Raw genomic sequence first — 144,179 nt, 5'->3', positions numbered from 1 at the left:
TTTTAAATTGCATTTTAGGTTTTGGGGTACATGTGAAGAACATGCAAGATTGTTGCATAGGTACACACATGGCAGTGTGATTTGCTGCCTTCCTCCCCATCACCTATATCTGGCATTTCTCCCATGCTATTTCTCCCCAACTCCCTAACCCCCGCTATCCCTCCCCTATTTCCCGCCTATGAGTGAGAACATGTGGTGTTTGATTTTCTGTTCTTGTATCAATTTGCTGAGAATGATGGTTTCCAGGTTCATCCATGTCTCTACAAAGGACACGAACTCATCATTTTTTATGGTTGCATAGTATTCCATGGTGTATATGTGCCACATTTTCCCTGTCCAGTCTATCATTGATGGGCATTTGGGTAGGTTCCATGTCTTTGCTATTGTAAACAGTGCCACAACGAACATTCATGTGCATGTGTCCTTATAATAGAACGATTTATAACTCTTTGGATGATACACTCAGTTATGGGATTGCTGGGTCAAATGGAATTTCTATTTCTGGTCCTTGAGGAAGTGCCACGTTGTCTTCTACAATGGTTGAACTAATTTACACTCCCACCGACAGTGTAAAAGTGTTATTTCTCCATATCCTCTCCAGCATCTGTTGTCTCCAGATTTTTTAATGATCACCATTCTAACTGGTGTGAGATGGTATCTCAATATAGTTTTCATTTGCATTTCTCTAATGATCAGTGTTGATGAGCATTGTTTCATATGTTTGTTGGCCTTATATATGTCTTCTTTTGTAAACTGTCTGTTCATATCCTTTGCCCACTTTTCAATGGGTTTGTTTTATTTTTCTTGTAAATCTGTTTTAGTTCTTTGTAGATTCTGGATATTAGCGCCCTTTGTTAGATGGGTACATTTGCAAAAATTTTTTCCCATTCTGTTGGTTGCCGATTCACTCTAATGACTGTTTCTTTTGCTGGGCAGAAGCTGTGGAGTTTGATTAGGTCCCATTTGTCTATTTTGGCTTTTATTGCCAATGCTTTTGGTGTTTTAGTCATGAAGTCCTTGCCTATGCCTGTGTCCTGAATGGTTTTGCCTAGATTTTCTTCTAGGATTTTTATGGTGTTAAGTCTTATGTTTAAGTCTTTAATCCATCTGTAGTTAATTTTAGTGTAAGGTGTCAGGAATGTGTCCAGTTTCTGCTTTCTGCACGTGGTTAGCCAGTTTTCCCAGCACCATTTATTAAACAGAGAATCCGTTCCCCATTGCTTGTTTTTGTCAGGTTTGTCAAAGATCAGATGGTTGTAGATGTGTGGTGTTGCCTCTGAGGCCTCTGTTCTGTTCCATTGGTCTATATCTCTGTTTTGGTACCAGTACCATGCTGTTTTGATTACTGTAGCCTTGTAGTATAGTTTGAAGTCCGGTAGTGTGATGCCTCCAGCTTTGTTCTTTTTGCTTAGAATTGACTTAGCTATGTGGGCTCTCTTTTGCTTCCATATGAAGTTTAAGGTACTTTTTTTCCAGTTCTGTGAGAAGGTCATTGGTAGCTTGCTGCGGATAGCACTGAATCTGTAAATTACTTTGGGTAGTATGGTCATTTTCACAATACTGATTCTTCCTAACCATGAGCATGGAATGTTTCTCCGTCTATTTGTGTCCTCTTATTTCATTGAGCAGTGGTTTGTAATTCTCCTTGAAGAGGTCCTATACATTCTTTTTTAGTTGTATTCCTAGGTATTTTATTCTCTTTGTAGCAATTGTGAATGGCAATTCGTTCTTGATTTGACTTTCTTTAAGTCTGTTATTGGTATAGAGGAATCCTTGTAATTTTTGCACATTGATTTTGTATCCTGAGACTTTGATGAAGTTGCTTATCTGTTTCAGGAGATTTTGGGCTGAGACGATGGTGTCTTCTAAATATACAATCATGTCATCTGCAAATAGAGACAATTTGACTTCCTCCTTTCCTAATTAAATACGCTTTATTTCTTTTTCTTGCCTGATTGCTCTGGCTAGAACCTCCAATACTATACTGAAGAGGAGTGGTGAGAGAGGGCACACTTGTCTAGTGCCAGATTTCAAAGGGAATGCTTCCAGTTTTAGCCCATTCAGTATGATATTGGCTGTTGATTTGTCGTAAATAGCTTCTATTATTTTGAGATACATTTCATCAATACCTAGTTTATTGAGGGTTTTTAGCATAAAGGGCTGTTGAATTTTGTCAAAGGTCTTCTCTGTGTCTATTGAGATAATCATGTGATTTTTGTCTTTGGTTCTGTTTATGTGGTGAATTACGTTTATAGACTTGCATATATTGAACCAGCCTTGCATCACTGGGATGAAGCCTACTTGATCATGGTGGATAAGCTTTTTGACGTACTGTTGCAATCGGTTTGCCAATATTTTATTGAAGATTTTTGTATCTATGTTCATCATGGATATTGGCCTGAAGATTTCTTTTCTTGTTGAGTCTCTGCCGGGTTTGGTATTAGGATGATGTTGGTCTCATGAAACGATTTGGGAAGGAGTCCCGCTTTTTGGATTGTTTGGAATAGCTTTCTTTCCCTTTTATTTTTATTTTTTTTATTAGGCATACATTTGAAACTATATAATCACTTCCAAGTTTAAGTAACTGGTAAGAGTACCTAAAATCTACTCATGTGACAAATTACTAATATGCAGTACAATATTATTAACTAGAAGCTTACTTATTTTTTTTTACATTAGCTCTCTAGACTTGTCTAGCCAATATAACTGCAACTTCATACCCTCTCACCTATACCTTCCCACTTCTTCACCCACAGCTCCATCCCACCCTAGCCCTGGTGTCTGGTCTGGTAACCACCACTCTAGTTTCCGTTTCTACTGATTCCCTTTCTTTTAAAGATTCCACATATTGAATCTGTGAAAAGTGATTATATAAATTGGGCCATTCTTCTCATTCTAACTAAAACAGAGTTAGAAAGCCAATGGGGAAAAACACTCAGGGTGCAGAATATTGCTCCAAAAAATGTAATTCACTGCAAGCCTGCCAGCTAAAACTGCCTGCTATAACCCTAAACCAGTTTTATCAAATGGCTCCTAAAAGATCTGCGGTAACTCTAAGACTAGTTTTGCCCACCACCATCACTTACCAGTCACAACTTGCCTCCTCCTCAGAACCTCGGGAGCCCCACTGAAGTTTCTCAAAGGGCCGTATGTAATATTTATCCTTTTTATAAAACCTCTAACCTTTCCTTTGTTCTTCCAATATATTGAAGACAACTCAATTTGCATATATGCCCTGAATTGCAATTATTTCCTCCCAAATAAAATAAAATTTTATTTATCAATAAAAATAAATTAATTAAAATATTTAAGAAAATAATTTAGGAGAGCTATAAATTTCCTTCAGATGCTATTCCTAATCATCCATTCAAATACAGGGTATTTTTCTAACTTATTTTTCCCAGAACCCATTTGTCTGCCTTTATAATGCATCTCAATCTATTTATATATTTATTGTTGGTTCTTTTTTTTCCCAATGCTAGTGTACCCATCACACCATAAGAACCATAGCAAGCAGGGACTGTATTTGTTTTTTACTCACTATTTTATTCCAAATGTCTTGCTGTGTTCCTAGTACAGGGTAGTGTTACCAAAATGCCAGGGGTTTGGTCTCAGTCCTGCTGTTCGCCACACAAAAAGCCAATCACTGAGATGCTGAGTACTGTCAAGAAAGAAGGCTTTAATCGGGTGCTGCAGCTGAGGAGTTGGGAACTCAGCCTCAAATCCAGCTCCCTGACAGGCTAAAACCAGGGGTAGTATAGCAGGCAAGAAATGTAACAATGTGTAAGAAAACAGAAACTTGGAAGGGGCAAGGAAGCACCCATGTTGAATGAGATTTTCAGTCTGGCTTCATTTCTTTGATACTTTTTGTGAGAGGCCTGAAGTTCATTTCCTAAGGAAGAAACTCAGATAAATAAGTGTCAAGCTTTTAAGACCAGAAGTGTCAATTTCTATGTTTATCAAAAAGGACAGTCTATTGGACAATTGGGTCAGTTTCAGTGGGAAATCTCAAATTTGTGAAATACATGAGCAGACAGATAAGTCTGCCTCTGGGATTTTATGGAAACAATTTAAACTATTTGAAAAGTTTTGATAAATTCTTACTGCAACTCTCTGTATTAATTAGAAAGATATTGTTTCTATGAAACTGAGATAATTGCATTGTCCAAATAGAAAGAAATAAAAAGATATAAATATTTTCTATGAATTTTGTTGGTAGTGTTTATAATATTATAGCTTCTAAATAATTCTTAAATATTATACCTACTACAGAAATAATTCACAAGTTATACATTTTTACAGCTTGACTTGTGATTGGAAAATATCCTTAAAAGAATAGAACTTTATTTATTTGAAATATTTATTATGACTTATTCTGTGTAATTTTTCCACTTTACAACTGATGAGTCCTACATTAGCAATACTGTAACAAGTACTGTTTTTTAAGTAGAGGTTATGAAGCATCTATAACTCTTAGAACCTTTGTGATTTTTCTTCAGAGTACCTTCTGAAGTCAAAGGTCTCCAAAAGCAAAGATAAAAGCTATAGATGGACTCTGTAGGGAACAACCACACAGAATGAGTTGAATGATACCCTGGGAGCCATCTTTTGAAGACAGATACTCTCTCTGGGTCAGGTTGGAGTACAGTGTTAATGTCAAACGACCATAGCACAAACTAAGTTCCCCTGTGACTTTAGCAGTGATGTATACTCCCATTAAAGAAGTCATGAGTTCCTCCAATGACTGACCCCGTTTATATAGTACCTAATCTATATCTAATGAAAATACACTGATTAGATGCACTGATAATCTTTATAAGGAATCATACTCTGCATTTTATACACTCTGCACTGCCCATTTCCCCAAGTCTTTGCAGTGTATGAAATTGCCTGCTATAGAATCATGATTGTGAATTAAAAAAATAAAATTCGGATATTGAATGGCCTGCCTAAACCTGGAAACAGACGCTACGTGTTCTTTATCAGGAAACATGCTATTTAAAAACTAAATGCAGGGAATCAATGGAAGTACTTTAACCTAAGACACTCCAAATAAAAAAAGAGATGCTATCAAAATATAATATTTCCAATCCAAATAAAGATTAGTATCTAAAATGGGAAATAAAGAAAGCATTAAGTGCCTTACAAATTGCAAGGATGTAATTAGTTGGTGGTTTAATTAGCTAATGACTTAAGATCTCTGAGCTCTTAGAGAAGTTCAATATGAATGCTCAGAGTTACGACTATTATAAGCCAGATAACTCATATTAAGGAAACAATTTATATGAATTAAAAAATATTTTACGAGCTTTAAAATTATAGTAGTGATGGTAGTACATAATTTCAGTATAGCTAAAAAAGAGAAAATATTTATTATGCTTATTAAAGAAGAAAGATAATATTTTTAGCTTAAGAAAAACAATATAAAATAGACATTTCATGAAGGCATAATATATTTTAATGTACCTACATTGTTATTCCATCCCTGTGTTCCATAATTGTTAAGTCTAGTTTCCCAGTGCAGATGATCCATCATATAAATTGACTTGGAATATAATTGATGTTCTCCTCATATCAATATACTTCAATTTATGTTTTAGCCATTAAAAATATATATTCAGCATTTCTACACTGATTAAACACTATAATAAATCTGATTTTACTTAAAAAGTCAATGCAAATTTATTTTTAAAAATTGGAATCTATTAGTTGTCTCTGAAATTTTTTGTAATCATTTCAACATTTGAAAAGCAGACAAAGCAAAAATACAGACTAAGGAAATGTCTGTATTATTCCTTGAGTATTTTGGTAAACTGTTTCTGTAAACGCTTTTATAAATGAATTCTTTATCCTTATTGGGAGCCTTGCAAATATGACTGACAGTTTTCTTAAGATATTTAGAAAGATTTCTTTAGGTGAGTTTTACATTCTACTTACTTGCTCATAGTTCTTTGAATATTGCCATTTCTGCTCAAAACCACCATTATAAAATGTCTTGCTATTAGGCTCTGTGTTTACACCGTGACATCTCCTTCCATCTGCCTAGTACCCATCAAAGGCTTCTCATTTTATTGAGTAAACTCTAAATTCCTCGTCATAGCTCAGAAGACTCTGTATCATTGTGATGACTTGTCGTATGTGTCACTGTACCTAGTTATTTAGTTGAACACTAACATAGGTAATGCAGTGAAATCATTTAATAAATGGAGCTAACATCTGAAATAAATCTCTTCATATGCACATGCAGGTATATATACACAAACATACATAAATATACTTTCATTCATTCACATGCACACACACTTACATGCACATGTTCTATTGGTTCTTTTCTCTGGAGAACCTTGACTGACACAATGGTCCATCTCTATGCTATCTCACTAGCCTCATTCCCCACAAGTCTCTTCCCTACTGAGACTACTCTAGGCAGAATTGTACTGTGTTTAACATTTTTGAATCAAGGGTAGTTGTTTTGTTTAGTTTGTCTGTTTTTCTGGTGCTCAGTGTCCTAATTTGGCCATTACCTTACTACATTTCTTCACCTGTTTTAGCATTCCATTTTCTTTCTTAAAAACTGTCAGCCAAAAATCTTACTGCATGTGGAATTTACTTCTGATGACATGGAATTAGAAATTCCAGATTTTCTTTCTGCTTTATTAATACATTCTTCCATTTGTCATTCATATTTTATTTCAACATTTTCTTTTAAATTTCTGGTGATATGTATTTTACTCAGGGCAAAAATATAAAAGATTTGGGGAACACCTTCTTGTCCCCTTGCGTGTGTATGTGTATGTGTATCTATGTATCTGTCTCTATTGTGTGCACATTATTTTTAAAAATAACAGTGATCTAAATGAGAAAAGAAATATTGGCACAGCCGGGCCATGGATTCTACTCATACTTTGTTTAATCTAGTTTACATTATAAGATGGGTGAGGTAGAAGTATTCAGATTTCTGACATCTAGTTTTCATATATTCTGCCAGAGCATTTTATTCAAGTAACTAAATTAAGTGTGTTTAACCATTCAAAGTTAACGGTTACATTCATACATAATATCTGTCATACTTACCTAGTAATGTTTTCCTTCTTTGATCTTTGTCATTTTTTCCATTCTAAACACATTTGATTTTTTTTTTTTCCAAGAGACAGGGAAACTTCTCTAAATTATAGTGCTCTTTGATTTTTTTTTTTTTAATTCAATGGGTTGCTTACTTCACAGAAGTATTTTCTTGCTAAAACTAGCAACAACTTTTAAAAATCATATATGGTTTTAACTGACTCTTTTTATTGTATCTTGTTCCTATTTCTTTCTAATTGCAAACCATTCTTCTTGAGAAATAGTATATTTACTCCTTAATAGCCTTTCTCCTCCTGCTGTTTATTCTTTAGCTAAAGTCGTAATCTCACATTTGTGACATTATAATCATCTCTACAGTCACTAATTGCTCTAAAATGCTACTCTAGGTGAAGGTATACAGCAGGGAGTCAGTAAGCTAGGGAAAAACAAAGATGCAGTTTTCACCTGTGCACATTTCTTTGTGTGAGGAAGGAACAACTATCAAATAGAGGTTGACTTCCTGCAATTGCTTCAAGCTATGTTGTTTTTTAAGTTTAAAAAATAGGTCATGTTTTCTAAGTTAGTTACTTTTTAGTGCTAACTTATTATAATAGATTTTTATATCACTTTACCTGGTGACCAAGTATAATTAACCGTGTTGCATTTATATGGCTTTGTAGAATCCAAAGATACAAAATTCCCAGTTATTTTCTAAAGATAATTTTTGGGATTATTTTGTATGAGAAAATCTAGATGAAAATAAATTATGAAATAAAATCTGTGAAAGTAACTTGCACTTTTAAAGTAGAATTATATTTGAAGAAAATCACTTATGTTGGATTCATTTTTGGTTCTGTCTCTGCATAGTGAAATATTTACATTAATTTATATTCATTTAATATAATTTAACATAAGTACAAATCTGTCTCAAAAAATGAAATGTGCATATGTGTCTATGTATATAATATAATGAAGACTTCATATATACATATATACACACACACACACACACACACACACACACACATATATATATATATATATATATATATATATATATATATACTTAATGAAGATTTCCTTAAAGGGTATTCATGAGCTTTTATTCAACACATTTCTCAGAAAACTTCCGAGAATTCTTCTGTAGACGCTCTTGCCTCTTTCCAAATCTCACAGTTATAAAGGCATTTATCATTCTTTCCCCTCTCTTCTATCAATGTGCTTTTCTTAGAATAATACGTCTCTCCTCCTTCACCCATTCACTTATCTTTCAATATCATAATGACTGCTCACATGTTAAGATTGAGTTCTTCCCTTTTGTCTGAACTAAATAAGCCAGAGGCAAATTGTTCTATTATTTTTCCTCCCTCTATGTACATATCTTGGAGGTGTGATGTTTTCTTGCTTTACCTTCCTTATAAAAACACTCATGGAATATTTCTGATGCATATTTTTTATGCTTTTTTTATAAGGATCATAATTTCTTCCTCAGTGCATTGTTAAAATTAGCAATGCATCATTTTATCAATGACTAACTTAGAATAGGATATTAATAAATGTTTACCTATCCATTCATAAATATCAATAAATATTTATCAATTTAGGAAACAAATTTGATCCCAACTTTAATTCTAACTTTTTTTGAACAAAAACAAACCAATCTGGGAAGATAATTTCACAAGGTGCCAAGGCACAGTGCCTTGTTTTTTAATTCCTAAAACTTTAGATGTTTTCTCCTGTAGCAATTGCTTTCATTTCTATAAATTGAAACATTCACCTGTTCAATGAAGCAAATAATTTTATTATATAATATTTGTATTTAAGTTTTTGAGCCTCTGATGAATTTAATTATTCTAGATTAGATTTGTAACATTTATGCAAGTTGTATTTTTTTCTAGGTCTATGGATATTCTTTTAGAAGCAACACTGGGGGACTGTTCTTTAGTTTTCTTCTTTGAGACACTCTGAAAACAAGGCACTGCTGCAGCTGGGGGGGCTCCCTTTAGTTCGTTCTTGGTTGTTGTATGCCTTTAGAGATTCAAATTCACTTTTCGCTTTTAGCTTAGTGGAATTGAAAAGATTAACTCCAAGAGAGTCAGATCATATGACCGTGGAAAGAGGATTTAATGGAGATACACTATTGATTGTTTCTGAATATCACCTGCCTAAATTTTTGTAGATAGCAAAATATAGGTAGAACACTGAGAAATAGACAAAACTTTGAGAGAAGTAACTTTAATATTTCAGGTTATTTTTCCTATTTTGAGAAATATATGTTTAATACCTCTTTACTACCTCTTGCAAGTAATAGTTTGCCTGTTCATGCATAGCAAATTACCCCTCATGTAGCCTAGAGAAATGCATAAACTCTTTATATAAGTGAAAAGCAGATTGCTTCTTAGAAGAATAAGTACTACTTCTGGCTCTGCCACTTGCTCTTTTGTAACTTTGGTTGAATTACTTTAAATTTACTAATGTATAATGACAGAGTGGTATAATATGTGACATTTAATATATTTGCATATCTCTGTAAGAAGATCGTTTATAACAGGACCTTATACCAGAACTCTGTTGAGTTCTCTCTGTGTTTATGTGTGTGTGTATCACAGTAAATTTTTGATTATGTAACTGACCTTTTAACATGATCATGTTAAAAGGTCAGTTACATAATCTGACTTGCATTATTTATCTTGCATTGCATCAGTTACTCAAGTTCTAACCTACCTTATTTTCCATTATTAAAATGCAAAAACATCAGCAGGATAAGTTATTCAATGTCAAAATTCCCTATGGGTCTTTTTGCAAGTCAACTTGTATTACTGTCTTCAGTATACTTAACTGTTTTATAAGCATGTAATCTCAATAGAACTGTATAATTATATTATAAATATATGATAATTTTAAAAATAATATATGAAAATGCTAAAAATACTAAAGAAGAATAAAGATATTTTATATACTCTTTTAAAAAATGTTCACATTGGAAAGACCTGAAAGAAAACGCCACCTCTTATTTCTGAATTATTTCAATAAATGATCATTAGGCATCTGAATGCTTCCATTGACAGGTGACCCAAAAATTTCTGAGCTGCCTAATTTCAGTTATGGACAACTAACAGTACTTCCATGTAGTGAATTAAGCTTTATCTCTTTGTGACTTTAATTGTTATCACTAGTCCATCTCTTTGAGGTAATATGGTCTAATTTTCCAAGGAAATTTGTTCAAACACTTGAGTATAATTATTATAGGCTCTATAGTATTTCTATTTTTTAGAATAAAGATTGCCAGCTTCTTTAATTATTAATGTTTATAAACGCTTAATTAATGGTCTTAACACACGCATCTGCATATACAGAAATTTATATATCAATTTAGTGTCCAGAAACAAACATACAACTGCAGCTATGAGAATTTAATCATGAGTTCAGTGAGATCTCATATTCTTTGACTGGATATAATCTTTAATTAAAATTACTTAAAGTAAAGACATATATTTATAAAAGCCCAAGCACACTTTTAGTTTTAATCCAGGCAATTCTAAATTTGGAATATTCTTCAAAAATATAACTATTGCTCAAATTATCTGCATTCTTATTATTCCATTTTGGTAAATTACTGAATGCACTTTCAAAATGTCCATGTTTATTTATATATATTTAATAAAATTGAAAGTTAACCATTCATTAAACCTTGAGAAAAAATAGATTGAGAGAATTTATTTTTGAGTAGTAAAAAAGTATACAATGGGCATCTTAGTCTGTTAGAGCTGCAAGAATAAAATATCATAGACTGAGTGGCTTTTAAACAACATATCAAGGGTAATCAGAAATTATTTCAGGCAGATTTATTAGAGAAAGTATACAAATACACTGCAAGGAAGCAACAGGCAGGCCAGCAAGTGGGGAGCTGACTGCAAAGAGACAAAGGCTTGCTGGAGATGTTACAGGATGTTGTCTGTGCTGTGTGCTGAAGAGGGCTTTGTGGAATATTGCTAATACCAAGGTTGTAGTGAGTTAACTTGCCATTTTTATATCACCTGAGGGTCTGGCAATAGCTGAGCACTGGAAGATTGTGAGTTATTTGTGCAGGAGGGCTATGTGTTCTGGATCATGAAGAAAGGCAGAGTTATAGCTTATCCGCATTTCTTTTTCTTTTCTTTGGTCTCACCAGCCTGATTCCTTTTTGGTAATTAGGACTGCACACAACAGAAATTTATTTTTCACAATTTTAGAGGCTGAGAAGTGCAAGATTAAGATGCCAGCAATTTGATGCTGGGCAGGACATGCTTCCTATGGATAGCAATCTTCTAATGTAACTCACATGGTGAAAGGGGCAAGGGATCACCCTGGTGTCTCTTTTATAAGGGCACTAAAATCCCATTTATAAGCCCTCTGTCCTCATGACTTAATCACTTCCCAAAGGTTCCACCTCCTAATACCATTACTATAGGGGTTAAAATTCCAATATATTAATTGAGAGGAAAATAAACTTCCAATCCTTTGCAATGGATAAACTGAATCTAACTGTATACTAGGTGACAGTCTGTCATTCAAATAATAGTTGGACTTGAACTAGGGAAATGTTATAGGAATAATGAGAACAATATGGGGAATGAATGAATAATCATAGTAATGTATTTCCTGGCAAGATCAATTAAAGTGAGAAGGCTTAGGTTAGTGAGTAAAAATGGGCCCCAAAGCAGACATGTCTCTGAAAGAGAGTTGAAGATCAATACAATAGAATCTAGGAAATAATCTATTTACTATTGTATTAGTGAGGGTTCTCTAGAGGGACAGAACTAATAGGATATATATTACAATATTATAATATGTACATTATACATTATATAAGGGTATTGATTAAGTATTAAGTTACATGATCACAAGGTCTCACAATAGGCTGTCTGCAAGCTGAGGAGCAAGGAGAGGCAGTCCAAGTTCCAAAACTGAAGAACTTTGAGTCCAGTGTTCCAGGGCAGGAAGCATCCAGAACAGGAGAAAGATGTATGCTGGGAGACTAGGCCACTTTCTCCTTTTCACAGTTTTCTGCCTGCTTTATATTTGCTGGCAGCTGTTGAGATTGTGCCCACCAGATTAAGGGGGTGGATCTGCCTTCCCCAGCCCACTGACTCAAATGTTAATCTCTTTTGGCAACACCCTCACAGACACACTCAGTATCAATACTTTTTATTCTTCAACTCAATTAAGTTGACGGTATTAACCGTAACCAACTATTATCTCCTTGAGTTGAAGCTGTGTGGTAAACTGTTCTGACATTGGGAAATGAAAATGAAATAATGCACAATTCAAGTTTCCAGAGTTTACAATCTAACAAAGATCATTAACTCATTAACTTGTGTATTAGTCAGTTCTCACACTGTTGTAAAAACTGCCAGAAACTGGGTAATATACTAAGAAAATAGGTTTAATTTACTCACGTTCTGCATGGGTGGTGAGACCTCAGGAAACTTACAATTCTGGCAGAAGGGGAAGCAAACACATTCTTCTACACATGATAGCAGGGAGGAGAAGTGCAAGAAGGGGAAATTCCAGACACTTTTAAAACCATCGGATCTCCTGAGACCAGCTCACTGTCACAGCTCACTGTCACAGAAGAGCACTGGAGGAACCACCCCCATTATTTAAATACTTCCACCTGGTCCTGCCCTTGACATACGGGGATTATGGTGATTGCAATTCAAGGTGAGATTTGGGTGGGGACACAGAACCAAACCATATGAACTTGCTATAATAAAATTCTAGAGATGAAAGTTGGACTGAAAAAAGAAAAAAACAAAACAACAGAAGGCCATGTCTTGCTGGGAATGGAATTACATAGTAAAACTAAGTATTGACACTGATAAAATCATACAGTTTCAAATATGTCCATATAAAAATTTAGGGTAGCTAAAAATAGAATGCAAATATAATGTATATACTAAAAAAAATACAAGTGACAAAAAATAAGATGCCTAACAAGCATAAACCATTTTATGAAGTAGGAAAATAAAAACTAAAATCTTAGTCATTATTCATGAATGTGTTCTTTCTCCTTGTTAGGAAATCAAATTTAGCAAACTTAAAATTATCTTTTTGCCATTCACAAGAAATTTTAACTAAATAGAAAATGGTATCTAAAGATTGAAATGAAGAAAAAATATATATTTCAATGTGTTAATGCTGACAAAGGCCAGACATGGTGATACTAGTAACAAAAAAATTCACAGCCATTATTCTCAGAACTTGACCTGTTAGTTATCTAAAAATAGAAATGCACATAGATCTTTAAATAAAATAAATAAAAAGGTTGATTTAATTTAAAAAATATATTACCTAAATTCTTATGTATGCAATTAAAATACATTGCACCCTTCAATTATGTAAATAAAACATTGTAGAGAAATTAAAAATTGGCTTACAAAATAGAAACATATATATAAATATATACATATTCCAAAATCAGAAATCATACAGGCTGTAATCTATAATTAGAATGCAGTGAAACTATATTATAATGAGTATAAATATGCAATATTTGAAAATCTGTTTTTATTATTTTTGAAACAGAACTCACTTTTCTAAATAAATTAATTACAGATAAAATATAAAAGCTAATATGTACAGCAAACAAATTGATTCATCATTAGACAAAAAGTTATCTTAATTTTTTGTCATTAATAAATGGAATTGCATATACCAACCACCACTGTGAAAAATTGGAAAATAATTAAAAGTTAGCTTAAAGGACAGAATTAAAAAATTGATAATGAAAGTGAAAATATATGAAGCCAAAATTAAAAGAAATCTAAAAAGACTTTGAAATGACCAATTTATTCAACAAAAACTATTAATACTTTCAAATACAAAAAGTAACAAATATACCCACATATATGCACACCCCACAAATACACAACCATCATGAAGAAATAGAAGTAAATATAATAAAGCTAAAGTAATTTTCAAAATAACAAGTTAAAATTGACAATTTTATAGTGGCATACATGTTGCTAAAATTTAGGAGTTACAGTAAAACCAAGAAATAGAAAACGTAAATAGAACATTAAATGCTAAATATATTTTAAGCATTGTCTAAGGATTACTCCAACAAGAAGGACCAAATTAAGGTAACTTTACAAGGAAATTCTATTTTAGTTGAATCAGACACACTTAATTTTAAACATAAGGCAGAAAGTTTCCCCCAAATAGCTTTAATATGCAAGTATAATTATGATTTCCATTTTGTATGTTAATATACATGTCTCTTTCTATCATTTACCTAGTCAATCATCTATCTACATGTTTATATACAAAGCAGTCATTGTTGGCAATTCGATAATCAAAGAAGTAAATAATTTAGAGTTTTTAAAATTTTCTGACATGAATCTCCTATTTAAATGTTCATATCATTTATGGTAATTTAATAAAGGAAGATAAATGAATATAAAAATTTTAACTTATATTCAAGACATAAGTTAGCTTATTTTGGACACAGGGTGGTAATGAAATAGGAGTTAATATGAAGATTTAAAGCCAGGTGGTCTTGTGATGGATGCCTTAGATATAGAGCCTGAGTCGGAATTGAAGTCCACATAAAACTTTAAGGCTTTATGGTCAGAACTTGACCTGTTAGTTACCTAAATTAAATATGGGTATATATTTAAAGAAATATATACCCATATTATATATTATGAGTATATATTCTAAGGAAAATAAATGAAGTACACATGAAGCTTTAAGTCCTGTTTAGGAAAATCCTATAATGAGGGAAATGAAGCAGAAGAGACTAGCCCAATTGCGCTCTCCATTAAAGTCTAAGCTTAGGCTACTCTAAAGGTAGATTCTGCAACATAAAACTGTACTTCAGTTGAATCAATGGACATAGTTGTGTGTACCTCCTATAATTCATGATTGGTTGTGGGTCAACTCTTAAGAAGGAAGGCATGCTACTCTTTGCAAGGCAGTGCCAGTTAGGTCAGTTCTCTGGAGAACCTAAGCAACTGTGAGTTATTAACTGCCAACACTCAATAGCAGCTAGAAGAGAAATAAACTGACCCGGCAGAAGGGATCTGGGGGAGACAACTTAAATCTATTGTCTCCATCTTTTTTACCATTTAATTCATTTTGTTTTCTTCTGGAGAAACTTAAGAGGCATAATAGAATGAATTGCACTCCTTGTTGCTAAAGCTATTTCTATTTTCAGAACTATTACTCATCATCTCCATCCTGGAACACCCATTCAAAATACTTTCCTCCTCTTAGATATAGCACTTTTGCTGATATAGGTGCTGTGTCTGTTGGGATAAAGCAGACTTTTATTCCGGAATTGTCTGTGTCCCTGGTTTAACATGCACATACCCAGCTGTAGTTGCTATATTTGTTCATTTATAATTAAAACTGAACCTGGAAGTACAAAAAGATACACCTTAGCACATTAAACTAAGTTCCAGACATAGTCCCTTCCTTTGCCATTGCAAAAGTACTAATTTTTCATAAATTTATGGCCAAAACTTCTGCGAGCATGGTATTTCTCTCATGCCTGTTGATCTACCCACACAAAAAAAGCATCAAATGACCAAGTGAAAGCTGGGACTTTAACTTTGGAGGCACAGTTACTGTGTTTTTTGGTGGTGTTTCTGCTCAGAAAATCAGGATTTTGAATCTTACAGAGCCAAAATGTTTGGGGATGGAATGTACAAAATTACATTTGAGTGTGAGTCACAAAGAGTGATGATAGGTAGTGTCATTCCTATTTATACTCCTTAGTTCCCAGACCCATTCTACCTACTGCAGAAACAGCACCAAATAACGAGTGGCCTTTAGTTTAAAATTTAAAAGGATTCTGAAGGGTCACTCACCATCTGGTTTGGATATTTATGCCCCCAAATTTTATGTTGAAATGTAACCTGCAATGTTGGAGGTGGGGCCTGGTGTAAGGTGTTTGGGTCATTGAGGCGGATCGCTCATGGCTTGGAGCTTTCTTCAGGATAGTGAGTGATTTCTCATAAAATCTGATTATTTAAAAGTGTAATGACACCTCCCCTCCCACTTTGTATTGCTATTCCTTCTGTCATGTGACACATCTGCTCCGTTTTTTTTCCCCCACCATGATTAAAAGCTCCCTGGAAGAGAGCAAATGCCAGCATCATACTTCCTATATAACTGGCAGAATTGTGAGCCAATTAAACCTCTTTTCTTTATAAATTACCCAGGCTCAAATATTTTCTTACAGAAATGCAAGAATGGCCTAAAATATCATTCTTAAAGGGTATCATCTTCAAGCTGCCACATGATTTGGTCATTGGTTATGTATTCGAAGGGAAAGAAATATAGTATCAAACTAAGTGTCCATCAACAGATGAATGTATAAAGAAATTTTGTTGAATATACATAATGGAATGCTTTTCACCTATTTAAAAGAATGGAATTATATCTTTTGCAGCAACATGCATGAGCCTAGAGGACATTATGTTAGCTGAAATGAACCAGGCACAGAAAAATAAATATCCCATGTTCTCATTCATATATGGAAGCTAAAACAAGTTGATGCCACAGAAGTAGAGAGTTTTTGGGGATTAGGAAGTTGGGGATAGGGAAAGGTTTGTTAATGTATACAAAATTACAGCTAGATAGGAAGAATAACCTGTAGTGTTTTAAAACACTGTATGGTGACTTTAGTTAACTATAATTTATCGTATATTTCAAATAGCCATGAGATAAGATTTTGAATATTCTGAATACACAGTAAATATAAATGTTTAAGGTGATGAGTAAACTATTTGCCCTGATTTGATCATTACATACTGCATACATGCATTGAGATAACGCTCTGTACCCCATAATTATGTACAGAGCAATATTTCATGATTATGTGCCAATTAAAATAGTACTTTTAAAGCAGATTAAATAACAAGTATAGCTGAGGATGTAGAGAACACTGGTGATTGCTGAGGTTAATATACAATGGTGCAATGTTTATGAAAAACTTTATGGCAGTGCCTCAAAAAATTAAACACAGAATTACCATATGACTTAGATTTTCACTTCTGGATATATATATACCCAAAAGAAAATAGAAACTCAAAAAGGTAGTATTAATATAACCATTTTCTTAGCAACTTTATTTAAAATAGCTAAATGTTGGAAGCAACCCAAATGCCCATTGACAGATGAATGGATAAACAAAATGTGACCTATACATACAATGGAATATTATTCAACCTTAAAAAGGAAGGAAATTCTGGCATATGGTATAATATGGCACAACACTGAAAACATTATTCTAACTGAAATAAGCCAATCACAAACAGACAAATGTGGTATAATTTCACAAATGTGGTATAATAATATGAGATACCTCATACAGTCTAATTTCTGATGATAAAAAATAGAGGTTGTTGCCAGGACAGGGAGAAGGGGCAATGGGGAATTACTGTTTAATGGGAATACAGTTTCAGCTTGGAAAGATACTAAAGTTCTAGATCTTGATGGTAATAATGGTTGCACAACAATGTGAATGTACTTGATGCCACTGAATTTAACAAATAAAAATTATTAATATGGTAAAAAAATAATTTCACTATTCAGTCAGAGTGGCCAATGCACCTGATGGTCATGTGACTACTGTCTCAAGTCTTCTTCTGCAAAATGATTATCTTGGCATGATTGTTTTTCAATTAATTGCACTCTATTAGTGCTTAGATTGAACATCAATCTCATAGATGTTCACAGAATGAATAGCTCCTCATTCCTGAATGGAAGAGATCTGATCCAATCAACCTGCCTCTTCATGGATACCAAGCTACCTGAAGGGTGGGGCTATTTTGTGAACTCACCAACAGTCTTTATTGCTTGTAGGTAGTACATTCTTCAGCAGTCATCACTAGGGTGACCTTGGAAAGCAAGATCTCAAACCTTAAACCCATGCATAGCTTCCATTTCTGCTACTCAATTTACATTGGACATAGGCCTACCACACAAAATGACCAAGGAAAGAGGCATGCTGATTTCAACTGATCAAGTCACCATTGGCTATCTTATGCCTTTTTCTTAGTGTTCTCTTGTGTGTGCTGACGAATAATATAAACTTTCACATTCTGATCAATACACATGCCTCTACATATCCCTAACCATCCAATCAGCTAAGCAATTTCCTGCCATTTTAATTCCATACCTATTCTTACTGGAACCACTTCTCTCTTCCCACAGGGTAGACTGCTAAGTGAACTACCTAAAGTAAATTTAGAGTCATCTTTGAGTGAGAGTATAAGGATAGAGTTGCCCATTTGTGTCCTGCACAGCATATTAAGCTGTCTCATCTCTGAACTCAGCTCTGATTCCTTCACTTTAACTAACTTGGTCATTAGGATCCTCTGTGAGGCTACAGATAAGAGCTGAAGAGCTGAACAAGAGGTGTCAGTATAGCAGGGATAGGTGACACAGGATAGGGGGCTGGGTCACTTTACATAGCTTATGTATGCCCTCTGTACAATGCAGGAAAAATAACTTCTATGTTAAGAAGGATTGTTTTCTGAACTTGCGACTTGGTAGATTTGACAGCACCCAGCTTATGATGGCTAGGTCTGGATGCATGGTCATGTGGTGTCTCACAGTCAGATATCAACCTCCAAAGGACTAGTAGCATGTTAAGAGCTATGATATTTTTTGCCCTAGAAATCTAGAGTTCTGTAATGTGGCTTTTCTTTTGCACTTGACAGAAATTTCAGGTGACACTTTTCTACCATGGATATCTGTCATATTTTGGGTCTGCCAGATCACATAGCCTAAATTGCTGAGTTGCCTGCATAATCGGCTAGACCTACTGCAAAGCCATTTCTTACTCTGAACTCAGTCTTCTGCACATGTATTAAGTAGGTAAGAACAGTATTATCAAAAGTATCCTATTCTAAATACAAATGGTAAAAAGACTACCAACTGCTGGGCTTCTTTCTTAGAGACAGACAAGGATTGCAAAGTATGACAACCTGTTATTTTTTTCTTTTTTTTACCTTAAAAGAGATGTCCTGGAATGTCCTAGAGAATTCACCTCCTAAAACCTTAACCAGAGTGGAAGGCCCTTGAATCTTTAGAAAGTTTATATCGATCATCTAGAGAACATGTATCTTCCCAGGACATCCAGACCAGATGCCATTTTGTTCCCATCACATTGAATTATCATGATGGCATTGATAGAGTGGATCTATAATATGTTCATAGGAACTCCAGATGGTCTAGATTCTGTCATACTATATGGTAACAGTAAAAAATAATGACCTTAGCATTGGGGCAAGACCATGTAGTTGTCAGTACAATGAGAATGCTATTGCATGTAATTTTCCACACTGATGGGTATGGAAAATGCATTTGTCCAGAAAAAGTTTCATTCTAGTGGCCAAGATTGTGTTGGTTGGCTCTAGTTAAAATTCCTTATCCAGCACAGCAGCTGCAGTTGGGACTACTATATGATTACATTTGTGGTATCACACTTTCATCTGTCATTGTCCATCTGGTTTTTTCAAGTGCCAAAATGGTGAGCAAAATGAGAATATGAGAAGACAAGATTCATGCATCTTTTAGGACTTTTTGGGTGAAATGAATTTATGTTATCCCCCTAGAATGCAATTATTTTTATTTTACTCGTATTATAGTGAAGACAGTAAGTCAGTTTTAAGGTACTTTATTCAGCTTTTTCTGTTACAACAGATCTAACTCTGCAGGTATGGAAACAAATCTGAGTCATTTTCCAATTTCTAGGAAAATGCATTCTAATTATATATCCAGCAAATTACTACCAGGTAGGTCCATGGAACTAGCGGACCCACTGTGAGATGGACCTGCATAAAGATTCCTTTTAATTCCAGACTCCCATATATGCTTAGTCTAATAGGAGAACTATGCTAGCACTTTGGATTCCCAGGTGATGGTATCAACTCTACCCTTCTAATGAAAAGTTCTTAAAACATCTGGATAGTTCCTTTTCCTCAGTGTAGTTACTTAAAAATATAGTTTTGGGTCCATTTCCAGCATTGTTCTTGCATCTGTGCTACATTTGTAAAGTTATTGGAATAATCAATACTGCATGCACTTGCTAGAGTGTTTAAAGGATGTTTCTTCATGAGAACCCAATCTTTTCTTGGACTAGTTCTCTCTTTCAGTCAATGGGTCTGAAAACTGGAGAAAGGATTCTGACTACCATTGTAGCAATTGAGTGCAGTCTTACTCTCATTCATTATTAACCACTTGTGATTATACAGAGGCAATACTGTTATTGATTACCTATTTATATTGCTCATTGGAAGACCAAATTATACTATCCATCTCCATAGATTCTAGTGAGTCAAAAGCCCCAGCTATCATTCTGAACCTTTTGCTCATTATGGTAATTATGCCCACCTTATTTCTATTTGTTAATGCTGCCACCCGACCTTTTAATTGCTACATCTGATCATATCAGTTGTTACCAGGTTGAATAATTCCGTAATATCATATTCTACCATTAATTCTGGTCTACCAAGTAATAGGCATGACAAGGCTACTCAAGGAAGCTTATGTGTCTCTTGCCACTGTTTGCTTTTTACCTTAGGTAAAGAACACCTAAGGCTTTCCTGATATCCCTTTAACTGTTCATAAATAAAATTTACTAGCATAAAAAGTTTAAACTTGGCCAGGCATGGTGGCTCACGCCTGTAATCCCAGCACTTGGGAGGCCAATGCAGGTAGATCACCTGAGGTCAGGAGTTTGAGACCAGCCTGGTCACCATGGCAAAATCTCGTCTCTACTAAAAAATGCTGGCTGGGCGCAGTGGCTCACGCCTGTAATCACAGCACTTTGGGAGGCCAATGCAGGAGATCACAAGGTCAAGAGATCGAGACCATCCTGGCCAACATGGTGAAACCCTGTCTGTACTAAAAATACAAAAATTAGCTGGGCATGGTGGTGTGTCCCAGAGACTTGGGAGGCTGAGGCAGGAGAATTGCTTGAACCCGGAAGGCAGAGGTTGCAGTGAGTCAAGATTGTGCCATTGCACTCCAGCCTGGTGACAGAGTGAGACTCCATCTCAAAAAAAAAAAAAAAAAAAAAAAAAAGCCAAGCGTGGTGGTGCACTGTAGTCCCAGCTATCCAGGAGGCTGAGGCAGGAGAATTGCTTGAATCTGGGAGGTGTAGGTTGCAATGAGCTGATATTTTACTGGGTGAAAGAGTGAGACTCCATCTCAATAAAATCATCATCGTCATCATCATCATCATCATCTCTAGTTGTTGGAGGCTTTTCCTTAAAGATTAGCCCCATGATAGCAGTCAAAACGATCAGAGCCTTTTGTGCTCTTCCATAGTCTTTCATGACAGTTCTCATACCTCTACTTCTTTAATGTGAGCCATTGCTTTTCTCAGACTTCCCAGAGCCACTCACCTGTAACAGAACACATCCTGAGATTCTTGCCAGGATGTGTTAAACCCTATGTCATGGCAGAGTGACTCTATATTAACATTCTCCTATTCATCTTTACATTTTACCTTTTTAGGAGGCATACCTAATTCTACTCTCTCAGGAACATGATAGGTTCTGAATGATAGTTGGCTTTTGAATCGCTAGAATCTATGAAGATGGATAGTACAATTTGTTGTTCCAACGAGCAATATAAATAAGTAATCAATAACAGTATTGCTTATGTATAATCACAAGTGGTTAATAATGAATGAAAGTAAGACTGCACTCAATTGCTTCCATGGTAGTCAGAATCCTTTCTCCAGTTTTCAGACCTATTGACCGAAAGAGAGAACTAGTCCAAGAAAAGATTGGCTTCTCATGAAGAAATATCCTTTAAATAATCGAGCAAGTGCATGAAGTATTGATTATTCCGGTAACTCTCCAAATGTAGTAGAGATCAAGAACAATGCTGGAAATGGACTCAATACTGTATTCTTATGTAACTATACACTGAGGAAAAGGAATTATCCAGAAGTTTTGATAACCCTTGATTAGGTCTTATAGCTTCTTCAATATATATGATCCTCTTTCTTTAGCAAACCCAGAACTTGCCTAGTAAAATCATGTAGAGATTTAACCTTAGTTATTGGTCTAAGAAAGAAGAGACGAAGGCAGATTCCAAAGAAGGAAGCATTATCTTATAAGGTATCTTCTTATTGGACATTTGTATATTTCTTAAGCAAGGCAAATTTCTACATTTGAATAGAGGAAGGGAAACAGCTAAGTGAATTGTTCTATCTATGGATATTATGCAAATGTAGCTAAACTTGATTTAATATTTATGACTTGGTTTAATATTTATGACTTAATATTTATGATTTGGTTGATACCCTAATCTTGTCATTTTCTCTCTTTAAATGTCAGAGATATAGTTTGAGTCAGGGCATTCTTTTCTACCTGTGTTACATTCCAGATTAACACAGGCAAAGGCTTAGCAACTACATTACCATGATGTGCAATGAGTGGAGATGGGTTCATCAGCCAGTAAGTAACCCAACTCTAGAAGCTCATCCATAGAGCTTACTTTGGCGGACGAACTTTGTTCATAATTCCTTTGACACTTTTGGAATCCACTCCTCTCCTACCGTCCCAATTCCTGCCTTTACAAGTTGACCAGTTTTTGCAACTCCTTTGGCATGTAATCTCTCTATTTCCTTAATCTTGCCCATTTGCTTCCTATAGAGATATAACCCTAGATATTGGTGTGGTAGAGGGAAGGGAAGACTACCAAATGTCGTAGTTTGGGTTTCCAAGAAGCAGGGATTGAGAATAGTTTTCAAGTGCCTGTCACTTTATGAGATGTGCTTCAGAAATACCTGCAACCGAGGAAATGAAAAAGATAGGGAATGGTAAAGAGCTTGGCAAAGATTCAGTCTCAGGTAAAGCCTTGCTAGAGTTGCCTCTACCTGAGGGAGGAAATCTAGGCTCTTGCATGTCCGTGTTAGTGAGCCATTAGCTATCACTCACCCCAGGAGTGGGGGTTGTGTAAACAACATTTCCCAGACTAAGGTGGCTCTCAGTAGTTGCGGCTAAGTCTTTAGTGAAGCTAAGATAGGTTGGGAAGAGGAGGAGGAGATGAATATGCTATTCATTTCTTAACAGCTTCTGGAAGTTGGATGCACTTATCCTTTAAAAAAGATCTTTAAAAGCAGCATATTTTAAACACGTAACTCTTTTTTTTACTTATATTATCTAGCAATGTAACTCAGAAAAGTGCTTTACTTCTTTTTAGCTCTTGTATCTAAAAAATAGGGAACTGACTGAAAGTTAGGGCTTAGTTACATCTAACATTCTGGTAAATATTCTTTTTCTCAATGTGGAGAAAAAAGTACCTTGTTTAAGTCTTCTTTTGATGAATTTATGAGGTAGTTATTTGAAAGATAGCATTTAATCTATGACATTTTATACATAGGCAAAATATTTCTTTTTTTTTTTTTTGAAATGGAGTCTCGCACTGTCGCCCAGACTGTAGTGTAGTGGCATGATCTCAGCTCACTGCAATCTCTGCCTCTTGGGTTCAAGCAGTTCTCCTGCCTCAACCTCCCAAGTAGCTGAGACTATAGGTGTGCACCACCACCGCCAGCTAATTTTTTTTGTATTTTTAGTAGAGACAGGGTTTCACCATGTTGGCCAGGATGGTCTCGATCTCCTGAACTCGTGATCTGCCTGCCTCGGCCTTCCAAAGTGCTGGGATTACAGGCGTTAAGCCCCCGTGCCCAGCCTATGCAAAATATTTCTAATTGCATAATCATTATTTGACCAAAATATCCACTTATATTAATACATAATACATAAAAATATAAAGTTGTAATGCATTACATGGGTCTGAATCTAGGTATCTTATATGGAGGACTGTAGTAGAGGATGCATATGTTAGTTACAGCAAGATTTCTCAACCTCAGCACTAGCAACACTTTGAGTCAGTTAATTTTTTATTGTAAAGAGTTGTCCTATGCTTTGTAGGATGTTCAGCAACATCCTTAGCCTTTACCTACTTGGTACTCCCAGTTGAAAATTGTTGGTTTAGAGCAAAAGCATAACAACATATGTCACCTGCTTCTGTAACAGACTACTTGGGTAGTCAAAAGAGAGTCCAGACTTCTATATGAGACAGTACTAAGGATTTCAATACAATGAAAATGTTTCATTTTTAAATTATTTGAAATCCAAGTTAATACCTGTTTTAGTTTCCATAGGAAACCTAAATATGATATGTATTAATATGCATTTTTAATTGAGAATTTCTCTGGTTATGAGCTAAAGTAAATATACCAAAGAGATTGACACTGACAGCTCAGAAAATTTGTAATTGACAATGTCTGTATTCTATTACTCAGGGTGGAGTGCAGAAGCAGGAGGCCTGAATTATTCAATATGTCACCCAAGTAATGTGGAGATATGCAATGGTAGGCTGATAGCCTAGGGATGGCAGAGCTAGATGTGCTCCAGCAACTACCAAAAAAGAGGAAGTATGCCATATTCTGAATCATGCTGAAATTCTCATTTATTGTGCTCTACCTTTCTCTGAAAGGCTACTACCTAGAACAGACTAAAGGTGGTAGAGTTCTAATGAAGCTAGAATTTGTTAATTAAGTGGGGGGTTTTTCCACGCCAACTCTCCAATGCGGCCATTGAAAGGATGAAAGCATTTGACCCATGGAGAAAAGTCACTGCAACATACAGAATTTGCAGAGCAGCAAAATCAAAAGTAATCCAAGCAGCTTATTCAGAACCAGAAAGAAAAAACAGGAGAATTAGACACTTCAAGGGGCTGACTCAGAACCAGGCACAAATCAACATTCTTTTTCTCTAAATATTCTAGGAAGAGAAGAATCCTTGAAAGTCTATGATTTCTTATACCTAAGGGAATGTGTATCAGAAGAGAGGTGATGGTGGTAGTTGACAGGAGACAGATGCTTAGATTAAAGCAGTTTTCCTTGAAATCCATTATCAGCAGATACTAAAATGCCACTTTTAAGACTGCCTGTTTCATTTTTGGGCCAGTCCTCCTCTTTAGTCAAACTTTATAACCCTGAGCTGTGTGCTCTGACAGTTGTCACATCGACTACTGATCCAAACAAAGAATGTCTGGAAGAGCTCAATTTAATTCTGTAATTGCAACAGAAAGAGAAAGAAGAAAAAGATAGAAAATGCTTGGTGCCATTTGCCAATTTATGCAATTACTCTGATACAAAATCTACTGTTCGAGCAAATACTAATCATGTACATATCTGAGTACTAACTTAAAGAAATGTATTTTAAAGTTTCTGATAAGACTCTATGAGCACATGTCACATTCTTCTGCTTGACTTTATGTCACATCTCTTCCTTTCCCATTATGTTTTGACTCAGACCCATTCTTCCTCTCCCTCAAGGCAGAAGATCAGCCTGACCTATTTTATTTAATTGCCATTTGGATTTCAGGGGATTTTTCATTTTGAAAAGTAGAATTTTTCTAACAGAAGGTATTTCAGTTAAATGTACTTTGAAAATTAAACAACTGAGGTGAACTAGTTAGATAATGAGTACCACTAAACAAATTCTAATATTAAAAACAAGCAAAGGTAAAAAAGAATTTTCATCATGTATCAGAATCTAAACAGTTTCAATAAAGCTAATTAAAAATCTTTCTCATTTTCACAGTGGGTAATAGTTTCAATCAAGACTCTAATAACTCTTTCAAAAAATTATTAAACTATAAATGTGTTTTTATACCAAGTATCAATTTTCAGGTTGATTTAGCTACAAAAGTGTATGATTTTAAGGTAGAAAGTTAATTGCTCATCAAATGACTCATAGTAGAAACATTAACACACTGCCTCTTTTAGGTTAAAGTATATTTAAATATTATAGTTTTTGGAGAATTTTGAATAATCTATATAGGATGCTGAATGAGATGTGTTTTATTTTTGTTAGGCATATCACACTCTTTTATTATATGCCACTACCTACTCATTGCCACTATGCACTGAACATGAAGCCAGGTAAACATTGAGAGAAGGGAACCTATAAGCACTTGCTTCATGAGTTATGTTGATTTAGCCTTCATCACTCTCAAATCCTAATTTTAGAACAAAGCTTTCTTGTTCATTAATTGTGAGAAGAGCTTCCCAGTGCTGCTTCTGAGTAGGTTGTTTTTACTCTGTGCTTCAATTTCTAACCTCTGATAATCCAGTCTCTGGAGATGTTTTGAGGGTTTAATAGTAATAGTTTAACGGTAAGGACATTTTTAAATTTTCAGATCATTCTTTCTTATATTGTGCTGAATTAATTTCACACACAGTAGCTATTCTTCCCTTTTCTATCCCTAGTGTTGTAGTTTAATGCACTTATTAATTTCAAATGAAGATGAACTCTATGCTAGGTGCTGTTCAAAGAACAACATCAAATACTGACAGAGAACATTATTACATATCATCTTTTCAAGTATCTGAGGACATCTGCCTATTTTTTCGTGTTAAAGTTGAAAGTGTGTGTCAACCATTTTCTGTTGATTTTACTTCTTAAACATCACTAATTGAGATGTTTATTTTCACTGTCACGGTCTTAGTCAAAGCTTTAGTTATTCTTGCATATACCCAAGGTTCACTAATTATCTACTCAATAAAGATAGTAATCCCTAAAATATGCAAAGTTGATAAATTTTCTCCCTGGTTAGCATCTATTAAACAGATTTTCTTTGCAGCACGAATATAATCTATCACTTTTATAGAATGTTGTACAAATAATCTGCTTGATATGACCCTTGCATCCATTTTCAACACCAATTTCCACTACTCTCCCTTTGGGCATTCCACTATTTGTTCAGATATGAAGGAATCTGAGCTGTTTCGTTCTGCCAGATCTTTGCACATGCACTTCATCTTTCTGGTTTCTCACTTTCCCCTACTCTATTCTGGGAAAAGTATTCACCATTTTTCAGGAATTATCTGAAAAAAAGATGACTCAAACCATCTCATGGTAGAAATTGCTAGCTTTTTATCAAAATCCATTTACTCTTCTGAACTATTTGCCAGACATGTAACTAAGTGAAACCTAAATAGAAGGGATGTGTGTTACTATAGGGAGAAGGCTTTTATGAAGTAGTGGATTTCTCAGACCCTATGACAGACTCACGACAGGGCACCCCCTCTACTTGACCTGATGCACTCAACCTCTTGGAGGAGGGATCATGTGAGCAAGTGAGTGTGGGATCTAACCAGCCAGTCTGGGCGCTGACACAGGAACAAACTCTGTGTGGGTCCTACAATCAGACCAGACATGAGCAAGTGAGTGTGGGATCTAGCTGGTTGCTTTAGGCACCAGCAGGAGCAAGCTCCACACTGGACCCACAGCAGTGCTCAGGTAAGGGAGCCTGCAACCCCGAAGACCCAAAGCGGGTGTTACAGTGCTCTCTTAGTTCTGCTGTCTGCAGACTGCAGTGTGTTACCAACTCAGTGTACCCCTTGCAGTGGCACCCAGGTGAGGGTGCCCATGACCCCAAGGCCCCAGAGAGGGTGTTACAGTGCTCCTTTAGTTCTGCCATCCATGGACAGCAGTGTATAGAAACTCATTTGGCCCCTTGCCTCATTGCATGGGGCAGCTGCCCTCCACCAGCAAGGACAAAGGGCTGGTGTGGTGTCCTTTCTGGATAGCCACACACACGGGGCCCTGAGCCCTTGCCTGGTGTCCAAGAAGAATGAGGTTGCACAGACAATTGTAGGGCAGAAAATTTTATTAAGCAATGAAAATGGCTGTCAGTGGAGAGGCGAGCTGCAGAGTAGACTGGATGGGCTGGTCATTTTCCCCTGTAGTCAGATTGTCTCTTTTATAGTCCAGCCATCTCTTTCCTGAAGTCCAGCCATCTCACCGAAGTTTGGCCATCTTTCCCTCTACCAGATGAGTCTGGGGTCTTCATAGGTACAGGATAGGGGCAGATGGGCCATAGGTAGTTTTGGAAAAGGCAATATTCAATTGGTAAAAATACATTATTTAGGGAGAGAGTGGGCAAACAGTAATAGAATTTCTCACTTTGGGCTGTGGGTTTCAAGCATGGCTTGAAGGTGAGGTTTCACTGGGAACTCAACCCTGTCTGCGTAGAATTTCTCTGTCTCTTACCTTTATCATTACTTTGATAAGGTTGACATAGAACCTATCAATTTTTGATGCTTTTGATTACAGTTCTTTCACTAGAAGTCTAGCAATTAGACATATGCAAGGAGTAATCTAACCACTTTAATACAGTGAAGTGCTGCAGCCAGTCACTATAGGACACCAGATCACTGTGTTTTAATTTGTAATATATTAGAATGATAGGACTTTCTATAGTATAAATATCCTATTAACTAATCCTCGTGCTATTAAGTCACAGGGCTTTGACTCCTGGGTCTGAAAAAGTCACTGACACCTGCTAAATCTTGAGCATTGACACTAGTTGAAGACTTGTCTTCAGACCCAGGAGAATATTACAATCAAAATGAACTGTTTTCTTGAGATACAGGGCCAGAAATTAAAACCATTCCACTGAGGCCCTGGGACTATTGTGGAAAAGGTGAGCATGCGAGATTGCAAGAACTGATTTTGAGGGATAAGATTAGTTTACAATTTTTCGATAAATTAAACATTAATATCCAGAAGCACACTGATGCTAGGCTGGAGTCTGGGCTCATGTGTCATAATAATAGGATTTTCTTGGAGTTTTGATCTACTCTTTAATAGAGAATTGTAAAAGGTTATAAAAAGTTTATGGACATCTTACTTTATGATCAGACTGATTTTAATTAAATAGATACACTTATAAAGTTTTATTAAAATTAGCTTTCACAGTAATAATATACCATACAAAGGTAACATTTTTGTTTTCTCTTTTGAACACAATGTTTGTGTAATATTACCAAGGGATAAAATATTTTTGTTTATCTTTTAAGTGAACTGCAAGGGAAAAGTAGAGCAGGGAGAGTCAGATTTATTTGGCCTCATACTGTCTTTATTAGGTCTTAATGTTTGGGAACCTGAATCTCCTATTAAAAGGTAAACATTTCAGTTTCGTGATTTTGGCTAAATAAATGACTATTTTATAGGGACCTGTGATCCTATTTTGTAATTTCAAGTGTCCTAATACTTTGATATTTGTCAAACATCCCAGGAGCAAAATTTTAAGCTCTAAATTCAGTCTTTTTTACCTCAAACTAAATATTTTGGATATTAGGGTTTCTGAAGTCCAAGTCCAAGGGAGATATATTAGGGAGATATATATTACAATTATGGAAAAAGCATTATCAAATCTGAGATTGTGTTTACTTTCCTTTAGGTTATATTTATATATAGATGTGTTCTTAATATGTATTCCAAGATTGTAGGATGTTCATAAAATTCTGACATGTTCTTCATATGTGTTATCAGTAATAATTATGATTATCATGTTAAATTGTTGTATGCCACAGAAATCTAATTGTATTGTCAACTGTGTCTTTTTAACTATGGGTATCTAAAGACTTTTGTCATCTACAATTGTTTTGCTTTGATCCTTCTCAGGAAGACATTTACAATCAGCTACAGTCCAGGGCTTGCTTCTTTGGGGAAGTTCATGAAAATGACTCTTGAATGCAGATTTCTGATAACTTTGGAGATTGTACCATTGTACAGGAAAGAAAATTTCCAGGGTACTAATTAAAAGACTTATGTGTTCATGAAGATTGCTAACCCAATATGAAGCAGAGCAGGAGCTGATTGAATGGATTGAACTAATGGAGGACAAAAATAATTTTTTGTTTGAAACATTGATGATTCTTCAGAGTCTGGATAATTTTTTTTCCTTTGAGCTATTTATGGCCTTTAACAATTGAGTATACTATTGTAAACATAATTGAGGCTTATATCTTCCTCTGCCTAATTTCTCCAGAATTTATAAATTATTCATATTTATGAATATTTTTAATTAATGCAACTTCTTTGCATAAGTTCCATAAAAATCTATTTTCTAACAGGGCATAAGTGGAGGTACTGTTATTTGCCCAGGGCTTTGACTGAAATGGTCTCATGAGGGGTTCTAGCAAGGCCAATTTAGGAGAGCCTATGTGGACCATGAGTCTTGCTGCATTTTGTGTGGGTAATCAGGCCAAGTATATGGGACTGAAGTTTATTTTGCAAGTAGACTGATCCTGCTGTGATTTGGCTTTGGTGGAAGTGGGGGACTGGAGAGAGAAAGATTATGTTTCAGAAGAAAACTATAGTATCAGATTAACCGTTGATTCATGGGTGGTCATGTGGTCACCCATGCTATGGAGCTTCCTACAATGCCACTTCTCAGAGTGAGGAAGTCAGAAAAATTGACAACAGTTTCCCCATGTTTGAAGAATGGATAAATGGAAAAAAGGGGCTGAAACCAACCCAATAGTCCCATAGACTCTTTATGCTTTTATTTTGACACACACAGAAATTGACTCTTCTGGTCTTAAAACTTAAAACTTATACTTGATTTATCTGGAGTCTTTCCTCAGAAAAGGACTCTCAGGACTATCAAAAAGTATCAAAATACTGAAACTTGCATCCAGGCATAATATGCTGGGCCCCTCATTCCTGATTACTTCCTTACCCCACCTGAGTTCCTGTTTTTTAATGCATAGTTACATTTCTTCCTTGCTAAGTAAACCCATAATTTTAGTTCGTCGGTGAGATGAACTTAAGACTGATCTCCCATTTCCTTGGGTGCAGTGCCTGATTAGCCTTCTTCCCTGTTAATACTCATCATCTCAGTGATTGGCTTTCTGTGCTGCGAGCAGCAGGACCTAGACTGAAACCCTGGGGTTTAGATAATACTTTAATGGCAGTACTCTTTTCCTTACCCTCTGCCATTGGTGAGCCCGTCCTTGGCCTCTATTTCTCCTTACATTTATCTGTTATTATTTATTTATTTGTTTTTAATTTTAGGCTACTACTTTTCTCTGTAACCTCAAACCTTTGATACATTTAAGAAGTCCTTATTATTTTTTTAGATTATCGTGCCTTTGACATTGTTATTTCTGTAGAAATAATAGCCCTTCCAGCTTTATACTTGGATTAATCAGGGTTCTCTAGAGGGACAGAACTAATAAGATATATGTATATATGAAAGGGAGTTATTAAGGAGAATCGACATTCATGATAACAGGGTAAACTCCCACAATAGTCCAGCTACAAGTCGAGGAGCAAAGAAACCAGTGGTGGATCACTCCAAGTCCCAAAACTTTAAAAGTAGGAAAGCCTACACTGCAGCCTTCAGTCTTTGGCTGAATGCTTGAGAGCCCCTGCAAACCACTGGTGTAAGTCCAAGGGTCCAAAAGCTGAAAAACTGGGAGTCTGATGTTTGAGGGCAGGAAGCATCCAGTATGGAAGAAAGATGAAAGCCAGAAGACTCAGCAAGTCAGGTCCTTCCAACTTCTTTCTGCCTGCTTTATTCTAGCCATGCTGGCAGCTGATTAGATGGTGCCCACTCAGACTGATGGTGGGTCTGCCACTCCCAGTCCACTAACTCACATGTTAATCTCCTTTGCAACACACTCATAGACATACCCAGGAATAATACTTTGCATTCTTCAATCCAATCAAGTTGACACTGAATATTAACTATTACACTACTTCTTAGGCATGAGTTGGAATCCTGATTTATATTTTAAGTTACATAATTTTATTTATTGTTATAATATACTCCTTTGGATATTCTCTTGTAGGTTCCTTCATTTTAATAATGTAATTTATATTCCTGGCTTCCCAAATTGTCCTTTGTTTTAAGAATCTTTTACAACTCCCTCTCACTCACAAGTATGATTCCCATAGAGAGATAATCTATCAGTCCAAAATACAACTCAATTCTTGATGTGTTTTCTTTTCTGGAGTGTTTCATCTTATATTCCTTCCTTTAGCATCCTAAGTCTATAAATTTGCCAGGCATGTGGATTACAGAAATAGCTATTTATCCTTCCAAAACTAGAATAATCGAATTCATTTTAAATCCCCCTAATAAGGTATAAAGTAGTCTGTGCTGATGCTTTCAAACCTAGACATATCCATACTGAATGGTTTTCTGACAACTCCTAGTATTGATTCTGCCACTGCAACTTTAAAAAGTTCTGTCAATTTTCATTCATCAGGGCTACTTCTGGGAAAAACTTTTCAGTTTGTTTACAAACTCTTTTCCTCTCTTATTTGATCTATTCCATATTGCTCTGCTTTCTAGCAGTTCTCCAAGATTTATTATGTTTAAAATTTACCTTTATAAAAACTGCTTATTTGTAGAAGAATACAGCAAGTATATTTAGAAGCAAAAATAGAACTAGAACAAGAAAGACCCAACTTTGCAAACCTAATGTAAAAGCTGGCTAAAGTTAGGATAGAAGATGGCTGCAAAACTTTTGGGTGTAAATTTACTGATTAATGATGTATTTTTAAAAAATGATCTTTTGCAATGAGTTAGTTATGGCAATTAGTATCTCATTCAAATTCTCAAACACAATCACCAATAGTTATAAATGATAATTCAGACCGATCAATTAATATTGGACTATTTTAATACTTTTTCAAGTTTGATGAATTATACTATTGTTTTTAAAAAACAAAGATAAATAATGGATACCATCCTGTTGAAAATGATGATTTCACATGACATTACCTAATCAGAACATCAACTTCTGAGTTGCCTCTTAAGACTATAATACAAGGTGATGGCGGGAATGGATGCTTTATCCTCAACTCTTATGCATCAATAACAAGGAGAGGGCTGTTTAAAGTAAGACAATGGCAAATGGTGCATGTAATCATACAATTGATCCACATTTTATGCTCATGCACCTGTTTTAAGGTGTATTTTTTTGTTAATTAACAGTAGTGAACCTCTTGTGTCTGTATGTATATATATATTACACATATGTATATACATATATAATAGAAGTAGGAGAGACAGATTTTCTAAACAAGAAATGGAAAGCAAACCTCCACATTGAGCAAATTTTATGATGTGAGTCTGAAAATTTATCTAATAGAGCGTGGGAAAACTTAAAAATTAAAAAGTTGCATCTTCAAATTATTATACTTGTATTTATATATATATTTATATGCATGTGTGTACACATATATATATTTTCTTCCCTCCAATGTCTCTTTGTTCATTCTGAATTCCAATTACACAGATACTAGACTCTTTAATATTAACTGAGTCTATGGCTCTGTTCATTTTCATTTACATTTGTGTGTGTGTGTGTGTGGTTATTTTTCACTTATTGCTCTTCCTTCAAGGTCATTTTCTTTCCCTTGTCATCTCTATTAAGGTTTAGGTTCATCTAGTGAATATAAACTATTTATTATTTCAGAGATTGTACTTTTCACATCTAATTTACATTTTACATTTGCTTTCTTCTTATACTATCTCTATATGTTAAAAATTCCTGTTACTCAGTTGTAAGCATATTGTGGTGATCTTTATGTATGGTAATTATATTTGCTATTTTAACATTTATATCTACTACTTATAATATGGAGGTTATCTTGTTGGTTTCATTTTCTTTCTTTTTGAGAATGTTTCCCATTTTCCCAATTTTTTCCTGTATCAATTAATTTTAGATGGAGTCTTCAAAATTATAAACAGAAACTTGGAAAGACAGAGAGCATGTCATTTTTCTCTGTTGAGAGTTGTTTCTGTTAACATTCAACTATCTTCTCTGGGTACAAATCAAAACTTTGTTGGCCTCATCCACTGTCTCATTTTAGATATGTAATTTTTTGCTGAGTTATTTTCTTAAATCTGTTCTACACATGCATAGTTCAATGGTCAGATAGAGCTATAGTAGAGAGAATTTGCCATCTCTTGTTTTTCTTCTTTCCGATTTTCACAAGTTTTTCCTCTCTTTGCAGCAACCACTGATTCCCCATTTTCAGTTCTCTAATTTTCCAGGCAATGATGACTGGATTTCCACTGCCACCTGATGTACTATAATATGCATAATCTCCAGATAAAATCCACAAAACAATTGAATCATACTTCATAAAAATCCCCTTCTCTGAGCATTTACCTGCACCAAAATATAACAAATTCTTTTTGTTAACTAGTACTGTCTTGTACTATATCAAATTTCATAATGGTTTTCTGAAGGCAGCCCTTCCGGTCAGATCTTATTCATTAACAAATTATGTCCTGTCAGTATTCCTTTCTGATTACATGTTATGTTAGACTTGTTTGTGGTCCAAGCTTTTAAAATGATTCCTTGGCCAGGAATGCTTCAGACCTTCACTTCATGTATGTAACTGAAGCTATTCTTCAAATATGGCATTGTTCTTCTGACCGGAATATTCTCCCCTTCCTATGACCAGCAACAACCCCACTGCATGTCTAGCATTGTTTTATAATCACTATTTGCTTAACTATTAATCTCAGTAAAGCATATGCATCTTAAAATTCAGAAACTTAATTTGATATTTCTCTATATCACCAAGGTCTATCTAAGTCTTCATTCATAAAGAGTAACTAATATATGTATGTTGGATGAATGAAAGGATTAAGGTGAGTAAAATTAAACACCACCATTCTTTAATCTCCTCTGTTGCTCCCTTGTTGATAGGGAACTTATCTGGTGTACATCTTGCCTCTGGATCTGAGAAAACTTTGAATATTATGGAGGCTAGATGAATGCTGAAGTTAAATGGAAACAGATTGATAAAGTGAATTTAAAGAATAGTTAGGGAATGTGATATTCCTGAAAGATATTCAAAACTTGTAAACTATTACTAAATGTTTCAACAAACACATCAGCTATCAGAAGAAGCACTCCTCTGGTAACCTGAAGAACTATGCACCCTTCAAGCGTGCTACAATATTCACATTAGAAGAAACAGCTTAGTAAATAAATCACAATGCAGAAATGCAGTTTTTAATCTCTTTAAGATATATAATGATGTTCCACACGTGTAGACATGTAGACACATGTCTTTTTGGTGCTGCTTAGCATTTCTTAAAATATCTGACTCACTACCCATCCTGTAGTCTCATCCTTGCACAATGCAACATCCAAACAGTAATTTGTAGACTCTTCTAGTTACTATTTCAGTCTAAAGATCACTAAGGACTTAAAAACATACAGTATTTTATGTTATTTCACCTCTAATAGTCTCAGTGAGATATGCATTATGTGGGTGTTAAAAATATCATTATTGCTTTTTATCTAATTATGTTAATTTGAAGTATATTTTAAGACATCCTTCTGCTCTCTACAGAAATATAATAAGAAAAAGTAATAATCAATTCAAATTCAGGTTATAGTATGATGCTATGTGCTATGTACTAATGTAGATATCAGAGACTTCTAAAATATGGCCTTAACTCAGGGGAATTATAATTGGTTCAGAACATACTATCAAATACAAACTATGTCCCAGTTATATTAGCAATAAAGACTAAATTGACAAAAAGATTGGAAAGTATTGAAAGACCTGATGGGATAACAGATATCACCTATAATCCATTTTCATGAGACACGTTAGCACTGTAAATTATTTTTATACCAATTTTTTTATACAAGAAAAGTTATGTGTGGGATTATAATTATTTTTCATTTTATAACTTATTTCATCTAGTTTTTATATCCCAATTAGCCTGATTATTACATTTTTATATTATACAAATATCAAAATGTTACGCATACCTCAAAAATATGTACAACTATTATACATCCATTTAAAAAAGAAAAGTGTTAAATACCTAGTCTTATGTAATACAGTTTTATGAAATATTAGCTCTTCCTTTGTAGGTTAGCTGAAAAAATATATTATTCAAAATATAGCATTTTAAATGTAGTAGAAATTATTAATTTGTTATCAATATAATTATATTTTCACTGATAATTATGGAATGTAAGAGGCAAAAAATGATTTTATGCATTCGTATAAATCAGATATCCATTTACCAAATTTATCTAGTCAGAGCATGTATCCTTTTCTAGGTCCCATGATTTAAAAAAAAAAATCTTGACATGTCTGCTAAGAGGATCAAACTCCATAGTTACAGTCAATAGTCACACTTGGCCCTACTTCTTACCATGCTCATACAAGACAGCTTCAAGGATCTAAAGTAAAGTGACACTGGTGGCTGTGTTGGAGAAAAAAAGATCGTGATCATCATATATTGGTACACAATGGATGCTTTTTGTTAAAAAAAGGAAGCTGAAATATTTTTTGCAAATAATTTAGATAGGAGTACATGTCAAACTTTTGTTTTATTCTGCTGTAAGGTAATAAAGGTCTTAAGCAAGCAAATTAAGCATTTTACCCTCATGAGGGTGATTATGTAAAACAAGGTTAATGTCAAAACTTAAGTTACTACAATTACTTGTTACTCTAATAATCTCTTTATCGATAGAAACTTAAATTGTATGTTTCAATATTTGTAGCAAGTATGTGGGAGACATAGACTAAGATTAGCCCACTCTTTAATACTTTTTGGTAAGTCCTCCAAATTTCTATTTAAACATAGAAAGCTACAGTATCTCACCCAGTCATATCTCTTGATTTGTGGAGAAATTATATTAAGAAAATGATTCTGACATCTGAGAGATGTGAAAACAAGGGAGAAAGATAGAATGTTAACAATGTTCAAGTCCCTCAATGCAGTTGTCACCATCATCAACTCAACCCTACTCTGGTGATTCAGTGGCTCACTGACATAAGCCATTCAATTCCCCTCTTCCCTTCTGTTTTCTTAAAGTGTATTTGATTTAACTTTCTTATCATGAGCAGCACAAAGTCGGAGATAACCAGGTCCAGGCAGGCTTATTTCTTTCCACAGTGTCAGACTTTTATTGATGCAATTTCAATCATAAAAGCTGCAAGCTACCTGGGTTTCCCAAGGATGCAATTCTCCTTAGTTCTTCCTGTTCACAATAGTCAGAGCTGTGAGCACACAGGCTCAAGCAATTCCACAAGTCAGTCAATATTGCGATTCATACCTAATAGTATACTTAGTTAATATAAAAATGTTATAAACAATCCACAGCAAATGAAGTATAATAAAATTTAATATCAAGGGAAAAGGGTTAGGAAAAAGGTTTAATGAACCAGTTCATGGAAAGCAACATGGACAATAATGACGTCCTACCTTGGCTCTGTGCAGTCTGTCAGCATCAGTGTCTTACAGGGAAATGTCTTTGATGTTGGCAGAGCCTTAGGCTGGGGTTGCCAGGTGCTTATCACAAGTGACAGGAAAACGTTGTCTGTTAAGATGTATGTTTAGAGCTGATGAAGGCCTGCTCTTTTTATGGCCACAGAATCCTCTGATGAGGACTAATAGTAGAAGAATGTGCTTGGTTATGTCCTATCTGGTTGGATGCAGTCTTTATTGATGAGGCAAAACATCTTGTCTCTTTTGGCCTGGTGCCTGTTGAAATGTAAGATGGAGTCTTTCTAAGATGGAGTTACTTGTGTAAGGGGTGCTGTATAAATCTCCTCTATTAAAAACTGAAGTATCTTGATTATTGGGAAAGAAGATCACATAAAAAGTCATGGAAGTTTAACAAGACTCAACATAGGAAGTTTAGAACACCAAAGGAGAAAGCCGTGAAAACAAATGGGAAAGAGAAATAAAATCATGGCATTCTGAAAGAGTCTCAGTGATGTTTTAGGACCCAAAAAGAGAAATATTAGAAATAGACTTTCTACTTTTAGTGAGAAGAAACTGGAAGCCATTTCTTTTTCTTATTTGCTCTCCTCAATATTATGAGGTCAGTTGGAATTACATACATGTTTGACAAAATTTTAATGTATTTTAGGCATCAGAAACCTTGACAAACATTGAAATAAACTGATGAGTATCAACTAATTGTTAAATTTATTGTTCATAGCAGTTGAAGCTTCCTAAACTAGAGGTAGTTTGAAAAAAGATTGAAATAATATTGTGCACAATGTGGGTAACAGTACAAGAGTGTTGATGGTACAGAAGAATGGAAGTCAATGAAAAATATTTGACTTAAATGATGCATTAAAACGTTAGACATCTATAAGTCTGGGATGAGCAGTATCAAATCCATTGCACTTTCATAATTTGGGGATACTTGGAGATTGCTAGATTATTACATTTTAAAGATATCCTGGAAATAAAATGAATATAGAAGAACTGAGGTGAGGTCATGCAACTATATCTAAGAATGTATAGATTTATAAATATTTCTCAGATAATTTGAAAATATGAAGTGATACTAAACTTTTAATAAACCTTTTAAAAAGTTAATTTCTAAATAAATAAATTTTGGGTCTATCATTACTGTATTTTGAAAATGTCTTTAAAATAAAACTAGCTCTAATATATAAAATATACTTGCTGACGATATTTAGTTTAAGAACAACAAAAACAAGTTATTTTGTATACTGACCAGTTTCCTAATAAGAATTATTATTATGCCAAGCAAGTTAACTATTTTAATGTTTACTCTAATAAAGTTAGTTTCTTAAATGTTATATTCACACAGCCTTTCCTTTAACCTGTTCTTAAACTTAGGCTCATGGAAAGGTCACTGGCAACAATTATAAACTTTGAGTGCCTTAGTGATGGATTTTTATTCAGTTGCTCATCACCAGGGGAGTTCTATATCTAGAAAGAAGGGAGCAGCGTTCTTTAGGGTTTCTGCGCTAAATGTAACTCAAGCTTCGTAGGGATTAATGCAGATTCTTGCTGAAATTCCTAGACTTCTAATGTAATCAATTACTCAGATAGTGCTAAAATATTGCAGAACGAATCCTTAGAGAAATTTTGTCACAATTTTTGTCTTGTATCCTATTAGTATGTCCAGAGAGAGAAAGCAATTTTTAACACTGATTAATTGCACATTCTGTGAAAAGCTCTGACTAAGCTCAAAACTACATGCATACACATTTGTTAAGTATACATTGACATAGTTTAGAAGCTCATAATAGTTTGATTTTACAGCATTTTAAGCGTTAGGGAATAGAAGTAAGTAGAAATTCATTTGGTATTCACAGTAATCCAAAGTAGAAGTGATAAATAAATAGATTTTCAGATAATACTTTAAAAATTCTTTGTACATGTTTTTGAAAAACCATTTGATACCTTAAAAACATGATAATTACATTTTTTAAAAACAACAAACAAAAACATGCTGATATAATATTTATAAACAATATAATTTGTATTTTATTTTTGTATATTAAAGCCATGCGGATTAATTTTCACTTCAAAACCAGAAACTTAATTATATATTTATAAATGTTGAAGAACTCCAATTTTTAGAATCACAATTACAGAATAATCGGATGCATATCAAAACAAAATATGCCCTTAAGTTTTAGTAATGTTTAAAAGTACATTTGAAGAGGTAAATGTGTTCTAATTGTTTTTTTGGTCAAATGTTCAGTTGGCTCAATCACGACATTTAAACATACAAATAAAAGTTTATTAAAAATGGAATAAATATGGTCTTGTAATAGCTTCTTAAAAATATCAGACAGCTTCAGTATTTTAAAATCTATTTAAATCCTATTGTATAAATCCATACATGTTTAATTTGTACTCAAAATTAATCTTCCTCCATAGAATGTAAACTACAACAAAGCAGAATTTTGTGTTTTGTTGTTTTCTCTGCTGTAGTATATTTCCAACTCCTAGAATAGTGCCTGGTACTTACTGAGTTCACAGAGAATATATATATATATTTTTTGAGACAGAGTTTCGCTCTTGTTATCCAGGCTGGAGTGCGATGGCGCGATCTCGGCTCACCGCAACCTCCGCCTCCTGGGTTCAGGCAATTCTCCTGCCTCAGCCTCCTGAGTAGTTGGGATTACAGGCACGTGCCACCATGCCCAGCTAATTTTTGTATTTTTAGTAGAGTCGGGGTTTCACCATGTTGACCAGGATGGTCTCGATCTCTTGACCTCATGATTCACCCGCCTTGGCCTCCCAAAGTGCTGGGATTACAGGCGTGAGCCACCGCGCCCGGCCCCGAATATTTTTGATATAGGCTGCAAAGATTAATTTTATGTACCAACCAGGCTGTGTCACAGAGTGCTCAGCTACTGGGTTAAACCTTCTTCTGGGTTTGTCTGGGAGGATGTTTTTCGATAAGATTAACCTTTGAATTGCCAGATTGAGTAGAGCAGATTGCTGTCACTAATGTGGTGGCTGGCCTTCTTCCAACCAGTTGAAACCTTGAAAAAATCAAAAAAGCTATTTCTCCTGTAAATAAGAGGAAACTCCTCCTGCCTGACTGAGCTGGAACTTCCATCTTTTTCTTACCTTTATACTCAGGCTGATACATGGGCTCTTTGTGGGTCTTGATTGTGTCAGATTTTGAACCACATCATTACCTCTCCAGGGTCTCTAGCCTGCTGACTGTAGATCTTGGGACTTCTCAACCTCCATAATCATTTGAGTCAACTCCTTATAATAAATCTCTCTTTCTCTCACTGTAAACACACACACATACACCCTGTTGGTTCTGATTATTTGGAGAACACTGATTAATAGAGGTAGAGGATCATTTTAAAAATTCTAATTTTCCCAAAAGACAGGAACTTTGGGATTTATTAAAGCCAAGATGAACAGTTCCACTATAAAAAAAAAATACATTTTTAAAACTAAATGTTCATCAACCCATAGGAAAACATGTGTACTTGTGGAAGTATTGTGGGAGAATCAGCAGGGTCTCCAGATGCTGATGAGACCTCAGCCCCATCTGGTTCCCAGACCCTTGACATAACTGCAAGAAAGACTTCAGGGATAATTCAGAATAAAGCAAAAGGCAAGAAGCTCTTATTGCCAAACAAAAGTAGACACTGAAGAGAGAAGTGCAGGCATGCTCATGAGAACCAGTCGCACACAGCAGAGCTTGGGTTTCTAATTTTATGGGTGTTCTTGAATTAGAGGATGAAATAATCGTTAGATATTCTGGAACAAGGGGGGATTTCAGGGATGCCCTTCATTGCTCTCCCCCTTCTTCCTTATTTGGACTTGCTCAAAAGAGTTATGGGCATGTCACTTTGACTGAGATTTTGGCCATTTACTCTTCCTTATTTTGGGCTTTCTGTTATCCTGTGGATTTATTTTTGCATGGTTCTTGTTTTAACTGTTGTTTGGATTTTTCCATCCTCCTGTGACTACCCAGTGCTATTCCTGTCTCAGAAGCAATTACGCACTATTCAAATAAAGTACCAACATTCAAACATTTTCTCTGTTTAAAGGGTTGTTCATTTTTGCTATCATCATTCATTGACTTTTCCAAACTTTTATTTGTATTCTTTTAGCCATTAAGTTGTGGTGATTTGTTACAGCAGCAATTTTTTAAAATATTATAAACCCTTCTATTTCAATAACCACACTTTCTAAATCTCCTTGACGGATCTTTCTGATCACCTCTTCTATGTGTCAGATGAGAATTTTAGGAGCACTCTTCTTTCTTACCTAAATTCACTCTTTTTTTTTTTTTGTCCAGTCTCAGAACTTTGAAGACCACTGTTATGGGTTGAAGTGTGCTCTCTCCCTCTCCAAATGTGTTAAAGTCTTAGCCCACAGTACTAGCAAATGTTATTTTATTTGGAAATAGGATCTTTATAGTCCCTTTACAGACTTGATTAACTTGATCGATCAAGTTAATCGAGTTAAGATGCTGGTGAGTCTTATCTAACAGGATGAATGCCCTTATAAATAGAGAAAAATCATGTAAAGACAGACACACACAGGAAGAGTACTATGCAATGACAGAGGCAGAGATTGGGATTATGCTGCTGTCAGACAAGGAGAGGCAAGGATTGATGGCCACCCCGAGAAGCTAGAGACAAGGAAGGATTCTCCCCCTACTTTCAGAAAGAACATGACCATGATGAGACCATGATTATGGACTTCCAGCTTCTAGAACTGTGAGGCAGTTGTGTTTGCTTGTTTGTTTTAAGCCACTGAGTCTGTAGTACTTTGTTATGGCAGCCCTAGGAAACCAATTGTGATGCTACTACTCATTCATTTCTAGAAACAAACCTCTCTACCCAATTGCTTACTATGTATTTTGATCAAGAATTTATACTGGGTTATATTTTTCCCAATGTGGCATCCCCAGTCATCCCATTTGAGGTTCCTTCTGCATGGTGAGGAACAGCTAAGAGCAAATCCTGGTATCTACTGCCCTCTGTGGTTCTGGTTAGTACTGTCAGTGGGAAGAATTTAATATTTGGTTGGCAAAAGAAAAGGAAGATCATTAATCTCTAGTGGAAGTAGCAGCCAGTATATGCAGCCAGTAGAATGCAGACATCTATTCATTCCCAGGAAGAAATGTATCTTTGGGTTTGGCAGATGGTCCCTGAACAAGTCTGAACAATTTTTGGGTATCATTAACTCTGAATTAGTTAAGAAGAATAAGCAAATCTTGCATGTGAGAATCTAGTCCATTTACCTTACAGAGCAATCAAAGCAAATATCTTGTGAGAAAAGTAGTGGAACTGTCCGCAGTAGGATACAACAAGAAAATATACTTAATTCAGAAGGAAAAAATGGTGGTTTGTTTTCCTTCTCTCTGTCTTTGTCTCTCTCTCCCTTGCTACCTCTTCTTCCCACTCTCCCTTCTTCCCTCTTATCTATCTCCATCCATCCTATCTTCTATCTATCTATCTTCTATCTATGTGTCAATCTACCAATTAATCTGTCATCTATCATCTGCTTTCTGTAAAAATAATTGACTTTTAGCCAGGTTATTTTCTTTACCTCTTAGTTACCATCATTCATTATTAAATATCACTTTTAGTCCTGAAGTATATTCTAATGTATGTATTGTTTTTTCTCACTCATTTAAGTTAAAAAATAATTTTCAGAGAATTGAATGAGAGCCGTATTTCCAAATACTGTCTTAAAATATTATATAGCCTTAATATATAAGGCTAATATATATACATATTTTAGTGGTGTGGAGAGAAGGTTGACTGATGTGGTTTTGTTTGTTGTCTGCTTATGTGATGCCAACAACAGAGATGGCCATTTTTTCACAGCGTTCTCAATTATAGGTATACCTAACTCATTGTATGAAACAAGATCTCTTTTATTTACTGAGCTTATTTAGATATGTCAATTTTTCTGAATACTTCAGGTGATATTTGGGCACCACAGTTTAAAAGACTGCTCCAAGACCTCACTGGCTCACAGGAAACTTACTGTGTGTCTAAAGTACATAAGACACTATCCACTGTGTATTTCCATTTAAACGTTTTACATGTTTTACCTTCCTGGAATTTTTTTCACCTATAATGTGGGCTCAGGTCACCTCTACACTCTCAAACTCCTAAACTAATGCGTGAATTGTTCAAATTTCAACCCATCCAGGGTTGAATCTACCAACATTGAAGTCTTTATCTTTCTCCTTATGACTTTCTAGCTCCACATACCTAGAGAATAATTAGCAGATTTGTAAAGCTTAGGTTGCATTGTATTTATCAGATAAAAATTATGCCTTGGTTTTCCCTCAGCCTTGCTACCCCTCCCAATTGAAAAGCATAGTTTGTACTTACTACATGTCTGTTGTCTGAGGCAAATCAGTCTTTATAATCTAGCCATCGGAATGCAATAATCATCAAGAAACAGAAAAATCAGATAATATTTTAAAATATGTTCATACTAGACTTTACATTACACTGAATCTTTCAATTTGACTTTTGCATTCTTAAAATATGTCTTTTATTTTTGCTAAAAATTAATTCAGTTTTCAGAAGTCTAAAGCTTCTCCAGGTTTAGAGTTTGCTTCTCGGGGTTTTATAATTAGACCCAGATATCTTAAAATGAATGTTTTAACATGTTGACCATGGTAGATAAAACATTGTCTACTACATTAATGTTTAAGGTCATCAAAGGGTATGTGATAACTTTAATATGTAAACTGATAATTTCATTATTACTATAATTAAAGGTTTTCTAGTTATGATGTATTTTGTGGCTCCCCGCTTCAAAAGAATCAAGTTAGTAAAGCCCATTTATTATCTTTCTTAATAAGTATACATTTAGAGAAAAGCAGCTAAATTATAAGTCAAAATCATTGCAAAACTCCAGTTATGTAAACTTTATTGTGAAGTTATATTCTAAAAAGTACTTATATAAAATTGTTCTATGGGTGAAAATTTAGATAATTTAACATTTTTTTCATCATAAACACTATGTATATTTTTACAAATACCTTAAGAGAATTTTATTACATACATCCCCAGAAGCAGATATGCCAGGGCAAAGACACACACATAAAATGTCAGTATATAATGCTGTATGCCACAAAATCCTAAGCCCCCCAGCCAACTGAACAAAATACCCTCTTGGCCAACAGGACCCCAGAGAAACCTGAAAAACCTGTATTCTTGGCTATGATGGAAGGGAGGTTAGACATTTCTCATTATATCCTCTCCTTTTGGTAGTTTAGGCATTACTGATCAGCGTTAAATTGAAATAGCATAAGATTGACAAAATGGACTCTGTGACAATAAGTTTCCAAATACCAACTTGACTCTGGTATAGCATCACATGACAGATAGCACACCTTGAAGAAAATAAAGATATTGTACCTCAGAATTTTTTTTGACATATTTTGAAATGGCCCTGCAAAACCATCTCTTGTGGGGAAGTTTGCACCCATAGAGAATCTCCATTAATGCAGCAGGCCTTCCCCTTGTAAGCCTATGTCTTTCCCAAATCTAGGACAGATTAAAAGAGTCTAACCTTTAAGGTATGAAAAGAGACATTTATCATTGATTCTCTCTGAAGGCTGCTATCTGGAGGTTTCATCTACCTCATGAGAACCTTGGCCTCCACAAGCCCCTTATCTTAACTCAAGCATTTACTTCAAGTCTTTAGGCAAATCTTAACTCTTTCAACCAACTGGCAATCAATCAGAAAAATCTTTGAATTCACCTATGACTTGTGAATCACCATACTTCAAGGTGTTCTTCCCCTTTAGGCTAAACCAACTTGCATCTTCCATATATTGACTTATGATTTACCTAAAATGTATTGACTTAATGATTTTACCTAAAAGGTATAAAGCCAAACCACACCTTGGATACCTTGAATTACTTTCTCAGGACCTCTTGAGGTGATTACCTGAACCATAGTCATTCATATTAGCTCAGAGTAAACCTCTTTAAATATTTTAGTTTGGCTTTTCTGTTAACAATGCCAAATTATTTCACAAAGTGGCCACAGCCATCTTTCCATCAAAGGTTATGCATGATATGGTTAATTTTCCTAAATCTAGACTAGTGTTGACAAGCAATGATTTTAATTCTTAAATGGAACTTTTGTTTTAATGATTCTTCTATTATAATTTCACATATTTATTGACATTGTACATTGATTTTCTTGAGCTGTCATTTTTTTGTGCCATTTGTTTTTACGTTTTTATTAAACTATGTATTATAGATTATAATGTTTTTCCAGTTCATGTTCCAATTTTTAGTTTGTTATTGTTAATGTTTTTAAAACAATTTATTAACCTTTCTTTAGCCATTGTATAACTTACTCAGTTCAGGTTATTCTTTTATTATAGTAAGTATTATTTTATAGAAATTATATTTAGCTCTTTACCAAATCTAGCTTCTGTTTATAATATTGTGAATTCGTACATTTTAGTGTCTATTAGATTCTAGCCATGATATTCTGTATTTTTATATTTTCATTTCTTTTTTTTTCTTTAATGTCCCTGAGGGCATTTAAACATAAATGGTTTGAGTCTCTTTCAGATTGCTTTATTATCTTTAGTTCCTGACATGTGGATTTGACAGCTCCTAGATGTATAAATTGTCAGTTACTACTGAGTGCTCAGCTCACGATTACTAATAACTTACTCAATAATTTACTTGGTTTGAAAATCCAACTTTAGTGGATTTGCTTTCCTCCCCACAGGCCCTTAAATTTTGGCTAGACTTCAAGCTTCAGCAATCAATATGGTGCCACAGAGAAGAACATTTCCTGTTAAACTAACAGGTAAGTGTAAACAGACAATCTGCTTATGCTGTCTGGTCACCCCTACCTGCTTGTCCTACTTACCTACAAAGTTCCCGCCAGCCCTGTTTGTTTGTTATTTTGGGTGTCACTTTTCCTGACCATTTGCAGTTGTTAAGTTCCACTAATTGCAGGCTGATTGCTCTGATGTTTTCAATAATGCCTTGGGACATAACTTGCCCTACAGACTAATCTAATCAAATACCAGGACTTCGAAGGGAGAATTCCTGAAGTCAGTATTTTAGATTTGTTCTGACCACAGGGTGGCTTTTCTAGCCATCTCTCTCCCTGTTACTCTTTGGCAAACTAACAGCTTACATTTTAGTCTCTATTTTAAACAAATCTACCAATTTTTCCCAATTGCCCTTCATCACAACTTTCACTGGTTCAAGAGCTTTCATAGGCTTGAACATCTCTGTGCACTGTTGCAAGTAAAGTCAATTTTGATGGGAGTTTTGTACTGTGGACTGCTTCCCCCAGGGCAAAGTCCCTGAGCTACAGTGCCTTTTCTGGGAGCGTGGACAATGGTGTGCTTCAGTCTGAAGACAGTCCCACTTTAGGAACTGAGCTGTCAGTGGGTAGGGAAGGCAACTGCACTAGGTCTTCTTGACTTGCCTCTCCCAGCAATGACTCAAAGTAAAGGCAATCAGTACCCTAGAATTCTCCGTGGCACAGGGTAGACACCCCTCACCTCATCTCATGAGGAGGAACAGAAAAGTAGTTTCTGCCTCTTGGCTACACTCACCAGAAACTTAGCATCCACAATAGGTAGTTGGGGGAAGCATGAGAAATGCTGTCTTGCATGTGTTTGGAAAATGGCCTTTTTCTTCGGACCTGCAGGGCTGAAGGGAGCCCTCGCTGCCTTCTTGGCTATACCATCCTGAAGTGGAGTTTTCATCTCGCATAGCTGGGGGAAGGATGGAGGGCATGCATGCAGTCAGACATTGCCGACTCACAATTCTTAATGAGTTTTCCTAGATTTTCTTGAATAAATACTTCTTCATTTGTTTTATGCCCTTAGGGATATTTCCAGATACTTTAAAAAATACATTGCAAAAATGTTCACTTTTTAGGCTGAGGAGCTTCTCATGCTGTCAAGTGAGAAGTGGTTTGCTATGTTTACTTTTAATATCATTTTTTGTCACTTTGATTAAATAGGTAGGCAAGTATTGTTTCTCACAACCCATGATTCTACTTAATCAAATGCTCAAACTTTCTGACAACTTTTAACATTTTTCTCTTCCTCAAAGCAAGTCCTAAAATGAAGATGTGTTTTCCACCAAAAAAACTGTCTTTGAGATTTTCCGGAGAGTCTGTGGAAAATCACAAAGGAAAATCTTGCTCTTTCACCTCATAAAGACAGGGTGCTAGAAATGATTAGAGTTATTTGATGTATTGTAAGTTTTACGGGGAATGTTGTCAAGTCAAATGAAATACTTGGCCCCCCCATATTAAATATGAATAAATAAATTATTAATATAAATATTTTACAGACTGTATAAGGCTCCTAGTAATTTATCAATGCTCTCATTGTCCTGCTGTATTTCTATTCATCAAAATTCAGTCCCGTTTTGCCTGATGTTTATTAGACAGAAAAGTATAGTGTTATCAGTCATAATTTCAATAACTTTAAGCATATTAATTTGGTAACTGTTAAATGCCTTTCATTTGAATTCAGTATAGTCTAGGTCAGTGGTTTTCTTTTTTTCTTTTTTTTTTTTTTTTTGAGACGGAGTCTTGCCCTGTCGCCCCGGCTGGAGTGCAATGGTTCAATCTCAATTCACTGCAAGCTCCATCTCCTGAGTTCAAGCAATTCCCCTGCCTCAGCCTCCCGAGTAGCTGGGACCACGTGCGTCTGCCACCACACCCTGCTAAATTTTTGTGTTTTTAGTAGAGATGGGGTTTCACTATGTTGGCCAGGCTGTTCTGAAACTCCTGACCTCATGATCTGCCCGCCTTGGCCTGCTGAAGTGCTGGGATTACAGGTATGAGCCACTGTGCCTGGCCAATCAGTGGTTTACAATTAAGAATTAACATTTCTTATGGAGTTTTTTTTCTTTAAATTTACGTTTTTGTCTTCTTATTTTTGTACATAAGTTCTTTAGTGGTGATTTCTGAGATCCTGGTGCACCCATCATCTGAACAATGTACGCTCTACCAATGTGTAGTCTTTTCTCTTTCAACCCCCTGCCACCTTTTCACCTGAGTCTCTTATGGCTTTGTATCTTATCCCTTAGCTTCCACTTATAAGTAAGAACGTACAATGTTTGCTTTTCCATGCCTAAATTACTTCAGTTAGAATAATAGTCTCCAATTCCATTCAGGTTGCTGTGAATGCCATTATTTCATCCCTTTTTATGGCTGAGTAGTAATCCATGGTGTGTGTATCTTTCTATCTATCTATCTATCTTTATAATCACATTTTCTTTATTCACTCAGTGATTGGTGAACATTTGAGCTGGTTCCATATTTCTGCAATTGAGAATTGTGCTTCAATAAACATGAGTGTGCAACTACCTTTTTTGTATAGTGATTTATTTTCCTCTGGGCAGATTCCCAGTAGTGGGATTGTTGGATCAAATATCAAATGATAGTTTTACTTTTAGTTCTTTAAGGAGTCTCCACACTGTTTTTCATAGTGGTTATACTAGTTTACATTCCCACCAACAGTGGAAAAGTGTTGACTTTTTTTCCAATGTATAATATAAAAGTGTTCCCTTTTTACCATTTCCATGACAACATCTATTACTTTTTTTATTTTTTATTGTGGTAATTTTTTTCAGGAGTAAGGTGGTATTGCATTGTGGTTTTGATTTGCATTTCTCTGATTATTAATGATGCTGAGCATTTTGTCATATGTTTATTGGCCACTTTTATATCTTTTTTTAGGAATTGTTGATTAATGTCTTTAGCCCTTTTTTCAGGGAATTTTTTTTCTTGCTGATTTGAGTTCATGTAGATTATGGATATTAGTCCTTTGCCAGAAGCATGGATTGTGAAGATTTTCTCCCACTCTGTTTACTTTGCTGATTCTTCTGCTGTGCAGATCTTTTTAATTTAATAAGGTCCCATCTATTCATCTTTGTTTTTGTTGCATTTGCTTTTGGGTTCCTGGTCATGAGGTCTTTGCCTAAGCCAGTATCTAGAAATATTTTTCCAATGTTGTCTTCTAGAATTTTTTTATACAGGTCTTTGATTTAAGTCCTTGATCCATCTTGAGTTGATTTTTTTATAAAGTGAGAGATGAGGATCCAGTTTCATTCTTCTACATGGGGCTGGCCAATTATCCCAGTGCCATTTGCGGAATAGGATGTCCATTCCTCACCTATGTTTTTGTTTGCTTTGTCAAAGAACAGTTGGCTGTAAGTTTTTTACTTTATTTCTGGGTTCTCTATTCTGTTCCATTGGTCTACATGCCTATTTTTATACAAGAACTATGTTGTTTTGGTGACTCTGGCCTTATAGTACTGTTCAAAGTCGGGTAATGTGATGCCTCCAGATTTGTTCTTTTTGCTCAGTCTTGCTTTGTCTATGTGGACTCTTTTTTGGTTCCATGTGACTTTTAAGATTGTTTTTTCTAGATCTGTGAAGAGTGATGGTGGTATTTTGATGAGACTTGTATGAATTTGTAGATTTCATTTGGAAGTATAGTCATTTTTACAATATTGATTCTACCTATCCATGAGCATGGGATATGTTTCCATTTGTTTGTGTTGTCTATTATTTCCTTCAGCAGTGTTTTGTAGTTTTCCTTGTAGAAATGTTTTACCTCCTTGGTTAAATATAATTCCTAAGTATTTTATTTTGTTTGCAGTTATTATAAAAGGGGCTGAGTTCCTGATTTATTTCTCAGTTTAGTTGCTGTTGGTGTATAGCAGAGCTATTGATTTGTGTACATTAATTTAATATCCTGAAACTTTGCTGAATTCATTTACAAGTTCTAGGAACTATTTGAGTTGAGTCTTTAGGGTTTTCTAGGAATACAATCATGTCATCGGCAAACAGCAACAGTTTGACTTCCTCTTTACTAATTCGAATGCCTTTTATTTCTTTCTCTTGTCTGATTGCTCTGGCTAGGACTTCCAGTACTATGTTGAATAGAAGTAATGAAAGTGGACATTTTTGTCTTGTTCCAGTTCTCAGGGGGAATGCTTTCAACTTTTTCCTATTTGGTATAATGTTGGCTGTGGATTTTTCATAGACAGCTTTTGTTACCTTAAGGAATATCCCTTCTAAACCAATTTTGCTGAGGTTTTTAAGCATAAAGGATACTAGATTTTGCCAAATGCTTTTTCTGCATCTGTTAAGATGCTCATGTGGTTTTTGTTTTAAATTCTGTTTATGTGGGATATCACATTTATAGATTTGTATATGTTAAACCATCCCTTCATCCCTGGTATGATACCAGCTTGATTATTGTGGAATGTCTTTTCAATATGTCATTGGATTCAGTTACTGAGTATTTTGTTGTTAGGTTTGTTGTTGTTGTTGTTTTGCTTTTTCGAGACAGTTTCACTCTTGTTGCCCAAGCTGGAGTGCAATGGTGTGACCTTGGTTTGCTGTAGTCTCTGCCTCCTGGGTTCAAGTCATTCTCCTGCCTCACCCTCCTGAGTAGCTGGGATTACGGGCACCCACCACCATTCCCAGCTAATTTTTTGTTTATTTAGTAGAGATCGAGTTTCACCATATTGGCCAGGCTGGTCTTGAACTCCTGGCCTCAGGTTATTCACCTGCCTCAGCTTCTCAAAGTGCTTGGATTACAAGCATGAGCCACTGCATCTGACCAGTTACTAAGCATTTTGTTGAGTATTTTTGCATATACGTTTATCAGGGATATTGGTCTGTAGTTTTCTGTTTTCTGTTATCTCCTTTCCTGATTTTGGTACTAGGGTAAGGCTGGCTTCATAGAATGATTTAGGGAGGATTCCCTCTTTCTATATCCTGTGGAATAGTGTCAAGAGAATCAGTACCAATTGTTTTTTGGATGTCTGATAGAATTCAGCTGTGAATCCATCTGGTCTTGGACTTTTTTGTTGTTGAAAATTTTTAAATTGCCATTTCAATATCACTGCTTGTTATTGGTCTGTTTAGAGTTTCTATTTTTTCCTGATTTAATTTAGGAGGGTTGTATATTTCCAGGAATTTATCCATCTCCTCTGGACTTTCTAGTTTATGCATGTAAAGGTATTCATAGTAGCCTTGAATAATCTTTTGTATTTCTGTCACATTGGCTGTAATAGCTCCCATTTCATTTCACTGATATATAGATGCTACTTCAGACTTGCTGAATGTGTTTAGTTAATAGTCTTAATGTATCTTCACATATTTTAATTATTGGTTTGTTATTTTTGTAGTATGTCTTTGAATTGTTATATATCTGAAGTTTATTTTCTGTAAATATTATGCTCATCTGTTTTCATAAGTTAGATATATTCAATCTTTGTCAAAAACAAAATTAATAATTAAATTTATCTAAAACATTGGGATTTACTTTGTTCTGTTCTGAATTCCACAGAAACAACCTTGCCACTTACATTATTTTTCTAATAACTTCTATGTGACATTTCAGTTTCAAAAATTATTAGTAAGATTGCCAGAAACTTTTTAAGCCTTTTATCATCTACACATAGTTTTTAAATCTCATGCCTGCCTGAAAGCACTTTTGAGTCAACTACAGGCCAGATCATCAAAAAAAAGATTTTCTTAAAGACTCATAAAAATGACTATGTCAGCGAGGTATTTTTTAACAAGGCCTCTGATGGAATAATTTCAATACCATTTAGACCATCTCAATGGTCTGAGTCAGGATATGGAGAATTCTAGGAAACCAAAAAGCAGATGGGATAATGAGATGCTATCCCAAGATTGAGCAGAACAAAAAAATTAATTACAACAGTCCCCATTCATCTGTGGTTTCCTTTTCCTCCATTTCAGTTACTTGACGTCAACTGGTCTGAAAGTATTAAATGAAAAATTCCAGAAACAATGCATATGTTTTAAATTGCACACTATTCTGAATAGTATTTTCGGATATCATACTGTCCTACTCTGTCCTCCCCAGGACATGAATTATCCTTTTGTCCACAGTCTCCATGACATATATGTTAAATACTCATGAGTCACTAAACAGCATCTTTGGTCTGGGTTGTCATATCTGTCATATCGACTGCCTTGGTAGTCCAGTGCTTATGTTCAAGTAATCCACATTTTACTTAATAATGACCCAAAGCACAAGAGTAGTATCACTAACATATTGCTGTAATTGTTGTAGTTGTTCTGTTTTAAGTTATTGTTGTTGATCTCTTACTCTGCCTAATTCTCAAATTAAACTTTATCGTGGTATGTATAGGAAAAAATATAGTATAGTGTTAAGTACTATCCATGGTTTCATGCATCTCCTGGGGCTCTTGAAATGTAACCCCTGTGGATAAGGTTGGACTATTATACGTAAGACTGAATAAACAAATAAAGAATAATTATGGTTTTGTTTGAAACAAAGTTTGTTGCTTTAATGTTCTATTTTCTGGACTTAAGAAATCTTTTTTTCCCTTAAGCTATTTACAAACCATAAAACTTAGTAGACTATGCTTTTGTAAACAGAATTAAAATATTTATTGTTTCTCCTTGCCTGACTCCTCTTTGAAATCTATTATTATTGTTTCATGGTAATATGATTATTACATAGATTCCATGAGTCTGCCCTCCATATTAAAGGAATACATTGGTCATGCAACCAAGGATTTGACTGAAATGTCATATTAAAGAGTAATGCTCATTTAATCAAATATGACAGGACACTTTTAAGGAGGTAAGATTAACTTAATGGACCCGATGCTTACAAAGCTTTCTTGAGAAAATTGCCTTGTTTTCTGGGTTGTAAAGTTCCCAGCCTTTCAAATGAGTGGGTAATGTCACTTCCTGTCAGACCCAGGAATCTTAGCATATTTTGGTTACATAGAGAAAAAGTAAAATTCACTCAAATCTGTAAGTACTACAAATAAAATTGTATGGTAAACTCTTAGCTTGGCTTCAAAACCTCAAGAAGCTTTTAAAAGTAATCTGATACATCTTATATAAACTTGTAGCAAAGCAAACTTAAGCAAGGCTTTAAGGTAAATTACCATTATTGTGGCACCTATATAAAGAATCAGGCCAAACCCAACAAGATTAGTCTTATTTCGTTATTAAGAATAATGGATCTTTGAAATTATCTATAATCAAAGGGAGTGTGAGTATAAAATAAACATTTTATATATCATAGAAAATTATAAGACATACTTTTGGTTTGTATTTTATCTCTCACTATGGATAAAACAGTTTTGTCCCTTAACTATAAATTGGACTGTTTCCTGTCCCCTAACACAAATTGTCAACTATTACCGACTGCTCAATTCTTCCATTTTCTTTCATCATCTCTTACAATCTTCCAAGCTAACTCTGTCCAGTTTTTCTCTCTCTCCTGACTTGGTGTCACCGAGAACTAAAACTTGACTGTCCAGCACCTTATTGGATCTAAAAAGTAGTGTGAGCTAAAGTCCACTGATTTGATGTATACTATGAAGGACTCCTCATTGTTGCAGTTCTATCATGAACAACTTTTTGTGCCTTGTGCTACTGACTAGTGGGCAACTCAAGAAATTCTTTGAATCTTTGCTATGATTTGCTAAGAGAATAATCAGGACTATGTGGCAGTCTTACCAAAACCACTAACATCATGACCAGAGAACTGCAAAATGGAGTGGTTTTTCAAAATATGTGGCAGTAAATGTAATTTGTGCTTTCTACCAGGACATTTGCATAGTGGTCAGAGAAATTGCTGTATGTATTTTTTTCACAATCTCTCTGATATCTCTGCCATCACCGAAAACATTCAGACCACAACCTTGAAAATTTGATGAAGTGCCACTCCTCCTCAGTACACAACATAAGGATGCTTCAGTTCTGAAATATTCTCACTTCCCACAAACTTCCCTTCAAACCTTACACATTGGTTTTATTCCCTTATTTAGCCTTTAATACTTATTATTTTTATTAAATTCTTGGCATATCTATTATCTGGTGCCTGATATATAAGACGTTCCAACTGCCAGTCTCACGAATGCTCCAGAGATGAGGTAGCCCATCCTTCAAGGCCATCAAACTCATAAAAGCCATTTTACTTCCAAAAACTACTTTGACTAATCTCAGCCTCACAGTGACTCCTTTTCTATTCCTCTATGTGTTTAAAGGGCACACTTTGTGTCTAACAACAGGAGATGCTGAGCAAGTGCTCACAACATACTGTAACATACCCAGTGACTTGGCTTGCCCAAACTTTAGTCAGACTTCTCATCTCCCACTCTGGCCCCTAAAATTTGGCCCAATCCAGAGTTAAGCAAACACTAATGTGCAGAATATCCACGCTTAACAACTCATTCTCTGAATCAGCTGACAACAGAGAACGTTTTCTTTTAGACTGTTCCATTGATGCTACATGTTCAATTCCATACCTGCACTTCACCCCTACAGGAGCAGGATATGCAGGAATTTCCCCGCAAAATTCCTGTATATCGGTTTAAACCTCCCTATAAAAGAGAGCTCTTTTTCTATGTGATTTGAGAAGCTTGTTACAGACCCTGAGGTCAGAGCACTTTTTCTATTGTAGTTGTCTTTTCAAATAAAATCTCTCCCTCCTTAAGTCTGGATTTGTTTTTAAATGAGAGTTGGAAATCAGTTTCTATGTATGCTTTGTGATTAGAGCATGTGAGCTCATTAACCGAGGCTTTATGTTCTCCATTCACAGGTAAGACAGGCTTTGCTCAGCTCCTTCATTTATGAAGTTTAGCAGTTTTAGCTATAGCCATGCATCAGTCTGAAGGCCTTGACTGGATCTTCACAGTAGTTTTAAAATTCAAGCCTCTAAGCACATATGCAGTCAAAATATACCCTGGGGATAATGAAACTTTGACTACCAACTACCACTGTGGTTTTGAGTTCCTTTTTGTTAATTGGCACCTGGGTATCCCTCTTTCTTTTTTTATGTATTAAAATTGCTTTTGTATTTAATATTTCATATGTTTGAAGGAGCAAGGTATTATAAAACATCAGTTAAATCCGTCATAGTAAAACCGATTAATCATTGGAAAGCTTGTAGAATAATGTATTAAACATTATTTTATATCTTTTAAAATAGTTGACCTCTATGCTTTGGAATAGGAAAAATACATAGTTTACATTGCATTGTTAAGTAAAGCAGTAAAGTAACAGTACTATTCATGGCATAATTACTTTTTGTTAAAACATGTTTATGGCATAATGGTATTTACATAGATATAAATAATTATTTCAAGAATATATTTAGTATTAATAATAGTACTACTTTAGGAAGTAGGATTGGAATAGGATTATGAGCTCTTTTCAGAAATCCTTGATTGACGGCCTTTTATATTGTTTAAATTTGTTCTTCATTTTTCCTTTTCTCTTACAATGTATCAGTGAGCAATTTTGTGAGCATTCTAACAAATAAATTCATAGACAATGGTGCTTAAAGCATGAACTGTAGAATTCTGTCAGTAACTTATGTTATTAATGTGTGTTCTTTATAGGACTTAAAAAATATTACTACATTGTTTAATAGCATTAAATATGGACACATTTTGTGATTAAAAGTAATTTAGTTTAAATTTATTTTTTATTCTTGGGTAAGAAAATTAAGTGACTAAAGATTCTTAAAGAGACCATGTGATTTTTATTCCACAGAAGGAAGAAACTAAGAGAAATTTGTATTGAGATAGGAAAAACAATTTGTGTTTTGTTTTTATGTTTTTATTTTATTTTTGTCTCATTAGAAAAACAAAATAGATTTTTATGCTAAAAGTTTTATCAATTATGAAATATTTATTATCTCAAAAAACTCCCTGGCTAATAAAGGAATAAGAAATAATCAATAGAAATGCATATTTCCCTAGGTCTTGTAAGTGCACCACCAGTCTTCACTGGTCAAGTCACACTGTGCAGAGTGAATGCTTCAGAAAATGAGAGGCATGCAGGAACAGGGAGCTTCTCTGACTGTGTTTTACCTAATTAAGAAAGAGCAATGTTTATCAGTGGCACCAAAGCGTCAGCATATACATTTATACTGCTGTTATAATTACCAAATGAGGTATCTAACTTAGTTTAAATATTGGAAATATACTTCATTTTCTCCCTAGGCATCAGTCATATCTAGGATTGGGCTGTCAAATTTCATAAACTAGTAATATCTGAATTGAAGTTTCAGGAATGAGTCAAATATTGTCAGATGAACGCTAAACACCTTCAATGGACAGAAAGAAAGCTGTGCAGATGGAAGTATGTGTGAGATGATATGGAATCTTCTGGAATACATAGGATACACAAAATTCCCTGAAGAAGGCAAAGGACGGTTTAGCTTGGAATTTCAGGAGATGAAGCCGATAAGCAAACATGAGCCAAAAGTTAATCAACCTGTCATGACATGCTAAGAATTTTTTTACATTCTAAATGGCACTTAGTTATTAAAAAACATAATGCATAGAAAATAGTTAGTATATATTCTCAAAGTTTGTTATTCATTGGTCTAGAGTAGAAATCAGGAAACTGCTTGATTAAATAATGCTTGTAAATTGAAAGAAGTACATATGTGATATATTTATTCATACGTTAAACTGAACTTCAGGTAAAATGACCACTGTAAAATTTGTAATTAAACATAAATAAAAATATATGTAATAATAAGTAAATGTTAGCCAGAACTATAGGAATGTTAAATAGAAAAATAAAAAATAGTCAACATAGTGAAACCCTGTGTCTACTAAAAATACAAAAATTAGCTGGGCATGGTGCCGCATGCCTGTAGTCCCAGCTACTCGGGAGGCTGAGGCAGGAGAATTGCTTGAACCCAGGAGGAGGAGGTTGCAGTGAGCCGAGATTGCGCCATTGCACTTCAGCCTGGGTAAACAGAGTCTCAAAAAAAAGAAAAATAAAAAATAATATAACCATTTTCCAACATTCACTGTTTATTAAAAGCCAAAATTGGCATAGAAACTTGTGTTAATGTTCTAAATAATTTAAAACACTTTTATCCTTCTTAGCACTACCTTTAATTCTCTTTAGTGAAAATCTGTATTTGAAGAACACATATGATTTGGCTCAGCGTCCCCACTCAAATCTCATCTTGAATTGTAATCTCCACGTGTCTAATGAGAGACCCAGTGGGAGGTGATTAAATCATGGTGGTGGTTTTCCCAGGCTGTTCTCATGATAATGAGGGAATTCTCATGAGATCTCATGGTTTTTAAAGTGTTAGTTTTCTCTGAATGCTTTCTCTCTCCTACTGCCTTGTGAAGAAGGTGCCTCCTTTCCCTTCACCTTCCACCATGATTAGAAGTTTCCTGAGGCCTCCCCAGCCATGCAGAACCATGAGTCAATTAAACCTCTTTTCTTTTTAAATTACATTGTCTCCAGTAGTATCTTATATAACTGTGAAAATCGACTAATAAAAGCACAGATAGTACTTTGGGTGTTACTTTATTAAAGAGATGCAATATTTTCTCAATTTTGTGAATACAAGGTCTTTTGTATATGATCCACAAGGTTTTTCCCTTTAATTTCACAAAGTTTTAAAATAAGGTAGTGAATCAGGACATTTTTAAGTAAGACTGTGCAACACATTTTATGATGAATGATATTGAGGAAATGGCCTGACTTTTCTAGGTCTGAGTTTCTTTATTTCTAAGCAACTGAGGGAAGTGGAAATGCATGATATCTAATATCCCTTATAACAAGAAATAATAATGCTTTATTTTCACCAAAAATTATCAATATGAATGTGTGAGTACATTTAAACACATAACTAAGTGACTATGACACAGTGGGGCAGGAAAATTTGGTAGGCTCAATAGGAATGTGTGATCCAAGGAGGTAGTCATGCAGACTATGTCAAAGAGATATCTTCAAATCACACTCAGGGCTGGGCATGGTGGCTCATGCCTCTAATCCCAGCACTTTGGGAGGCCAAGGTGGGTGGATCACAAAGTTAGGAGTTCAAGACCAGCCTGGCTAATATGGTGAAACCTCATCTCTACTAAAAATACAAAAATTAGCCAGATGTGGTGGTACATGCCTCTAGTCCCAGCTACTCAGGAGGCTGAGGCAGGAGAATCACTTGAACCCAGGAGGCAGAGGTTGCAGTGAGCCGAGATCGTGCCACTGCACTACAGCCTGGGCGACAGAGCGAGACTTCATCTCAAAAAAGAAAAATCACACTCAGAAGAAAAAGAGGAAGTTGTTTATTTACTGAAAGTATACTGAACTTGGCACATGCAGATACTCCTTTATTTTATAATATAACATCAATCTAAAACTAAGTCCCAGATAGTGAAAACAAATATGATAAATTAAGGCAGGAGAGATATTGTTATGAATTAGTTGGAAGAGAGGATAGATATCTCACCTAGTGTAAGTCCTATGACCAAATTACTACAGCTAATTTTAATGCAGTTCATGTAGAGGGCAGGAGGTGTGAGTTACCTTTGACCCAAATGACGTCAGAAACTGAAACCAAGAACTCTTCAATACTAGTTGTCCTCTAATAAAACTTAGACTAGAGAAAAATCTGCCTATTTATTTAAGAAAGTACCAGAAAATCTGTCCTATGCCTCTATGCTATGGTAGCAGAAATGTCTCTTTTCAAAAAATTTAATCCCTGCATTTGTTCTATGTAAAAGTGAGAAATCCAAGTTAACATTCTACAAATTATATGAATTTGGGGAGGAGGAATAAAAAGGAAAAATTCTAGTTTATTAACATTTTGTTGAAACTCACAAGAAATACTGAGAATAAATTGTATGTCTTTAGCCAATATTTTTACTTGACTGTGTTGTGTTCATTGTCTTATGTTCTTCTCTGTAAAAGGATTCACAGGATTTGGAGTTCTGTATGTAGTTATAGAACAAAACAATTCCCACCATATATATATATGCGTGTCTTTATTGTCAGACAGTAAATTGCTTAGAAATGGAAAACTTAGTTACTTCTTTTTGTCACTCCAGCTGCCTTTGAATCCATTATTCTTCATTGAGACAGCTTATTTCCAAGTGTTTTAACGCAATTCCAGAAGTAATAACAATAACACATTACATTTAGAGCAATAGAATGATTATCTCTTCTACTTTCTGCTTCAGTCTCATTCAATAAATTAAAATCTTTTAGAAAAATGTATTCAGTATGATAGGAAAGCACTTCTGTAGGCATATTACTAATGTCTAGTAGATATCCCAATAAGTAAACCTTTCCTTATTTTCAAGATGTGGTTTTTAACCTGCATTACTACTCACAGTAAACAATAGAGTAGTAAAACAGACAATACAGGTTGAATAATAAATTAAACTGCATCACATTGACATTCTCTAAGCCAGTGAGCTCTATATAATTGATTTTCTTTCAGAGGACAATGTGAAACAGCAGTTTGAAAGTGACATCCCCAAATAAATTGTGATTGTTGACCCCTGCCACAACTTTCTGTATATCATTAGCTGAGGCATTAAACTTGTATGTTTCTGAACCTGTATTACATGACAAAAATAATGATTTTCTATCAGAAGATTGTGAGTAAAATTGTTGATACAATATTTAAAACATTATAGAATATTAATTCATAGTTTTAAAAGGCAGATATAATTAACATGACTATATAATGATCATTATGAGTATATTCTCTCTCAGTGTATATATTTATATACCAGTTATATGGCAAATTATAATTATTTAGAAGCTAACCCTTTTAAAATGTCAGCGACTTAACTAGCTTTAAATAAATGTAAAATGAAACTTTAGGATTAATAAATAGACAATATATCATAGTATTTGAAAAGCATTTAATTTTCTTTCACTCTTAGGGTTTGTATTCACTCTGTAATTTCTGTGTCTTTACCCAAAATATGGTGATTTGCATTGCCCACTTCTGTTTCAAGTCTGTGTGCTTTACATTTTATTGGCTATTTGAGATTTTATAACTGAGAGTATGTTTGTATTACTTATATCACTATTATTTTAATGATATATTTGTGTGATCCTGAAGTAGAGATACTTTTTTTCTGGGACAATCATTTTATAAATTCGGTCAATTTGGAAGTCCAAATAACCTAGAGAGTATTGACTAGTGAGTTAAAATTAAAAAAAAAAATAGGATAGATGGTCAAACTGTGTCTGGGAGTCCCATTAACTGGCTTCTCCTTACGGAAGAAAAGAGTAGAGGAGGTTGGTTAATTCTCTTTGTACTAGGGCATTTAAGGAGTAGACTATTAAATCAGAAAGGACATATATTGGATAGAAATGAATGTTACATTTATTGTCTTCGGGATGCCTCAGGTTACGGTTCCTATGATCAGGCTGTAGACCTTGACAGCACCAGGGCCTCATGCTCTGCGGTAGTGAAGTATGGAAAGCTTTCAAGAAGAAAGTAGGATATGATATCTCCTATATGGGATGACCCAAAAGTGAAAGTGAGGAAGAAAAGGGAGGTGGTGAGACTAGCGATGCTAGCATGCAGACCATTATGGGTGCTTATCTGGCAGCATCCTCTTCCTGTCTTGTTGCTTCCTATGGTTCATGGTAATCTCCAAAAATTATTGACACAAATTTAGACCAAAAACTTGGACACAAATTTAGACCAAAAAGCCAAAAACTTTGAACCAATTCTGACTAGATATAAATTTTTATGGAAGGAACCAATTAAATATAATTCTCAGACTAGAAATTTAAAAGTATATTTTTCACTTCAAAAATCCATACCTTTAAAATACTGATCTTTTATGGCTAGAACTAAAAAGGGCAGGGCAACTTTAGTGTTCTACTACCAGGTTAATGCTTTTTTTTTTTTTTTTTTGAGAAGCAAGGACCAATCAAATGTGATTTCTCTAATTATTTCATCAATAAGAACACTCATCCAATTAGAAGGACAAAAACAAAACAATGCGTTATATAGAACTGTATACGCAACCCAACAGGCAAGCTCGTAAGGTGATAGTAGATGAGACCAATGACGTTTTCCTAGATAACCTTGTAATATAGTCTACATCTTGGTGATGCCCACTTATGGAGGCATCTGTAGGCAGAACTGTTTAATATCTGCTATGATTTGAATGTTCGTGTCACTCAAAACTTCTTATGTTGAAACCTAATTCCCAATATGATAATATTAAGAGATGAGGGCCGTGGGAAGTGATTTGATCATAAGAGTAGAATCTTCATGAATGGGAACAGTGTCTTTACAAAAGAGCCTGAAGGAAGCTCATTGGCCCCTTGCACAATGTGAGAACAAGACTACAAGGCAAGTCTCAGAGGAAGTGGGCCCTGAGAAAATGCTGGAGGCTTATTGGACTTCCCAGCCTCCAGGACTGTGAAAAATAAATGTTTGTTTTTAAGCCACTCAGTTGGTAGTGTTTTTATAGCAGCCCAAAGAAACACAAAATATAATAGAAAGCCTAATTTATTATGAACAGAACACATATTTTAGAAATTGTGAATAACAAAACAATAGTTATTAACTGTTGTTAAAGAAGAGAATGCTAAACTTCATCAATGTGGGACAACAATAAAGGTTAAAGAATTTTACACCTGGTTACTGAAGTATGTGGTAGAAGAAGGAAAAGTAAAAATAAAATGGATGATCCCTAATTACTGGTTATGAAAAACAAAGAAAGGAGAAAGAGAGAGACAAAGAAAAGAAAGGGAAGGAAAGGGAAGGCAAGGGCAAGAGGGAGGGAGGGGAAAAGAAGGACGGAAGGAAGGAAAGGTGGGAGGAATGGAGGAAGAAAATCCACTTACACCTTGCTTTACCTAGGCCATTCTACTTAGATCTATCTTTAAGAGCCAAAGAGAAATACCTAACTGTATCAATGGAAGTTGAGGCAAGACTATTTAATATAGTTTATCATTCGTAAGTTTGATAATTTTTTTTATTTTTGAGACAGGGTCTCACTATGTTACCCAGGCTGGAGTACAGTGGCACGATTTCAGCTCACTGCAGCCTCAAATTCCTGGGCTCAAGCGATTCTTCCACTTCAGCCTCCCAAGTGGTGGAATTACAGGTACGTACCACCATGCCCAGATAACTTTTGTATTTTTGGTAAAGACCAGGTTTCACATGTTGACCAGGCTGGTTTGGAACCCCTGAGCTCAAGTGATCCTCTCACCTTGGTTCCCAAAGTGCTGGGATTATAGGCATGCACCACCAAACTCGGCCAATAAAATTTTAAAATGTGGAATACAGATATCTATCTATCTATCTATATCTATATCTACATATAATATACAGTTATATATATATATCTATATCTCCAGATTAAAATGGTAGCAGTACACCTGTATATAATCAAAAAATAGTTGTAAGATTTTGATTATAAAGTTATTGCCATTTATATCTCCAAACACATGATGATTTGTGGTAGACAACCACATTATATCTTCCAATCAATTAATAAGAGATGACTTTTCATTTATTGGTCTTATTTAATTTCTCATAAGTTTTATATCTACACTTCTGTGGTTAAATATATCCTTACACACTTGTTCATGTTATTATAAATGAAACTGTTCTTTTATAAATTGTTTATTATCATTGTACAGAAATTAAACTGATTTTCTTACATCTGTTACTTTGCTGAACTTCTTCATTAGAGCTCATAGATTTGTGTGTATGTGTACTCTTAAGGTTATGCATCAACAAAGTTATATATGAGTTGTGAACTGAGATAATTTCACTTCTTTCATTCCAATTGGAATACCTTTTCTGTCTTTTTCTTCTCCAATTTATCTGGTTAGAACTTCTAGTATAATGTGGAATAGAATTGGCAAGGATAGATACTCTTGTCTTATTCTTGATCTGTTGGGGAAAGCTTTTTTCAATATTGTATATAATGTTAGCTGTGGGATTTTGGAGATCCCTTTAACAAGATAAAGTTTTTCTCCATTTCTACTTTGATAAATGTTTTATCATATTAAAGTTTATATTTTGTTGATTTTTAAAAATCAACTTATATGATTTTTTTTCTTTATTTTACTAATATCAGACATTACCTTGACTGAGTTCATATTTTGTGCCTGTGTTGCATTATTAAGGTGAATTCCATTTGATCATAGTATATAATCCGTTAATATGCTGCTGGATTTTGTTTGCTAGTATTTTGCTGAAGATATCTGTATCTATATTTATATGGTATGCTGGTCTGTAGATTTTGTTTCTTGTGATGTCTTTGTCTGGCTTTGATGATAGGGTAATACTGGCCTCATAAAATAATTTGAAAAGTATGCACCTTTATTTTATAGAATAGTTTGAGAAGTATTGATGTTAATTTCCTTCAAAGCCTTGATTAAAACAGAGAAGGCATTTCTCCTTGGGCTTTTCTTTGTTGAGGCACTCACTCCTATATATCAATAGCAGATTCTCTAACTGTTGTTTAAATAGTAATTTTTCAAGTAAGCAGATGCTACTTATAATAGCCCTAACTATGTATTTGGATATAGACAAACACACACACAAAGTGAGAAATACAAACTATTTTCTATAAATATTTACACACAGGTAGCAACTAGATAGTGATATGCTGAATAAGAAGCTACAATTTGAAAACATGAAGAATTTCTTTGGCATAAAATTGGAGCATAGACTTTTTAATGAAAGAACTAAACTATTTAAAGTGGAAAAGACCTTCTGAATACCCTTGACACAAATAATACTTATGAATAAATCCTCTAGAGGAGGAAAAGAGAGAAATACACCCATTTGTTTAAGAATCTGAAATTCTATATATAAAAAAATGGGGAATTATGTGTCTCTACATATTAAATATATGTATACATGTATATGCCTATCTACACACATATATCACCAACAAAATCTAGTAACATATTTTAATATATTTATTCATAATATAATAATTACGAAAGGAAAATTTTATAAATGAACTACCCTTTAAAAATAATTTTCTAGTATTCTAATTACAAACCTCTCCAGAGATCTGTGGAAAACAGATTTAAGAGAACAGCTGTTTAAATATTTAGTCGTGATATCAGAATTAAATATGAACTGTCAGTTCTTTAATTGAAAGCATTTTTGTTTTTCATTTTCAGCTTTTACTATCATATTAAATCTAAATTAAACACTTATTTGGAGGCACTCAATTTTAAATGTTACCCTTTTATTTACTTTAATTGACAGTTAGATGCTAAATGGATCTGATATTCTAATTATTTGCTTAGTAAGATTTCTGCACAGAAGTCTAAAGCACTTGTTCTTCTGTTGAGTTTTGCTTTTTTTCTTCAGCTTCTTCAATTTCTCACTTCTATTTATTTGCTGCTTAATTTCTTATTTACTCACAGTTAGATTATGACAACTAGATAGTTTTTCTATTGACTTTGCTTAAATTGTGCCCTAATATTATTACTAATAGCAACAATAAATGAATTTATAATTTGAAAATTAGATCTGGAAAAAATATCATTTTTTTACCTATTTATAGAAAAAATTTTTGCTACAGAATACTTATTTTTTATTCATGTTTTTAGATTCCTCCAAGCATAACTTATTTAAAGTAAGAAATGTGTAAAATAATTTTTTGTATTTATAACTCAAATTCACAGTTTTTCAAATATTACAGGTAATTGAAAACAATATTAAACTGTAGCAAATATTTTTATGGTTAGATTTGATTACAGACTTTTACAAAATTATATTTTCTATATAAATTCTGATTATTTTTGAACCAATCTATGCACATATAGAAAATACTACATCTTTATATATGAAACCACGACTGAGACAATTACTTTGAGCTAAGGAACTTTACACTTGAATAATTTATTACCTAATTCACTGGTTTCTTTGTAAGTATAATTTTCGAAATGCATATATAATGTATTTAAACAGACATAAACATATATTTTAATATAGGCAAAGTGACTACAGATTTTCAATTTTAAATATTATGCCTTTTAGAGCTTTCCTTTTTAAAATAATAAACTTAATAAAATTAAAATGGCACTATTAATAATGATGCTATATTAAGATAGTCACATAAGCAGCATGCTCATGAAATGGTAGAACCCATGAGTGACCGGCAGCATTAAATAAAGCTGAAGAAGTTTAAGATTTAAAGACCTTCATTTACACACACTCCCTACAAGACCATAGGAGAGGTATTAAGAATGGTTTTATAAAATGAATTGTGCCCTACCTTCACCTCCCATAAAATCACTGAGGCCCTAACCATCAAAGTGAATGTATATGGAGACAGAGCCTATGAAAATGTAACTAAGGTTAAATGAGGTCATAAGGTTGGACACTGATCTAATAATGTCCTTATAAGAAGAGACAGCAGAGAGCTCTCTCTCGCCATGCACCCGTGCTAAGGAAAGGGCAAGATGAGGACATAGTGAAATTGCAGGCTTCTGCAAACCAGGAAAGAAGCCTTCATCAGAAACAGAATTTGTTAGCACCTCTATCAGTGGAATTCCAACTTACAGAACTTTGAGAAAATTAATTTCTGTGAGAAGTCACCCAGTCTGTGATATTTTGTTATAAGATGTTGAGCTGACTAATATATATGGTCCTATGCTTTTGTAACAATTTCTATGTTTTGAAATATTTTATTTGCATTTGCTTAAACCAAGTTTATTACCCCCCTTATTTGTCCTCCATCCTACCTTTCCTACTGTCAATGGTGCTGCAGTGCTTCCAGATAATTTTAGGATCTGGTTCAGAAGAAGCTGAGCTGGGATAGTCTGGATTTTGTGGGACAAATATTTTTCTGTATCACAGACACTTACTTCCACAAAAAGTCAAATTTTTGCTCTCTGTTTAGTCTAGGAGTGCTTTCAGAAATAATTCTATTGCTTACAATCCCTAAGTCCATCACTATTGTGCAGGAGAAGTAGTGCTAGAGGAGATATCACAATATCAACAAGATACAACAAACTGCCTAGTGTCTGTTGTGAGAAGTTGATTAAATAGAAGAAACAAGATTCCACATGTTTGGAGCCAGAAGATAGTCTGTGAAAAATTATACTAATCATCAGGAATATAAAATAATATGCAAAAGATTGGTTCTCATTGATGTCTCATCAAAAAGGAAGAAATGTTCTGTCAGGCATGTACACAATAATGGATCATATGCCAGATAAGAAAACAATAGGTATTTTTCTTTTTGGGGGCATTGTATAAAGTAGAATTTATCAGAAGCTTTGTATTTTTAGGGCACAAGTTTGTATTATTTAAACAAACATTGAGTACCTCTACTTGTGAGATCACATATTTTATATATTATAGATTATTGTTGTGTTGTATGAGATCATTGGCCAAAGATTTGTTTCTTGTTTGTTTGACACAAAATCCTGACATTGACAAAGATAACAGGCAATTCATAATACAAAGAACATTGTAAGAGCATCACTGACAAACTGGCTAATTGGTAGCATCAATTCAGCCAGTATATAAAAAGTCACCCCAAATGAAAATTTGCAATGACTTGTAGTTTTGTTGTCTAAGTGGAAGAAACCTAGTAATAGTTTTCCTAAATTTAACAATAAGCCTGAATATTTGATAATGATTTCACTATGAAGCTGTGACCCTGAATTGAATATTTTCTAAGCTTGCTTCCCTTTTATAATAATAATGTAACAAATTTTAACAAGTATGCTAGAGGAAAGAGAAAACCAGTTTTCTGTAATTTATATAGAAAATTATATTATGAAATCATTGCCCTGTGAAGTAGTCATGAAATATGCCACCAATATTTTAGAAAAATATATATTCTACAATTGTGTTGAGCTGTTCATTAATAAAAATGTTTTGTTATTTTTCGGAACAATGTGAAATTTGTGGTATTTGTAATTGGTGGTGATTTAGTTTCTCATTCTAAATTTTTATTCTTATGTAAGCTAGTAACATTAATTTTGAATTCTTTTTCTAAGAGAACTCCACAAATTGCATATGCTTCAGAAACTACAAACTTTAGATCCTATCTCATCCATATCTCTAGAAAATAGCTATATCAATAGTTATCATTTGTTAAGAATCATAGAGAATATTATTTTTTTCAGTTTTACAGTTGAGTGGACTGAGTGGTAACCACATTTACACAAATAAGAATTGAGTCAAATAATTGAATTGGCAATTGAATAGAGCTCCTATCTGTCTAACTCAAAAGTTTGAGATATATTTCTGCTAAATCCTGCTACATCTGATAGACACGAATAGTTGGATTCTTTGCTATTGTTTGAGTCTCTGTCTTCAACTGTGTCCTTTTCTCAATTTTTGTGTCCTCTTACTCTCATTGTCCTGCCCAGCCTCCATCCCATAGCTTGTCTTTTCTATTTATTTAATAGATTATTTCTATTTAATATCTGATTTTGTCTCACCTCAAGCTGAGCCATTTCATATCCCTGATCATTAAATCTTTAATATACATTTATCTATCAAGTATGGGAAAAGGTGATTACTTTCATACACACATTTTTTAAAAAATTTAGTAGATATATTGAGTATGATTGATGTACAAAAACTGTACTTATTTAATGTGTACAAATTGATGAGTTTGGATGTATACAAACAGCTGTGATAGCATCACCACAATCAAGAAACTAGACATGCCCAACACCTCTCAAAGTTTCCTTATGTCTTTTTGTTTCTATGTTTTGTTTTGTTTCTGTGGTAAGAACACGACATGAAATCAATGCTCTTAGCAAATTTTGAAATACACAATACTACCTTGGTTAACTGTAGGCACTATTTTGTACAACAGATATTGGGATTGTACTCAGTCGTATAATTGTAACTTTATACTCATTGAATAACATCTCACCATTTCTCTGTTCACCCAGCTCCTGAAAGTCAACATTCTATTTTTGGATTAATTATTTTATATATTTTCTGTAAGTGGAATCATTCAGTATTTTTCTTCTGTGACTGACTGACTTCACTTAGCATAATATTGTCCAGGTCGTACTATGTTGCTACAAATAGCAGGATAGATTTACTTCTTTTTTAAGGATGAATTATGTTCAATGATATGTAGATGCCACAGTTTCTTTATCCATTTTATTTATCTGCCCATGAACACTTGGACTGTTTCCATATCTTGGCTATTGTGACTAATGCTGCAGTAAACATAGGCTTGAAGATATCCATTTGAAATCCTGATTTCTATTCCCTTACATGTATACCCAGGAGAAAGAGGGCTGGATCATATGGTAGTTTCATTTTTAATTTTTCTAGGAACATCCATACTGTGTTCCATAGCTACCAAATGACTTTACATTCCCACCAACAATATACAAGAATTCCAATTTCTTCCCTTTCTCACCAATCCTTTTATTTTCTATTTTATAATAACCATCCTAGCATATATGAGGTGATATCTCATTGTATTGTAGTTTTCAGCTACATTTGCCCAATAATTAATGATGTTGAGCATTTTTTCATATCCCTGTTGGCAATTTGTGTCTTCTTTTAAGAAATATCTGTTGAAATCCTTTGCCCATTTTTAATCAGGTTGCTTGTTCATGTGTTTTGCTTAGTTGTTGTGGTTCGTTATATAGTTTGAAAACTAACTTCCTCATCAGATACATGGTTTGCAATATTTTCTCCTATTCCATAGATTGTCTTTTCATTCTGTTGATTGTTTACTGTGTAGAATCTTTTTAGTTTGATATAGTCTTGCTTGCTATTTTCCTTTTGTTGCATGAGCTTTTGGTGTCATATCCAAGAAACAGTTGCCAATACCAATGTCATAAAGCTCTTCCTCCACATTTCTTTGTGGGAGTTTTATAGTTCCAGGTCTTAAGTTTAAGTCTTTATTCCATTTTGTGTTAAATTTTGTGTATGGCATAAAATAAGGGTCTAAATTTACTCTTTTGCCTGTAGATATCTCATTTGTCAAACACCATTTGATGAAGAGACTGTCACTTCCCCATTGTGTATTCTTGGTACCTTTATCTAAGAGCAGTTGACATTATATGGATGTATTTATTTCTGGACTCTCTATTTTGTCCCATTGGTCTTTATGTCTGTCTTTTATTTTATCAGTGCCATCCTCTTTTCATTACTGTAGCTTTGAAATATATTTTGAGATCAAGAAGTGATATGCCTCCATCTTTGTTCTTCTTTCTCAAGGTTATTAAATGGAAAAAGTTATTATCCCAATTTTTTCATATAAGAAACAGTTTATGAAGTTATAAATCTTGGCAAATTCAACTGCATTGGAAAATTCTACATAGCCATTAAGGACCACAGCAAACTTTGGAAAAGTAAGTTTATTTGACTCTAATTACCATACCCTTAACCACAATGATGTGCTACTTTACAGTCACTTTTAGATTTTGTTTACAAACAAAACTGGGTTTGAAGGGGACCAGTACATACAGAGCTCATCTATTTCAAATGATACTGCCTAATGTAAATATGAATCTTTCATGATATAAGTCAACTCTTTCTGATTATAATTTAAGGAAGGTAAAAATCAAAGTTCACAACATATAATTCACACAAATGTAACATGGGAAGAAAGTAATCCTCCTGGAAATTGTGATACATTACACACAATAATATATAATTATAATCAGAGGAATAATATGAGCTTTGTCAAATTCAGTGAAAAGAAATTTATGCTTTGTCTTTGCTCATCTTTCTCTTCACATCATTTTTAACTTTTTGGAACCATCTTACATGTAAATGAGTTTCTATTATGATAGCTTTCATATGCATTGATGTTTCTATTTGTGCAGTGAAACATTGAACTCAAAATAGAAATAACATGCATCTCCCTGTAATTATGAATGAAGGCATGCAGGTATATTTTTTAAGTACAAGTCTTTTGTTCTAGTAGATTAGGACCTTCAAGAACATGTGTAATGAAGGATCATTGTCCTTATTTATTGCATTGCTGAATGTACTCAGTTGAGAACCCAAATGCCAAGAAGAACTAATGACATTTTGAAAGGGTTATTGTGTGTTGTGTAAGGTGTAGGACATATTCTTATTTTGGTTTCAAAAAAAAAACAAAAAACAAATTTAAATTGTTCTACTTTTATTTTGGAAATTCTATCAAAACTAGGGTTTTATTAAGTATACTTGCCTGAAATTAGCCAATCTTATCAGATATATTTGCCTGGAATATGTTGTGTATATATTTGGCTGATAAGATATATTTGCCAAAAGTATATACCATATATTTGCCAGATATATTTGCATAAAATAGGGGGTATGTAAGTGACATATATTTTTGGCATGCATTTGCACATGTGTGTGTGTGTGTGCATGTATGTATTGATTGACATATATCTCATTCTCCACCAGAATGCATACCTTTCTGGAAAGTCTTGATTTTCTACGTTTTATTGACCAGCCATGCATTAATATGTATAAAACTGTATACATTTTATCAATGAAATAAACTATAGAAAAATTACAGCTTTGTTATCCTGGGCTCTGTTTCTCCCTAGATTTTCTAGTTTTCTTCATTTCTATGTATTTACTAGGGAATGCAAATTATATTAATTTTTTAATAAATAGTATTTAAAAGTACATTCATATATGTTTAAAAACTTAATTGGTTTCCTAATTTAAGTGATATTAAATACAACTTTCTAGAAAATTTGAATATGAGTTAAAAATTGAGAAATCATTAACTTTGTAATCTTTCTGATACCATGTTTTCAACACATTTTGTTTACTAAGGTGACTATTCTGCCATGGGAAAAATCTTTTTTCTCTTCTTTGGCGGCTGAACTGTCCATCTTCATTACCTAATTGGTTTGCTTACCAGAATTAATTGACAAGGATGTCTCTGGAAGCATTATATAAATTCTATCTGGCAGCTCTTTGTAAGCTAAATTGATAGCTATATAATATTGTTTAAGTGTGCAATTTCCCAAATAGAAATACGCCATAATTTATTTTGAGTTAAGAATCAATGCAATATTGCACCAAAAAGTTTTGCATGGGAAAGATCCCACATAAATCTTTTTATTTGCTTCTAATAGCAGCATTATTTTCATTTTTGGTTTTTGACTATTTTTGACATGGGGTCTCTCTCTATTCCCCAGGCTAGTGTGCAGTAGCGTGATCATAGCTCACTGCAGCCTGGAACGCCCAGGCTCAAGCAGTCCTTCCATCTCACCCTCTTGAGCAGCTAGGAATACAGAGGTGTGCCACTGCACCTGGGTAGTTATTTATTTGTTTGTTTGTTTTGAGACAAGGTCTTGCTCTGTCGCCCAGTCTGGAGTGCAGTGGCATGATTACAGCTCACCTCAGCCTCGAACTCTTGGGCTTAAACAGTTCTCCCACTTCAGCCTCCCAAGTAGCTGGAACCACAGACATGTGCCACAAAGCGCTTATCCTAGCTCAAGTAGTCATCTTGCCTTGGCCTCCCAAAATGCTGGGATTACAGGTTTGAGCCCCTGCACTTGGCCCTGGCCAATTAAAAATTTTTTTTTTTTTCTTTTGGAGAGACAAGGTCTCACTATTCTTGACCAGGCCAGTCATGAGTTCTTGGGCTCAAACAATCTTCCTGCCTCAACCTCCGAAAATGCTGGAATAACAAATGTAAACCACTATGCCCGGCCTAAAAAACAGTATTTTTAATAGTGTTATAAAAGCAATTTTCAATATAATGTTGTTTTTCATACCATGTCATATGCACATTTGTTTTGTATTGTACTGAAAACATTTCAATGTTTATACAAATTAAGAAAATCTTTATTTTCCAATTCTGTGAAAGCCACATTAACCCCATTAGGCATGACTGTTGGAATAGAGCTAGCTTCTTTTCTTTTCTTTTGCTTTCTTTTTATGTGTGTGTGTGTATGTGTCTATTAGATTTTATTTATTTGTACTTACAAATGAATAAATGTAGATCATGAATTATTACAAGATCTCATATCTAATCCCTGCCTAATTATTATTATTATTATTATACTTAAAGTTCTAGGGTACGTGTGCAGAATGTGCAGATTTGTTACTTAGGTATACACATGCCATGGTGGTTTGCTGCACCCGTCGATCCGACATCTACATTAGGTAGTCCTACTATTGCTATCCCCACCACCGCCGCACCCACTGACAGGCCCCGGTGTGTGATGTTCCCCTCCCTGTGTCCATGTGTTCTCATTGTTCAACTCTCACTTACACATGAGAACATGCAGTGTTTGGTTTTCTGTTCTTGTGTTAGTTTGCTGAAAATGATGTTTTCTGGCTTCATCTGTGTCCCTGCAAAGACATGAACTCATCCTTTTTTATGGCTGCATAGTACTCCATGGTGTATATATGCCACATTTTCTTTAACCAGTCTATCAATGATGGGCATTTGGATGGCTTCCAAGTCTTTGCTACTGTAAATAGTGCCACAATAAATATACGTGTGCATGTGTCTTTATAATAGAATGATTTATGATCCTTTGGGTATATACCCAGTAGTGGGATTGATGGGACAAGTAGTATTTCTATTTCTAGATCCTTGAACAATTACCACACTGTCTTCCAGAATGGTTGAACTACACTCCGACCAACAGTGTAAAATTGTTCCTATTTCTCCACATCCTCTCCAGCATCTGTTGTTTCCTGACTTTTTAATGATCACCATTCTGACTGGTGTGAGATGTTATATCAATGTGGTTTTGATTTGTATTTCTCTAATGACCAGTGATGATGAGCTTTTTTTCATACGCTTTTTGAAAAGTTCTTTGTAGATTCTGGATATTAGCCTTTTAAAATATTAAAAATTTTCTCCCATTCTATAGGTTGCCTGTTCACTCTGATGATAGTTTCTTTTGTTGTGCAGAAACTCTTTAGTTTAATTAGATCCCATTCATCAATGTTGGCTTTTGTTGCCATTGCTGTTGGTGTTCTAGTCATGAAGTCTTTTCCCATGCCTGTGTCTTGAATGGTATTGTCTAAGTTTTCTTCAAGTGTTTTCATGATTTCAGGTCTTCTATTTAAGTCTTTAATCCATCTTACATTAATCTTTGTATAAGGTGTAAGAAAGGGATCCAGTTCTGTGAAGAAGGTCATTGGTAGCTTGATGGGGATAGTGCTGAATCTGTAAATTACTTTGGGCAGTATGGCCATTTTCACGATATTGATTCTTCCTAACCATGAACATGGAATGTTTCTCCATCTGTTTGTGTCCTCTCTTATTTCGTTGAGCAGTGGTTTGTAGTTCTCCTTGAAGAGGTCCTTTACGTTCCTTGTTAGTTGTATTCCTAGGTATTTTATTCTCTTTGTAGCAATTGAGAATGGCAGTTCGTTCTTGATTTGGCTCTCTTTAAGTCTGTTATTGGTGTATAGGAATGCTTGTGATTTTTGCACATTGATTTTGTATCCTGAGACTTTGCTGAAGTTGCTTATAAGTTTCAGGAGATTTTGGGCTGAGACAATGGGGTCTTCTAGATACACAATCATGTCATCTGCAAATAGAGACAATTTGACTTCCTCCTTTCCTAATTGAATACCCTTTATTTCTTTTTCTTGCCTGATTGCTCTGGCTAGAACTTCCAGTATTATATTGAATAGGAGTGGTGAGAGAGGAAACCACCTTAAACTTCATATGGAACCAAAATAGAGCCCACATAGCCAAGTCAATTCTAAGCAAAAAGAACAAAGCAGGAGGCATCACACTACCAGACATCAAACTATACTACAAGGCTACAGTAATCAAAACAGCATGGTACTGGTACCAAAACAGAGACATAGACCAATGGAATAGAACAGAGGCCTCAGAGGCAATGCAACATATCTACAACCATCCAATCTTTGACAAACCTGATAAAAACAAGCAATAGGGAAAGGATTCCTGTTTAATAAGTGGTGTTGGGAAAACTGGCTAGCCATATGCAGAAAGCAGAAACTGGACCCCTTCCTGACACCTTACACTAAAATTAACTCCAGATGGATTAAAGACTTAAACGTAAGACCGAAAACCATAAAAACCCTAGAAGAAAACCTAGGCAAAACCATTCAGCAAGGACTTCATGACCAAAACACCAAAAGCATTGGCAACAAAAGCCAAAATAGACAAATGGGACCTAATCAAACTCCAGAGCTTCTGCACAGCAAAAGAAACAGTCATTAGAGTGAATTGGCAACCAACAGAATGGGAAAGAAATTTTGCAGCTTAACCATCTGACAAAGGGCTGATATCCAGAATTTACAACGAACTAAAACAGATTTACAAGAAAAAAACAAGCCCATTCAAAAGTGGGCGAAGGATATGAACAGATACTTTACAAAAGAAGACATACATGAGGCCAACAAACATATGAAAAAATGTTCATCATGACTGGTCAATAGAGAAATGCAAATCAAAACTACATTGAGATACCATCTCACGCCAGTTAGAATGGCGATCATTAAAAAATCTGGAGACAACAGATGCTGGAGAGGATGTGGAGAAATAGGAACACTTTTACACTGTTGGTGGGAGTGTAAATTAGTTCAACCATTGTGAAAGACAGTGTGGCGATTCCTCAAGGACCTAGAAATAGAAATTCCATTTGACCCAGCAATCCCATTACTGGGTATATATCCAAAGGATTATAAATCATTCTACTATAAGGGCACATGCACACGAATGTTCATTGCAGCACAACTTACAATAGCAAAGACCTGGAACCAACCCAAATGCCCATCAATGATAGACTGGACAGGGAAAATGTGGCACATATACACCATGGAATATTATGCAGCCATCAAAAACGATGAGTTTGCATCCTTTGTAGGGACATGGATGAACCTGGAAACCGTCATTCTCAGCAAACTGACACAAGAACACAAAATCAAACACTGCATGTTCTCATTCATAGATGGGTGTTGAACAATGGGAACACACGGACACAGGGAGGGGAGCACTATATACTGGGGTCTGTTTGGCGGGTGTGGGGGGACAGTGGGGGGTGGGGAGTTGGGGAGAGATAGCATGAGGAGAAACGTCACATATAGGTGAAGGGGAGGAAGGCAGCAAATCACACTGCCACGTATGCACCTCTGCAACAATCTTGCATGTTTTTCACATGTACCCCAAAACCTAAAATGCAATTAAGAGAAAAAAAAAGAAAGGGATCCATTTGAGATTTCTGCATATGGCTAGCCAGTTTTCCCAATACCATTTATTGCCATTTATTGAATAGGGAATCCTTTCCCCATTGCTTGTTTTTGTCAGGTTTGTCAAAGATCAGATGGCTGTAGATGTGTAGTGTTATTTCTGAAGCCTCTGTTCTGTTCCATTTGATCTATATCTCTGTTTTGGTAGCAGTACCATGCTGTTTTGGTTACTGTAGCCTTGTACTATAGTTTGAAGTCAGGTAGCATGATGCCTCTAGTTTTGTTCTGTTTGCTTAGGATTATCTTGGCTATGCAGGCTCTTTTTTGGTTCCAAATGAAATTTTAAGTAGTTTTTTTTTTTTTTTTTTTTTTAATTCTGTGAAGAAAGTCAATGGTAGCTTGATGGGGATAGCACTGAATCTATAAATAACTTTGGGCTCTATGGCCATTTTCACAATATTGATTCTTCCTATCCATGAGCATGGAATGTTTTTCCATTTGTTTATGTTCTCTCTTACTTCCTTGAGCAGTGGTTTGTAGTTCTCCTTGAAGAGGACATCCCTTGTAAGTTGTATTCCTGGTATTTTATTCTCTTTGCAGCAATTGTGAATGGGAGGTCACTCATGATTTGGCTCTCTGTTTTTCTGTTATCAGTGTATAGGAATGCTTTTGATTTTTATACATTGATTTTATATCCTGAGACTTTGTTAAAGTTGCTTATCAGCTTAAGGAGATTTTGGGCTGAGACAATGGAGTTTTCTAAGTATACAATCATGTCATCTGCAAACACACACAATTTGACTTCCTCTTTTCTTAATTGAATACCCTCTATTTCTTTCTCTTGCCTGATTGCTCAGAACTTCCAATACTATGTTGAATAGAAGTAATGAGAGAGGGCATCTTTGTCTTGTGCCTGTTATCAAAAGGAATGCTTATTGTTCTTTTCCATTAAGTATGATATTGGCTGTGGGTTTTTCATAAATAGCTCTTATTGTTTTGACATATGTTCTATTGATACCTAGTTTTTTGAGAGCTTTTAGCATGAAGGTTGTGGAATTTTGTCAAAGGCCTTTTCTGCACCTATTGAGATAATCATGTGTTTTTTGTCATTGGTTATGTTTATGTGATGAATTACATTTATTGATTTGCATATGTTGAACCAGCTTTACATCCCAGGGATGAAGCCAACTTGATTGTGGTGGATAAACGTTTTGATGTGCTGCTGGATTCAGTTTGCCAGTGTTTTACTGAGGATTTTGCATTGATGTTCATCAGGGATATTGGCCTGAAATTTTGTTTTTTAGTTGTGTCTCTGCCAGGTTTTGGTATCAGGAGGATTCTGGCCTCATTAAATGAGTTAGGGAGGATACCTTCATTTTCTGTTGTTTGGAATTGTTTCAGAAAAAAATGATACAAGCTCCTCTTTGTACCTGTGATAGAATTTAGCTGTGGATCTGTTTGGTTCTAGACTTTTTTGGTTGGTAGTATGTTAACTGCTGCCTCAATTTCCGAACTTTTTATTGGTCTATTCAGGGCTTTGACTTCTTCTTGGTTCAGTCTTGGGAGGGTGCATGTGTGCAGGAATTTATCTATTTCTTCTAGATTTTCTAGTCTGTTTGTGTAGAGGTGTTGTAGTATTCTCTGATAGTAATTTGTATTTCTGTGGGATAGGTGGCGATATCTCCTTTATCATTTTTTATTGCATCTATTTGATTCTTCTCTTTTCTTTCTTAGTAGTCTGGCTGGCGATCTATCTATTTTGTTGATCTTTTTAGAAAACAAACTCCTGGATTCATTGATTTTTTGAAGGGTTTTTCGTGTCTCTGTCTCCTTAAGTTCTGCTCTGATTTTAGTTATTTCTTATCCTTTGCTAGCTTTTGAGTTTGTTTGCTCTTGCTTCTCTAGTTCTTTTAATTGTGATGTCAGGGTGTCAATTATAGATCTTTTCTGCTTTCTCCTGTGGGTATTTAGTGCTGTAAATTTCCATCAACGCACTGCTTTATATATGTCCCAGAGATTCTGGTACATTGAATCTGTTCTCATTGGTTTCAAATACCATCTTTATTTTTGTCTTAATTTAGTCATTTACCCACTAGCCTTTCAGGATCAGGTTGTTCAGAATCCATGTAGTTCTGCAGTTTTGAGTGAATTTCTTAATCTTGAGTTCTAATAATAGTGGGGTGTTAAAGTCTCCCACTATTATTGTGTGGGAGTCTAAGTCTCTTTGTAGGTCTCTAAGAACTTGCTTTATGAATCTGGGTACTCCTGTATTGGATGCATATATGGTTACCTCTTCTTGTTGCATTGATCCCTTTACCATTAGGTAATGCCCTTCTTTGCCTCTTTTGATGTTTGTTGATTTAAAGTCTGTTTTATCAGAGTATCAGAGACTAGGATTTCAACACCTACTTTTTTGCTTTCCATTTTCTTGGTAAATATTCCTCCAACCCTTTATTTTGAGCCTATGTGGGAGTTTGCATGTGAGATGGGTCTCCTGAATACAGCACACTGATGGATTTTGACTCTTTATCCAACTTGCCAGTCTGTGTCTTTTAACTGGGGCATTTAGCCCATTTACAGTTAAGGTTAGCATGGTTGTATGTGAATTTGACCGTGTCATTTTGATACTAGCTGGTTATTTTGCCCGTTAGTTGATGTAGTTTCTTCATGTTGTTTATGGCCTTTACAATTTGGTATGTTTTTGCAGTGGCTGGTACTGTTTGTTCCTTTCCATGGTTAGTTCCTCCTTCAGGAGCTCTTGTAAGGCAGGTCTGGTGGTGACAAAACCTCTCAGTAGTAGCTTGTCTGTAAAGGATTTTATTTCTCCTTCACTTATAAAGCTTAGTTTAGCGGATATGAAATTCTGGGTTGAACATTCTTTTCTTTAAGAATGTTGAATATTGACTCCCACTTTTTTCTGGCTTGTAGGGTTTCTGCCAAGTAATCTACTGTTAGTCTGATGGGTTCCCTTTGTGGGTAGCCTACTTTTCTCTTGGGCTGCCCTTAACATTTTTTCCTGCATTTCAACCTTTATGAATCTGATAATTATGTGTCTTGGGGTTGCTCTTCTCGAGGAGTATCTTTGTGGTGTTCTCTGACTTCCTGAATTTGAATGTTGGCCTGCCTTGCTAGGTTGGGAAACTTCTCCTGGATAATATCCAGAACAGTTGGGTTACCCACAAAGGAAAGCCCATCAGACTAACAGCAGATATCTTGGCAGAAATCCTAGAAGCCAGAAGAGAGTGGGAGCCAGTTTTCAACATTGTTAAAGAAAAGAATTTTCAACCCAGAATTTCATATTCAGTCAAACTAAGCTTCATTAGCAAAGGAAAAACAAAATCCTTTACAAGTAACCATCCAAAGAATCTTCTAAATGAATCTTGAATTATGGTGTTTCCATAGCATAGGATGAGCAATAAAATTCTTTTAATTTGATGCACTTTGAATTTATGTAGTTTCTCACATGTGAGATCTGAGAGTGAGTGATCATAAATTATTGGGACTGTAAATCATATACCCAATAAATAGGTGATCCTGAAACTTAACCCATTTTCTAATGCTAGCATTCATCTTCTTTCTTCGATGGCTCTCTTTGTTCTAACCTGCCTATGCTGTTACCTATTTACCTAATGTAGAGGACATCATTTAAAATTGTAGTTTCTGCACCTATAGAAATGGAAAACTTGTGATTCATAACATTTAAAATCCCTTCAAACTCTGGAAGAATATTAAAATGACACAGATTTTAAAAATATTTCTGTTTTATTCCATGTATTAGCAAAACCATATTAAAATTAAAGGCATACCAAAAGAGTGATAACAGTCTCTTAAGTTCATTTATGGCCTAAAATCCTAGCAAGATGAATGAACAGGAAGTGATTAGACTTAGAGACACAAACAAAGATATCCAGAACTCAGGAGCACAATGATACTACTAGAATTGAAAATAAATGATTAGCCAAGAAAAAAAAAAGTAAATCATCTACTTTCCTGAAAACATCTTTGTCAGTGAGGGTTTGCTTATGGAGCTTTATACACTTTGAATTTTTGTTTTAATATCTATGACTTTAGCATTTAGCTAGAGGTAATATTTATAGAGTAGTTTTTATTTTCAAAATGCTCTCACGTATTTTACCATTCTACTATAATGCCATTCTATTATAATACTCTGAATTACATTTAATAAGGTTTAACTTCATCTTGCAGGTGCTGACTTTGATAAATTAAGAGAAAATGTTTGTGAAATATTTACATATTCACTGGTATTTAGTGAACAAGTTTTAGGACAAAAGTATGTCTTGCAGCTACTGGCAAGTTTCTCTCAAATCAAACCTTGCAATATGATTCTTTTGTTGAGATATAACATAATGTTTCAGGATTATGACTACTTATAATGTATTATTAAAATTCAAATCAGATTTTAAGGTATTAAGAAGTTAGCTTTGTATACACAATTGAAAGTCTTTTTGTAAATGCAAGTATATTTAATTACATTTGTAATATGCACATGCTTCAAAGTAACTATCTTTAAGTCACATATTTGTGAATGTTATACCCATAATATTTAAGGTACTATTATGGGTATAGAATTCATTTACTTAACCATATGGAATGCAATAATTTTGTAGTACAAAAATCACTGCCCAGAACTCAAATAAACTAAATTTAAAACAAAAAATTAACAAATTAAACCCTGAACTGATTAATATATGTTTAAGAGATGATTAACAAACTCAGTGAGAAACTTGAATTTGGGATATAACTGGCTCCATTTAATATATATTAGCATATATTAGAATCTTTGACATTTAGTCTAATGAACAATTCCCTAGAGAAGAAATTGTTTGTTCATGATTTTCAGTGGAAGGATCTTCGACTATTATTTCACTTTCCTTATAATAATGTTTTCTCTACTTTGCATTTATGACTTTTCAGTGGACTACACAGATAAGACTTTTTCCTCTTTCATTCTATCAGCCAAAATACTATCAAATGGAATGAGTAAGTGGCTGAGTAGAGATGCCTGGGGCTTTTCATTTAAGGCCACTGCCAGGGCTGAGTGTTGTTATGTTGCTATGTTGTGCTATGTGGGGATTTATTTATAATCTAGAGCATACACATCCACAAACAGCTTAAATCCCTGCTGTGCTCCCAAAAAACATTTAACATATTCTGCTCCATTTACAATAGGACTGTAATCAGGGCTGTAGATGCTGGATCACCAGCACTGCATAGTTAGGGGAATACAGAGATATTGACTCTCCTAGGTGAAAAACATAATTAAGGGTGTTTGCAGAAGAGTAGATTCCTTGTCATTCTTAATGAAGTAATGACATAGTGTGCATAAACTCTGGAGAAAGGATATATATCTGTGCTCAAATGTCAGCACTGCTATTGATTTTAACTATTTCTGCTTGGTACATCAATAAAACAAAGGGTCATTTTTCTCACTTGCAAAAATAATAATTCCAAAAACATTGTTTCTAAAATCTACTGAAAGTCTAAAATTCCGTGACTTTTCTTTTTTCTTAAATTTAATATTGTAAAATGAATTACTTCTTTGTAATTAGGTTTTCTTTGCAATGTATTTTATTAAATGTTGTAGAACAACATATGATAAAAGTGTGTTGAATTCTTTTATCTTCCTTAATCAAGGTTAAGATCAGAAATTACAATCAAATTTTTTAGCTTTAAATGATCATCTTAATTTCTTATCAAGCTCTTTGTGGAAGCAGTGAGGCTTAAAATACTATCATTGTGGGCATCTATCACTCCATATGTTGAAGTTTCTAGTATTAACTTACATACACACCAGCACAAATTAATATGTAGATAACTGGGGTTATATTTCTGAAACCCTAGAAAGAAACGATTACATCACATATAGATTTTTTATGATACATGCCCAGAATTTACATTTAGATGGTTTAGCCAAAGAAGGTACTAGAGTCTGTCTCTCTTGATATCACAAATGTGTACAACATTCTTAAGATCTACAATGTTGTAAACGTGTGTGTTTTGAATAAGTACATGAATAGTGAATAATGTACTTTAAAAAATAGGTAATAAATAGCTGATATATTTAGCACTGATTCATATTGTACATTTTGTTCATTTGATTTGATTTTTTTTGGTTTATTTTTAAGATTTTAATAAATTTTGACCCAATTTTCTTTCACTTGTCTTAGTATTAATTGCATTAGATGGCACTAGAATGAGCATAGGACTTGAGAACTATTCCCTAGTCAATTGCTCTACAAAGTTCCAAATCAATTAACCATCAAAGCAAGGACTGCTAAATTTGAATTACTTCTTCCTTTCTCCTATTAACTTTCTGAATGACCTATAATTATATTTCAATTAAATAAATGGTATAAAACCTTTAAGATGAAAAATAGAATATAAAAACCTTCTAATTTGTGAATTAAACAAATAACCTCATAATGTCAAAAAATGAAAAAAGTTTGTTCATATGGATTTTTATTATTAGTATTTTATTATACTTTAAGTTCTGGGGTACATGTGCAAAACATGCAGGTTTGTTACATAGATATACATGTGCCATGGTGGTTTGCTGCATCCATCCCCCCATAATCTACATTAGGTATTTCTCCACTGCTATCCCTGCCCTAGCTCCCCATCCCCTGCTAACCCTCCCCTATTCCCCCATTCTGAAAAGCCCCAGTGTGTGATGTTTACCTCCCTGTATCCATGTGTTCTCATTGTTCAACACCCACTTATGAGTGAGAACATGTAGTGTTTGGTTTTCTGTTCCTGTGTCAGTTTGTTGAGAATGATGGTTTCCAGCTTTATCCATGTCCCTGCAAAGGACATGAACTCATCCTTTTTTATGGCTGCATAGCATTCCGTGGTATATATGTGCCACATTTTCTTTATTCAGTCTATCATTGATGGACATTTGTGTTGCTTCCAAGTCTTTGCTATTATGAACAGTGCAACAATAAACATACATGTGCATGAGTCTTCATAATAGAATGATTTATAATCTTTTGGGTATATACCCAGTAATGGGATTGCTGGGTCAAATGGTATTTCTACTTCTAGATCCTTGAGGAATGGCCACACTGTCTTCCACAATGGTTGAACTAATTTACAGTCCCACCAACAGTGTAAAAGTGTTCCTATTTCTCCACATCCTTTCCAGGATCTTTCTCCTGATTTTTTAATGATCACCATTCTAACTGGCATGAGATGGTATCTCAATGTGCTTTTGATTTGCATTACTCTGATGACCAGTGATTAAGTCACCAATTACTTACTCACTTTTTGAAGACAATTTCTGAGACATCTCTTCCCCCTCACAACTAAAGTTTGGATTTCCTGCAAATGCTTACAGAATAGTAATTTAATGCAAGTAATGCAATACAAGTTCATTTAAATTTGATTTTCTCTTCAAAATTCCTACAAAGCATATTTTAGCACTGTTTTGTAAGTGAGAAATTTGTAATCACAAGTCTCAAAGAGTTTGCAATGTCAAAAGTTATGAATTCAAAGGTCTATTAAGGCCATACAGGTAGTGTACATATAAATAAATCAAGTAGGCAGCCATCAGAAAAAAAAAATTGGTGAGTCTATGACACAAAATATAGCTTATGCACTCCTTAATTCTTTGCACTTATCACTTCAGTGTATGGACTTCCAAATGTCAGTGTTTATTCTTTTTGCCTGAGGGCTTTCTCTGGCTATTGGGGCCCGATTTTCAGCACACACAGAGCCAACCAGATGTGCTCACATTAAGGTTTCCCAGGAGCAGCCCTCAATCAAAACTGATGGAAGTCTGGGCACTGACACATTCCAGCTCCCTTGTCCTGTGGGACAAACAACTGAGGACCTTGTTCTATACCTGCTCTCACAGTTCTCCTGAAATATTAAACTCCAATCAGCCACAGCAGTAGCTTGCCTGCTAATGAAATAATATTGGTCTTTTTCCCCTCCTTGTCTCACTTCCTTATTTCTTGCAAATGAATGAACTAATTTGTAGCAATTAAATGTATTTTTCAATGATAAACGAATACTTTGGGGAAGAACAGGGGTTTGTAAACTGAGGAGTCTAGGTTACATTTGCACTCATAGGTGTGATCTTCTGCACCAAAATCTTTAATATATAGAAGGGCCCTGTGCACAGCTACAAACTTTATGTCTCCCAATTTCAGACACTGCCTTCCATATGGACTGAGATATGAAAGATGTTTATTGAATGTGTGCAATGGTGCAGCTCTGAATACAATTAGAATTAACACATTTTCTATTTCTTCTTCCATGTGGTAAATATAATTCATAAGCCATTGTTAGTTAGTATAACATAATGATAGTTTATTCATTTCATTTGATGAACATATTTTATCACATATCTGAATTGTATTTTTTACATCCCAGACACACTAACTGAATTTTTTTTTACTAGTTTGGCCTTATGTTTTCTGTTTGTGTCTGTGCCTTAATTTATCAAGATATTTACCTTGTCTATCTAGATTTTGTTTTCTTGGTTTAAATCAAAACACTATTTTTCACCACTTAAGAGTGAAAAAAAGCATCCAAAAATATATATGCAATGTTTTCTTTGTGAAAACGATGCTCTGGATATTTATATATTAGACATTTAGAAAAAGACAGACAAGTTACTAGATAAAACATACTGCAGATGTGGATATAGATTAATGGATTTGTGTCATTGAGAGTATTCTGCTCTATAATTTATTAAGCTGGGATAATGATAAACTTCACATGAATTTTACATCTTACTTTGATATGTATTAATGAAACAGAAGCCAGTAAGTAGAAGAACCAATATATCTATATTTAAATAATATAATATGTTCAAACAAGAATTTTTCTTTTTTATTTAGGTTTAATAATGCATGGAAAGAATTATTATAAAAGAAGTAATATTCTAATTAGAAAGTTAACAAAAATTTTAAAGCATATAATACTGAAAGGCAAGCATTAAAATAAGAATAAATGATTTTGAATATTGGAATTTGCATTTAAAAAAACTGATTTTCCTTATAGAGTAAAAAATTAGATGAAGACTTGTTTTTCCTCATTATGTTTTACAATCACACTTGTTCCATTGCACGTCTTTAAAATAATGCCAATTATATGATTATTTATTTGACAACAATATACTGAATAGAATAAAATATTTCATCAGACATTAATAATTTTACAATTAAAAATTTATATTTTAGTGTCTAGTGCCATCATCTTTGAAACCATAGTTAACAATGGGATCATCAGGCAATATGGATTACATAGTACACTATTATAGTATTAGTCCGATTTTGCATTGCTATAAAAAACGCCTAAGACTGGGTTATTTATCAAAAAAAGTAAATTTAATTGGTTCATGATTTTGAAGGCTGTACAGGAAACATGGCTGAGGAGGCCTTCAGGAGCATTTACTCATGGCAGAAGGCAAAGGGAAAGCAGGAAAGCCCTTATATGGTCGAAGCAGGAGGAAGAGAGAGAGGGAAGGTGTCACACACTTTTAAACAACTAGATCTCATGAGAACTCTATCACCAGATTAGCACCAAAGGAGGAAATCTTCCCACATGGTCCAATCATTTCCCACCAGGTCCCACTTCCTACACTGGAGATTACAATTCAACATGAGATTTGAGTGGGGATACAGATCCAAACCATATCAATAATCATTTGGAAAGAGATATCCTAGTCTGTGATAATGCCAGTCACTATACGTCTCTAAAGAAAAATGTTGGAAGTTCTCTACTTTTTTACTATATTTGCATAAATAGCTGAAAAGATCCTAAAGATTGTCCCAGATGGAGTCACTCTCTCCTTGCAAAATGTACAGTAATTGTGTGATAATAGTAAGTAGTTTTCTATTGTGGGGAATTGAGAATTGCTAAACATTTATTTGCAAATGATATATGCATTCTTTCTGCTCTCCAGCATAATACTTTGATTAGTAGAACAATCCTGAAAACAGAATAATCTGTTCTTTAGTTAAGAAACTGAAGAGACAATTAATGAATAGATTTTATAATATATAATGTTGTCCTAGTACTTAATATGTGTCAAATTCAGTAATTTAGTTTGCTGAATGAATAAATAATCTGATAAAAAAAATTACTCACATTGAGTATAAAATGATTAGGCCTTCAACTACACTAACTGACATTTGCCAGTCACCTTAATTTTAATAACATTATGGCCTACATTTTATTTTTGTTCAATTATTTTCTTATTGCCTACCATATTGTCTGGATCTTAGAGAGAGAAAATGCTAAAAATTTTGGCGATAAATCAATGTACATGTGTACACACATTTTGATTATATACTTAATAGATATTATGTTGAAAATGATATTTTAGAGAAAAGTACTAACTTTAAGTTTAAAATAAGAGAAAGTAAATACACCTTTAAATAGCCAATAACATTTCCTACATAAATTTTTATAAAGCTAAAATGATCTTACAGAGCATACATTATATAATAAAAATTAAGTTGTCAACAGTGTAATATTTGTTGACAAACATATAATGTAATATCTATAGTTTCTTCACAGTTAAGCATTTTTATGAATAATTTAAACAAAATGAGATATAATGCTTAAATGTTTACAAGCATTGGAATTATAAAATGATCGATAATTTGACAAATACTAATTGCATCTTGGTGGAAATTCTTTTGAAGGAGTGGAATAATTGATATCTAAAGACATTCATTAAGTACTTCATAGTCACATGAAATTTCTGAGGAGTAATTAATAAATGTGATATACATTACTTATTGGAGAAATAATCCTCAATTTTGGAAATAATAACATTTTCTCAATGTCTTTGTGGATTGTTACCAATCTCAACTCAGTCTAATAAAACTCAGAGAAAGAGGCTGCTTCTTTTATCTTAACACACCATGTAGCTTTAGTGATTTAGTTTGAATTTTTAGAACATAGACTAATGTTTTACCAGGATACTTTTCTCAGTAAAAATGATGTTCTTTAAAATATAAATAGCATTTTAAAGCACTCATTTTAATATTGTAATTTTTAGGTTTCATTCTTCCCTTATTTTATATATATAATGCATATATATAAAATATATATGCATTATACTTCCCTATCTTTGGATTTCAGGCAGAGTTGACTAGCATTAACATTAAAATAGAGACCTTAAGATTGTAGCAATAAGATACCAACATATATATAAAATATATATATATAAAATATATATATATCTTACATATATATAAAATATATACGTATAATCAAGCAAGCATATCTGTAAAGAATCTAAATATAATACATGCATACATATTTTCAGGTAGACTAAAACTTCCTTAAAGTGAAGAATAATGACTTACCTACTTTTAGTTTCTATTGATAGTTCATTGAGCCAATGAAATTTTCTGTGATTCTGAGATCCAGTTGATTGTAAACTATAATATACATTTAATAACACTGCAGCATTAAATACATTCACTGGATTTTAAAAAGAGGAGTTTGCTAAAATATCTGCATGTCAAATGAGGGCCATATGGTTGCCACAAACTCAGGAATGTTTGATAATTATGGTCTTACATTATAGTTGTTCAATAAATAACTTGATATCTGTGACAAAATAATAGAATTTCCTTTTCTAATTTTATCCCTAATTATTCATGTGACTATAAGCAAATGATATATATATGTTGGGTTAAATGCTTCAGTTTCTTTCAGGGCCTGCTGTCTCTTATGTTGGTATCTTATTGCTACAATCTTAAGGTCTCTATTTTAATGTTAATGCTAGTCAACTCTGCCTGAAATCCAAAGATAGGGAAGTATAATGAGGCATATCCAAACACTCATTCCCATTGTGATCTGAACTAGTGTTTCAGGTTTACTTTAGAATCTCCTTGTTCAAGAAGAAGGGTCCATTCAGTTGACTGAGGGACTTAGAATTTTAGTTTTGGTTTATAGTAGAAGGGGTGAGGGAGCTCTCTGAGTTCTCTTTTATAAGGACTCTGCAATTATAACCTAATCACCGCTGAAAGGCCCCACCTTTTAATACTATACCTTTAGGGTTACAACTTCAACATGAATTTTTGGTTGGGGTTGAGGGCACAAACATTCAGACCACAGTAGCTTGGGACAAAACAAAGGAGATGTAAATGTTTTCCAGGACTGTAACACAGCAATGCTACAGAGGACAAGTCTTACACTGGTTAACAGTTTTGCCAGTGTAAATGCAAATGTAATTTGTTTTACACTGCAAATTTGCAAATGTAAATTGTTTCATTTACATTTGATACCAGCTGAGCATTGTAGCATAGGAAGTTCATTTTACAAAGTGGCCCAGCATTTAAAATTTCATGTATCTAAGTCATCAGATGATAAATCCTCTGAAAATATTCACTACATCAGTGTATAGATATTTCAACTATCAGATTGAATAATGAAGACTAATACTGAAATTTTCACAGCAAACTCCTTCCTTTGCTCCCTTTTTGAACAAATAAAGTTATTAGAATAAAATTCATGTGAACATGATCAAGAACAATCCAAAGATTTTACCTCTCGATCAATATTAGCTTTTATTGTTACAAATAATATCAATGAATAAACAGAAAAATGAAATAAAACAGACAAAGGGAGATGAACTAAAGCTCCAGGAGGGGATGATTGTTGCAATAATGAAAATGAGATCATGCTATAATCACACAATTTACTGTAAAAATATATAAAAATGGGGGGGAGAAAAAACATATAAAAATATTAGAAAAATACATTTCTTGGTATATTGATAGGAAGGCAACAAAATGTCTTATTGAAATAGGATCAATACATTTACAGCAATTGTTATTTTGACAACACAAGAAGGTAAATTACAAACAACTGAATAATAAATATTTTTATTTTTATTTTATAGAGGGCTAATAAATGCAAAAACAAATACTATATTGGTCAATCAAAGAAATAATAGAAGTAGAATTGAAAATTAAATAGGTCAAAATAGTCATTGAAGGAAGTTGAAAATAAATGTGAAATTTTAGAAGAGTAAAGTACTGTTTAAAACTGGCAAATATTCACAAGATAGTTTAAGAAGAACAGAAATGATATTAATGAAAATAAGTAATACACATATAATAATATATATCTAAAAAATCAAGCAATCTGCATAATTTTTATTGATTGGTAGAATACATATCATAAAATCTTAATTCTCAGACTAAAAGAAATAGCCTAATTATAATTGAATACAATTTTTCTTAATTAAAATGTGGTTATATATGTGAAGAAGAAAATAGTCTTGTTTGCATCTAGTGCTTTTTATTTTTATTCTTTGGCAGTAAAATGCTATTTTATTGAACTTTGCATATGTATTCATGCCAAAAAATAATAAGGGAAAAAAAAAAGTAATGACATTTGAGCATTATATTAATGTATTTTTTGGAATAAAGAAAAGCCAATTCATCTAGTTTAACACATAATGTATAACATCTAAATAAATCTCAGGGAAAAAAACATTGAAATTAACTACAGTATTTTATTAATATTGACCCATATTTTCTTTTTTTGCCAAGAAATAAAATCAAGCTAGACTCATTCATATTAAATGTCAGACAGCAATGTGATACCATTTTAACACTGAAAGAATACTAAAGTAAGAATGTTATACTCACAGGAATAGTCACTCATGTAGAAAATCAAGCAGAAGGCATTTTCAAATAAACAGAAAGTCAGATATTGTACTGCTCTTGATCACTTTCATTCTTCTTCCAGCCACACACACACAGAGTGTTAAGTAAGTTGCAGTCAATAGAGAAATACATCCAAACAAATGATAAAGTGAAACCATAATGATAAAGTACACTTTAAAATCACTTGTCTTAGGAAAGAAGATATGGAGTGTCTAACATTTAGTAAATATATTTATCTAACGCTTCAAATTGCATTGAAAGGTATTTGGAAATTGCAAAAACTTAAAGATATCCTTATACGATTGAGGAGAAAATAAAAAGATACTGCTCTTGTTTGACAAGAACAGTTAATCTTAAATGTATGTTTTACACACATAACCATGATAAAATTAAAAATATTATGTGTAATGATCATTTCTGAGGAAATAAAAGTGGAGCAATATAGTCTCAACAATAAAAGGAACACAAAAGAAATTTCTTCTTAGAACTGAATAAAAGGCCAAGGGAAAAAAGACCACTGTGAGAACAAAAAAATTCGTGTTCTGAAACTTATTAATTTTTAAAATATATATAGTAGTGTAAAACTGATCTAATCACATTTTTTATAGAATAAATAAATTTAAAACAAAATGTGTTAATATTTTAATGAGGAAAATGAATAAACATATGTCAGGCATTCTAAATAAAAGTTAACATGTGCAACAAGAGATGTGTATATGAATATTCATGGTAGCCTTGTTTGTAACATTAGAAAGAAAAAATGACGTCATCCAAGCTTCCACTTAAAAAAGAATGACTATATTTAGTATGGTGCAATTAAGCAAGAAAATACTATATATATATGTGTGTGTATATATATAATATATATGTATATATGTATTCTAAAGAGTAAAGGTGGCTGAGCACAATGGCTTACATCTGTAATCCCAATACTTTGGGAGGCTGAGGTGGGCAGGTTGCTTGAGGTCAGGAGCTCGAGACCAGACTGGCCAACATGGGGAAACCCCATCTCTACTAAAGATACAAAAATTAACCAGGCATGGTAGCATGTACCTGTAATTCCAGCTATTCAGGGGGCTGAGGCAGTAGAATCGCTTGAATCTGGGAGGCAGAGGTTGCAGTGAGCTGAGATCATGCCATTGCACTCCAGCCTGCACAACAGAGCAAGACTTCGTCTCACAAAAAAAGAAAGCGAAGGTAAATAAATTACAGGTTCAGGGACCAAGATTGATGATTGTCAGAAATAAATTTGTAGTAAAGAAGAGAAAAATATGAACTCATAATGCGTTTTGTTTTATTAATTTTATAACTTAAGAATATGCAAAACATAAGAATGACTTTTTAGCGGAATACACACTGTGTTATTCTGTTCTCATGGTGATATAGAGACATACCCAAGACTGTGTAATTTAGAAAGGAAAGAGGTTTAATTGACTCACAGTTCCACATGGCTGGGGAGGAATCAGGAAATTTACAATGATAGTGGATGGAGAAGCAAACACATCCTTCTTCACATAGTGGAAGGAGATAAAAGGGCCAAGCAAAGGGGGAAAAGCCCCTTATAAAATGATCAGATCTTGTAAGCACTCACTCACTATCTCACAAGAACAGCAGCATGGAAGTAAATGCCCCCATGATTCAATTATGTCCCACCTAGTCCTTCCCAAAACACATGAGCATTATGGGAACTACAATTCAAAATGAGATTTGGGTAGGAACACAGCTAAACCATATTATTCAGACCCTGCCCCATCCCAAATCTCATGTCCTCACATTTTAAAACAAAATCATGCTTTTGCAATACCCCCCAAAGTCTTAGCTCATTCTAGCATTAACCCAGAAGTCCAAGTCCAAAGTCTGATCTCAGATAAGGCAAGTCCCTTCTGCCCATGAGACTGTAAAATAAAAAGCAACTTAGTTACTTCCAACATACAATGGAGGTGCAGGCATTGCATAAACACACCTATTCCAAATGGGAGAAATTGGCCAAAACAAAGGTACTATAGGCCCCATGTAAGCCCAAACTCCAGTAGGGCAGTCATTAAGTCTTAATGTTCCAAAATGATTTCCTTTGACTTCATGTCTCACATCCAGGTCACACTGATGCAAGAGTAAGCTCCCAAAGCCTTGGGCAGCTCCACTCCTATGGCTTTGCAGGGTATAGGCCCCCTCTCAGGTGCTCTCATGGGCTTGCATTGTCTGTAGGTTTTCCAGGTGCATGGTGCAAGCTGTCAGTAGACTTACCACTCTGTGGTCTGGAGGACATTGGCCCTCTTCTCATAGCTCCACTAGGCAGTGCCTCAGTAGGGACTCTGTGTAAGAGCTCCAACCTCACATTTCCCTTCCATACTTCCCTAGTAGAGGTTCTCCATGAGGGCTCCATTCCTGCAGCAAACATCTGACTGAGCATTTAGGCATTTTTATACATGCTCTGAAATCTAGACACTCACAGACCCCAAACCACATGTAAGCTGCCAAGGCTTGACCTTGCACCCTCTGAAGAAATGGCCTGAGCTGTACATTGGTCCCTTCAGGCCAAACTGAAAAGCAGGGCACCGAGTCCCATGACTACACAAAGCAGTAAGACCCTGGGCCCAGCCCACAAAACCATTTTTCCCTCATAGGCCTCTGGACCTGTGATGGGAGGCACTGCCATGAAGAAGTCTGACATGCCCTGAGGACATTTTGCCTTTGTCTTGCTGATTAATATTTGGCTGCTCATTACTTACGCAAATTTCTGCAGCCAGCTTGAATTTTTGCTCAGAAATTTCTGCTAGGGTTTTCTTTTCTATCCCATTGTCAGGCTGCAAATTGTCCAGACTTTAAAGTTTCTGCTCTGCTTCCCTTTTAAACATGAAATTCCAATTCCAAACCATATCTTTGGGAATGCATAAAGCTGAAGGCTTTTAAGAGCACCCAAGTGAGTTCTTGAATGCTTTGCTGCTTAGAAACTTCTTCTGCCACATACCCTGAATTAAGTTCCACAGATCTCTAGGGCAGGGTCAAAATGTCACCAGTCTGTTTGCTAAATCATAGCAAGAGTGACCTTTCCTCCAGTTCCCAACAAGTTCCTCATCTCCATCTGAGACTACCTCAGCTTTAACTTCATTATCCATATCACTATCAGCATTTTGGTCAAAGCCTTTGAACAAGTCTCTAGGAAGTTTCAAACTTTCCCATATCTTCCTGTCTTCTTCTGAGCCCTCTAAACTGTTCCAACCTCTCTCTGTTACCCAGTTTCAAAAATGCCTCCACAGTTTTGGGTATCTTTATAGCAGTACCCCACTCTCTGTGGTATCAATTTACTTTATTGGTTGGGACACATCCAAAACTTAGTAATTTATGAAGGAAAGAGGTTTAATGGAATCACAGTTCCAAATGGCTGGGGAGGCCTCAGGAAGCTTACAATCATGGCAGAACTGAAAGCAAACCCATTCTCCTTCACATGGCAGCAGGATAAATTAATAGCAATGGGGAAAAAGCTGCTTATAAAACCATCAGCTCTTGTGAAAACACACTCCTTATTATAAGAACAGCAGCATAGGGGTAAACCACCCTCATGATTAAATTACCTGCCACTGTGTCTTTTGCACAACATGTGGGGATTATGGAAACTACAATTCAAGATGAAATTTGGGTGCGGAAACAGCCAAACACATATGCAAAATAATATTAAAAATGGAGAAAAAAGCTAAAAGCAAACCCATGGTAATATCCCTGTGGAATGAGAGAGGTAGGTACTTGTATAACAGTACTCCACAAGGAATTTCATTTTTTTTAGGTTTATATATTTTTTTATTAAAATATATTTTCCTTAATTACATCTAGCATCAACAAGCACATGTTTTGATCTATTCATAATGCAAAATTGTTTTATTTCTTGTCACACATTAAATTTATTTTTAGTCAATTTCTCTTCTTTCTACTCTCCTACCCCAGAGTAGTTTTTCCAGGGCAAGTTCCATTAATTTTCCATTTACTCTTAGACAATAGACATCACTGAAGAATTTTTATGTTGTAGCACAGTCTCAGTATAAAAATTAAAACCTCTAAGCTGCATACTTCAATCTTTACTTCCAGATCAGTCTTTTCCTTTTGCTAAGATTGATTAGTGGTAACCACCTTTTATCTGGGCAAAGTTTTTGGTTGGTTTGGTTTTTCTCTTCTAGTTTTACTCAATCTCAATTTCCTATGTGAAACAATTTTTCCCTCCAGAGTGAAAAGAAGTAGGCTTTAGGGGACTGGACACTTATGAAATGGATGAGTCTTCATTGTTTCTAGGTCTCAAAGACAGTTTAAAACTAACTCCTGCTTCCTTTCCTTTACTGGGAAACGTGTGTGTGTGTGTGTGTGTGTGTGTGTGTGTGTGTGTGTCTATTTTTTTGCTTTTCTCTTTTAACTTTTTTTTTTTTTTCTGGAGAGGCTGATTACACTGAGACTTGTCAGCACTATACCATAGCATCATGTTTTCCTTTATAACATTCCCTAAGCTCTGTGTCTACCTTATGAGAACTCTTAGTTTGGAAATCACCTTACTGCCAACACAGCTCTTTTAATATGAGACCCTTTTTAAATGACCCTAAGTAAACACTTCTATCACAAGTTTCACATGTGTTTTGGGGATTTAATTAGATCAAGCTGGAAGAGACTGCATGCTTTTAACCTCTCCTCTTTCCTACAGCTGAAGCACTTGGGCAATTTTTTTCTTGTCCAGTGTTTTTTCAAGTTTGAGTTCAAAACTAGCCCATGTTCTCCACAAATACAAGCATCATATGTGAAGCATTCTCTGCAGTTGCTTGAGGGACCCCTCACTGTTAAGCACAACTTTCCCATCGTGAAAGAGGAGTTAGGATTGGAAAAGATTTCTCCTAAGAAATATTCCTGAATTTTATTCTCTGCCCTCTGCCTTACTTTTTATGTTCTTTATCTACCTGAGAATTCTAAGATTGTGAAATTTGTCTTTATTAATTTTAGTTATAAATTCTACATGAGTATAATTTTTATACTCACTTTGGTATCTGATATCAATCATATTCATGCTGCATTCAAACGTGAAGCAAAAAGGGTACCATTTAAAAATTCCATTGCATTTCATGTATGCTGATGTTATATTTGTTTTTGTTCTTATTGTAACAATTAGTTGCCTAAAAATCAGAAGTTTATTATTTTATAGTTCTTATAGGTCAAAAGTCTAACATGAGTCTCACTGGACTAAAACCAAGAGCAAGGCTATATTCCTCCCTTGGAGCTACTGGGGAAATATATTTTCTTGCTCATTCAGGTCATTGAAAAAATTCAATTCTCTCTGATTACAGAACTGAATTCCTAGGATGTAAGCTGAGTTCCCTGTTGTTAAAAAAATAAAAAATAAATTTAAATTCGCAGAGTTTATTTTAGCCAAGGATGATTCATAGTTTGGTTAGTACTCAGAACTAGGAGTGGTACAGAGAGCTCCACTCAGCAACGTGGGTGAGCAGTGTGTATAAAGAAAAGATTAAAAAGTAACCTCAAGCTGTAGGTTGATTGGTTACAACTTGACATTTCCCTTACTGGGCAGGGTGTAAGCAGTTGGCGACTTGTGATTGGCTGAAGCTGAAGCTTGGCTCCTATGATTGGCTGAGATTCTTGCTATAAGAGGTATTCAGGTTAGGTTGCAGTTTGTTTACATACTGAGGTTGCAGTTCTCAGGTAGAAACTCAAAGTGAGGAGGCAGCCTCAGGCCAACATTAGTTTCAATTAATACTTGTCTGGTAGTAGAAGTATGTTTCCTGTAAGGTGTAACTTGAGGTCATTCCCAGACTTTGGAGCCTGCCTGTGTTCTTTGGCTCCTGACTCCAGTGTTTTGTCTTCAAAACCAGCAAGGATGAGATGAGTCTCTCTCATGCTTTGAATTTCTCCTCTGTTGTGCTCTGTTAAATCTGTCTGATGCAATTTTCTGCCTTTGTCTTCTGCTTTTAAGGGAACGGGATTAGACTGGGCCCTCCCTGATAATCCCCTGTAATCTTCCTATTTAAAGATTAGCTGATTAGCAAATGTAATTTCTTATAGAACTTTAATTCCCTATTTTACATAAGATGTTAAAATAGCTGGTGCAGTGGCTCATGCCTGTAATCACAGCACTTTGGAAGGCCAAGGCGGACAGATCATGAGGTCAGGAGTTGGAGACCAGCCCGGCCAACATAGTGAAACCCCATCTCTACTAAAAATACAAAAATTAGCTGGGCATGGTGGCATGGGCCTGTAATCCCATCCACTCTGGAGGCTGAGGCAGGAGAATTGCTTGAACCCAGGAGGCAGATCTTGTAGTGAGCTGAGATCACACCTGGGCACAAAGCAAGATTCCATATCAAAAAACAAAACAAAACCAAACAAAAAACCCAAGATGTTAAAATATTCACAGGGATTAGGATATGCCCATCTATGGTGGGACATTAACCTGTCTTGGAGGTGTAAGGAATATTTAATAAATAAAAAATTTCTTTAAGGATACTAAAAACATGTCAGGTAAAAACAAACATAAATCAGTTATTAATAATGTCCACCAAACAATAATTAAAGTAAAAATGCATTTAGTAGAATAAGAAGGTAATTTTTACATAATTTAAAAAAAAGTTCACAATAGGGCTTTGAAGTTTAAAGCAATTAATACCTTACCATCTCAAAAATCATATGGTTTTTTCAAACTGTAAGGAAATTTGACCAAGAATGACAATTTTGTTAGATAATTTTTAAAACATTTTAACCTATCAGATAAAACAAGCAAAAAAAAAAAAAAACCCTAAAAATCTGAGGACACTGAGAATTTTTAAAATATAATATTTGTCTAAAGAAGATCTAGTGCAAGCTTGTCCAACTCACCACCCACGGTCTGCATGCAGCCCACAGTGGCTTTGAATGAGGCCCAACACAAATTCACAAACTTTCTTAAAACATCACGAGATTTTTTTTTAGCTCATCAGCTATCAAAAGTGTTAACGTATTTTATGTGTGGTCCAAGACAATTCTTATTCCAATGTGGCCCAGGAACACCAAAAGATTAGACACTCCTGATCTAGCTGAAATATACCAGGCGATGCTGCTGAAAAGACTTTTTTTGGGGGAAGAGGGCTCCATGGTTTATTTGAATTCAAATTGCATAAATATATTGTGAAAACAAGTTGAAAGAATACATTTTCATGATAGGACATTAAAACTTGGCTTTAAAAATCAATTTTTGAAACAATTTATGACTGTCTGATATCACAAAACAGAACAGTAAAGCATAGACTTTGAGAAGTGGTTGTGGGTCCACACTTCCATTGCTCAAATGGCGGTTCTAATATTTGCCACTTCTGTAATTTTTGTAAAGCCATTTAATTTCCCTTATCTAAATTTCCTTATATATAAAACCATCCTTGTGAAGATTAGACTAGTTAATGCATGTGAACTTTCTGAAGGTTTCTCTGCTTTTGTAAAGTCCTCAGTAAGTTCAGTAATCATGTTTAGCTGGCAAGAGAACATGGATACCATTAGAAATTGAAGACACACTTTTTACTCAAATTATAAGATATCTGAGTCCCAGATACCTCTTTCTATTGCTGAAGGATATTATAATTATGGAATATATCAATCTTGGTTTATTAGAAATACTATGCAATGTTTTTCACTGTATTCTAAATCAAGAGTTAGAGTGAGACTCCATATGATGCAAGAATAACAAAACAAACATCTTTTCTTCTACTTATTAATTAAACCCATTATGAGAGGCTAATTCTTCCCTTCTGTTGTATGAAATTAAAGGAATTTCCTGTGACTTCAGCAGTTACTCAACAAAATGACAACATAACCGTGTTTCTCCAGTTACTTTCAGTCTCACAAAAGATTTATGTAATCAAAAACTTAATTATCCTGTGTAATAGTGAAACTTCAAGTTTTATTTAAAGATTCCTCATTTCACTAACCTGGCCTTATATGAGGCTGGAGAACCAATTTGGAAACGGACAGTTGGTAGACTTTTTCATCCTCCACATTGCTTTTCTACTTTTCTCCTTTGCTTATTAATCATGCACCATGACCTCCCAGGGAAACAGCTCGGAGGAGGTTAGAAAATATGTTTAAAGGGCAAAAACACTTTCACTTGCTTGGTTGCATAAGGATTTGATTTTGGATCTCTTGGGGCCTGGATTCTGGTCAAAGATTACTCTATAGTAGGTACATTTTAAGTTTCTTATCTTTAAGACACGCCAGGTCAAAGACTATCTAAATTTAGTTTTCTGGATTGAGGCAATGCATTCACTCAGGCTGACTGCTTATGAATTTTTCAGTGCCTGGACTTCCAGATGTCCATCCTGTTGTTGGCATTGCATAATTCCTCCAGATAGTACTTCAAAGGAGTATTTTAAATGGTATCAGCTTGGCTCCCTTTTTGCATAGCACATATCTGGTACAATCCAAATTTATGTATGTGTAGCTAGCTCCCAATGAAGGATTTTCTCTCTCCTGTTTTGCCATCTCAGGTAGATGGCAAAACCTCAGGCTAATCATATGTGAAATAGACAGTATCCACTGTACCCAAATTCAAACATGGATATGTGAGCATGACCATATATTTTTACCCACTCCCTCCACTAAAAATGGGAAAAAAAATGATAGGAAACTTCTCACTTTTTTTTTTTCCAAATGTATTTTATTCCCAGTCTTTCACTTAAAAATAAATAAAAACAAATTTACCTTTTCTTTTTTAATATTCTAAAGAAAACCTAGTGCCTCAGTTTAGAATATGGAACACTTGCCACTTACCTTTCTTCCTCAATCTTTTGAAGTCTGGTTAACATCATTATTCTAGATTCTAAATTGCTTTTCCTATTTCCTTTCGTCCTTCCTTCCCTTCCCTTCCCTCCCTCCCTCACTCTCTCCCTCTCTCCCTCTCTCTTTCTCCTCTATTTCTTTCCTTTCTTTTCTTTCTTTCTTTCTTTCTTTTCTTTTGAGACACAGTCTTGCTCTGTTGCCTAGGCTGGAGTGCAGTGGTGCAATCACAGGTCACTACAGCCTTGACCTCAAGTGATCCTCTTACCTCAGCCTCCCAGGGTAGCTGCCACTACAGGTGCATACCACCATGCCTGGGTACATTTTTTATTTCTTTTTTTAAAGATGTGGTTTCATTATGTTGCCCAGGCTGGTCTCCATGTCCTGGGCTCAAGTAATCTATCTGCCTAGGAATTACAGGCATGCTGGAAAGGTGCTGGAATTACAGGCAAGAGCTACAACAACTGAGCAACTCTAATTCATAATGTAAACCAGTGCTTGTCTTGCTAAGAATGATTTGTCTCAAAACAAAGGGACAGAGAAAGATTTACCAACCAAACAGAGAGCAAACATAAATAAATAAATAAAAAGCAGGAGTTGAAATTCTCACCTCTGATAAAATAGACTTTAAAGCAACAAAGATCAAAAGAGGCAAAGAAAGACATAACATAATGGTAAAAGGATCAATGCAACAAGAAGAGCTAATGATCCTATATATACACATACCCAATACAGGACCACCCAGATACATAAGACAAGTTCTTAATGACTTATAAAGAGACTTAGCCTCCCACACAATAATAGTGGGAGACTGTAACATCACATTGTCAATATTAGACTGATCAACGAGATAGAAAATTAACAAGGATAACCAGGACTTGAACTCAGACCCGGAACAAGTAAACTTAATGAACATTTATAGAACTCTCCACTTCAAATATGCAAAACATACATTCTTATCAGTACCATATCACACCTATTCCAAAAGTGACTACATAATTGGAAGTAAATCACTCCTCAATAATTCCATAGCATTTCATAGATTTAAATGAAATATTGGTTGGCTGCTTGTTTGTTATTTTCTTCCCTTATTCCTTCCTGTCTCCATTGTTAAGCACAATTGTTGGCATAAAAGAGATTTTCAATTCCCATTTTTAGACTGCATTCTAGCCTGGGCAATAAAGCAATACTCCCGTTCTCTCTCCCTCTTTCTCTTCCTTTTTCTTCCTCTTCTTCATTCTTTTTTTTTTCTTTCTCTCTTTGTTTCTTCTTTTTTTTTCTAAAAAAAAAAAAGAATTATTTGTGAAACTCCTTGTCTGATTTTTTGGAAAGTACTTGCTAAATAGGAGTTATTTTAAAAAATGCTAGTTATTAACCATATAGATAAAAATTAATCAGATACTTAAAATAATTTAGTAGTGTACTAGCAGAAGCTTTACAAAGCCAATATATTTTTCATATAACTTTCTTCATAGAAATACAAGTAATAATTATATTTAAGGATTGCATAAATGTGGTCTATCAAAAAACACAAACATTAGAAAATTTTAAAATGGGATTAAAAACTTTTGATAAAATATAACATTTTTTAAAATCCTCGGAAATTGAAAAAATAAACATAAAAATATATCAATATTCAATTAAAATATGAAACTCTAAGGGGATTATGTTAAAACATGAAAGAGAATGGTCAGAAGATATATAATCATAAAATATACATTATGTGGAAATCCATTGGAATGCCCATAGAAGTAATACATTTACAATTGTGATATTTGACAAAAATGAGCCAAAATACAGAGCTTTATGATATAGTTAAAATAAAGAGGACATTTTTAAGATATTTTTATTACTGAACTACAAAAGTAGAATACTTCAGAAACAACCAAAGGAAAATGTATTTGATAGAGGTAATTGATAATATCAAAATTTACTAAGGATTATAATATATTAATTTAATAATGGGAGAGAGACATTATTCCTGAGAGGAATTTTTGAAATTGCCAGAAACAATATGTATGTAAATTATGTCATGGTTAAAAATTTTAAGATAAATCCTTGTTATAGTTTTTGAAACTTAAACTCCTGCATATTACACTCATACATACCATGTAAAAAATAGTAATCAAGAAATATATTTGAAAAAAACAAGGAGGTTTTTACCAGTTGCAACTATAGTAATTAAAATATTGTTTACACCCAATTGGGATATATAGTCTCAAAATAACCTGAAATAAATGTGAAAATTGGTTATTTATAAAACAAACAAAGAAACAAAAAACAGAAACTAAAAAAGCTCTTAAACTTGGCAAAATTATTTTTCACTTTTTGGCTTAAGGCTGAATATAAGATATTCTTTATAAGCTGTTCAGACATTTGGCATTGCCCATGGTTTCGAAATTGCTGATGTGCCAAAACAAATATAGTTATTTTATATGTTACATATATTAAGAAACAATATTTTTATTTTTATATGTATGCTCTTTGTCAAAATATTATCAATTTTTTTGATGATACTATCTTCAAATGTTTAAAGTATAATAACTTCTCTTTTGCAATAGAGATAAATTTAACATTCTAAAATTGAAACACTTGTTCAATTTATCATCAGAATGGATAAGTTTTTACAAAGTAGGATGGAAGATTTTTTTGTGATGGGCTTACCTGTTTCTTCAGTGGAATATGACTACAGACAAATTCTCAAGTTTATAGAATTAGAGTGAAGTTCGTATGAAAGAGGAAATTTATTCCAAAATTTTAATCTTGCAGTACATTAACATTAAATGTTGAATTTCCCAATACATACTCATAACCAAATTGCAGTGGACTGAATGTACCCCTGTCTTCCCAAATTCATATGTTGAAACCTTAATCCCAGTATGATAGTATTCGGAGATGAGGTTCTTAGGAAGGGATCAGGTCATGAGGGTAGAGTCTTCATGAACTGAATTATGCCCTTATGAAAGGAAACCGGAGAGAAAACTGGCTCTTTTCTGCCATTGGAGGACACAGGAGGAAGTTCTATAAACCAGAACCGGGTCCTTACCGAGAACCTTGACCCTGCTGGCACTCTAACTCTAATGTCCAGAAACATGAGAAAAAATATTTGTTGTTTAAGCCACTCAATTTCTAGTATGTTGGTATAATAGCTGGAGCTTACTAAGACAAAATGGAAGGCAAATATAGAACAGACATTTTTCAAAGCTTGAAACATTCCTCATTTCTTTGCCTTCTTGGTAATTATTTTCTAATTAGATTTTATGGACTTTGCTTTTATTATAATAGAGCAGTTTTCCCTTAAGGGCTATATGGATAATATACGATTTAAATATAGAAGTATATAAGCACAAGCAAAATCTTGGTACAGCCAAACTGTAGGAATATAAAGTATTGGAGACTGAACTTTTATCTTCTTTCAGTTTATAGTTCAATATATAATCCTGGAAAGGCTACTTTACCAATAGGCAGATACTGTTTTCTTAAAATAACCTTTAATGATAATTTTTTTTAATGATTTTTGAAAATCTAAATATCTCAAATAATGCATGTTTAAGCTCTTCCCCCCGCCTCCTGAGCTCCATTAGCAAAACTATACTCCAAAAGTAGAGAAAAATTAAACATTTGGACACATGCTGAGTTCATAACCTAGGTCACATGGAAGAGCAGGACTAGGCTAGAAGGCTTGGCAAAAATTGTATAAAACGTACTTCTAAATTTGTCCCTGGGCTTAGAAATGAGCCTAAACTTGCTGTTGATTTCATTTATTTATTTTTTTATTTATGTATCTATTACACATTTCTGCATTTGTTTGAGAGCATGTATCAAAAGACAAATTTGTCCCTAAGAAGCAATGACTTAAAATAATAAAAATCACCATTCTTTTATTCAAAGCAGTATTTACTTTTATGTAAGTCAGTTCAAAAGTCAGAAACTTATGTGAATTCTGTTTCTTCTTAATATCATTTGCTATTATTACCTTTTTGATTTTTCTATGTACTTAATATCATACTTCAATAGCAACATATGTTATGTGTCAAAATAAAAATATTATATATGATCCTCAAACTGTTAAGTATGAATTATCAATTTTAAATATTTCTTCTTTGAAGATATTAAGCTCAAAAAAATTAAAAAAGTTTTCATAATGGAACACCTAGTATAAATTTGTGTGCTTCCACCCCAAAATATATCTGCATGCTGTTATGTATAATTTTCTTCTTCAAAATGCTGATGTGTATATTATTTAATTAGAAATATTTTAGCAATGATTACTTAATCTACCTGCTTAGGTATTGCTCTTTTAAAAAGTCAGTGTTTTTAAAATTTGAGACTTTACAAAACCATTATTTTTTATTGAGGATTATGACAAATTTGAAATACAGCATATACAATTAAACAGTTTGACACTAACAGCTTACATAATCAGATATAATAATAGTGTAATTCCTATGTTACATACACGTAAAAACAGTCTTTACCTGATTTGTAAATTAAGTGTAGTTTGGAAATTTTCTGCTACATTCCTTGCTGCCCATTATTTGTTTACTCTGCTTTGTATCTCTCCTGGTTTCATTTTTTAAAATTATTATTAGTATACTTTAAGTTCTGGGCTACATGTGCAGATCATGCAGGATTGTTACTTGCCATGGTAGCTTGCTGCATCCATCACCCCGTCACCTACATTAGGTATTTCTACTAATGCTATCCCTCCCCAATTATCCCACCCCCTGCTATCCCTCCCCAATTTTCCCACCCCCTGCTATCCCTCCCCTAATTCCCCCACCACACAACAGGCCCCAGTGTGTGATGTTCCCCTCCCTGTGTCTATGTGTTCTCATTGTTCCATACCCACTTATGAGTGAGAACACACAGTGTTTGGTTTTCTGTCCTTGTGTCAGTTTGCTGAGAACGATGGTTTCCAGTTTCACCCATGTCCCTGCAAAGGACATGAACTCATCCTTTTTTATGGCTGCATAGTATTCCATGGTGTATATGTGCCACATTTTCCCTGTCCAGTCAATCATCAATGGGCATTTGGGTTGCTTCCAAGTCTTTGCTATTATAAGCAGTGCCGCAATGAACATACATGTGCATGTGTCTTTATAATAGAATGATTAATAATCCTTTGGGTATATACCCAGTAATGGAATTGCTGGGTCAAATGGTATTTCTAGTTCTATATCCTTGAGGAATCACCACACTGTCTTCCACAATGGTTGAACTAATTTACACTCCCACCAACAGTGTAAAAGTGTTCCTATTTCTCCACATCCTCTTCAGTATCTGTTGTCTCCAGACTTTTTGATGACTGCCATTCTAACTGGCATGAGATGGTATCTCAATGTGGTTTTGATTTGCATTTCTTTAATGACCAGTGATGATGAGCTTTTTTTTGTATGTGTCTCTCCTGGTTTCTCCACTGGTCTTGCATCAAAGTCAATTGTTTTCGATGTTTCCGTTTTTTTTGGATCTCCATTGAGACTTTATAGTACAGGGCCTTTACAAATGTTATTTTCATAAGTTTAGCTATATATTTTGTTATTTCTATTACCTCATATATACAAATGCTGATTCTTCTTTACTGAATTATCTTCACATTTGCTGTTTATTTCAGAGCTTCTCTTATGGAAGAAATTTGCCTCCCATGTTTTTGTAAGAAATACATTGACTGCTATGTGAAACTGCCTTTGTATTATTTTTATTCTACAGGTAATTCTAGTTTCTCAGAAAATGCCACTTTCAGCAGGAGCAACAGAGTGAAAAATTATCCCTTTGCTACCTCTCAGTTACATTGGTTAAGTTTATTTTGTCAATTTATCTTTGATTTCCTCTTCTTGCATTTTGCCAGTCTCAAATATTCCCAGAAATGTCCTTTCCACCCATACAAATTCTTCTTTGCCATCGAATTACAACTCAGATGCATCAAATTTTGGATCAAACAGTTCTCAGCCCTTGAACTTGAATACAGCTCTTCATCTTATAAATGCCAGAGGAATTACTTTCAGACTAATTCATGTGGAACAGATTCTTGGGAAATGTCTTCTGTTCACATTTTGCTATTGTTTTGATATAATTTATCTCCCTGACTGTTCTTTAATTCCATATATTTCTCTTATTTCTATAGGGGGTTGATGTTTTCTTTTCTTTCTGAATAGAAAAGATTCAGTTCTGTATTCTTTGGAATCAAACAGCAGTTTGCCTTTTAAAATCATTTGTCTATACTGTGATAAATGTTGTTTTGGGTACCTGAAATATAACACAAGGGAAAGCAGGTAAATGTCCTGCATCAGGATTTTTTTTTTTTTTTTAATAGAGTTTGTGTTTGCTCTGCAATGAAGTGGTGCACAGTCTCGGCTCACTGCAGCCTCTACCTCCTGAGTTCAAATGATTCTCCTGTCTCAGCGTCCCAAGTAGCTAGGATTGCAGGTGCGTACCACCACGCCTGGCTAATTTTTGTATTTTTAGTAGAGATGGGGTTTCACCATATTGGTCAGGCTCGTCTCAAACTCCTGACCTCAGGTGATCCACCTGTCTTGACCTCCCAAAGTGCTGGGATTACAGGTGTGAGCCACCGCACCTGGCCACATCAGGACTTTCTGCATGTGTTTTCTGTAGTAATCACAATTAAAATTACTTTATCACCTGTGTATTCATTTGTTTTCTATCTAGTTCCCCAAATTTTGAAAGCCAAATATGAGGTAGTATCTTTCATTTATCACTGTAATGTCAGTGCCTAAGTTGTACATGATGAGTTACTACCAGTATCTGTTGCGTTACAAAGATAATAATACTAGAAGCCTAATAGATATTTCCTGAGGGTGAAAATGGGAAAAATTACATATAGAGAAAAAGTAACAAGTTAAATATATTTTTGAAGTTCATATTCTTAATAGGGAAATTTAGTCTTCATCTGGGAGAAAAATATTTTCTAAATATTACATAATCTAACAATATTAAAATATATTGGTAACACATTAGAGATGGGTAGAACTAAATGGAGCTCACTGGATGACAAGAAAATACACTGTTGCAAAAAAGATTTGCCGTGGCTTTAGCTGAAAGTATAAATATTATAAACAGAAAATTCGAATCAGTGTTAGTTGGTAAAAAAAATAAAAAGTGGTTATTATTTTGCCTAAAGTTTTAATGCTGTTTTCTTGTGACATTTTGCACAAGGCTTTCTTTTAGTGTTTATAAACATAGAGCACCTTCAGGTGGTTTTGATTAGTTTTCCAATCTACTAAAATTTTTCAGTGTTGAAAAGGAAATCCCCAAATTTTAATTTAGCCATGTATTTTGCGACAAACTCAACTTTTTGTTGTGTCCATAGAAAAGGTAAATATATTGAACTAAAAATTTAGCTCAATAAATTGATTGAGCTAAAAACCTCAAATTATGATGCAGTTATAAATTTTTTTATTTGGTTGATTGTTTTCATACTTATATTTAGTAGAAGATACTGTTGTATTTTGAATGCAAGCATTGTTGATGATATAAAAGACCATATTGCTTTTTACAATATTTTCCAATGTTATCTTTGTGTTATTCAACTTAAATAATACATAAAAGGCGATGCTATATGATTTCAGGGATTAAAATATAAAATGATTTCAGGGGTACTGATAATTTGTACCCCGTTTTGTTTTTTGAGATGGAGTGTCCCTCTGTAGCCCAGGCTGGAGTGCAGTGGCGGGATCTCAGCTCACTGCAACCTCTGCCTCCCAGGTCCCAGTTCAAGCAATTCTCCTACCTCAGCCTCCCAAGTAGCTGGGATTATAGGCATGAGCCACCACGCCCAGCTAATTTTTGTATTTTTTAGTAGAGACGGGTTTCAGCATGTTGGCCAGTCTGATCTTGAACTCCTGACCTCGCGATCTGCGCGTCTTGGCCTCCCAAAATGCTGGGATTACAGGCATGAGCCACTGTGCCCGGCCTGTACCCCATTTTTATAAAAATTGTGATAAATCATGAAATATATACAATTAAAGAAGAAACAGTCATTCTTCAAAAAAATATAATAAAATATCTTTGCAGTTCTGAAAAGTATAATATGAAAGGTGAAGCTTCATGTTCAGGCCTCAGGCTAACTTCCTTTGAGTTTGAGAAGGGTCAAAGTGTACAAGAGGATTAAAAGAAAGGGCACTCCCGCCGGGAGAGGAAAGTATGTATAGCAGTGGTAGCACAAGGGACGGTCAGGATTGACTAGTGTCTGCGATGTGAGCGCTGATGAACATAGGACCAGAAACGTTTAAACTAAAATAACTACTTGCTTGGTGAGATTTATATTAGTGTGGCTCTATGATACTATACTTCATCATTTGCCTCATTTAAATGAAGAAAAGTCAAAATATCTCTTTTTGCTTGAGAAAAAAAAGAACCCACCCCATATAATACGTAAATACTGGCCAGGTGCAATGGCTCACACCCAAACCCTATCTCTACTAAAAATATTAAAATTAGCCAGGCATGGTTGTGCATACCTGGAGTCCTAGCAACTTGGGAAGCTGAGGCATGAGAATTGTTTGAGCCCAGCAGGCAGAGGTTGCAGTGAGCCAAGCGTGTGCCACTGCACTCCAGCCTGAGTGACAGATCAAGACTCTGTCTCAAAAAAAAATGCTATATATATACGTGTATGTGTGTATATAACATTTTTTGCGCCTTACCTGAGGTCAATGTGCAAGGATGGGTGCAGGCGGGGATACTCAAAGCCGACAGGCAGAGCCAGTCCTTGTGTCTGGGGCTCACACTGGCACCTCTGAATCCTCAGAGTCTGCTGGCTTTTGAGTTCTCATGATTGGGTGGGGGGGGGTAGTGGGTGTGGGGGCACAGGGGTCCCTCCCTGGTTTGCAACTCCAGGCATGTAGCTCCAGAGGATCAAGTTTCTTCCCCAATACCTGTCTCCCACAGTCATGCTCTGCCCTGAGATGCAGCATTTGACAAGTGACCCCCTCAACACATATCGCTTTCACCCACGTCTGAGTTAACTTTATTCTTAACCTCCTTGAGACTTCCCTCCATCTCCAGAATAGGTCTTTATTTCCCAGTTCATTTTTGACCATAAATTGAGTTTGGAGGTTTGGCTATCATGCAGAGAGGGTAGCTTAAAGGGTATCAGATGAGCACCCATCTGATGGCTGAGCACAGCCTCACATCACAGCTGCTTCTCAGCCACCCATCTTTGAGGTGGTAGCACATGACAGTTTAATGACAGCAGTGAGATCTGCTCTTGAACATATGGTCAAGGTTCTTGCAGAATCACATCCCACCTGCTATGGCGTCTTGTGGAGGTGGTTTGATGAAATCTTTACTACATCTTCTGCTCCAGCAGTGTTATCTGTCTAGAACCAGTGCCTCATTTTCTGAAAACTTTTGTGGCTTAAAGAGAATCATAATGGGGGATGCTCGAAGTCTCAGAGACTGGCTAGTGCTGGTCTCCTAAAGAAGCAGCTTTGGAAATCAATTACATTCCTTGTTCTTCTTCCCTATCTGAAAGTGAAGCTGGAGAATTTGGTTTCTAGCTTAAGAGAAGAACATGAATGTTCCATTCATTCCCCTTCTTCCCACTGGGAACTATTTTATAGACCCTTCCTGGCAGCCTACTCATTTGTTAACATGGCATGAGAAAGATCGTTTCTTGTACAACTTGGATACATCCTAGGAAAAGCTCAGCATCACTCACCACTGCTGAGGTTGACTGGAGTTCAGCTAGGTCGACTGACAGTTCAGGATATGCAAACTCTGGAGCACAGACCAGCTGAAGCTGGCATGATGCAGGAACCATCCAGGAGTGTTAGTGAGAAGATAAGGTCAGCTATGAAGAAAGTTGTAGAGGGTGTTGCCTGATCCTTGTCTACCGGCCTTTCTGTGAGTGTATTCTTCTTGTGGTTCCTTGATTGGTGAAAATCAATAAACCATCAAGTCATTAACTGCTCTGCCTACTCCACTACCACCTGTACATCTAGACTATAACTCTGATTCTCCCCTCTTACCCAAAATGAAGACTGTGTGCCCACTGTGTCATAAAACCCAGGTGAATGGTACTGTTCTTACCATCTCTAGCTATGTGTTTTGTTACTGCTGTGTGTTTCATTATGTGAGGAGTCACCAAGCTTGACCCATCATGGGTTATCCAACGAAAGCACAATGTCTGATTAAATTCTACTCCCCTGAGAACTGAAAAAAAATTACAAAAAATAGTTTATGAAGAAACAATATAATCACTAGGTTTCAGATTTCAAATTAAATATTTCTGGTCAAATTATTGTATTAGTGCAAGATAATCTTGGTTGTTTGACTTTTAGTGACTGCAATACAGGGAATTGGGTAGACTTTTGTTTGAGAGCAGAAAGCAAGATAAATGATTGAAAAAGTCAGCAGCTACCATCCACAGAGTAGCACCAATAATGAAAAAGTGAGGTCACCAAGTATTAGTGGCTTAGAGAAAGGGTCCCATTGACCTATGTCCTGGATTCAGCCCACTGAAGAGGCACAGCTGGCTCACACTGGGGTCTCTCTGATTAAGTTCAGCATATTTGATCATTGAAGTGCAAATCACAAAGTGAATAAACACCAAACAAACCTAGAAGCTAGAGAAATGCTGACAGGCCAAAAACCAAGAAGAAATGAGGCCTTTTTTTTTCCCTCTCCTTGCTTTTGAATGTCTGAACAATGCTTTGTGAGGATAGAACCTCAGCACACTAACCAGCAAAATAGTCTGAGGACAGGGTACTGGAACTCTATTCCTAGCACGGCAGAGCAGAGATTTCAGGGTAGAACTGTTGCTGAGAGGCAATGGGTAAATAATCAATACGACATCATATTTAATGATTACCAAATAGTGTGGATTATGGGCTAACATATTTGGCATGAAGTGTCTTCAAAAGTAATTTGTTAGCCCCTTAAAAATTTCCAAGTCATGTAAAAATGTTTTAGTCCAGGAATTTCTGCCGCTTAGTGTGTAAAGCCTCTATAAGCCTCAATTTCTTTAAAATGAGAATCTGTCATAATCCTTTGTGTTTCTAAAATTCTCCAATATAATTCTCATATCTTTATCAGTAAACTATATAATTTTTTAAGGTAGGTAAATCCATTTTATGGGTAAAACAAAGACAAAATCAAATCGTGGTGCCTAAAACTTAGACTTGATTGCAGTTTCCCAGGTGTGTACTCTATTCCTGGATGCAGCAATAGCAATAATTAGAAGTTAAGGAAACTAATTAACTTCTGTGACAATAAATCAGTTCATCTAAAAATAATTAACAGAAATAATTGCCTTGCAAGTATATTATAAAATTAGATATAATTAATAAAAAAGACTGAAATCATTCTTGAAACATAACAAGAGTTAAAACAACTGCAAAAGTGATTTGGCAGTGATGTTAAGATTATGTTGATTTAATCCTAAGGATGTGAAAGTTGAAAGGCAACAAAACAACATTACAACCAAATTAACCCTTATAGCCCTAATACTGATAAAATTATAAAAGTCTTAATGTGTAATATGTGTAATACGCATAGCATATAAAAATGTCTAGAAAAACAGCATTTCTAATCATGTCTCATAGAAATATTGTAAAATGATAACAATGTGTACTGTTCTTATGGGTTTTTATATGATGATTTGAAGTAACCCAGTTACTGCTCATTTATATCTCCAAACTAATATTTTACAACATAGTTCAATATTATATTCTTTACCATTTAATTACATATCCCTGACTTAAGCAAAACTTACTAACTCAAAATGGTTATGCAGCTCAGTGTCCTGAAATTATGATTTCTTAGTTCATCAACCATGTCTTGATAATATTTAATATCTTTTATTATATGTAATTTTATTTTATTTATATGTATAAAATGAAATAATGAAAATTTAATTACTGACAAAGATGTGCAGCCATTTACAGACTATTTTGCACATATCTATAAATATCCATTTATTTCATAATTATTCAAAACAGTTCCTATGTGTTTGATGCTGTGCTAGGGGTACATATTTGAAAGATTAAACGTTAGCTCCCATATGTATTAGAGATAAATGTTTTAGAGATAAATGCCGGTCATCCTATAATATAAAATATTCAATAATACAGGGATGTTACAAAAGGATGAAAGAAGCACATTTGTCAATTTGACTCACGGGAGAGTTCACAATGTGGGGAAAGCATGCAAATAAGCAGGGGTATTATGATCAAAGTAGTTTATAGATGTGGTTCATACCTTCAGTCACTTGCCTTTACATAAAGGTGATTATTCTCTTTAATCTTCTTGGACCTCGTCTAATCAGAAGGCCTTAGAGCAAAATCAAATTTCCCTGAGGCACAAACTCTGCTATGTATCTCCTAGTGAATCTGAGAGATTCTGTTTCTCTGGAGAACTGTGAGTGGTACAAAATCACTCCCAAATACTTAGATGTATTTTCCCCAAACCGGGATATTCTCTTACATAACACAACTAAGCCATCAAACTCAGGAAATTGACATCAATCCATTAATATATTACTGTAATCTAATCTTCAGAACACTTTCAGGATTCAGGCTGAGCATGGTGGCTCACACCTGGAATCCCAGGACTTTGGGAGGCCTTGAGTTCAAGAGTTTGGGACCAGCCTGGGCAACATAGCAAGACCCCATCTCTACAAGAAACAAAAATAAATTAGCTAGATGTTATGGCACACTTGTAGTCCCAGCTACTTGGTTCGCTAAGACAGGAGGTTTCCCTGAGCCCAGGAGGTCAAAGCTACAGGGAACTTTGATCAAGCCTGGGTTGACAGGGTGACCCTATCACAAACAAACAAACAAGCAAACAAACAAACAAAAAATATCAGTAATACCTGATATAGCATAATTACCCAGTTTAGAATCAACGGTTGCATTTAGTTGTCATGTTTGTAGTTTTCAATCTGAAAGTTTCCCAGACTTTACTTTCGTGGACTTAGCAATTTTGAAAACTGCAGACCAATTTTATTATACAACGCCCATTATGCTGGCTTTGTATGATTTTTCCTCGAGGTTTAATTGGGTTTGGAATGCTTGGCAGGAACTTTAGAGATTTGCTACTGTGTTCTCATTGGCTATTCTCAGGTGGCATGAAATATTTTGCCCTACTACTGATTATGTTAATATTGGTTATTTGATTTATTTGTACCCACCAGACATCTCCACCATAAAACCATTCTCTTTTCTAAGTAATTAAAATTTAATATTGAGGTATTGTGAAACTGTGTACACATCTTCCACATGAAAATTACAATGTATTGTTTTTTTCTTATCTGTATAGACTCACAGCTTCTTAATTTTATCAGTATGTTAAAATACATCATTATTATTTATTTTACTGATCAAATTATTCCAGATTTTGCCAGTGAAAACCTCCTTTAACTGGATTTTGTGTCTTTTTGACAAGTCCCAAATCATTCTTTGAACTTATTTCTTATGTCTGGCACCAAATTATTTTTTAAATTCTAAAATTCAAGATTATATTATACTCCTTCTGTTTCAAACCTGGAATTGGAAAAATCTTCCAAGGAGTTGAGGTTCATTTTAGTGGAAGTTAATATTGAGAAACCAAAATCTAGAAGCTAGGCATTTCATTGTTTTGGGGATGTTAGTCTTCCCAGACTTTCTCAGTGGCTAGAATTGGAAAATGTATCACAACAAATGTTCATTCATACTCACAGGCATTTACGTCTATTACTCCTTGAGTTCAACCCAGTTACCAGGAGGCAGCCACATTAACTTGTTCAGACCTTAATGCTGTTCCACCCCTACCCTCTTTCCATGCAAATTATATACTTAGTATTTAGGGTACAGTGACTCCTTGCTTAATGAGGTATTAGAGTATCCTGACTCTCGGGGAGGGGTGTGGGGGTGTAAAAAGAAGAGTATCCTGACTCTGTCTTCATGGCGATATGCTTAATCTGCTCAATCTCTGACATCTGTGCTATATTTTCTTTCTTCTTGCACACTTATTCTTCTAATTCTGATAAATTCAGTTCTAACATGCATTCTAGGCTGATTGCCAACCTCCCAATAACCTTATCACTTCACTTGGACATATTTTTCTTTTATTCTTAAGATTTACAAATTCAGCTTGGTTAATTCCCCAATAGGTTTATCTTCGATGTTTTTGCCTGATGCTTTATAAGCACTTTCAATCATAAAACTAGTTCTTTGTCACCCCTTAGACTATCTTTCTCAATATTCTAGATGTCTTTTTCATGACTAATTGTAAAATTCCCATCCAATTCCTTAAATTTTAATCTATTGAATATTTTTGAAGATATACGTTGGTATTGTGTGAACGTTTTACCTTGTAGTCTCTGTTCCATAGTCTACTTTTATTGTGATTTTTCTCATTATTTCTTCTCTTTTGAACTATCGTGTTATCATGATGGATTCTTTTTTCTTTTTAACTGATTCACTAAGAATATAGTCTGTATGCCTCAATTACTGAGTATTACAAATACAAATATCTGAGATTTTTTAGGTCAATGTCTAATTTTTCTGTATGATAACAAGAGTTTAATAAAGATTTGCTGTTTAGACAGAGTATCGAAGAGTTTATGACAATGAAGATATTTATGTCCAAAAAAAGGCAGTCATACTATGAAGTTTTAGTTCTGCATTTAATTATTACTTTGTATTTGTTTTTTTGAGACAGGGTCTCACTCTGTCACCCAAGCTGGAGTGCAGTAGCACAATTATGGCTCACTGCAGCCTCTGCCTCTGAGACTTAAGCAGTCTTTCAGTCTCAGCCTCTTGAGTAGCTGGTACACAGGCTCACACCACCATACCCAGCCAAGTTTTGTATTTTTAGTACAGACAGGGTTTTGATATGTTGCCCAGGCTGGTCTCAAACTCCTGAGCTCAAGGAATCCATCTGCCTAGGCCTCCCAAAGTGTTGGGATTACAGGCATGAGACACTGCACCTGGCCCTACTTTACTTTGATTCTTGGGACTGACTAAGCCTAATTGTATGTCCCTTATGTAAATATGAACCATCTTATGATTATTCTTACCAAGTTTCCTGTGTTTGCCCAGCACAGTTATCTGCAAAAGGTGTAATACGGAAAAATGTCCCGTGAAAGATCTTCTTGTGGTCTTTGGCATACCATGCTCATTCAAGACATTCTGGCATTTTTTAGGTTTATATAGTAGCAATGTTCAGTGGACTTTCAGCTCCTTTTAGTAATACTAACCAAGGTGAAAATTACCGACACACATAATTAGGAAGTCCAGTCAGATGTTACTGAATTCAGGCAATCAAATTTAACAATCATAAAATTTGAATTAACTTTGATTTTGATTTGTTTGATCAGATTTTCCATTCAGTTGAAAATGTGTTTACTACATAGTTTCAGATTCATATTCTACATGTTTGGTAAGCCAAGTCTTTATGAGAAAAGTCCAGTGAAGACTCAGATTGACAAGGCATGGGTCATGTGTCTCTTAATACTATATAATCAGAAAATATAGTGGAAGAGTAATCAGAAACAACTAAACTAAATTAAATGCCTTCAGTATGTGCAAAGACTGTGGCACCAGAAAAGGAGGGTGAAGCAATACTGAAAAATTATATGCTAACACAAAAGCTTGTACACAAATATTTATAGCAGGATTGTTAATAGTTAAAGGTGGAAATGGAAATAACCCAGACATCTGTCAACTGATGAATGGATAAACAAAATTCTATATCCATGAATTAGAATATTATTGTGCCATAACAGAGATGGAAATACATGCTACAATATGCATGAACTTTAATAATATTGTGCTAGGACAGGTTTGGCTGTGACGCTGCTGCCGGGGTCAGAATGTTATACCTAGGCTATCCCCTAACAGGCTATCCACCTTTCCCTGGATATCCTCCTGCAGGTCAGGAATCATCTTTTCCCCCTTCTGGTCAGTATCCTTATCCTAGTGGCTTTCCTCCAATAGGAGGAGGTGCCTACCCACAAGTGCCAAGTGGTGGCTATCCAGGAGCTGGAGGCTACCTTGCGCCTGGAGGTTATCCAGCCCCTGGAGGCTATCCTGGTGCCCCACAGCCAGGGGGAGGTCCATCCTATCCCAGAGTTCCTCCAGGCCATGGATTTGGAGTCCCACCAGGTGGAGAAGGCTTTTCTGGCTATCCACAGTCACCTTCACAGTCTTATGGAGGTGGTCCAGCACAGGTCCCACTACCTGGTGGCTTTCCTGGAGGACAGATGCCTTCTCAGTATCCTGGAGGACAGCCTACTTACCCTAGTCAGCCTGTTGCAATGACTCAGGGCACTCAAGGAACTATCCGACCAGCTGCCAACTTTGATGCTATGAGAGATGCAGAAATTCTCCTTAAGGCAATGAAGGGTTTTGGGACAGATGAACAGGCAATTGTGGATGTGCTGGCCAACCGTTCCAATGATCAGAGGCAAAAAATTAAAGCAGCATTTAAGACCTCGTATGGCAAGGATTTAATCAAAGATCTCAAAACAGAGTTAAGTGGAAATATGGAAGAACTGATCCTGGCCCTATTCATGCCTCCTACGTATTACGATGCCTAGAGCTTACGGAAAGCGATGCAGGGATCAGGAACTCAGGAACGTGTATTGATTGAAATTTTCTGCACGAGAACAAATCAGGAAATCCGAGAAATTGTCAGATGTTATCAGTCAGAATTTGGACGAGACCTTGAAAAGGACATTAGGTCAGATACATCAGGACATTTTGAACGCTTACTTGTGTCCATGTGCCAGGGAAATCGTGATGAAAACCAGAGTGTAAACCACCAAATGGCTCAGGAAGATGCTCAGCATCTCTATCAAGCTGGCGAGGGGAAACTAGGGACTGATGAATCTTGCTTTAACATGATCCTTGCCACGAGAAGCTTTCCTCAGCTGAGAGCAACCATGGAGGCTTATTCCAGGATGGCTAATCGAGATTTGTTAAGCAGTGTGAACCATGAGTTTTCTGGATATGTGGAAAGTGGTTTGAAGACCATCTTGCAGTGTGCCCTGAACCGCCCTGCCTTCTTTGCTGAGAGGCTCTACTACGCTGTGAAAGGTGCTGGCACAGATGACTCCACCCTGGTCGGGATTGTGGTCACTAGAAGTGAGATTGATCTTGTACAAATAAAACAAATGTTCACTCAGATGTATCAGAAGACCCTGGGCACAATGATTGCAGGTGACACGAGTGGAGATTACCGAAGACTTCTTCTGGCTATTGTGGGCCAGTAGGAGGGATTTTTTTTTTTTTTAATGAATGAAGCTATTCATAGCTCATTCTTCAGAGCAATGACCTGCATGCAGCAATATCAGCTAACCAAAAGAGCTTTCTATCAAGGACCTTATCAGGGTAACGTGCTTGGTTTGTACATGTTATTATTGCCTTAATTCTAATGTTATTTTGTTCTCTACATATAATCAATGTAAAGCCATATCACAATGATACAGTAATATTGCAATGTTTGTAAAGCTTCATTCTTACTAGTTTCATTCTAATCAAGATGTCAAATTGAATAAAAAATTACAGCAATCTCTAATTCTGTGTAATAATACTGAATAATTTTTTAGGTTGCTGAAAGCTCTGCCTTCCAGAATCCCTCTAGGTCTGCTTGATAGAGTGGGTAGTATGTCATAACTGTGTACTTTTAAAAAAATTCATCCCTTTACATCTAGAAGAATAATTTGCATCTTATTTTGCATAAATTTGTTCTATATTCACAAACACTTTCTACATAAAAAATAGATTAGTATTACTGTAGCACCTTTTAAGAAAGTGTCATATGTTTATATGCTTAAAATAAATAGCCTACTTTTTTTTCCAGTTGTTTTCTTTTTTAAATTGAGTTATGACAAATAAAAAACTGCATATAAAAAAATATTGTGCTAAATACAAACAACCAGAAACAAAATGTCACAAATCATGTGAATTCAATTATATTATTGTCTAGGATAGGCAAATTCGTAGCATTAGAAATGTATTAATACTTGCGAAGTTTCTTTTAGGGTTGATAAAAATGTTCTGGCATTTGGTGATGGCTATGCAATCTTGTCAACATACTACACATTCACATGTAGTAGTTGTGAACATACTACATCCTCAGACCTCATTTTTAGGTATGAGAATAGAGTGAGTACATAATAAACTGATAATACTTTAACCACAATAGGTTCATTTCCTGTTGCACACAGCAAGTCAATAAGCTGAGACACTGGATTACAGAAGAGAAAGAGGTGTAATTGTAGGATCACCAAACTAGGAGATGGGAGGAATGAAATATATGATTAAAACTACTTAATTTTATGGTATGTGAATTATATCTCAACTTTACAATTGAAAAAAATGTATGTTGCTATCTGTCCTGGCTTTAGATATGCAATGCTGTGTGGTTGGGCATAGTCCTTTCCTCAGGATTTCATGAATTTCTTGGGCTATATGAGGCATCACTTCTTGTCTGAGGGGCTCCTCAGCACAAAAAGTTTACATCACTCCTACTCTCCAATAGCAAATAGAACTTGATTTATATCTCGTTTATTATTCTTTCTTATGTTCAAGAATGTCTCCCATTAGACTATGAGCAATTTCTACCAGTTCGCTTACTTGTGCCCACAAACAAAGGTGTCCCCATAATGAGTACCACTCCTGATAGGAATTTTCAGAAATGCTGTTCTGGGTGGTGGGGAGTTTGTGAGGGAATGAGGATCTGGTTACATTTTGCTTTTAAGCTGAATCCATCTAATACCAGCTCATCTGCTGATGGTTACAAAACACCCTTCTCAAGCTTGTGTTGTGAATCTGGAGTTGGGTATTTGTTATGATTCACATGTAACTTACAATGCTCATGTCTACTGCCTCTGCACCTGAAGATGATGAGATAAGTTGGCTGATTGTACGGTGTTTTCCATTAGCCTCACTCAGTATGGGGGAGTGTTATCAATGAAGAGACCAGGGCCAAATAAATTCAGGGTACAGTGAGATGGGACTTGCTGCCCTTGGAGGTTTTCTGAGTTATCAACCTGCAAAGATCAGTGAGTACTTACTGCTAATCCATGTTGCCATCCTAATTTCTTGAGAGAATCTGAAGTAGCAGTCGGAGGTTTCTGCCTAGGAGACAGAAGACCAAGGATTGGGAAAATAACATTACAGAAGGGGCATTGAATAATAAATAACCTCCGGAGGTAAGACGGTCCTTCAGAGAAAGAACTAAAGAAAACTTTGTGATAATTAGGAAGATGGTTCTCCCATTTGCTATTCAGGATCTTCAAGTATAAATGAATGAAGGAAGGAATGAATGAATGAGAATGTTGTATGTGATCTTTTCATGAAAATACATAAAGTGAGAATGCCTTATTTCTTCCAACGAAGGGTTTCAGAAGAAGGCTAAGGAATTGAGGAAATTCTTGAAAATGTGTCTAAAATTAAAGAGTAGAATAAACATGCCTCATTTACTGAAGGCTTTTTATATGCTAGTCTTTTTTGCTCTGCAGTACTTCAGCAACTCCCTTAATCACCACATCACATGATTGTAGGTACAGATGATAGCATCACATCAGGTCATTTCTGTCAGGTCCCACCATTCAATTAATATGTATATTCTACCTTTGAACTGTTGTCTAAGATGAACAATTTTTTTCCTGTTGCCTCTAAAACTAAGATGATGGTGTTATCAGGTAAAGAAGAGTTGATTCTCAGAGCTGCTTTAAAGTGGAAGCAATAAAAGGCAATACAGCTGTTCACAATTATCAAGGATCTGAGTGAGCTGAGTTCTTCACCTTCCTGCTTTTGACTACACTCAGACTTCTCACTATCAGCCAGTGGCTCTGGTTTTGAATTTACCTATTTTTAAATCCATCCCCAGACCTCATTCCTAGGTATGAGATTAGACTGGGTTCATAGTAGACTGATAATTTTTCTTTTTTTTTTTTTTTTGAGATGGAGTCTTGCTCTGTTGACCAGGCTAGGGTGCGGTGGTGCAATCTTGGCTCACTGCAACCTCTGCCTCCCCCAACCATGCCCGGTTCAAGTGATTCTCTGGCCTTAGCCTCCTGAATAGCTTGGATTACAGGCACCCACTACCATGCCCAGCTAATTTTTTTGTACTTTTAGTAGAGACTTTTTGTCAAGTTGGCCAGACTGGTCTCAAACTCCTGACCTCAGGTGATCCACCAGCCTTGGTTTCTGAAAGTGCTGGGATTACAGGTGTGAGCCACGTGCCTGGCCTAAACTGATAATATTTTACCATAATAGATTCATTTCCTCTTGCATATAGCAAGTCAATAAGCTGAGACACTGGGTTGCAGAAGAGAAAGAAGTGTAATTATAGGGTCACCAAACTAGGAGACGGGAGGAAATCTCAATCCAACTCCCCGAGGAATTTAGGGTTAGGATTTCTAAGGGTTTGGGAATAGACTGAAGTGTAGAGCTCATTGATTAGTAGAAGGAAGAGTGCAGCGTGAATTAACGGGATAAGGAGATGACGAAGCTGTTGTTCTCATGCTAATCCCATCCCTCTATAGAGGTCTTCAAAGTGATTGCTGCAATTCAGGGTCTGAGAAACATCTTAAGCAATCTTTAAACAAAAGCCTTTGTTTTGATTCTAATGTCACAGATCCTGCCTTTAGGAACAATAAAGATGAAAATCAATTCTTCAACAGTCTTATGACCTTAATGTCAGAAATTTTATTTGTAGGAACAATCGGGATGCAAATGGTCAGTATCTATTGCTATGTGACTTTTAGCAACGAGGAAATGGGCCAAAGTTCAGCCTGACTAAAGCTTAATTATAACTATACCTCTGTCCAGAACCCAGCATGCAATTCTTGTCAGCCCTGTGGGGATGGTTTCAATGCTGGCAGGTGATTGGCTAGAACAGAGTGAAGAAACTATTTTAGGAAGATATGGGTTGACTCAAAGGGCTGAATTTAATGGTGAAACATTAGTCAGAGTGGAAGGCCAGCAGGACTATTGTAGATAATCTTTTTGTACACCTGCATGTGTACCTCACCCATGCTTTGCCTAAGAATCCACCATAACTCGAAAAAAGCACATTTAATATGTAGTAGAAAGGTAGACATTGAGAAATATTCCATTGAGTTTACACCTTTTAATAAGCCTATGCATTACTGTGATGACCAATGTGGGAATTAGCAGATGGGAGGGCTACCAAGGACAGAGACACTAGTGACTTTAGAGGGACCTGGAAGAATATTGAGGAAAAAGTCAAGCTCTGTGAAATATTTAAAGAGGTTTATTATAAGCCGATATGAGTTACCATGTCCCAAGAACTAGTCTCAGGAAGTCCTGAGAAAGTGTGCTCAAGGTGGTTGGGTTATAGTTTTGTTTTATACGTTTTAGGGAGACAAAAGTTACAGGCAAAGAAGTAAATCAATACATCCCTTTTGGAGTTAAGCACAATGAACCAGCATTCACATTAAATAGAGGTATACATTGATTCAGTCTGGAAAGGCAAGACATCTTCATGTAGGGGCTTACAGGTCATAGATGATTTTGAAGATTTTGTGAGCGGTAATTGGTTGAAAGAGTTAAGTTCTGTCTAAAGACTTGAAGTGAATACTTAAGACAAGGAAGGTTGTGAAAGCCAAGGTTCTTGTTAAGTACATGAAGCCTCCATGTAGCAACCTTAGATAATATGGTAAATGTCTCTTTTCTAATCTAAAAGTTATCAGACTGTCATTTAATCTGTCCTAGAGCTGGGAAGGACCTAGAAAAGTAAGGAGATTCTCTACAGATGCAAATTTCCTCCACAAAATATGGCTTTGAAGGGTCATTTTAAATTATATTTTTATTTCCTTCCAGTGAGGACCTATGGAGTTATAGTAACTTAAGCAATATAATGTTGATTTCCACAAAACAGAGACAAATTAATGGACTATGTAAAAAGAAAAGCCTATAAACACTACAAACTTCATTATAAAGAAATAATTAAAACTTTTCTATCATAGCAGTTGGAATAGATTGTCCCGAAACAGTAAGTCTTCTTTTAAAAAAAAGTTAAATCACTATATAATATTACATAGCAGCATAAACTGCAAACAGATTATTAGAAAATAATTACAACTTTGTTTTCTCCTTTCCTATATATTTTTTCCTTATTTCCACTGTTTTTTATTTAAGTTGGGTGGAACTTCTTAAAATTTTTACAAATAGGTCAGGCATAGTTGCTTATGCCTGTAATCCTAGCACTTTGAGAGGCAGAGGTGGGTGGAACACCTGAGGTCAGGAGTTCAAGACCAGTCTGGCCGACATGGTGAAACCCAGTTTCTACTAAAACTATGAAAATTAGCCAGGTGTGGTGGTGCACACCTGCAATCCCAGCTTCTTGGGAGGCTGAGGCAGAAGAATCACTTGAACCAGGAAGGCAGAGGTTGCAGTAAGCTGAGATTGCGCCACTGCCCTCCAGCTTGGGTGAAAGAGCAAGACTCTGCCTCAAAAAATAAAAAAATTATAAATAATAGTGACATACGTCCTGGTCATACATTCCAAAAAGTAAAAGTAAGCAGAAGACTATTGCACTGGATCTCATGGAGGCTCACTACTGAGGGGCTCCTGTCTCTAAGGGGAAATTTGGATCCCTAGAAGAAGCAAGATTCCTTGATCAATCTGAGATCTAAAATGGGTTATATACAAGAGAAATCACTAACATCAACCAAGTGAATTATTGACTTTTAAGTGAATGGCAAAATTGCTGGCTGTAGTTTGAGTTTATACGTCTTAACTAGTCATTTTCATGTTGCTGATGCCTTTAAAATATGTGTGTGTGTTGGGAGGGGGGCAGTTTTTCCAAAATCAGTGTCTTAGAATTGACTCATGTTAGTGGTGTGCCTTCATCACTGGTTATTTCCTGTTTCTGCCTGACGACTGAAGCTGATTCCTTGTAGCTTCCAAGAAATGTTCTATATTCTTTAAGTGACCAAGTTGCTTTTATGGCTTGAAACCAAAAGATTCAATTGATAACTACTTTTTTTTTCTTTTTTATTTCACAATTTGTTACACTTTTTCCCACTTAATGGCCGCAATGAAAAGTTTCACCACTATCTAGATTAGTACTATATTTATTATTGCTGTACATTATTCAGTTAACTCCTTTAAAGTTGTTATGAATCTCGTTTCAGCACAGTTTTTTCCTTTTTTTCCTTTTCTTTTTTTTTTTTTTAGACGGAGTCTCACTCTGTCACCAGGTTGGAGGGCAGTGGCACAATCTCAGCTCACAGCAACCTCTGCCTCCTGGGTTCAAGTGATTCTCGTGCCTCAGACTCCTGAGTAGCTGGGACTACAGGCACATTCCACCACACCCAGCAAATTTTTGTATTTTTAGTAGATATGGGGTTTCACCATGTTGACCAGTATGGTCTCGATCTCCTGACCTCGTGATCCAACTGCCTTGGGCTCACAAAGTGCTGGGATTACAGGCCTGAGCAATCGCACCAAGCCAGAAATTTTTTTAAAGTATAAATTCTCTGTTTGTTAGTAAATTTGGGAATGCATCACCTCGTATCAGGATGCCTAAATTGCATTGATTCCATCTCTTTTGCAAAGTGGCAAGTCCTTGAGATTTACCAAGTCTTTACAATCGTCATGTCCACTACAATTCCCCACTAAATTTCCATATGGTATAGGGATTGCACATAATTTTGACAGATAAATCACTGCGTTAAAGATAATGAAATAGAATACTTTCTTTCTTATGGTTACAGTATACAAAATTTTTCTTGGTTTAAAATAAAAAAGGATTTTAAAAAATTCCAGTTCAAAAATACTATTTCGGATCCAAATGCAGGGAGACATAGCTGTCAGACTCTAAATAATGTTCTGTCTCTGGCAGTTGGAAGAATAATTGTTTGACTGTGGCATTGAAGGTATTGGGGTGAGGAATTAAAAGAATAAACATTTTCCTCATTTATATGAAATTATACTGGCATCTGCATTTCATAGATACTTTAAGCTATTCTTCTAGACATAATATAATGGGAATAATTATATCAAAGATTTAATTATTTTTTAAAAAAAATTTACACGGACTTTAACCCTTGTTGCCCAGGCTGGAGTGCAGTGGCACAATCTTGGCTCACTGCAACCTCTGCCTTCCAGCTTCAAGCAATTCTCCTGCCTCAGCCTCCAGAGTAGCTAGGATTACTGGCATGCAGTACCACGCCTGGCTAATTTTTGTATTTTTAGTAGAGACGAGATTTCTCCACGTTGGTCAGGCTGGTCTTGAACTCCTTACCTCAGGTATCCACCTGCCTCGGCCTCTCAAAGTGTTGGGATTACAGGCATGAGTCACTGCGCCCAGCCCCACGATTTACTTTTATTATGTGATAGAAACTGCACTAGAGCATTGCATTCCTTGGAGGCCATAATGCTGCTTACTAGGAAAAATAATGAGATCCTCACCTGTACACCTGGAATAATGCTGCTGGACTTATCTCCACCTAGGTATTGGAGTAGAAAATGAGGACATAGAAGTCAAACCACATTTGATTTTGAGCTAAATTATCTAAAATATTAATTACACTTAAAAGTACTGGAGGTCTGTTAGAAATACATTTTTAAACTGTGACTAGAAAATTGATAGATAATTATCATGATGTGAGATTTATATAACACCTACTGTGGCATGTTATAAAATGTCAGTCCCCTTAGCAAATTTTCTCCTGTTCTTGAAACCTCTTGTTATGTGATTATTAACAGTAGATTTTAATTTTCCTGATGGCCAAATACATTTAATAATACACGTGCTACTAGATATCAGAGGAAAGCAAACAAGCAAACTAGAAAAGAAAAGGAAACAATAAAACAAAGAAACGAAGGATGGAAGGAAGGAAGAGACACAAAAAAATACTTCAGAACCAAGACCGAACAGATTTACATTTCAATAAATCCAGGTGAGTTTAACTCATTTATTAAAATAGTTCCAATTTGACCATAAAAGCATATCTGTCTTGATGTTGTAGAAAAGAAACACACCTAAAACATAATGATTCATGAAGACTAAATACTGAAAACAGAGCCAAAGTATTATAGGGAGAATAAAATAAAAATAAAGGACCTGATTTTGATACCAGAGAAAGTAATTTAACAACAAAAATAGTTGTTAAAAAGTTATAGAGGGACAAATTGTGAGCTGTAAGTACAATTCACAATGAGGATGTAACATTGTAACATTTGTTTATACCTATATGACATATAATAAAGCAACAACTTTCGTTAAGCAGAAATTTAAAAGAAAAACAGAAACTTCCATAGAGACAGACAGATGCAAAGTAGATTTTAGCATAGCTCTCAAATCTAGATGAATCAAGCAGATGCAAACAAATAAGATTTATATACTATGATCACTATTATTACACAGGTAGATTAGATATATAAATTGATAGATAAAAAAGCAAGAGAAACAGAAAGGGGGAGAGAGTGAGAGAAAAAGGGAGATGTTCTGAAAAACAGAAGATATATATTTTATCTTAAAGTGAAGATAGAACATTTTAAAAAAATATTTTATTGGACCACATAGATATCTGACACTATATTTCAAAAATTAGAAATAATGCGATACTGACCAAAATTTTGTGAGGCAAGAAGTTAATACATTGTAATGGCTTTTAAGTTGGAAACTAAAGCAGACAAAAACTAAAAAAAAAATCTTTTAACATCATTTTGGTTAATCAACATCAGATTCCTTAGACATCCTTCAAGTCTCTGCGGTTTTACAATAAAGCTTTATTTCTTGCTGATGCCAAATGTTCGATAAGCAGAAATTTATTTCTGTAAAGTGCCACTGATCTTGAGTTGCCCTAGGAAGCCAGGCTACCATGCTAAACGGGGTACTGACTAGTGTGACTACCCTCGAGGTAGACAGGCCTGCTAGCGAGGAAAAGCCTGACTCTGAGAGTTAGCCTGTGACCCCATTAAGACCACCGAAGCAGGTGTTAGGGGGAAATAGGAGAGGAGCACTGCTTGGTGGGAGGAAGCCTGGTAGCCTGTTGGGAGCCGCAGCACCTGACAAAGAATCCAGGACCCTATTCTACTACTAAGTGATAGCAGGTCCTCCAGAGGACACCTAGCTCCCCGCCAGTCATAGACATCCCTCACCTATCCGTGTGCAAATCTGCCAGCATAGGAAGGTTATTTCTAGCATTGCTTGTCAACACACTTTCTATTCCTGCATTTGTCATCATTTGCATACTTTTAGTCCTCTTATGTGCCTACCAAGAGTTTCCAGGAACATTCTTTTTACCAAAAGATGCCACTCTCTTCTTGTTTCATAACCTGTTGAAAAGAAAACGTAGTCCATAGGCCTCTGCTTCCTGAAACATCCCAGTATCTTCAGCGACCTTCTACCTCATGGGGGATGCTCCTCTTCCTTCACTTTAGAGATAAGAGAGAAAAGTTGGCTTTCTTAATTTTTCTTAATTCTCATCTTAATTCATTCTCTCGTTCTCTCTTTCCCTTTATTTTTTCAGCAAAATGTCCTAAGTTATCTACCAGCTTACTTTCACATTTCACCCTCTGGGAGGAGTTACCCAAAGCCATTTCATTTTGCTTTTTACTTTTATTAAACATGAAAGTGTTTAATAACAGCTAATAATTTAGTTCCAGTTATCATTTAAAGACTTATTTTGTGGTCTTAATAGTTCTTATTTGTACAAAGCCTCCAGTTTTTCAGGAATCAATTATTTTCAAACCCCAAAGGGTAAATTGTACTTTTGCTTTTGGAAACATTTTGAGTAATTTTACAGCACTGAAATTTACATTTAGATGTGAAGTGTTAATTGAGAGTACCCAGCTTATGTGGACTCAAACAAAACATCTAAATAAAATATAAAACATCATAGGCTTATATAATCATAAATGTGATGATAACTTAAAAAATGTGTGTGCTATAATTACATATTTCATGGAGAAATAAAGCTCCCCCACTTAAATAAAGCAATGCCATGTCATATACTGAAAGTGCCTTGTCATTTCAGGTTTCCATTCTATTTTTTTTGATAAGTGAAAAGTAAGCAATAAACAAAAAAAGCTGATAAGGTCAAACACCTGTAATGTTGTTTTCAGTTTGAAACACTTCAATATCATAAAGATGCTGACAAATGGAAATAGCTTTGAAGAAATTGAAGAAAAATGATTAAGGAGCTGAGAAGTTAAAATGAGAGATTAAAAGAATGAAATATGTACACTCTAGCTCAACCATGACAAAGTGGGATGAGCTGAGTTATCTGTTTTGAAAAATACAGAAGTTATAATATCAAAGAGCTTGCAGTGTTATTTTAAACACACACACACACACACACGCATGGTGTTTCTGAAATAATAGCCACATTTCCTTTGGTAAAGTTTTAATATAAAACACATTCAAGCCTCAAAAATATCAAAAATACTTTTCCATGTAATTATTCATATCTTTAATTTTACCTTTTAAAATATTGGGTTAAAATTCAAAGAAGAAATACCTTCACATTATTAATTGTCTATACGTCTACACTAAAATTGTTTTACTATGATTCAGCTCAGTGTACTGAATAGAGTATAAGGCTGTAAAAATATATCCTGTTCTATAATTTCATATCTGTCATGCACTAACAATAATCCCTTAGCCTCTTCCAGCCTTAGTTTCTTCATCTATGTATATTGCACTGGATTTTTTTTTAAACTTTTCTGGAGCAATATTCACAATTTTATCAAAATAAAATATAAACTATTGATTGTTGGTGATATTTCTTTGAATAAACAAATGTAATAGGGAGTATAGAAAGTACTCGTAAACGTTTTTAACAAATACTGTCTAATAAAATATAATGATCTATAAAGCAACAAAAAAAGAGGCTGAAAAATGTAGGAACTGCCTCTTTTTTCTGACTTCTTGATGAAAAGATTCAGCAAATAAATTAAGCCTTCTGTCTTAGGTAAGATGAAATTTAAGCTTGTCAATTCGTTTTCTAAAGGTGAGTGCAGGAGGGTTTTTCATTGATTCTGAAGCCGGGGAAGCACAAATGGCTGTGGAAAGACAAAGATTTAGCAGAGGACACAGGAATTTGGGCAGGTGTATTGAATCCCTTGGTAAGGTGGTGAGGAGGATTACACTGCTTATTGACTATTTGAATCACTTTTAGAAATTAATGTAAGAGAATCTCTTGGCCTGAAGAAGACTTTCCTTTTGATAAATTAAATCTTGTCCTTTTTTATGTGAAATATTTGCTTCCTCTGCACTTGTTTTAAAGAGTAAATAAGAAGAAAAATAATTATAATTACAAAAATAATTAGAAGTGTCAGGGAGTTTATCTGTGCATTTACTCAAATGACCAATGATACAGTTATAGTCAACATTATAGTCAACATGAATAGTTATAGTCACATTATAGTCAACATGCCAAAAAACTTCACAGCCACCAGTAGCTTATATATTTTTGGATGAAAGAACAAAAAAGTAAACCAATAAATATTTAATATAATAAGAGGTATTTATAAATGCTCAATAAAAATAATATATGAAAATAATTTATAGTGTGACTAGGGTTGGGATGGTGTAATTTTACAGATAAGATAGTCAGGATAATGCCTTTCTGAGATTATGACCTGAACAATTATGACCATTATAGTTAAATGGAAACCACAAAATTACGTTAATATATGCAAAAAGAGTATTTCAAGCAAAAATAACTTTCTGAAACTACAAAGATATAACATTTAAACTTTTAATAGAAGAATTAGAAAGAAAGTGGTTGTTTCTTAGAAAAGAATCAAGGCTATGGGTATAAAATGGATGAAATATTGTGCAAACAAAACAAGAAACAAATAAATGATAACAAAAATTGGTAGTATAAGAGATGCATTTGAAGAAAAGATATTAGAGAACTGCTGTGCAAGTCAAATTTTAGAATAATAAAATGAAGTGATACTGAACTAACAACTCATAATAATTAATAGAAGAAAATACCTCTTAGCTAAATAAATATTTTAAGTGTTAAAATTAGAATAGATCTGTAAGTTTCTGAAGTGTTAAATGAAAAGACACATGTCTAGGTGCATTATGGTGATATATGTGGATGAAAAGAAGTAGAAAATCAAATATAATTTTATAGAAACAACAATAACAACAACTTGCTTACTTAGGAAAGACTAAGTACTATTCTTTTCATTTGCAACACTAGAAGCTCGAAGACATTTGAACATCATTTACTATTTATATGCAATTAAAAGGAAATGGACTGTGAGCTAAGAATGATATGCCCAGGTAACATATTCCCTTTAGAGAAGGGAAAAGAGTACAAGTTGTCAAATGCACAAGAATTCCAATAGCAGAGATTATATAACCTTTAAACAAAAACAGAAAATTATTTAAACTAAGTAGAACAAAATCTCAAGACAAGACCAAAGGGGACATAAAGTGATTAGCAATAAATCTTTGAAGTATGTACAGTTACATCTAAAACTATCATGAGAATACAATTATGTGTTTTGTATTTTTAATTATAATTTCTTAGAATATAAGGCACACAAAGGGCTATTGAAAATAAAAATTAAAAATAAAAAAACAAATCCCAACAGCCTAGCACTACTGTTGTAACTTATTTTCACAAGATTTAATGCTTGTTGATGAAGACAAGTGTAAAGTTGACGTAATGATTGTGAAAAATCAAAATATCTTAGTAATGCCATGATGTGTATAAAATAACTGCATGTCATATAATAATATAAATAAATAGATTTAAACTCAGTAAACAAGCATTGGTGACTTTGTTTCTTTGACTGTTAGAAATATATTTATAAGCAGCAGATGATTATATATTTGTTCCAGGAATATTTTTGACCTTGATCTTTCTTCATTATTTTCCATCATTGTTTTTTGAATTTTTATTTTTCTGACACTGGTGTTCTTGTGTATATTAAGCATCCTTTGTTTTATTTTATTATTTGATCAAAAATTCTATGATCAAAATAATTTCTTTGCTTAATTTAAATTTTTATTTTATTTTACTGAAGAAATGAATATTTATATTGTACAACAAATTTACTTTAAAACTGAATGGGCAAAAACTGGAAGCATTTCCTTTGAAATCCGGCACTAGACAAGGATACCCTCTCTCACCACTCCTATTCAATATAGTATTGGAAGTTCTAGCCAGAGCAATTAGGCAAGAAAAAAAAAAGGGTATTCAATTAGGAAAGGAGGAAGTCAAATTGTCTCTGTTTGCAGATGACATGATTATATATTTAGAAGAACCTATAATCTCAGCCCAAAACCTCCTTAAATTGATAAGCAACTTCAGCGAAGTCTCAGGATACAAAATCAATGTGCAGAAATCACAAACAGTCCTATACACAAATAACAGACTTAAAGAGAGCCAAATCAAGAACGAACTGCCATTCACTATTGCTACAAAGAGAATAAAATACCTAGGAACACAATTAACAAAGGATATAAAGGACCTCTTCAAGGAGAACTATAAACCACTGCTCAAGAAAATAATCGAGGACACAAACAGATGGAGAAAGATTCCATGCTCATGGATAAGAAGAATTAATATCATGAAAATGGCCATACTGCCTAAGGTAACTTACAGATTCAATGCTATCCCCATCAAGCTACCAATGACCTTCTTTAAAGAACTGGAAAAAAACACCTTAAACTCATATGGAACCAAAAGAGAGCCCGCATAGCCAAGACAATTCTAAGGAAAAAGAACAAAGCTGGAGGCATCATGCTACCTGACTTCAAACTATACTACAAGGCTACAGTAATCAAAACCGCATGGTACTGGTACCAAAACAGAGATATAGACCAATGGAACAGAACAGAGGCCTTGGAGGCAATGTCACACATCTACAACCATCTGATCTTTCACAAACCTGACAAAAACAAGCAATGGGGAAAGGATCCCTTGTTCAATAAATGGTGTTAAGAAAACTGGCTAGCAGTGTGCAGAAAGCAGAAGTTGGACCCCTTCCTGACACCTTACACTAAAATTAACTCCAGATGGATTAAAGACCTAAACATAAGACCTAACACCATAAAAACCCTAGAAGAAAACCTCAGCAAAACCATTCAGGACATAGGCATAGGCAAGGACTTCATGACTAAAACACCAAAAGCATTGGCAACAAAAGCCAAAATAGACAAATGAGACATAATTAAACTCCAGAGCTTCTGTACAAGAAAGGAAACAATCATTAGAGTGAACCGGCAACCAATAGAATGGGAAAAAATTTTTGCAATCTACCCATCTGACAAAGGGCTAATATGCAGAATCTACAAAGAACAAAAACAGATTTACAAGAAAAAAACAAACAAACCCATCCAAAAGTGGGCAAAGGATATGAACACACACTTTTAAAAGAAGAAATATATAAGGCCAACAAACATATGAAAAAATGCTCATCGTCACTGGTCATTAGAGAAATGCAAATCAAAACCACATTGAGATATCACCTCAAGCCAGTTAGAATGATGATCATTAAAAAATCTGGAGATAACAGATTCTGGAAAGGATGTGGAGAAACAGGAACACTTTTACACTGTTGATGGGAGTGTAAACTAGTTTAACCATTGTGGAAGACAGTGTGGCATTTCCTCAAGGATCTAGAAATAGAAATTCCATTTGACCCAGCAATCCCATTACTGGGTATATATCCAAAGGATTATAAATCGTTCTATTAGAAAGGCACATGCACACGTATGTTCACTGTGGCACTGTTTACAATAGCAAAGACCTGGAAACAATCCGAATGCTCATCGACAATAGACTGGACAAGGAAAATGTGGCACATATACACCATGGACTACTATGCAGCCATAAAAAATGATGAGTTTGTGTCTTTTGTAGGGACATGGATGAATCTGGAAACCATAATTCTCAGCAAACTGACACAAGAACAGAAAATCAAAAACAGTATGTTCTCACTCATAGGGGGATTTGAACAATGAGAACACAGGGATGCACAGAGGGGAGTTCAAACACTGGGGTCTGTTGGGGGGTGCCAAGGGAGTGACAGTGGAGGGGTGGGGAAGTCAGGGAGTGATAACATGGGGAGAAATGCCAGATGTAGGTGACAGGTGGATGGAGACAGCAAACCACATTGCCATGTGTGTACCTATGCAACAATCCTGCATGATCTGCACATGTACCCCACAACCTAAAGTACAATAAAAAAATTGCTTTAAAGGAACATAATATATTCTTAAAGATTAACAAATGATTAATTTATTATTTCTAATGCAGAATTTGTGGTTACAAAAATCAATTCTGACCAATCAGAAGATAACTTCTTTCTGCCAAGTAAATTGAGTGTGAACATTTTTAAAGATTTGAATACTACTAAATATGGTATGGATAGACTCTTTTCTTGTGAATTTGTGAATCTCTTTGAATTGCTCTAATTCTGATAGACCTGGAATCTCCTTCATTGAAAGTTCCATCTTTCAAATGTCTCCTGACACATTTCATTAGAACAGTTGTCTAGTTGTGAGGATGCTAAAAGTTAATTAGCAGCAAAACAGATTGACTACTGGTAACTGAAGACAGTTAAAAGTAACAAATTCAAATAATTTCATTTTTGTAAAGTCAGTTATCAAAGACCAAGAGAAGAAAATTTGATTTTTTACTGGATAATGTATGAGAATTTACCAGATGATAGTATTTTGTAAGATAACGTTGTATCACTAAGCTACAGAAATTTCTCTAGATAAACTGGGAAAATAAATTCCAAATATTCCAGATGTTTTGGTTTTAAAATTCAATATTAGAAATATTTTATTTTTACTAGTTTAAGAATTTAAAACATACACCATAAATTGTATTGAAATGTCCATACTATAAAATAACAATAATAAATAATCTTTTTTTTAATCCTCTTTTCCATTTCAGTTAAAACAACTCCCTGTCTAGGCCACTCTAGCAATTTTCTTCATGAGTAAAGACATGTAGATATGAGTGATTGCTTTTGGATTGTTGAAGTATATATGCATAGAAACTGAAAAACTCAGTGTCCAAATTTTCACTACTAACATAGTAAAATGGAACAAAGCCATAGTCTGAAAAGTTTCTTTTATTAAGAAAGAAAAACTATATTTGACATCCCTTTACACTTATCTACTAAGAGGAAGGCAAAGTCAACTACATTGTAAAATGCAAATTTTATGCTGAAGTAGAAAGACAAAAACAGAAATGATACAAAAGACACAGAAAACCTGTTCTTTCAGATTTCAGAATTTCGGGCAGAAGATGAAGAAGTAAAGGAACTGATTGCCAGAATGCTTGGCATCCTGTCCCTGGGCAGAAGTGTTGAAGTGAGAGGCTTGTTAGATTGGTTAAAGCTAGACTGCTTAAGGAGGTCATTCTGTGCCAGCTTCAAATCTCCTGGTTTGAAAAGTACCAGAGAGATCATCCTGCTTTTATAAAAGGATAATGTTGCTCATGGTGCTGCTGAAATATTAGGAAGATGAGTAGTTTGAGGGAAAGTACAATGTGTTTTGTAATGAGGGACTCTATAGCAGCCTGCTCAAGCTGAGAGACAATTAGAATCATTGCCGAACTCAGCCATATGCACAAGACTGGCAATATAGTCTTAGGGCTAAATGCAAAATGGAGAATCAGAGGTTTTTGTTCAATTTTTAAAAGAATTCCAAGATGGTAATGCCAGAACATTAGATCAAGTGTAGCGTATTTCTGAGTGTGGGCATTGGTAGGACTACAGAGGTCACACACCCAGGAGCCATCTGAGAACCCGGGTAGAACAGAGTCAATACAGTGGGTAAGGATCATCTGTGCTGAGAGTGGGGCAGTCAGCAACAAAGTAAAACCATGTTTTTTTAGTGGAAACTACAAGACCTAAAGATTTAACTTCTTTCTTCCCCATTTTTTGAATGAAATCTTGCAAAGAAGAGTGATTCAATGATATGACCAAAAGAAACTTCAATTATTTGGTTATTTATAAAACTTCAACCCAATTAATAGTTTTTGAAATCAACATAAGAAAGATTAAAAGCTTTAAACAAATGTTAAGCATGACTTACTATTTTTGTAAGTGTAATTGTTTTTTATTTTTGAAAAAGAAAAAAATAATAACTTTCTTACTTATCTACATTTCCTCGGTCAAAGAACTTTATCACATATTGCATAAAGTTTACTTGAAACTGTCTGTTAGTTTTCGTTAAGTGTAAAATTAGGTTACTCAGGAAAAATAGAATTAACCATCACAAAATTATCTCATTAATTTTACATTTTAATATTTCATATTTATAATTAATATATTTCATTACTTTTCATAAACATGCAATTTATTTTATAAGTATACAGAAAGAAAAATAATTTTCTATGACTTTTACTTCTGATTTCAGTAAGTTTGTGCTACTTTGAAGATAGATATAAAGTACTTTTTTAAATAAAAAGTTTGGCACCACAGTGAAAATTTAAAAACACATTGAATAATTTATGGGCACTTATATTTTCAGTGGAAAATGCACAAAATCATCAATAGAGACAGGAGAAAACAAAAGCACCTTGAAGTAATTTGCCCTGGATGTGCTGAATATATGTGCCAGGAATGGGATATTTTCTTTTTTTTTTTTGAGACAGAGTTTCACTCTATCACAGAGGCTGGAGTACAATGGCATGATCTTGACACACAGCAACCTCTACCTCCCAGGTTCAAGTGATTCTCCTGCCTCAGTCTCCCAAGTTGCTGGGATTACAGGTGCCTGCCACCAGGCCCAGCTAGTTAGGGTTTTTTTTTTTTTTTTTTTTTTTTGTATTTTTAGTACAGATAGGGTTTCACCATGTTGGCCATGCTGGTCTTGAACTCCTGACCTCAGGTGATTCACCTGCCTCAGCACTTGATTTCAGGCGTGAGCCATTACACCTGGCCAAGGTATTTTCTTATAACACACAGTTCATTTTCCCACAGAAACATTCTGAGTACTAAGCAAACAGCAATGAGGGAAAAATAGCAAGTGAAGAGGGGTTAAATGTAGATTTTTCCCAAGAGGAGATTGACAGAAGTAGTTATAACATCAAATGGAGAAAGATTCAGTGTGAATGACAGTGGTTGGTAGCTGTGATATGATAAGGATAAGGTGGCAACAAATGAAGTAATACCATGAAATTCACTTTATATTTGACATTGTGATATGTCCTTTTTGTATTTCACAGATTTCATACCTATCTACACCTTTCTTTAGTCTTTATGCATTGCTACCTCTGTGACTATTATTTTTGGTCATTCAAATAGTGTTATTTCCAGTGAAAATGCAAATTCAACTGGAAATCTAAAACACTATTGGATTGTCTTTGTTTTTTAAAAGATACTATCTTAATAAATTTTGGAAGATGAGAGTTTTGTTTACCAATCAGGATTATGTTTCACTCTTAAAATGTGTAGCATGTTAAAACATTTAAAGGGTAGCAGATATATGATCACAGACCATTTAAAAATTTCAGAGTATTATAACAATCTTATTTTTAAAGTCCTCAATTAGAAATGCATTATTTTCAAGAATAAAAATGAATATAATCTTATTTTTAAAATAAGTTATATTTGTCCAGGAGTAATCAGTACATTCTCACCAAGTTTCTTTAATATTTAACAATTTTGAGGTTATAATTAATAAAACATTATCTTTAAATTATAAGCATAATAGTGAAAGATGGTAATATATAAGAAGGTAAGAAATATATCTCTACACAAAATATATATCAGGATTAAAAGGAATCAAAACTGTATCTTTGAAACATATGTGAAGTGTATTTTGATGAATATATCTGTATATCATTTATTAATGAGAATATCTGGTATTAAAATGACAAAAAATCCTCATTTTCAAAACATAATTTTAAAAATAATACTTGGATCTGATTTTTAGTATTCCCCACAACCATTATTTTTTTAGAAGATAATTTTTAAAAATTCATTTTCTCTTTGAACTCATAATTTTATTTGCGGTTTTTCTCTCTTTTCATTATTATGGCATGCTAATGATTCATTATGCTCTCATACTTTCTTTAAGGGGTGTGTTTATGCATCGCTGCTTCTTTTAAGACATTAAATAAAATCAATGGAAATAAAAAATAACTCAGAAGTAAGCAATACAATTTGATTGAATTGATTTTAGATGCCAAAATATTATATTTTAAAAAATTTAGCAAAACTGTTTTTTAATTCATCTTTATATCTCTCTGCATAGATGGATGATTCCATGTATCAATGTATGCATAGATGGATACGTGGAATCATTCATTCATCCATCCTTCTATCATCTCTCTCACCATCTGCATTTTAGCTATCAATTACATTAAAATAATTGGATTATATTAAGAGTTTATAAAAGTGAAACTGTCAAGGAAACTTTTTTTTTTCATTTTCATTCAGGTGTGGATAGATGAATACCTTATTCCTACAAATACATTTAAGGGAAAAATCACTGAATAAAAATACAAACTAAAATAATTTTTTTTTTTGAGACGGAGTTTCGCTCTTGTTACCCAGGCTGGAGTGCAATGGCGCAATCTCGGCTCACCGCAACCTCCGCCTCCTGGGTTCAGGCAATTCTCCTGCCTCAGCCTCCTGAGTAGCTGGGATTACAGGCACGCGCCACCATGCCCAGCTAATTTTTTGTATTAGTAGAGACGCGGTTTCACCATGTTGACCAGGATGGTCTCGATCTCTTGACCTCGTGATCCACCCACCTCGGCCTCCCAAAGTGCTGGAATTACAGGCTTGATAAAAGAATTTTAAGTTATCAAATGAGTTATGTTTGATGAAGAAAACAATAATATATAAAAATTCCTCAAAGCAATTGACAACAAGAAAAATCCATGAATATTTTTAGAACCCTCTAAATTTTTTATTGATTTCTTTTTTAGAAGTTGTATTGAGGTATAATTGATGTAGAAAAATTATACTTATTTAATATATACCACTTGATGAATTTGACATATGCATATAACTATGATGCTATCACCACAGTAAAAGAAATAACGATATCCACTTCCTCCAGCTTCCCTTGTGTGCTTTCACCTGTGTCTCCGTGTGTGTGTGTCTGTGTGTGTGTGTCTGTGTGTGTGTGTGTATGGTAAGTACATTATATGTGTACTGTGCTTTCTTAACAAACTTTTATGTTCATAGCAACATATCATTAACCAGAAGCACTATGATGCAGCAGATGCATAGGAATTATTCATCCTGTATAACTCTAACTTTACAGCCATTGAACAAATGCCCTATTAGCCTCACCCCTCAATGCCAGGAAACCATCATTCTATCTTCTGCTTGTATAAGTTTGATTAATTTAGATACTTCATATAAGTGAAATCCTTCAATATTTGTCTAATTGTGATTTGCTGACTTAGAATAATGTCTTTCAGTTCCCTCTACATGATCACAGAGGATAAGATTTCCTTATTTTTTAAGTACGAAATATCATTCATATATATAGATATAAGCAATGAAATATTGTCTGTCGATGGACATTTTGTCTGTGAATGGACATTTTGATCACTATTACGAATAATGGTGCAATAAGTATGTGAGTTCAGATACCTCTTCAAGAGCCTGATTTCAATTCTTTTGAAATATATTGAATAGCGGGATTGCTGGATTATATGACAGTTTTCTTTTTAATATTTCTGGGAACTTCCAAATTGTTTACCATGACCGCAATAGTTCATGTTCCCATCAACAGTATATAAGTGTTCCAGTTTCTCCATATCCTCATCGACACTTGTTATCTTATGTCTCTAGTCATGATTCTTATAAAAAATAACTCATATAACTCCTGGCACTTGAATATTTTTGCTACTGTCATCCACTTATTACAAAGTCATGTTCAAAACCCTAGGCTATCATGTGTAGCAGTTTGCTAGCGTAAGCATAAGTCATGGCCATAGATGTTATTTAGATGCATCCCAATATGTCTCACCAACTATGTTTTCTGGCCATGGAAGATTTAGTTTTATGAGTAACAGAGGCAATTGTTGAAAGATAATACATTCTTAGTGAAAAAATAATAATAAGACAGATAAATTGAAGTTAGGTCTAGGAGATGCTGTTTTATTGCTTAGGTATCTTAATTAATTTGTAGTACCCCGAATAAGAAGGACAAGTGCCCAGTTGAGGCAACATGACTCTGTCAAGGATAACAGGCTTTACATGAGAAGAAAAAATAATAGTATTCCCATTGTGGTGTCTGAGTTCCTTTATGAGATATATTCATTTCCGAGATATACTTTAAGGATTCCAAAATTACATTTGGAACTTGTAAATGAAAATATTTCCCCATTTTCTCAATTACCCACTGACACAGAAAAACTTTCAAATGAGATAAATGAAAACCATAAAAACAGCAAATCCAATGGCTAAAACAATAATGATATTTAAAATTTGCCAAAAATAAAGTCTAGAAACTTTGTCCAAAAAGTCAATAATAGTGGGGCACTGGCTCTGGATAACTTTAATATTCTTTTTTATTTGCTTACATGGTGTCTATTTTTATTCCAGGCATCACATCATATCTTTACTCAAGATTTTATGAAGGAAGGAAGTGAAAAACGATAGTCACATGATCTGGCAGATGCTATGGTTTGGGAGATATTAGAAGGAGAAATGTAAAGTCTGTGGCACTTCCTCATGAAAAAAAAAACACAATACAAGACAGGGTTTTAGAACAAAGTTATGACACCTGCAACAGAGTAGTATATAGGTTTGAAAAACCTGGTTCACGATTAGATGTTTGGTAAAGACAAAGCCTTTACCATAGAAAAGCAAGTGACCACAGCTGGGCTTGCCTTTTATATCAAGGGATGGCAGGTGTGGCAGGATCACAAAGAATTCATGAGATAGAATTTTTACATCTGAGTGAAGGACAAACAGAATAAGAAGTCAATAAGCTTCGTTATTAGGTATTCCAGGGCCCATTGTCATCCACCAGTGTTTTAACAGTTCCCCTCTTTCATATCCCAGTGGTGGTGAATAGATACCATGACTGCTACTTTCCCATTACTTCTTAGATGCCTGTTGTGCATTCATTCATATTATCCAAATTCACCTCATGTAAAATGTTTCTCAATTAAACTATCAACTTGTCCCAGGAGCCATATGTACCCCACCTACTACCAATGTGACTCAACACATTAATGAATGATAATGAATGATCCAGCATGAAGCTTCAAGTTACTACCTGATTCACTGTACCACTCTTGACATGCAGTGTTGCAGGATGCTTTTCTGGAAGGAGATGCTGAAACAGAATTTGAGGGCTTTGAAAATTATTATTATTAGGGAATAATACCTGTGAAAGGAAGGGAGAAGCATCAAGTTGGACAAAGAAAAAAGCTAAAACCTAAAAGCCTTCCCAACAAAGCCTGATGGGAAGCTCTGAAGTAAATACTATATGTCTGATGTGTCTTGCTGGTGCCAAAAATTGAGGGGCCTTTGCTTCCAAGGCTTGTAAAATAACTAAATGCAACGTTCCATGGGAGGGCAGGCTGAAGAAGCTGACCCCTGTAAGTTATCTGATGTCCACACTTCCTGCTGTTAGTCAGCAAGTCCTTCTGGAAAGGAGTTCTGTGTAGAATTTATTATTACCTACCAAAATATTCTGTTGTATAATGTACTAGGGAGTTGTCATAGTTTGTTTAATAAAGTTGTTGCTTTGACATCTATTTTTAGACCGGACTTAAACTCTCTCAGTACTAATTTTTTAGCTGCATCCCCTATGTTTTGTAAGCTGTATTGTGATTTTTATTCCTCTCAAAATGAATTATTTATTCTCTCATTTTGTACTGATTTTTAATACAATCGAATTGTGGTTGACAAATAACTACACAATTTTATCCTTTTAAATATTTTCTATTACTTATATGATTTCAATAAGTATAAATTGATTGAAGCTTGTTTTATGGTCTAACATAGTCTATCTTGAAAAAAGTTCCATATAATATTTGAAAAAAATGTTTATATTCTGTTCTTGTAGGTTGGATTATTCTATACATGTTTGTTAGCTCTGTAGTATTTTACGTTTACTGTGTTCTCTTTCCATTTTGTTCTCTGCCTCATTGTTCTATACATTATTATGAGTGGGTTATTGAGCCTTTAATTACTGATTTTAATTTTTTCCCTTCTATTCTGGCAGTTTTTGTTTCATGTATTTGGGGATTTTTTTTTGGATCCATGTATATTTATAATTCCTCTATCTTTTGAGGGATTGGATCTTTGATTATTATAAAATGTCCTTTCTTGATTCTAGTTAACATTTTTTCTCTTAAACTCAATTTAAATTAATATCAGTATAGCCCTTTCAACTTTTGCTTGCTCCTTGTTAGTATTATATATATTTTTTCATACTTTACTTTCATCCTATTATGTTGGAATATAAAGGGATTTTTGGAAAAAGGATATAATTGGATTATTTTAATTATATCATTGATTGGAGAATTTAAATCATTTATATTCATTGTAATTATTAACAAGGTAAGTTAACATGTGCCATCTTATTTGTTTGCTATAAGTTGTATGACTGTTTTGTTTCTCTAGTTCACTACTCCCTTCCTTGTCTTAAATATCTATTTTCTAGTGTACCATTATAAACATCTTGGTTTTTTTTTAATATACATGTTTGACATATTTTTTTAATGATCAGTCTGGGTATTATAATTAACATCTTTTAAAAATTAGTTTGGATTAATAGCAACTTGCTTTCTGTAGTAATCTATGAAAATTTTTGTTCCAGTATAGCTCCTTTACCACACGACCCTCTTTTGGTGCTATTATTGGCATAGAAATTACATCCTTATATGCTCTAAACCCATAAACAGAGTCATGTAATTATTGTTTTATAGAGTTGTCTTTTGAATCAGAGGGACAAAGAGTTACAAACATAAATAAGTTTATATTTTCTTTCATACTTCCCTATGACTTTCTTGGTTGGCTTTCTTGGTTGTGTTTAATTCTTCATCTGGATCCAAATTAGTATTCTGGCCTCTATGGCTTTTGATGAGAAGTTCACTGTTAATATATACAGAATTACTGGTACATGAGGAGGCATTTATCTCTTGTTTCTTTCAAGGTGCTCCCATTAATGTGGCTTTCCTCAATTTGACTATGCTGTACATTTGTGTCAATCTCTGAATTTTTACTATTTAGAATTTATTTACTTCTTATATGTGTAAATTACTTTTTTTAATGTGAAAAGTTTTCAGCCAATATTTTTTCAAATATTATTTTTTGCCTATTTTTCTCCACTCCTCTGGGACTCCCAATATACATATATTGGTATGCTTGATGGTGTCCTGTTTAGTCACTAAGACTCTTCTAATTTTTCTTCATATATATATTTTTGTATTTCTCAGACTTGATAATATCCATTGACTTATTTTCAAGTGAACTACTTCTTTCTTCTGCTATCTCAGATATGCTTTTGAGCCTATGTAGTGAATTTTACACTTCAACTATTTTAAAACTACAGAATTTCAATTAGATGTTTTAAATGTTTTCTTTTTAATGAAATTCTTTATTTGGTAGCATATTATTGTCACATTTTTCTTTAATTCATTAGACAAGGTTTATGTATTTACTCTTTTACTTTTAACATGTTAATTATGTTTAATTAAAAGTACTTCTTCAGTAAAACCCACATCTGGGCTTTCTCAGGTACAGTTTTTTGACTGTTTCCTTTCTCTCTGTTTATGCATTATGCTTCCATGTTTCTTTTCATTTTTCGTAAGATTTTGTTGAAATTGGATATTTCAAATAACATAATGAGCAACTCTGGAAATAAAATACGGTTCTAAGGTTTATTGTATTTGTTGTTTGATTTTGTTGTGGTGTTGTTCTTGTTATTGCTGGTGCTGCTAATGCTGTTTCATTTTTTTTTTCCTTAATGAAGTTTTCTGAAGTAAATCTGTAAAGTCTGTATTATTTGTCTTTTGTGGTCACTGAAATTACTGCTGAGTTAGCTTATTGGTTAGCTACTTCTTGCGTAGAAATATATTTAAATGCTTTGAACCAATTCCTCTCTCACCTTTTTATAAGTGTCTTCATATATATTTTGAGGCATGGCTTAATTATCTGCTAGTTTATAACTCTGTCTCATGCTGCACTTTCTATTTGTGAAGATAATTAGCCAGAAATAGATTAGAACCACTCATTTCTTTATGTGCCATATTCACATCTCTGCATATGTGTGTGGTCTTCTAAATATGCAGGAATATACTGGAGCTTTTCAAAGCCCTCTGTGGATATCTAATTCCCAGACCTTTCCTTTTAACTTTCTGGCCAGTTTATTTTTTGATCTAATAGTATCACAGTCTCAGGCAACTGCAAGGTTAAATAATTCTTTGTGATTATTTTGACAGATACTGTGGGGATTGGACTTTCCCCAAAGAGAGAATTCTGAGTCAGGTCAAATCAAAATAATCCATGTAAATGGGGGTTTTCCACAAAGTTTTCAGACTGGTCAAGTAGATGAAATTCTCTAGGTATGAGGCTTTTGGAAAATTCTGTACCTAGTCTGTCCCGTCAGTGGCTAGTTTTCACAGTAACATGGTTTGAGTGTGCTGTGCATCAAGGTTATGTTGGAGTTGGGATGTGGGGCAAGGGGAATGGAGCAAGGTAAAATGGCACAAAGCTTGCTGTTCTGAAATAGATTAGCCACTTTTCCTGAGTAAATGCTTGTTGAATGTTGAAAGTTTTTAGCTAATTTCCAAACTTATGAAAATGTTGATATTTTTCAAATCCGGTGTTCTATATGGCTTTTATGAAAGAGGATATTTACAGAGTCCCTTACTCTGCCAGTCTGGAAATGTTTCCTCTTGCCATGAATGTTAAATAACATATATATTCTTTGTCCTGACTGTCAGCTAAATTTGGCATTTGATATGACAATAGTTTTCATAGAGCCTATCTATTACTACTAACGTCACATTACTCAAATATTGCAGATATTCCTCTTTGTGTGTTATTCGGCAAATACCCTATCTGTTTTATTGATAAAGCCTAAAGTCTGTGAGCTACAGTGATTGAATAATCTGATGCTCATGCAAAGGTTTATTAATCTGTGTGATTTCCCTCGAATTACATTTTCCTATAATAACGTTTTTTCATTTTATTTAATATATTTGAAATGTTTGCCCTTAAAATGTCATTTTCGAATAGGTTTGGAAAAAAGAATTGGAAAATTATAAAATTGAATCGATCTGAATTTTTTTTTTTTTTTTTTTGAGACAGAGTCTCACTCTGTTGCCCAGGCTGGAGTACAGTGGCATGATCTGGGATCACTGCAATGTCTACCTACCAGGTTCAAGCAATTTTCCTGTCTCAGCTTCCTAAGTAGCTTGGACTACAGTTGCAGGCCACTGTGTCTGGCTAATTTTTGTATTTTTAGTAGAGATGGGGTTTGGCCATTTTGGTCAGATTGTCTGGAACACCTGACCTCATGTGATCCACCCACCTCAGCCTCCCAAAGTGACCCACCATGACCAGACTCAATCTGAATTTTAAAATTTTCAAACGTTTTTCTCAACTCTATGTATTTGAAGATTAACTAGCATACTACTTACATACTTTCTAACAATACATTTTTCAGATGAAGGCTGATTATATTTGCGATGCTCTCTACCATAAATTATGAAATTTTACTATGCACTAATTACTAATTATGTTTAATTATTTATATTTTAAATTTGTTGATGATATGTAATAATTTTGAAGAAACAGTTATATGAAAATATTTGTACAGTTTAAAATTTCAAAAAATTATTTCAGATATTATAACCATTTGATATAACGATAACTGTACAAGTTTAAGATTTTTAACATATAATTAGGATATTTTTCTTTGATTTGAATGGATCAAATACTTGTATCTTTTCTGTCACTTTAGGATTCTTATAGCTGTGATATTCTAAGTTTCTGTTACATGTTTAATTTAATTATGTACCTTCAATATAAAAACAATGTATATTTACAAGTTTATATTTTTTGACTATAGTAAATCCTTTCACTGAAAGTATTACCTTACTATTGCATGTCATGACACCCTGCCTCAATACATTAGCTGCAGCCAAAGTATAATTTTAAAATGTAAGAACAGCCATATTATTTTCCTCTAAAGTTTCGTTATTGGTTTTTGAATTTGCACAACATGGTTTACAAGGGCTTTCCCAACCCTGAATTTTCAGTTATTTTATAAAATATCATTACATTTTAAAGGAAATCCAAAACAACAAATCATTTCACTAAAAAAAAAAGCCTTATTACCCATCTTTAACAGATAATGATTTTTTAATAATATCACAATACTGGCATCACACTTAAGAAAATTTAACGTCACTATTGACTACTCAGTTTCAGCATTTTTCTGATTGACTAAAAAAAGTTTATTTGAAATCAGTTTGTTTTAATCAAGATGCAAATAAGATTTGCACATTAACATTACAGTTTATTTTGTTACATATAAAAATATTGGAGACTTATTGAAAGTGGTCTAGCAGAGTTATACAACTAACTGTCATTATGTGAGGTGAGCTGGCATCACAAACTATGAAATTCATGGGTCATCCACTAACACATAGGGCAATAAACATGGCCCTTTTGCTCTCTTGGACATAATTCCTAGGGCTCTCACAACTTTCTTTCTGAATAGGCACAAATTGCCTGATAATATACTCTTGTCCCAATGCAATGTGCTATTTACTCCATATTTTTCTTTCTGCATGCCTCAGGGTATTATATTACTCTAAGAAGACTTTGCAAGTTATTCCAAAGTATCTCGCACTGTGTTAGATTTAGCAACATAAAAATGATGCCATACATATTGGCTTTAAAAAATAAGCATTTATTTAGCTCATATTTAAGAGGGCTCACCTGGGCATTTTGTGTTGGGACATTTTTTCTGCTGGTTTTGTCTAGGGTCACTGGCATCTGTATTACTCCATTCATCTGGGCACCTTTGCTTTTTAAGTTTGGCTGACCATTAACCAGAATGATAAAAAATGAACTATGTGTTTCATTATGTGTAGAGTTTAGTCTTCTTCACATAGTGGCAGTTGAAGGGGTTTCAACAGCAGCAAGAGAAGCCAAGTTTCATTGTGCCAACACTATTTACTTTTCACCTTGCATCATGTTCCCTGTTATCCTATTGGCCAAAACCAGTCATATGGTCTAGCCCAGAATCAATGTGGTAAGGAACTATATGAAGATGGGGTAGGCTAAGGAAAATGGAGAACAGTTCTCTGATAGTTTACCACACATCTCTAACATTCCACTGCATTATAATTTATGAAGTATTTTGACACCTTCTTCACTAGAGAAAATAAAAGCAGTTCCACAGATTTAATCTCCAGTTATGTGTTTCACTGTAAAGTGACCCAATTAAATATATATTTTCTTTGGAAAAAATATAACAATTTTATATTTATAACACTAATAATTTATCTGAGCCTTTAATTAAGCCTCACTGATAAACTTCTTTATGGCATAGCTTGATTTCCTCAAATAAAATGAGATTATATCTGTCTCATCCCCATCAGAATGACATTTTCAATTGCATCACCTCCACCAGATAACCACAAGACTCAAAGCTGACAGAGCTGTCTCTCAATACACAATGCTGGAAACTGACAATGAAGCCCTGGGAGACTGATGCATTTTCAATAATGCAGGGATTATTATTTTTTTTCTTTAAAGCTGCCTTTTCCCCCCACAGGGAAGAGGTTTAAAGCATTCATTGTGAGAGAAAAGCTATTTTGCTTTTTTTTTTTTTAATGGGTATTTCTAAGAACTTGAAAAGTTTTATGTCACTTTCAAGCACATTATTAAGAAAGGCAGAGCCAGATCAGATTCAAACTTTCCTCTCTCACAGCCAAATCTTCTGCAATTGAAAACTTCAGGGTGACAAAAGAAGCTGAAGTGCAAGAAGTAAACTGTTCTGACTGAAAGGACCTAACAGCCCCCATCATCCTGATGTTTCCTGTGTTATTTCATGGGTGTCATGCTTAGATTAGATAGAAACACACGATTAAGTTGAAACTAATAGCACCACAGGAAAAATGTCCACCAAATATTAGCTTTCCAATAATCTTTGTTAATTGCTTGTGAGAATCTAATGTGAGCTGTCTAGTGCTGGTGCTTATGAAGGCTGTCACAAGTGCTACAGGATGAGCTGAAAGACATTGTAAGCTTGGTCAGGAAATTCATTATTTTATGAAAGATGTGACAGAAAAATCACCAAAGACTCACAGTTGACTATAGGTCTTATCTTTTCTTTTTAGCATTAGTTACTAATACTAATATCTATCTTTCTGTTTTCTGTAGGATTGTGTCAGCTTATATAGATTTATAGGTTTCAGAAAGCTGGACAGCAATCAGAAGAAAAAGAATTAGTAAATTTCATCATCATCTCCATTTTTATCTCTGTCTGAGGAGATCATCTATCTTACTAAAATACTGTAAAAATACTATATAATTATTAGAAAAAAATTAAAATATTTAGTTTTACTATTAGATTTTATAAAATGTAGTGTTAATCTCTCTTTGAAAAGTAAAGTTTAAATGATGTAAATAACATGTAGCTAAGGTGTTTGGAATTTGTTTTATTCTTCAGTATTAGCAGCTTTAATTTAGTAGTTAATTTTTTAGAAGATAACT

The 144,179-nt window shown here is 34.6% G+C and overlaps 1 protein-coding gene and 1 pseudogene across 1 annotated transcript; both read left to right on the top strand.

The window, feature by feature from the left end:
* Nucleotides 1–40,656: 40,656 nt before the first annotated feature.
* LOC105719968 (peroxisome assembly protein 12-like) lies at nucleotides 40,657–107,725 on the top strand (annotated as a pseudogene).
* Nucleotides 107,726–113,334: 5,609 nt separating this feature from the next.
* LOC105719971 (annexin A7-like) lies at nucleotides 113,335–114,776 on the top strand. Its single transcript, XM_012456305.2, is given in 1 exon segment — nucleotides 113,335–114,776. A coding segment is annotated over 1 exon segment (1,401 nt). The 5' UTR covers nucleotides 113,335–113,362; the 3' UTR covers nucleotides 114,764–114,776.
* Nucleotides 114,777–144,179: the final 29,403 nt, after the last annotated feature.

This window comes from Aotus nancymaae, unplaced genomic scaffold, assembly GCF_030222135.1.
Source record: "Aotus nancymaae isolate 86718 unplaced genomic scaffold, 86718_ANA_hifiasm-v0.15.2.pri h1tg000048l, whole genome shotgun sequence".
Taxonomy (NCBI): domain Eukaryota; kingdom Metazoa; phylum Chordata; class Mammalia; order Primates; family Aotidae; genus Aotus; species Aotus nancymaae.
The sequence above is the reverse complement of the archived record's forward strand: the minus strand, read 5'-3'. Positions and strand labels throughout refer to the sequence as shown.